Source organism: Vanessa cardui, chromosome 7 (genome assembly GCF_905220365.1).
Source record: "Vanessa cardui chromosome 7, ilVanCard2.1, whole genome shotgun sequence".
Taxonomy (NCBI): Eukaryota; Metazoa; Arthropoda; class Insecta; order Lepidoptera; family Nymphalidae; genus Vanessa; species Vanessa cardui.
The window spans coordinates 9,185,186-9,300,262 of NC_061129.1; the positions used below are offsets into that span (position 1 = coordinate 9,185,186).

A 115,077-nucleotide genomic window follows, 5' to 3' on the forward strand; every position below is an offset into this window, starting at 1 on the left:
AAATATCAAAAATAAATTGCTTACAAGGGTCAGAGATTACCTGCAATCGTATTACGTGTCAATAATTAATTACCGGATTGATTATAACGCGAAATAATTACGATAAAACTCCTCGTACGTAAGCGTAAGAAATCATCTCCGTAACAAGGCATAACACCATGGTGCAATCTATTCTAAGTGTCTACGCCTCATCTTACAAGTACATAAAACTGCACGCGATTTTCCATATTTCTTGACATCGTGAGAAATACGTACTACAATTCTATAGTATTGAAATTTAACCTTCACCTCATACGATAAAAGGAAAAATAATGGATTTATCATTTCGAATGCTTGAAATTCTTGCTTTTGCAGTAAAAATTACATAATATGTTATGTAAAAAAGAATACTATTAGAGTTGTGTCTTTAATTTTCAATCTATTTTTCTTACTGTTTATAGTAATTCTTTTGTTTTTTTTATACATACAAATGTTGTTAAAGTAACTTTTTGTATTATATACGTTTTAATTTCTGAATGTACAAATTTGCATAAATCGGTATATAAAGGGTTAATAGTCAACAGTTGAATTTCAATGATATGTGCAATAACAAATAAATAGGTTTCGTAGATTTTTTCTCAAATATTGACATTTTGATTTCATCCTATTTCTTTTATGGAAAAATACCACGTTTGACCATCTGGTTGAGGTAATCACTAGGGCGCTTTGCATGCACACGCTGCGTGATCCACCCTATTGTTTTTATAACGAAGTAACTAGTAATTACTGTGAAACATCATCAAAATAAGTGATTTGTTAGATACGCCATATGCTATAGATGGAATCATAAAAGTCATTTTTATGAACTCCGGAACAATCGACCAGTGTTATGACCTATAAAATGATTTTATTACGATTTTATAATTAAAATAAACCAATAAAGTATTTATTTTTTATCTATATGTTATTACCCAGAAACCGTATAACTATAACGGATATATAGCAAGGTATATCCTCGCATCATTTTATCCCATTTTGAGAAAACAAGTAATTCATAAAAATTGTATGTCTAATTATCTTCAAGTTTGCAATTCGTTTTAGTATTTAGCAAACTTAATAAATGTTTATTGCTGATGTTTACCTTATTCTAAAAGGAACGTGCATCAGTTTTGTAATTTGTTTATAACTTTTTCATGGAAAAACCACTGACCCGAGTTTGATGAAATTACTTATAAAAAGCTTGAACTCCAATAAAGACCATGGGTCACTTATTTATGACGAGTTGACGACCAACCCCTAAAACACAAGCAAAGCCGCGGGCGACAACTAATTTAAATTATTTTGTTTAATAAACATCTTAAAATTAATTTGCAGTTTACAGATATTTTTTCGGGGTGACTAAAAATATATAAAAATACATTATATAAATTACAATTTTGATGATTAGTTCATTTATCTATCAAATCCGTAATTTGTTAACTACCTCAATTTCATCTCAAGCAAGATTCAAACCTACAGAAGCCTTAAGAAATAAGAAAAGATATATAAGTGTGTGGGACTGGGGAAAACGAAATTTATTTGTATAAAAACAATGAACTTTCACATGGCTGGGTCTGGTTGATATAGTATGGTTTATCGCATTATCAAAGCAAACTGCCTGTGGTGTCGTAATTGAATTTAGTAAACAATCTGTTTCCCGCGGAGTTCACGCTTCGTATTCTACGCACACCTGTCTGCAATATTTACAACAATCACGTTAGAAACGAAGGAAATTCTTTAACCGGAAGTATTAAAGTATTTCCTTCCACTAAACACATATGAGGATATTAAAATTATATTAATAATGCGATATCAATAGTATAATACAAGTGAGTACGTATTCAATTAGCGAAATGAAAGTAAAACTATACTTATTACTTATAACATTGATCTATTTATTGAATACATTTTATAAAAAAATATGCTACATTCATAAAGAACAGGTAAACTTCAAAATATGTATAGATTCCATAGTCTATTTCAGGCAGTACAATAAGAAATTAAAGGCAAGGTCAGAATCGGACATAGTATGCCCTTACAAATTAATAACAAGCATAAAATGATATATAGGTTTAATAGGAATATACTTCGGTGAATAGTTTCATAAACGGATTTTTTATGGAATAGGTTGACGGACGAGCATATGGGCCACCTGATAGCAAGTGGTCATCGTCACCCATAGACAATGACGCTGTAAGAAATATTAACTATTTCTTACATCGTCAATGTGCCACCAACCTTGGAAACTAAGATGCTATGTCCCTTGTGCCTGTAGTTACACTGGCTTACTCACCCTTCAAAGCGGAATACAACAATACTGCGTACTGTTGTTTAGCGGTAGAATATCGGATGAGTGGGTGGTAACTACCCAAGCAGGCTTGCACAAAGCCCTACCACCAAGTAAATTAATATTGGATCGTATAATTTTAATTAAAAAAAATAACAAAACAATTTCTAGATCGATATAATTGATATATTTTGAAGTATCTCACGCTAGTTTACGTAAAAAATCTCGATTGAGATTTACACGTTTGGTTTACACAAGAACATAAATTCACCCTTATCAAAACGTTGACGCGTGCGAGTAACTTTTTAGCCGCGAGAAAAAACAATGGAGCAATCTCTCACAAGTATCGTTTTCACCCGTCGGCAGATCTATGTGAGTCCCGCGTGATAATTGAATCGCGAGGGTCAGCCCGGCCCCGGATCCATTATTAGTGATACATTTGATTCGTATGTGGCTTCCCTAACCAGAGCTCTTGTGAGGGGATGTCTCCGTACTAAATGGAAAAAGTCAATGTCATTAGAAAATCATTTAATTATAGTATTCGAATAGTGTTCTAAAATCAACCAAAATGAAGGTTTAATGTAATTTTATTTGAAACTATTTTACCACAAATATACTTGTGATCTATATAGTGTTGAATTTTATTGTATAAACAATAGGTAATATTTTGAAAATTAATAAAAGTTCCGTAAACATAGACATAAAAAATAAAACAATTCTGCCCCAGCGTAGCTTGTGTCTGTTTTCCAGTGGGGTCTTTACTTAACTCCATTACACTTTTTGTGCCAAGTGTTTTGGTGGTATTACAAGGGTGAAAACGACCCTACGAATGATATGCTCTCAACGACCTTCTTTTATTTTATTTATTTTGAACATTAACTTTTATGCGTATATGCAATTTTTAAATTTATCTATTGTGAAAACAAACTGTTCTCAAAAATACATTTCATAACATATTTTCGTATAAGATTTTTCTCTCGTGAAAAAGACATTCCTAGATAATGTCGAAATATCGAGCTCCACCGAACACAAATAAAAAACATGGTAAATATGCCGAAATTAATAACTTTAATATTTTCATACTCTAAGCCGCCAATATTAAAAGTCTAATTTGAAATGTTGGAACGACAATGCATAATAATACCAAAAATTCTTAGGTTTGAAATTAAACAATTGCCTTTAGTCCAATACAACGTATTGTTACTAAGAAGTCATAGTCATATGTATTTATAGACATTTCTCATTAAATTTTCACTAATTTCTGAACGATAACAGATACTGTTAAACGAAAGTAGTGTAAAAACGAAATTAGTGTAAAACGAAATGAAAAGAAAAAGAAAATAAACAGGCTCAATGACCTGCTAATGTCAACCTTTTGCATACTTAATAAGAATTAAACGAATCTTTGAATAAGGCGTTCGTGATTGCCAATTTGTTTAACAATTGCTATTACAACAAATCGAGAACAGTTATTACATTCTTAGTAAAATAATCACAATTTACACGGTATAATACTATTTTAAATCAATATTTATAGCAAATCGTCCAATTTAAAATGTTTGAATGACAATTTTGTACACGAAAATACTCTGTGTGATAAAGAAACTAAAAGAAAACCATAAGATTTAATATTGATAAACGTACCATTACCAATGAACAATTAACGAGTATAATTAATTTGCGATATTTTTATTATATACTGAGTACTGACATTGTAACTTTCTGAATGTGAATTTATACGACTTTCCAGTAGTAAACATTTGTTTGCATTAAATACTTTTTGCAATAAAGTTTTAATAGCTATTAATCTAAGTGATCGCATAACATTTACATGCCCTAATACGCACGAATGCGTAGAGTAGTCATCAATCTTGAAGGGTGTAGTGTATAGTAAGCGTAGAACGGTAATGCGTGTGGCATATGGCATCGTACGCGTCCTCTGGCTCGTGTATGGCGTGTTACGCTTCGATGCCATCAAATACCCGAATGACCCGCACCGACCTTTAGATTCATGGTCGTCTGTGAATCGAGATAGTATCATACAAGTGGACACGTATTGTAGCACCCTCGAGTGTATATACTTCAAAATTTTCATTATTTGTGACAAGTGTTTGTATTTTTTTTGTACAGAATAAAAAATCACAAATAACCCGCATAATATCTAGTTGCTAAAGCCTTTTAAAATATTTAATATATTTTATACAAAGTATAAGGTATGACGCACATGCAAAAATATATACGCCAGGATTTGCAAGCCAAACCGTTCTAGCTCGTTAACAAGTGATAAAGCCTTTGTCCACTTTTTTGTTCCTTGATTTTTTTTTTTCAGTTATTATATTTACTGCTTGACGTATTGTATTGTATCGTTCAATACAATAAATTATCAAAAAATAGTCTTCCACTACATGAAGAGGCCCTTTTACACTTTGTAGTTTTGTATGGATGTGAAATATTTTGTCAACGGCGTGGCTTCGCAAAGCTATATCATAAAAATGAATATTTAAAATACATGACGAATGAGCTAGCACGTATGGGCGCGTTAGGAGATTGCGTCAGCAGTTCGGGGATGCCTACAGAGGGTTGTGAAACGCTAACTGCCGGGAGGCCACATGTCGCTCTCGTCGCGCTAATCTCCAGGATTTGCCATCCGATGTCCCTTGAAATCGCCTATCTCACTTTCCATTACGCGCAACAATACATCCATCTCACTCGGCTCATTGAATATGATTGCTCTATGGGGATTTTGAAAATATGGAGCCGTTTAGCGAAAGCTGTACATTGTATCCATCCCGTGGAATTATTCATACGCGGCCTGCTGCATTTATCACTTAATGGTATTAGCTATTAGGCCGTTAAATCGCTCGATTTACGTCTTTGTCATTCAGCTTTGTTTATGTAGTGTTTATGAAAATTTCGATAAGCCACTTTAATACAACGTATGAGTGTATATACTATTTTTTATTGTTATGATCTAACAATTCAAATTTTCATATTTTTTTGTCTCGTTTCTCACATTTTCACTAGACAATAAAATTGCTGTAATCAAATTGACTAATTTGCTTAAGTATTTTTTTTAAACCGCGTTATAAATGACAGCTTTACATTTTCTTTACAAACGCTATTTAATCAATAGAAACAATTGTCCATTAGGAGATTGATGTCAGAACTGCATATATAATAATGATCGCACTGGCTGTCAACGCGACATGCGGTATATAACACATGGCAAGTCTGTTTGTGCACCACGTTATTTAAAACAATCAATAAGCATATTAGACGCTTCTATTTCAAGTGTACAAGGACTATTTTTGAATAGCAAATTTGATATAGGTCGCAATAATAAAGTTGGTATGAGTTCATTGTAGAGACTACGGTATGTCATTCCCTCGCAACCCTAAAATCGTTCCATTCCATCAAGCCGGACGGATAGACAGGTTAACTTTTGTTGTTTTACAAAAGGCGAGCATTACCAACTGATTGTTGGCACAAATGTTGAGTACTACCGAGCGTTTTATGTTGACTTAGCGGTAATAATTATTCCAAGTTTTAATTCATTATTATTTTCCGGTGGTTGATTTGATTACATTTGAAATAATGAACGATGAACGCACGGGAACTATTTGCTTAAAATGTAAATAATATATTTATTATATATAAGAAAATATATTTATTTAATTTTAATTGTTTACGAATCGCTGTTTATTCATTAGTATGTTATTATTAAATTGATATCGTACAATATAGTCAAATGATCACGGTCTGACTATTATTGTTTTCCTTTTTACGAACACATTTTTTATATGATAATATTACAATAATTCGGAAAAGACCCTTTACATGAAGACTTGTCGTCATAGATATTGACGTATCAAACAAACAAAGAAAATATAATATTTCTTTAGCAAACGAAAAGTCAATAGAGGTTTTGAAGCATTGCCCTCGAGGTTGAGGTGCGGGTTTCAGGCGAGGGGAGTGCGAGCCGGGCGGCGCCTAGGGACGGCTCTACTCTTCTTGATTACAGTTCCCCATGCCTCCTCTCCACCTCCCTACCTCCCCTGCTGCATAAGCCTACATTACCAATTGCCTACAAGTTACAATGACACAGTCATACCTATATTTGAAACAATTTTTTGCATAATTATTTAACAATATAAAAACTTTTTGAGTCGAAAACAGAATATATAAATATATGTAGGTATATATAACAGTATGATAGTATATATATAGTATATAATGGACATAATAGTAAAAACATTCAACAACCAACATCTTTAAAAATTTCTATTATTAAAAAAATATTTAAGAACACCAATAATAAAGTCACCACAAACAAAATTAACTAAGGATACTAATTATCTAAGTGCTTTATAACTGTATGATTGACATAAAAACTAAAATTATAACTAATACTAATACCTTCAGCTTGTACCATTTAATAAGTTGACATAATATATACTAAGGGTTATCCGTAGTTATATTCTACAGTAGATGGCGCAAGCGAAGCTGGTGGAAGGGCCGAGATTACAGGCATCAAACATGCACGAAGTTTCGCCCCGTGCTCGTAAAAATACATATTCTATCAGAAGGGCCCTGCTTTTAATACTACCCAGTAATGAGCAGCGGAGGTCGGTCGTCTCCTTAATATTCTCTCTAACGTGCTATTTAGGTAAATTGTTCGCCTTAACAAGGTGAAGGTGAAAACGTTTCAATATTAAATACCTTAATTATACTTGTAATTTAATAATATGTTTTAGAGACAAAGGACCCATTTATCGGTTTAATATTGCCATTATTTATGTACGAAAGCATCAAAATCAATTAAAATAATAAAAACTTGAGATAATTTCAAAGTTTACAAACGTGAAAATAACAAGAAAATAATAAGAATGATTCTTTTGTAATTCTTATTTTATAAATATTAAAGTATGGCAATACTAATAACGTTTTATTCGATGTTTCTCTTTTTGTTATCAGTAATTTGACAAACCGATAAAAAAAGACAAATTATAGTGTTGGCAGCTATAGCGAAGCTATTTAACGTATTTTTTTATTAATAAGATACCATTACAATAAAGTTTCGTATGGAGATGGGTATAAGAAATTTAATATTTATTTTATATGAAATATAGAATATTTTAATCGTAGCCTTGGTGTACTCTATGGTATTTAATATAAATTTAAACATCCTTTATGATGTATAAGAACATTAATATACAGATAAAGATTATGCATATATGACGTCATAGTAAGTATTATTCTTTTACTAGCTACAAACATTTTTTTTTCAAATAGAAGAGTTATTTATGCAAGGAGTTCCTGCTCTTCCACATACAGGACATGGAGATCTAGGTTGTTCAATAAGGGTGATGTTAGTGTGAATTTAACCATTTCTTGCTTTTTCTTACAATCATGAAGAAGTTATTATTATTTATATTTGATGATAAATATAGGAAGTATGTCATTGCCATATATGCGTAGCTTTTTATGTAAACCGATACATATACATACGATTTTTGTAATAGTAAACATATTGTTTCTTTTATACATTACTGTAGGCACACATATTTTAAAGGTCTGGAATAAAGGCATCTCAATAAAATATAATACAAAATTACAATGAAACTTAATAGAGTTTTAGGAACTTGGCTGATATAGGCGTTATTTACGTCCTATTTAGTCCAAAGAACTTAATTTTGAAACCCCTCCCTTAAATCGAGACGCACTAAGATAAAACAGATTGTGATTTGTGCCCAAGTTGTATCGTAATTTATTCAGCTCCTTCAAAACTGTGTAAGCTCTTAAAGGCCCGAAAAATATTCTCTTTCTTTTAAGGTCAAGATTCTACAGCCTTCCTAGATAATTTTCAGAAATTTATATATGTAACGTAAGGAGGTTTTAATCATTCAGTGACAGCCCTGAGGTTGCGTATACGTGCCTCCTCCGATGTATCACCTGGGAATATTGCCGCAGTATACCTTAAGAGTAGACTTTTCCAACTTCAATATCCCATTTTCAGAGGTATTTTAGTATATAAAGAAAAGTGTTGGACTGTGAGTTTTCCACTTAAGAGCACGAAAATAATGCTTATGGTTGTCCCTAATGCATTAACCTCACAAGCTGCTAACAGTTAAATAGTTTCTCATACTAAATACATATACAGGCTTTAAAAAAGTAATGAATCCGAAAACCGATTCAAGTAAAGGCTTCTAAACCAACCAAATACTAAATTTTTGTATGAATACATAACATGAATTTAAAATTATTAAAGTTATTAATTTCGACTGAATAACTGTCTCGTGAACAAGACATTCGTAGACACTGTCGAAATATCGAGCTTCACCGAACAAAAATAAAAAAACATGGTAAATATCCCGAAATTAATAACTTTAATAATAAAAATAACCATGTTAATCTAATATGAATATAATAATCTTATATGAATTTAAAAAACTTTTTAACTTTACAAATTTTAAAAACTTTGTTTATTTTAGACTTAAACCACCACTGAACTCATTCGAATATAGGTTGCAAAATTATACGATTATATTTACAATATAAATCGGCGAAACACCTAATTTATCATGATATAAAATTGAATTAAGCACATAAAAACTCTGTGTTCTTTTCTATTCCGTCAAGATCCACCCGTTCATTATTGACAAATACCTTGACACAAAATCTGCTATCAATAGTTGAACTTATTATTTTTACACAACAATCAACGAATCTACTAGATTTCTTTTAGTATTAGATGTGAGTTGCGACTCTTGGAATATACCTGATCGGATGGAAAAATAATTAGCAAATTTTGTTTTTGATCTGCTAAGCAATTGGAAGAACACAAAAATTATTTACCTGTTTCTTTTCAAATCGGTTATGAAAATTTATAAAATGTATCTATATCTTATAATTATAAAAGAATGTCATTGATTTGCAAAATTTTTATAAATACCTTTATTTATTTAAAAAGGGCATTTAATAAAATGTTTCGTGCTATCAAATAGACACGCGACATTCTAAATAGTTATTCATAAAGGCTCAATGTTTAAATAGAAGTTTAAAATTATAATTATTATCAATCCATATAAATGGTTTAATTATATTTTTATAAAAGGAATTAATGCAATTTGTAACCATAGACGGTTAATACTATTTTATTTCAGATTGTTCTTTTTATTCTTACGTAATCATTTAAAACACGAATATCGTTTGTTCATTTTATATGTAGTTAGACTGGTAAAAAGGCTGATGATCAGTACCACCCATAGACACTAGCTGTGTAAGAAATACTAACTGTTCTTTCCCTTACGTCATCAATACGATACAAAATTGGACAAATATTATATCCCTTGTATGTTTACACTGGATCATTACCTTTTGGAACTGGATCAGAAGAATACTAGAGATAAAATAAAATATAAAGAAATATGTTATCACTTATATATACTTTATTTGGGGTAGTAGCTCAAATTTTTCGAAGAAATCAGTCTTTAGGATCTAAAACGTAAAATATTATCCCGTTAATTAATCCACGGCTATGTTTCTGAACATAGATTCTTCCGAGAAACAAATAAACCTTTTTGATATATAAGATATTTGTGGTTTCAATCGTATGAATATACCATTTACATGTATTGGCAAACGAAGCTATATCTAATAAAATCATTTCTATATAAGCTATATGTATGTATATCGATTATGGATATATTAAATATCCCTAGTTTGTAAAAAAGCTTGTTTATTGATATAAATGAAGACTTAATATATTAGCGTAGAGATCTGTGAATTGACCGCGTCCGCATACGAGGTGTGCAATTAAATAATAACTGCACTAACAAAGCAAACAAAGCATAAACAAGGTTAGTACTCTCCAGAAAGTTCTATTAAACGACCGCAGAAAACTGTTCGACGTAGATAAAAACGTTAAATTATCTATAATTAAATAAGACAAGAAATAAGATATTTATCTCATAAAAGATGTAATTAATACAATTCAAAATTTAATAAATAAGTAATTAATATACATAAGACGAATCTCGAACATTAACCGCCTAAGTCGAAGATTTTGACGATACCTAATAGTTTTTTATAATATATATTTATATTCCCTTCGGACACATCCTAAATATCTATATACATTGGTAAAGAAGGCATTTTATTCGATACAAGGTTATACAGACGATAAAATAGCGTAGATAATACATATAGATAATACAATACATAAATATGTAATTGTATTGAATTAACATGACATTCTATTTTTAAATATTGAATAAGATTATGAAATGAGTTTCTTTGCCGGTTCATCTCGGTAGAATCTACATTTCGAACCGATGGTAACTTCACTTAATATAGTTTGTTAAATGATGATTTAAAAGTGCTTGTAAAAGCTTACTTTAATAAAGTATTTGTTGAACATGTTAACACTGATGATTGAGATATTATGGTAAGGTGTTCTTACGGTTACGGTTTAATAATAGCCTACAAATGCCCCATTAATAGGCTAAAGTTTGGTCTCCTTTTCAAGAATAAGGTTTGGAACTTATTCCATCAGGAACATTTATATGTGGCAGATTTTCATCCGACATATTAAAGGTTTTTCCGCAATATTTACCTTCGCTGGAACTCATGTAAATTCAGTGGACAATTCTAACCATTGCGCCAACTTTGCTCCCAAATGCTTCAAATGTATTTAATTATATTTTTTTGTATGTTTAATTCAATTTTGAATTAATCTGTTCTTTATAAAATTAATATTGTAATTATTATTTAATTCTATTGCAGGATCTATTATTATCTATCATGAGTGTTCATTTGTTAAGTATATAAAAATGCTACCACAAGGTTAATACGAAGAAAAATGATTTTAAATATAACAATTGGTATTAAATGAGTTACCACAACCTTTTTGTGAATAAAAATCACATCTCAAATCTTGTAAATGTATAAGAATAGAAAAAATTTCAGTTCAATTTCAAAAATGAAACTGTTTAATTATCTCGTTTTTATGATTGCTCTGAATTTATTACCTTACCAAAGAAACTGCATGGAAATAAAATCATCAAAAATAAACTCGATGATAAATAGAAGACTAATAATTAATTAAAAGAAAAGTTACACTAAAGGTACGATGAAAACGGTGTAGATATCTATTTAAAAATAGTTTTTTTATTGGTTGATTAACAGATTATCGTACTCTTGTATTCATTTGTAAAATACAAGCCAACAATTTTATAATAACAGCAACGTATCATTAATATTTTCTAAACAAATAAAACTTCCTGTTTCATTAGGAACTTAAAATTGAAAAAAATCTTGTTTCAGTAAAGTTGGAAAGGGGCAACGGAAAGAATCTTACATAGATCTGATATTATTATGTCTTCTAAAATGTTACTGTTAGATAAATGCTAAAGTTAGATATGAAGGAAATCATCAATCCACAAAAAAAGAACTATTTTAACATTCTAGGTAGTTGAAAACAGTACATCGTTTCATAATAATGCCTAATTGCGTTCAAATAGTTGGCTCTCTCAGTAGCGTTGATAGATGTCAAAGAGCTACCTCATCCAGCCAATATAATTACCCACGCAACGTTTCCCCTATTACCATCTGTCTCACGTGGCGCACCCACATTGTTTTGATATGAATTTATTAGAGAATAATACTTGTTAAGATAAAAATCACCAACGCTTCGGTGACTTATGTTCTTAGCTCGAGTCAATACCCATTGAGGTAGTTATAATATTTTTTTTACTTTATGATATAGTTAAATAAACGGTTCTACGCTCTTATGTAGTATAGAATATATGTATAATCCTTTTGTGATATAAACAACACTATATATAGTGGCAAGACATTTGGACCTTCTAATAGTGAAGTATAATCATATAAAAATAATAATGAGTAATCTGTAAGAAATTTTAATGACAGCTTAAATCTCCGATGCTTCGCCAGCCTCAGGAACTAAGATATTACATACCGTGGTCCTACAGTTACACTGGTTCACCAACCTTTCAAACCAGAGCGCAAGAATAATAACTAAAGTGTTTGGAGGTAGAATATATTATAATGAGTGGACGATACCTACCCAGGCGATTCTACGTGAAGTTCTACCTCTGAGTAATTTGGGTATATTTCAACATCATATTTTTATTAGAATACATTCTCAGGCTCATCATCTCATGCTTTTGTGCCGACATTGTTGTCCACATTGATTTAAGTTAGTACAACTATTTATTATTATGAGATTTGCAATAGTTTTCCTATGAGAACGTATTATTTATTTTATAATATTATAAATAGCTGGTTGGTTTTCAAATGATAGCAAACTTTCTTAAAAACTATATCAAAATAAATAAAATCAGAACCATAGCCTCGTATCCTCTCGATACACTGAATTATGTACACGCGATCAAATACAAATAGGCATATGAGAAAGCCTTTTCTTATTCTTGTAAGTGCATTAAAAAAAAACTTGGAATTAAAAAATATATTAATTGTAATTAATTAAACATACATAAAACACGCAACACTTATCTAAGAAAACAACCAACTGTGACCAACGATTCGAATAGTCTGAACAGATCTCAGTGATTGATTAAAACTCTAACAAAGGGATAAAGCTGATCACGGGCTTTGTGCAGAAGCCCTTTATATTCAAGTAATCAAAGACCTCTCCCTACTAAATCACTCTACTACAAATGACTTTTGGGCTTCGTTTTTGTTTGAGATATAGAATAATGGCGTACTTTTTCATAATTATATACATATTGCTGTCTCGATTTTTTTACAGATTTATAGTTAAAAATGATTGATAAGTATTTTTATAGTTCATCCCTTTCATGATTATATTTTTATACATTGATAAAGAAATTGATGGTTTATATTTATAAAATCCTATTCTATTTCTATTTGTTTTTCCTGAATAAAACAATGTATGTAAATAAAATAAATAAAAATGGGATCCAAGATTTAAGCTCCTTAAATAAAATGTTCGTCATTATACATGTGAAACTTAAATTATGTAGAAAGTAACAAAGCAATGAGTTTTCCAAATTCTAAAAATATTTTGATAAATACTTTTCTTGTATTGTATAAAATCTATTAAATTTCAACAGGTAAGCGACACAGTAGGTACACCAAGTCAGCCAGGGTTAAGTATAAGTGGACAGATGTCGACCCCTGCTGGGCGATTGATGATTCCGCCCCAATTTAAGCTATAAGCCATAAAGTTACTGTTTCCCAATTTAATTATTTGAATATATATATCAGATACTATTATTCGAAGTCTTTTTTTATTTTAATATTCAGTAATATTATAATTGAGCTATTACCCAGTGAAATCTCACGAGGTGGGCCTTGGCCATAAGAAACTTATAATATTGAGATTTAACATGAGTAATCATAATATTTCATAATACTTATTATTAATTGCGAAATATTTATATTATCAGCGATAAATGTACCGATATTTATGAAGTTTATGAGGCACTTCTTACTTAATTACCTGTATGTACTCATACGTTTACGTAAATAAAATTTTAAAGAAGTTAATACTGGGTCGAAATATAAAGTTGGCATTGTTTCGTCAACCAGAAATTGTTTTGGAAAAACAAAATACTTATGAAAAGTTATACGAAAGGGTTACACAGAAAATTAGAGATTTTACATTTATAACTTGAAATTGGTAATCCAGGGATTTATGAACAATTTCAATTTCTAATTTTCTTAAATTACATATAACATATAAATAAATTATTCAAATTAAATTATTTTATCCAAACATACATTTTGAATTTCTTATTGTTTTAAAAATAACGCAAATATTTATCAAAAGATATTTATTTCAAGAAATGATACATTTCAACCTCTTTTAATGACCTATAAAAACTCTGTAAATGAGATGATTTGATTTAATGATAAGTTTTATTATAAGCCTAAATATTTCATAACAATGGAAACATTAAACCAGAGTCCCATCATATAAAAAAAAATGTGTAGGTGCCCATGAATCACACTTTGATTTGATCTTATTTTAAGTTCTGTAGGTATGGGTGCTTGAATTAAAAATATTTTTACGTGACAAAACTGTCTTTTTATTTAGATATCTATCTAGATAAAACTAACTATGATTTCATTTAGAAGTTTCATTTAGACCATGACTTATGCGTTTTAAAATTAATAAGCCATCTATTTATACTAATAATAAATAAATTATTCCATTGCCAATACTTTGCCATACATAAGCTAAGTTGATGACATTACTTTTTGCAGTTTAACTCACATTGTAGGTTTGTAGATCACCCCTATTATATCGATACGAAAATAAAACGAATCAGCCTTGTTTGGCCATACAATAATAATTTGCGTCTGCATTGATACTTCCTTACTCCTTCCGATAGCATGAGGTGGGTCATTGTGAAAATTTATTTTTTTGTACATATAAGATGATTCATAGATAGATATTTAAATATGATCATAAATATAGGGAGACGTTATTTCTATACATTAATCCTTGTTTGTTAATTAAGAATAATATAAGTAAAGCAAAATTTTTCATATGATTCGTGAGATCTGCTTAAACCTTTTATAGTAATAATGTTCTTATGACAAATGTTGTTCGAAATAAATGGAAGCCGTTTCTCAATATTGAAATATATCGATGTTCTTACTTTTTTTTTTCTTTATAAGTGTAAGTGAACTATTCTGGTTAAATTTGTCGATTTAATTCTATTTAATAACTGTGACCAACTGAGGTTAGTAAAGGAACCGGAAGGAGACGATTCGTTGCGCACGCGTCGCCACGTGCACCCTTCCGGCGTTAATGCGATAACATAATAGGTGACATCTCCACTTTCTGGCATTAAATACTTCCTACGAATAATGTTTCCACCCTTAAAAATTGTACTTGTTTGAATTTAATTATGTAGCTTTACATTCTGTCGCTTTATAAATGAAAAAAGGTATAAGCGTTGGTAACAAAATTATCACATTCAATATAATTAAAATGTGTGAAACATAATAATTAAAATGTAATGTAATATAACTAATTCCATAATAATTAGTAATTGTAATAATTTCATTACAAAAAAAATATATATTGCAAATTTTTCTCACGCTAGTAATATTGCGAAAACGATCCCTTTCGTATAATATTTAAAGATAATATATTGGGATTTGATTTCTAATACAAAGCTTGTTCAACACAATACAAGTTTACAAAAATAATAAGCGCCTATGCCACAGGCGAAAGCGCTCCCTATCAACATAATCATAGCTTTTAAACATAATAATAGGGTCGTAATCTCATATTAAATGGAATTGAATGCGGTTATGGTTTTTACTAATTCCCAGTAATAAACCAAAAAAGTATGTTAAAAAATATTATGAATATATACGTGTGTCGCGGTCTTTATAAATACTGTATTGTTATATTTTACTGCTTATGTTATATGATAAAGATATGTGTCTACTATTAACTATATATCTGCATATGTACACAACTAGGCAAAGAGGAATTTCAGTATCGTGAACTTCAAACCCCTTGGAAATTTGTCAACGAAGTGTTAACATATATAAATAAATAAATAAATAAAACATTGAACATAAAAGTATAAATAAAAATATAAACATACACATAGAAACATGCAATTTCATACATTTTCCAAGACTACAATGACATTTATGGTCGAAATACGACGACTAAGAGATACGACTAGATTTCTTATTCTATTTTTGCTATTAATATAAATTCTTTAAAATTATTAAATCAACAATCTCAAGTCATGTGGCAGCCTGCCTGTCTGAATAGAAGGAGAAATGTTCAGTGCTATACATACTTCCATTTTAGCAACACAAAAATATACTACTGATTTTTCTCCTGGTTCCTCTCGGTACATTACGAACTGGTAGTAACTCTACATTAAATTTACATATGTGACATGGCCAGAAATGAGCCAGGCCAGAACCCAATTGGATAAAGAATATTCATATTTTTTATTCAAGAACATACATTTTGACGTTATACTAAAATTTAAATGTATGGTTCCCAAGTCCTTCTTCTACACCTTTATTTTACCTATAACATGGTGTTGCTATACATAATATAGGCCTTACGTTTATTGTTGTGTGAAATGGCGAATAATTATCATATGGACGACTAAGGTGACGTCATTATTATAATTGAAAATACACTAAATATTTGGTCAAACGAACATCGGTACATGAACTCCTAATATCAAGAGAATTTATAACTTGCTTTTAGAGCACTAGTTGTGGCCTAATATTTGACTAGGATTTAAATTAAATTTAAGTAAAAATAAATCTTTCTACTTTATTATAAGGTTCATTTTGTTTTAATTTAAATAATTCTTTAAACATACATCAGATCCCGAACAGAATCAATATCCAGGTAAAAGTATTAGATCAATTTCGCTAAGTGCGACGTTATCGGAATAATAGGTGCCGTTGGCGTTAAAATCAAAAAGAGCCCATCGGCGCTTTTGGGCAAGAGCACTTAACTTGATTACGTGCATTTGAAGCCCTACTAGTAAAAAATATAAACTTTGCCTAAGAACATATACTCGAATAGAAGTGGCATATGAATCTAACAAATTATATACATTTATCAAGGAAACATTTTAATATTTAGAGAGCATTATTGCAGAAATAGAAAAAAATATATGAATTTTATTTATTGTAAATTATCTTTAATCTAATAGTGAGCTGAAATACATTATATGTAAAGAAAATTTGTACTTTTGAACTGATAATAATTTCGTTTTAACGACATTTAAATCCGAGAATGCATAAGAAGTTTTCACTTTTTAACTTTTGGATGTATTTGTACATAATCGACCCTAAATTGATTACAAATCTACACAATACATACGAATTCTAAGTTAAGTATGGCTGAATAATCTCCTGTAACATTTTACTAAAGTTTAAAATTTATAAAGTGTAACTAAGTTGTCATAAAAGAGGAATATGACATTTCTGATTTCTGTGGTATTAACACTGTAATTTTAAAACTTGATAGTAAAAAGTATAAACAAAACGCCGTGCTGGTAGAACGAGGGTAGGTGACACGTGCCGTGCGCCGCCGTTCGCCCGCACAGCCACGCGGCCCACTACGCGGTAATTGTTGCATTATGAAAGCGTCATCGCTTTTTTTTAATTCAACTTCAACAAGTATTACAATGCGTTTATAGATAACAATTACTTTACTGCAACAACACATTAAACAGAAAAGAAAGTAAAAAAGTAACAGTCTGTAAATTACCCACTGCTGGGCTAAGGACTCCTCTTCCATTAAGGAGAGGGTTTGGAACATATTCCACCACTCTGTTCCAATGCGGGTTGCTGGAATGCACATGTGGCAGAATTTCGATGAAATTAGACACATGCAGGTACTTTGACTTGCACTTATATATAGTGGTGCTTGCCTGGGCTTGAACCAGAAATCATCGGTTAAGATGCACGCGTTCTAACCACTGAGCCATCTCAGCTCATAAATAGAAATTACCTTAACTTAATTTTTCTTTAATTGCACAGTTAACCAAAACCATATTTATTTAGAAGAAAGTAACATTGGCAAATACCTGTTTATTATTAGCAAATTAAAAATATATTAACAATAGTAACTTATTATTATAAGATGAACAGAGATAGTTCATAACTTACTAAGTTGTTTAAAAAAATTATATATTATTTTCCTAAAAGACGCGGCACCTCCACCTTCGGTTTATGAAATTTGGTACTTTTAAAGTTTATGTGAAGAAGGAATGCAGAAAGCTAAATTTTTTATATATAACACATAGTAGGTAGGTATTATGAAAGTTCAACACACGTTTATCTAAATAATATTTTTTCATACGAAACATTCATAGTTTACGTTCACACTGCCAATGACAACACACGTCATGTCATAGAAAATGTAATGAAATTCAGTGACAATTTTTTTTAAATTTGTTTTTTTTTTAGAACTGTAGTGTCAAAGTATTATCCTTTAAGCCTCATTCTTCCTACGTATCTTTTAGAACCCTTCATTTTTTTTGTTCTTAATGAATTACGGTCGAATTTCCACTATTAGTTAATATGTAATAGACTTTCCCACAAAAAAACGTTATCAATTTACATGTTTGCAACCGTTTTTAATTTGTAGAGTCGCTTAAATGTTCACAACATTGACTTTAATTTTCACAACTATGTAATATAGGATGTATATACACATGTTAGTATGAAAATTTTCCCCTAAAATAATTTACTTTTCTTTTGCACATTCTAGTTTCCTTGATGCACCTTCGATGATGTGTTTATTTAATATTTTTCTAAAACATATTTAGTTCATATTATGTATAAATTATCTTGTAACTATTATATTATTAATTTTGTACCTTGAAACAATTTTAATAGTTAGAGTTTAAGTACCGAATACAAAGATCTTGCCACGAATAAAAAAATCTAAGCTTCATATCATCTTTTCAAATAAAGTTTTCTGTAAACTCCAAGTAATTGTGTATCTTTATGTAGTACCCTGTGTTGTTAATCGTACCTACCTTCCAATGCCTTATTTCTCGCTAACAATGCAAGCAAAACATCGGGCGGCGGTGGATCCAGAGGATGCATAGCCTCCAGCGTGGGGTCCATGAGCTCTCACGAAGCTTTTGCCCAACATTAACTTCACAGAAACTTGTATCCCTACATCCAATTTGTCCGATAATCACAAAGCATTAATCCCTCAATACGACACCACAGCATCCCGTAGCAGTCACGGCTTAAGAGTCTTACACACGCAACTTTTCATAATTGAAGCATGAAAGAAGTGCAGCGGTCGTCGCGGCGGATAAAGGCTTGGCCCACGTGGCAGCGCCGCCCACGCCCGCCCCTGCCTCGCTTTCGCCGCGCCCTCCCATTGAGAAGTAATTTTTCACCCCCTGAATCTGATAAACCCCCGGGCCCGGGGTGACGAGGGGCTCCCCCGCCCCGAACTAATTTTCCCGAGTCGTACGACACACCCCCCGTGCTTACATCCATCTACAATATTACTCTAGCGCGTTATACCGTTCACGGGGCACTTCGTTCCTACTTATCTCGTACCGAAGCGAAGAAAGGGAATTTTGAAATTATAACAGTCTTTTGTAATTCGCATTTAGTACTCGTTTCTTATATTTATTTTCGAGCTACCAAAAGTATGAGCAAAACCTGTATATATACTGGCTTTGTTATATAGTACTGTGTATTCTACAAAAATATATATTTAAGTAATTTTTTTACTCAATTCAATATACAAACTATTTAACTACTAACACGGTATTTTTTAACTGTTAATTATAAAGTTTATTTTGTCTATGTCATAACAAAATAGTATTTTTGAAGTTTATTGTATTAATCGTCATTTTAATATGTTTAAAATCAATTTATTTTAATACAGTTATATTATAATTATGTCTAATTGTAATTCCTACAATCCTGATGATGTTTTTAAAAGATTTAAAGTTGTGGAATTTCCAATATCTTTTGTAGGGCTTTCTACAACACTTGAATTAGATGTTGAATTCGATCTTGATACGTCTGCTTATCTGAAAACGCTATGCGCAGGACTTTTGATGGTAATATATGAATTCAAATATGATTTTATATAATTTAATATGAAATTGTCATAATAAGTACTAATAACACGTAATATCTACAACGTACATATGTTGTTTACTCGAGGCTTCAATGACTTATAGACTTGCACTGTTTTCAGAAATTTGACGAAGCCTTTCAGATTTCTGCCGCACACAGAGCATTTAATGTAAAATATAAAAATAGCCATACGATTGAAATAACATTTACACCTAAAAATGAATGTATAACGAAAGCGAAGTACGATAAACAATTCGATAACAGATTTGTATTTGATTTACGTTTAATCAAAGTCGATGGAAGTAGATGTTGTTACGATGAATTTCATTCCGAAATTGGGCGATATTATATTAGTGGCCAATTTGAATACCCAAAAATACACCACACTCCAGAAATCGTAAATTTTGGTGATGTCATAATAAATACTAAAACAACAAAATTTATAAGAATACAAAATGAATCTGTTTTGAGCGCTAAAATGCAATATGTTAGAATACCTGGCATTACTTTAGACCCCGAAACTTTTACAATATCACCGAATACGTCAAAGAAAATTGCCATAACCATCAAGTCGACTTGTCTCAAATTAAAAAATAACATAACATTCGAAATAATTAATCCACACGACGTATTTAAAGAATCGTCAGACAAAAATTGTATACCTTATACTGTAAATTTTAATATAAAAGTAATTTATAAAAAATCTTCGAAAAAAATACAAATTGAATCATTACATAAATTGAACGAATTAAACCCAACCTATACGTACACAGGCAAAGAACTATTAATTCATAAGGAAAGAAATAAACTAGGACTTAAATATCTTCAAATGTCTAAAATGTTGTATGAAAAAATCCCTATTTTGGAAAAGTACACTACGGACAAAGACAGGTGTTATTCAATAACTTCAAAGGAAATCAAAGACAACTTTTTTTTTCAAACAACCCTTGAAACACCTTCAACGTACGATCTATTCCAAATAAGATTAATCCCTTTTACTATAAATTTTGGAAGAGTCGGTGCATCAACTTATGGGGAACATAATCTCATAATTCATAATAATACGAAATTCAATATATCAGTGGAATTCTTCAAAGATAAATTTATACTTTATTCAGACGAAAAGAAGGTAACACTAAAAATGAAAGTTAAACCTTTTGTAAAAGCAAATGTCACAATATTTTGTCTAGCACACGTGGAAGGGACATTTTCACATACATTTAAATACACTATAAATGGAAAATATCACCGGAACCATCCATATACTTTACAAATTGGCAATCCAACTTTAATGGTAAATGAAAAGTGCTTGAAGTTTGGTATGGTTACAACTGAAACATTTGTAACTTCAGTCCCTATTAGAATTTATAATCATTTTAATATACCGGTAGACTTTAAGTGGGATGAATTACATCCAGATACGCCCTTTGAAATAATACCAAAGACTGGAACTATACCACGGCACTCGTGCAGGTTATGTGATGTACAATATATATGCAAGCCCAATAAAACGAAAACACATGAAGTTGAATTATTATCAATAAGTAAAAATACGAGAGCTATACCTTTTGAACTCAGTGTCGTTACTCGTAAGTTGTCGATAAAATTTTTACAGACAGCGGTAACATTCAAAGATATTGCTTTAAATTTAGAAACTATTGAAAACGTCAAACTTGAAAACTCATCGAGGGAAATTGCTCTCTTTCATGTAGTAGAGCCGTTAATTCAAGGTTTAAGGATAGAACCAATGTGTGGTACCATACGTCCAAAAATAGTAATGGTCTTCGATATAATTGTAAAAATTCCATGTATTCTTGAATTCAATTTTGACATTTATATAAAGATTAATAATAAAGAAAATGTTATCTTACCGGTTAGTGGAAATGTTGTGGAACCAAAATTATTAATACACCCTAAAAATATATACATGCCTCGAATACCTTGTGATATGATTACCTTTGTACCAGTAACATTTCAAAATTTAAGTGTATTAAAGACAGATGTCGAAGTACTGGATACAGGAGATGATAATATTTTCGACGTATATATAATGCAAGGGAATGAAAGAAAGAGAATATTTAATTTCAATTTAGATGGTGGTCAATCCAAAACAGTATATATTAAAGTATATGATATATTTCGACGAGAATATGAAATGTATATACCATTTAGAATAAATGGCTTGCTAGGGCCACCTGATCAAAATACAAGCTCAACAGAACTTCGGCATTATATAGAAGACTTTGAAAAGTAAGTAATCGAAAAAATATAATAGCTTTATTATCATTTTTAATAATATTTTAATTTATTTTCCAGGTCATACGAAAATAATCCTAAAATAAAAATAAAAAGTACAAATAAAGATATTTGTTACTGTCGAATAACAGGAGTAATAACCGTACCTTGGATAACATTTTCCGTTGATAAATTTGAAATGATTTACGTACCAAATGTCGAAAATACTATGGATTTTACTATGACTAATGTATCCAAATATTGCTTACCCATAACCATTGTCACGTCAAAACTGGCTCCAATATTTACCTTAGACATACATAGTACAGAAGACAGTCAGATTACTATAAATGAAAATAATATGAAATTCGAATTAAATATAGGAAAATCAGTAAATTTTACATTAAAATTTCAACCAAAAGGACACGGTCGATTCGTCTCGACGGCTTTATTATATTTGGACAAACTAATGACCATACCTTACTACAACTTAACTTTTATCGGAAAAAGACAAATACCGGATATGTATCCTGATACACATAAAATTATCTTTCCTCCATGTTCGATAGGTACAGAATTAAGAAAAATTCTGACATTAAAAATGGACGGGCAATCAACGAAAGATTTATTTTCTTGTTCTTCTAAAGAGGAACCAAATCTTCAAGTGGCATTCATTGACTCTAAAATTGAATTAGAAAACGAAACATACTATACTTATGTTTCGGTAAAAGTTTCAGTTTCCTGTCAAACAAGTTACGTTCAAAATATCACTTTGAATTTTCAACACACTAATGGTTCATGTTGTGAAGTAGATGTTTGTTTTTGCTTCACTTACTGTCCTTTAACTTTACATTCTCAGTTTTTAGTTAAAGCTGAAGATAGTTCATACCCATACTTTCCTTTAAAAACTCAACTGGAACTTTATAATTACATGGAAGCCTGCTGCTCATTCCTTGAGAAATGGATGTTTCAACAAGGATTTCGAAGAGATTTGTATCCCATTATACCAGATACGTTTCATGCTATTTCAGCATCTATATCAACCCAATCAGGCGGCGCCAAATCAAAAGGAATTAATGTTTCATACTTAAATTTTGTTCGGAGGATTGCTGGGCCTCTAATGAAACACATACGTAAAATATCGTTAGTTATTGAAATTATTTTTTTGTTCTCATTTCGTTTATCACAAAGTAAAATTTTTTTTATAAATTCTTAACTCGCATTTTTAGGGTAGTTGGGATGGACGAGTCATTTAAATGTGTTAAAGAAATTCATGACACCTATCGAGAAATAATAATATTGTTAAGATCTCGCGGAGCAAATGTAGTTGTCTTACAGCCGAAGTTTTTGCTGAGTTATGAACAATTTGTTATATATTCTGAAAATACAACGCCACGGTGCAATGCTGACATTATTTTAACGCAACAGCTGCTAGCCGATGTTGTGCTTTTTAATAGATTAAGCAAACAAAGTTGGATTGATTTAATTCTTCAAAGTTACAAAGTATTTGTGATGGATAGTTGTTTCTTTGAATGCATCTGTATGAGTACCCAACCGAGAGACATTGTAAGAATATTAACAGAGTGGTATAACGAAAATATTTTATTACAACATGAAAAACTTCGTGGTAAGAATAAAACCCCGAAAAATATAACCAATATAACAACAGATTTAGCGGATGGAATTGCAATAATATCAACTATATTGACTTACTGTCCGTTTATGGAAGAACATTTTCAATTATTTTGTGACGATTGCAATAACTGTATAGAAAATAACATTATAAATAATGCTTGTCTTATAATTGAAGCAATGAATATTTTAAAACTCTATTTTCCACTAAGCAGCAAAGACTTTTTACATCCAAACTTTTTAGTTATGCTGTTCTTATCTATACATTTATTCGTAACATTGCCCATGTTTAAGACAAAAGACAGAGTAGAGTTTAATCCTCCTCTTCTAAGAAGTTCAACAAGACTATTAGCTATTAGTCCTTCGAATCAAGAATCATTAATATTTAATTATATAATATTAAATAATACAAAAAGTAATTTCACCGTTGAAAAGACGTCTACCGCTGATACTGGTAAAAAAATATACCTCGGTGTTAAATATACAGCTAACTTTGTTGCAAAAGAGACAGCGGTACTTCTCGTGCATGGGTTTAATAAAACGAGAATATTTGATACTTTCATTATTTTCATCCTCTCTGGACATGCAGGGTCGCTCTATCCTATAAGGAAGTGTAAAGTGACCGGACCGTTGTACAGACCAAATAAAGTAGATGTTTTGGTAGCATCCCCGTTTGCTGTAAATGCTGTGTTTAAATTACACTTGACTGATAATGAACCTGTAATACCTGGTACCTTTAAACAAGATATTCAACCAAAGTTTTGCATAAACCGACTTTACCTTATTGATCAGGAAATAACTTTAAGTGGCATACCCAAAGAAAGTGGGCAAGAAGTTATAGAACACAAATTATATTTTCAAATTGTTTGCCTTAGTACTCAAATTGAGAATTCATGGTTATGGTTCAGAAGTGACGTCGGTGAATTTTTTATACGTATAACGACGCAACCTCGTTGGGATTTAGCTATAGATACTTTACAAGTTAAGGTTCAAACGTGGCCTATAGACCCCTGTAGTTGCGGAGAAGCTTGTGAGTGCTATCGAACAACTGCCGTAATGGTTCCTCACCGAAACGAGTTAATGGTAAAATCCTTACGCTTTGCATTGCTTGAACAAGCTTCAGATACAATGATTCAAGTTTTTGATCAGCTAATAGGTATGATATTTAGTTTTCGGTCCCAATAGACCTTTATATACCTTACAAAGTATTATACAAAGTTCTTGTTATTGTAACTATTTTAATTTTCTTAATTTAATCTTATTAAAACCTATTACAGAAACTGCTACAGGAAAGATTATCTTAGGAATGCTTTTAAAAGAAGGTGGTACAAATATATCGGAAGTGCAACACATTCTAAAAAGCGAGGCTACCTTCCGAATCACCTCTAAAACTCTATTTCCAAGACTCGAAAAAGTAACTTTGGCTCAACATACAAACGCCTTTTTAGCTCTACCTGTGACAATACCAGCAAAGGAGAAATCAGAGAAATATGCAATTACTCTAACATCTGAGTGCGGAATGGACATACGAACTTATAGGATAATATTTATTGAATCGTATAGCGAATAATGATATCAAGGAAAATGTATTATTTTGATACATGCACTAATAGCGTGTATAATTTCAAAATTTATAGTCTAATTATATTTATACTTTAACAATAATAGAAAACTAACCTTGAATGTGCAGTTATCATTTCGTAGTATTTGACGTGTTTTAGTATTATAAAAAATTACTTCCGGGTCGAACAGTTTTATGTTGATACAATTACTTTATAGTAATTTGTTCCTTATTTATTAATCAAGTTTATGATACTTGCAATTTAAGTTTATAAATAAATCGCATTTAATAGCTAACGAATATAATAAAATTCTATATATTGGATTATTTTATTATTGAGCCACAAAGAGTAAACAGCAAGAGCAACTCAAATAATAGGAGATCATTCTTTCAACCCCATTGTATTGAATAGTTTAATAATAATTGGATGTCATGGGCCAATACCGTGCTTTGTGTTTGAGGTCTTCTATACCTACGGTTTCTATCAATAAAAATGTATTATCAAGGAAAATGTATTATTTTTATACATGCACTAATATCGTGTATAATTTCAAAATGTATGGTTATTATATAAATAATTTAATACATTATTTATTTAACTACGACTGCATAAAAACAGCCACCCGGTTCCTATTCGCTTATTAATTATTATAACAATACTTTCCATTGTAGAAGTGACACTTAACTCTATAACGTTAATAGCCTCAAAAGGAATAGACATCGTTATTATAGCTATATATCTATGCATATACAACATATATATAAAATTCAACCTATTAAAATTTGAAATCAAAACCAATTTCTTAGATTAATTTTAAAGCTTTAAAATTAGGTTCCAAATCATGCATACATAACACACTATACACAAAAAAAAAGCATATAAATATATGTATATACACAAAACTCATGCTTAAACGACATAATTTGTATACACGTTAAACATTGTATGGTATACATTACCATTATCCTATTTAATTTAATTGTAATATATTGTTTGCTAAAATCGTCTGCAAAAGAGATGGCACTTTATCCTAAGATGAATTTTTTTATATAAACTCATCTAGTCCGAGAAATTCAACTATAAAATTTCATTTAAAATTGACTATCACATATTTTATTTATTTCATTTAAAGGAAGGTTTAAATTAAAAATAAAGTTATCTGTTTTGATATAATGTTATAAAATGTTTTGTCAACGATAACTACCTAATAACATTTAACTTACCGTCATCCGACATAGATTATGTTTTTAACCCAGCGGTTCCTTTTACGATACCCAGGTCTGATCAAAGTAATTTATTTCTGTCAATAAACTTTAAGCATGCGCGTGATTCACCGTCCTGGAACTATGACAGTAATAAAGCCGCACTAAAATATATATATAGGCATATGTACCTTAGAAGCAATCGTTATTTCGGAATTTGCCAGTGTTTATACTTCCGTGGTTCGGATGTCTACCTAACTAAAGCAAATAATTCCATTATGGTTGGGTATCGCCTAAACAATGAAATTAAGAAAATCTAGAGAGTATCTGTGTCTGCGCGAACATACGTGTGATCTATAAATATCGTTATAAATAAGAATTGTCTTATTATGGTAACAGTAAGTTGATTCATATGCTTGTTAATTCGAAAAATTTCTCTATTTTCTTTTCAAAAAGTACATTTATAAGTACGGAAACAGCAGTGCCGATAACTTCTGGTATAAGGGAGATGTCGGTACCACCGCGCGTCTGTCGCCTTGACCGTTCCACTTAGCCACGCTCACCCGAGCGGCAACTGTCTGGTTTGAAGTAAGCTATTATTGACCTTTCTGATTTGTTTCCCATTATTTATTCATCCATACCCATAATTTGTTCATCCGACTATAGCTTCCTTAGTCCATTTTGATAAATTAACTGTGTTTTACAAATTTTGTAAGCAGAAATCAAACTATTACCATTCAAATAATAATTCTTAGTATTTTTTTTACTGCCTATAATTATACAAATATTTTTTTCTTAAATAATAATTTCAAGAACTTTTCAAAAAATATAACACCAAGATACCTCTTTACATTTCATAGGTTTGGAATGAAAATACTGATGAGAGGTTCCAATATAATAGTTTTCTTATGCTAGCAAATCTTAGAGCAGTACGAAGTTGACTACGACAATATTATTGATATATTGATATTTTTTATATACATAAATATATTGATTGAATCTCCATAAACTGATATTAACATTAATATTATAAATTTGAAAGTAACTCTGACTAACCGAATTTGATGAAACTTGATGCAAACGTTAACTCGAAGAAAGGACATAGGCTATTTTCAGTTTCTAGCCTGCCACGTGACAACCAACACGATAAACGGGAGCGAAGCCGCAGGCAACTACTAGTAACTTATAAATAAACATGGCGGTAGAGTCTTGTGTAAGTTCTGTGAAAGTGTCACCAACTCTCCCATACCTAGTCTATCTCCATACAACAATACCATGTAAGGCTTATACTGTAAGAGTTACACAATGGACACAACATCTTAGCTCCCAAGTTTAATGGTGAATCGGCGACGTGGAACATTAATATTTCTTACTATAAAAATGATTATTAGCGGTGTTAACCGTTTCCGATGAGGTGGCCCATTTGGTACTGTACACATACTATATAATATAGCTTACAGATAAAGATAAAGAGTCATTGCAGTGCATTGCCTAAGATAATAACGTTAGTAGCTAAGACTGGAGGACACATAAAACTTGAAGTTGGCGGGAACATCGTATAACAATAAGCAATATATAATCCAATGATTATAACATTTTTAATATAATTCTCAGACTCTCCAAATATCTATATTTGATAAAATGAAAGGTCCGTTGATGTTGTCAATAATGTTTAATTTGAAGTCATACACGATACAACCATGACATTTATAATAAACGAAAACAAATTATTATGTAAATTTTGTTTAAAAATAAATTTGACATGTTTGAAGGAATATAGCAGTTTGTTTGCTTACAATATTATTTTAAAGGAACTATTTTCTTTAACCATTCTCAACGGAAACTAACTAACTGCGTATATGACAATGCATATATCCACCACGCTGCTCTAATGCGCGTTGGAGGATATACATATGGCAGAATCATTTAAATTAGACACATGTTAGTTTCCTCACCTCACAAGACAAATTAAGCCCAAGAAAATTCGGTGGTGCTTGCCTGGGTTAGAACACGAAATCATCGGTTAAGATGTACGCGTTCTAACCACTGGGCCATCTCGGCACTTCTCTTTCTCTTCTTTCATATTATTTGTGTGTGTGAGTGTGTGCGTGTTCGATAATACAAACAATATGGAATAGAATTTCCAGCACTCTCATATAAAAATGAGAAGGCAAAACCGTCATAACGAAATACGTTTTTACGTGCTTTACACGGGAATATAGACAGCGACAACAGAAAACCTGATCATGTTCTAATGGCCAGTAGTTTTTTACATATGCCTTTTTATTATTAAACAACAGTATCTAAAAATAATATTCGGAAACGTTATTTAAGGTAACACGAATGCAATTTAATAACGGAAAAAGTTTTTTTAAAGCACACATTCGTATAGAGCTCTGTGCGATATAGGTACTTGTAGAATCATTGTTTTTGCTTTTATTTTATTTAAGTACTAGAGGATTTGTCGTTTCACTTTCAAGCTATATTTGTGTAGATGCATTGATTAAAAATATAAAAAAAAATTACGAAACGACAAACAAAATTCCGAAAAACCTTGATATACTTTTAAAATTGGTAACACTTTTAGTTACTCTCACTGTAGCTTATTTATACATAATATATGAGTATGAAGGTGAAAGCTATAACCAGGAGCTACGTTTTGCAAAAATTGCAAAGATTAAAATCTTTTAAAAAAAATGAGATTTGTAAAAGGCATAATTTGTGATCAGACGAATTCGGTTATTTTATCAAAATCAAAATCAAAATAAACTTTATTCAAGTCGGCTTTTACAAGCACTTTTGAATCGTCAATTAACAATTAAGTGAAGCTACCACCGGTATAATTTGTATCAATAAGTAATTAATAAAATATTTGCTGTATCTAATTGTAAAAAGTGTTTGTTATAATTTTCATAGCTTTTTTATATTTTAATGTTATATAAATTATTCCGAGGATGAAGAATTAGTGATCTGTAAAATGGAACCATACCTATAAAAGAAACTAGCTCCGCACGTATTGGTGTGATTGAAAATTGTTTCCTTAATTTAGTTTATTATTTATAGTCTATTAGTCTTTTTAGTTTAGTTTTATTTGATTATAATTTAATAAAAATGTAGGTACTTTATTTAAACTCTAACATTGTCATATATAAGAGTCTTTGCATTTAATGATATACCTTTACATAAAATTAAATAAAAAAACATATTTATTGACATAATAAAAATCACATCTATTATCTTTACATGAAATAAAGTATGAGAGAAAATGTTTACCATTTCTTTCGACGATTCTTCTTGGAAGAATTGGCCTCCGAATGGGCTGTAGTTTTCCATATAATTAAATACTAACATAACGAAACAAAGGTGCTTATTGACCTCACTTTAATAAAAAAGTCTGATTTGATTTAATTTCATGTTTATTGAAATAAAATTTAACTTTGTTATAACAAATATAAACACAATAGGTATAATATTAATATACATAATATTATTTTTGTTAAAGAAAGAACTTTTCACAAAATGAAAACTGATTTCCTTATTGTTATTATAAGTATTATCTAAATAATTTATATTAGCGTATTATCAATTTATTTATAAATTATATAAATTGTAGTTAATTTCTATTTTTGATTTGATAAAAATGAGACACTGGAAACTAAAAGTTGCTTTTTAGTATTTTTAGTATGTTTATTATTATTTTACAACATTTAAATGTTCGTTTAACTTACGTAATGATAATTCGTTGCAAAAATTTAAAATTAGAGCTTGTTGACTTATTCCTTTGGACACTGAATTCGCGAATACAAACAATCGGTCGTAGAAAGCTGAGTAGCGCATATAAACGCGATCTCACAACCTGTTTTACCATTGTCTCTCTGAACGTCTCTCGACTTCGAAGTGCCTTCGCTTCTTTTACTTAATCGAATATTTTATCCCACAAAATCGTTTTCACTAAATTCATTATCAAAAGCATAATACGTAGAGGAAATTAGGAGTCGTGATTCAAGTTCATCAAGTGCAGTGCATTATGGATTCCGGCCAATTCCGCGAGTGCGCTAAAGCGACGATTGAGATGTTGATTGATTACTACGAGAATGTAGATAATAGGTAATAATTTTGATTTATATTACACTGTAATGATATGTTAATTGATATTTTCATATTTTGGAAATATTAATACTTATTTTATATATCTCTTACATTGAAACTGGAGTCCAAAACCAAACTCAAATAAAACAATAGTTTTGCCTTAAAATCTATATACTAGTTTTCTATATACTTGTAATCTTGATGGTCTAGCATCTAATTACAACTTGTCCAGTTGCCATAAGTAATTTAAAAAAACAACATACGATTTTAACAAACGATCTCATTTTTCGCTCGGTATGAGCTTACGCTTGTGCGAATAGTTACGAGCTAATAAGTACAATATTAATCCAAAAAATCTCTGGGGTCGAACAGGCGACTACCGTATCGACGAACAGGCCGGCTGTTGAACCACTGTGGATTTTAGGCTCGAAATTTCTGTCAGTTATTCGAAAATTAAAATGTTCATATCTTCAAAGTTTTCCCATTATTATTTGCCGTTTTTAATTTCACATGAGTTCGAGAACGAGCCTTTCATTTAACAATAGAATATGAGTCCCATAATATGTAACGTTCATAATTATGATGTTCTTTGTCAACAATGAAATCTCGTCCTCGTCATTGTTTGTAAGCTTGAAATAATTCCGCTAATAATTGCTGTAATTTTTATTACATAACGCAGCTAGCAATCGCTTGTAATCATGCTAATATTTACAAAAGTTTTTTTTACAATGAAACAAAGGGTGTTTCGTTCTTTTACGACTCTTATGGAATAAATACATAAATATAATGGCTAACATAAAATGTTACTCAAACTTCGAAATTAAAAATAATAATAGTTTAAACTTACTCACACCTCATGTTTTCATTGAAAGAAACTTTTCATCTGTTGCTTGTTTTTCATCTCGTTACCTTATTTGCACATAGCTTTTTAAAAATTACAAGTTTTAAATACTCGTACGTACACTTACTATAATTCAATGGATAGGATCTTTGAAGTAGGTAATTAAAACTTACATAAATTATTCTTAGTTTAACTAAACTAAGTACATTTACGCTTGTTATGTTGCTCATTGATGAGTTTAAAATTTGCTGTCAATGTGATATATTTAAACACAGATATGTCAGATATGTTTAACTAAAAAAATATAATTTTCTATGGATTTTTGTAAACTTTGTCTAAAAAAGAAAACCTGCGCGTTGAGGTCTGTATTAAAATTAAGAAAATCGAAATCGAAAATCCCCAATCATCATAGTCTTCTTTTGGTTTTTTATAATTATAATTAAATAACACTTAATATGATTTAAGACCTACAATTACTATAACAAGTTTATTAAAATAAAAAACTGATTCGATTAATGATTTTTCGCAAGTTGTAGTGATTTCACACTTTATTGAAAAAAAAAAGATTTTCATTATTTTTATGTATTTTTAAGTTACTATCACTTTAAATCATATTTTGAAAAGTGGAAATGATCTCCATTTAAATCTGTACAACGGTATGCAATCTATCTTAATTCCGTGATAGAAAAGTATAATCAGAAAAATAGACATCGAGAAAGAAATGGATCGTAAAGCGCTATCTGGTGCTTTGGATGAGTCGATGTATCTGAATGTCGTAAATAATTAATACAGTATTGCTATCCAATATAAATGGATATGTATAAAAATGTTTGTAGTAGTTAAATACTTATATTTGATTAATAATTCAAATATTCTCCAAAGATACTTATACATACATATTTCCGATTGTTATATGCAACATTTTATAAGCACTTCAGAAACATAAATATATTTTATTTATATTTTATCACAGATATCTTATTAGTTTATATATTTTAATATAAATAATAATTGAAATAATTGAAGAAACGCTTGATGAAATATACTTAAAAATCAATTAGGCTAGATAACAGAACTGGCTCATCATTGCCGTCGAGCCAATAACATATTATATATCTATTTTTAATACTTTAGACTTTTAAGTGTTCTTTTTTAACAACTTATCAAAGATTTAATTCCATCGGGAAAACGATGCGTAAGCATAGCAAAACCTTAACTTTTACACAGAATATTTCTACAGATTATATTTATTTGAGATATTTTTTTCATAAAAAAAAACAGTAACAATTGTATTTCTTGGCAGAAACGTTTTACCTTCAGTGGAGCCCGGGTATCTCATGAAATTATTGCCTGAAAATGCACCCGAGGAACCTGAGGATTGGAAAACTGTACTCAAGGACTTCTACGAGAAAGTTTTACCTGGTGTAAGTTGAATTTAAAATTGTGTTTGTATTTTTTCTATAATATTACAGAAAATTAATATACCTACTTATAACAGCCTATAAATTGTTTTAAAACTAACGGATAACGGATAATAACGGATTTGAATCGCGTATATTAATTATTTTTGGCATCCCGACGTTTCGAGCACTTTACAGCGTTCGTGGTCACGGGTAGAAAATTTAAGACAACACTATAATTTTTTGTTATAGTATGATTAACATTATATTATTAAAAAGTTTTAGTAATTGAAATAAATGAACTTATTCTAATCAAGCGAGCCTTAAAATTACAGACATATCAATTAATTGTACTAATCAATGAGGAGGATGAAAAAATAATTTAAGTAATGTTTGTTTCAGGTAACGCATTGGAATTCTCCACATTTTCATGCTTATTATCCTACTGGTTGTTCATACGCCAGTATTATTGGAAATCTTCTCAGTGACGGCTTAGGAGTCATAGGACTTACCTGGGTAAGGTTTTTCTTTAGCTTAATAATATTTTGTATCGTTGTCATGATGTCGTGTTATTAAGATAAGCAATTTACTATACATGTTTATTTAATTTTAAACCATAAAACTAACAAATTGCTATACCGAGAAAACACCTAAAAAAAGTACAAATCAATTAAAAAATACTTTATCGTTTACAAAGAAGCTTGTCAATTACCAATCAATGTGATTTCGTTCGATTAAAAACAATTATTTTTAATTAGATGGCGAGTCCAGCGTGCACTGAACTAGAAGTTGTGACCATGAATTGGTTCGGTAAGCTGCTAGGATTGCCGGAAGAATTTTTAAATTGTTCAGATGGACCTGGGGGTGGAGTTATTCAGGTATTTTAATTGGATCTAATGTCATTTCTTCTAGCACTAATTATAGTTGTCACTCATTTACAAAATTAACTCATTATTCATAAAATGCTTGTATGAGATCATCATATATTGTGTTAATTTTTTTTTTTGTATTTCGTTTAAGGGCTCCGCAAGCGAAGCTACACTAGTTGCTTTATTAGCTGCTAAAGATAAAATGGTACGTACACTTACGCAAACCAATCCTGACTTAGATCACGATATATTGAAAACTAAATTTGTCGCATATACGTCAAATCAGTGCAACTCTTCTGTAGAAAAGGCCGGTGTACTCGGATCTATGAAAATGAGGCTCTTGAAAAGTGATCCTAATGGTAAATTGCGTGGAGAAACATTGAAAAAGGCCTTTGAAGAAGATAAGGCGCAAGGTCTAATACCATGTTATGTGGTTGCAAATTTGGGTACTACAGGAATATGCGCCTTCGATCCTCTCCATGAGTTGGGACCAATATGCAATGAAGAAAATGTATGGTTGCACGTTGATGCTGCTTATGCTGCATCAGCATTTATATGTCCAGAATATAGACATTTAATGAAAGGCGTTGAACATGCCAATTCATTTGTTGTTAATGCACACAAATGGCTTCTTGTAAATTTTGATTGTTCAGCTATGTGGGTTAAGGACTGCTATGACTTGATCTATGCTTTTGACGTTCAACGCATGTATTTGGACGATTTAAAAACAACAGCAAAAATACCAGACTACAGACATTGGCAGATGCCATTGGGTCGCAGATTTAGGTCACTTAAATTGTGGACTGTTATGAAAATGTACGGAGCTGATGGTCTTCGAGAACATATCAGAAATCAAATAAACTTAGCACTACATTTTGCAAAATTGGTACGATCGGATAATAGATTTATCGTCGAACCAGAACCGTCAATGGGTCTTGTTTGCTTCAGACTTCAAGACGGCGATAGCAACACAAAAAAATTACTTGAAAATTTAACAGAGAAAAAAGAATTATTCATGGTCGCTTGCACGTATAGAAATCGATATGTTATACGATTTGTAATATGCTCCAGACTTACCACAAAAGAACATATAGAAACGAGCTGGAATTTGATTAAAGGAGAAACGGATCGTTTGATTAGTCCAGACAAAATAAATCCTAAATCACAATCAATTTCCACAATCGATCATTTCGAAAGTATTAATATTTGCGAAAAATCCAAGTGAATTAAATAGAATTGAGTTTGCAACATAAGACAGTTATATGAAAGCATACGTGGTTTGATAGTAAATTTAAATATAATATGTTAAGTACGATTATCAAATTTTTTTTTTGTCATAGTATCTTTTTAACTCTATTAAAAATAAATATTTGTTAATAGCCGAGCCAAATAATAAATATTTTAATACTATGATAGATACTTAACAGAGAAAGATAGGTATTTTTTTTATTGTTGGTAAAAGTATAAAATAAATATAATCTTATGAAGTATATAGTAAACAAATTGAGACAGTGAAATACAAAAATTATGTAACAAATCATTGTTTATGTGTACCGTGTGGGAATATCAAAAGCTTTTATTTATTGGTAAAGGGCTTATTATGGGAGCAAAGGTATCAATCAATGGTTAAAAATGAATAATTTTGCATCATGAGAGAACGAACGAATCCTTCATTATGAATATTTCGTATCACTTGAGTTTTTATTAGGAACGGGATAAAAAATTCTTTTTTTAAAGATAGTATATTTTTGTTGACAAATCTGTAAATGCTCGCATGAAAATATTCCGTCATAATTTAAAGTTCTTAATTACGTTGGCTTACTATAAGAGAATTGTTTATTTTTAAGGATGTATGTTTATGTATTGAATTAGACTACGATAAATAATATATTATATAATCGTGATAATATATTCAATAATAAATGAATACGAAACTTTACGAAACTGTTTTATTTATTAGTTTTTTTTTTTATAAATGTGTAAATACGAATTATTTAGATACAACTGCAAGTTCCACTGACACAGATGCCATATGAGTAACCCTTTGGTAGACAATGTTCTTGGCAGATGGCATATTCGGTCGCTTCCTCGTGGGGACAGCTCACTCGGCCTGGTACCTTGACATCTGAGGAATTGGGATAAACAAAATTAAAACATATACTTAAAAAAAAAAATCTATTATTTTTCTGGTGATTGGGATTATTTAAGAACACATCGATTTTTTTTTAAACAATCCAAATTAATTCATCCTTACAGTTGTCGGTCGGTACTGAAATATATAGTTTAAAACCGCTGAGGCAAATTACAGAGAAACTCAGATACATATTATAGACTCAAGTCATTAATGCACTTTGAATTCTGTGGTTTGTTGATAAAACAAAACAGGTCTCAGAAATTCTGAGTGTACAAGTTTTCTCATAAGTTTTCCTTTCTCGTTAAAATATAAGGAAATAATTGTAATTATGGTGTCATTCCATTCTCACAACAAACAGCTCATGTTATTATTTGTGAAATCATTTGTTGTTAACAAACGTTTTCACAAACAAAACCCGTCTCCGGAAATAATCGTACTCTGAAAGGCGAGTACGAGGCATAATCCTGGCTTCTAGTTAGCCATAGTTGGATATTGAATTCAAATGCACATTGTGAATTTTATATAAAAAGCCAATGCACAAGTTTCTCGCTGTTCCAGTTGAGATTTCCGCCTCGGGTATCTATTCTAATAAGAGGTAAATACGGTAAAAGATCCTTCTATTTTATGCACAGTCCACTTCCTCAAATAAACCAATGTCAAAAGTTATCGGGTTTGAGGTATTTTGTACATTAAAATACAAGGACTTAATATTGCCAAATAGCCACTAAAGTTAATAAAACTCAATTTCCATTTGAAACTGATAGACAACATAAATAATAATAGTTAGTTAGAGTATGAATATTTCATATTCTTAAATAATGTTACACGACTCAAAGACATGAACTCTTTTGTGTTAGTCTTGAATTGTAATTAAAAAAAAAAAAGAAAAACAAAAATTATACACAATTGCACAATGTACCTATCAGAAATTATATCACGGTTAGGTTGGTGAGTTGTTAACTCAAAAGTTATTTCAGATTACAATTTAATAAAAAAAAATACAACAAATTAAACGTGTATTTTAATTTTTACCTGATTCACTTAGGACTTGTACCGGACCGCCTTTCACTGTAGACGATGCTGTTTCGTGTGATTCCAACAAGGTTTCTGTTTTCGTCACACTACTGTCTCTTGGCATTGGCAACGCATCAGTATGTTGTATTAAATAAATAGAAAGGATAATTAGGATAAAATAAATTCCCTTAAAAGCCATTGTTAAACGGTCTTATTTCACACAAAATCAAAGAGCACTTTATACGTGTAACAAATACGAAATGAGCTTGCCTTTCTGTAAGGTCAATATAACTGTTTTCCTTAATATACCTACATGCATGAGTCAGTTGATTTAATTACGTATGATGTTATTTTGCTAATCATTGCTATGACACAATTACCGGGAAAAGTTGTTGATACACCTAACTGTAATTGTGTATTATTTATTTATAACTTTAGTTGGTAGTAAGAAAAAAGAAACAAAATAAAAATAGTGTTGTTACTTTTTTTTTAATAATTGAAACTGTTGTTTGTTGTTTAAAGAAAGATATTTTTTTCCTAAAAGTTTATTTAGACCGTATACAAAAACAATGAAGGTAACACAACTATAGTCTTATTTAAATTACTGATCTGTGATTATTATAGATTATTCTAGCTCTCATATAAATCACCGCAGCTTAAAAATGTTATTCGGTTCATACAAGGAGGTAGCAAATTTAATTTACTTTAGAATTAGATATTAACTAAAAACAAACCTTTTAAAGAAAATGCCGTAGCGCATATTATTATAATTATTGATATACCTAAAATACTCCAACGTACAAATCGGTATTTTATTAAACAGTCTCTTGTTACAGTAAGTTCCATACTAAAAGTTCACCAATTGTTAAGCATAATTGTAATAAAAAATACCATTACTATAAGTTGAAAATTGCCTATTGCTTTATGTTTAAAACAACGAGATAGGCACTCCAATAAACAATTAATTATCTAAATCCTTAATGTATAATATGGAGTTTAAACCATAAAAGCAGTATGGTTTAAAGTAATAATAACCATTGTCATGTTTTATTTTAATATTAAAGATTCCATTAGAAAAAGTCTATAAGACTGGTAAAGAAAACTTGAGCCCGTTGCGAATGAAACCTGCTCTCGATCGTTTGTATTATTAGACAAAGTAAGAGTGTATATAAATATAAGATTATAATATTTATGGTGGTATTGTAAACCAATAAATTGCGTTAATAATTCAACGTTATTATCATTTCATATCATTTTTAAAAGTTACCTAATTATGCTCTGCAGAAGCACGAATGTTGATATTTTTTTTTTTTGATAAACGTAATTAACGGCAAGAATGATCTTTTACATTGATTATTAAACATTTAATATTTCATATTATAAATTTATGTAATTATAATATGAGACACAATTCAAGAAACGCCTTATAGAAAAAGGAATAAGGTTTATCCTATAAAGTAAACAAAATCTTAAATATGCTTATTAAATCAAAAATCTAAATCAAATATTCTTAATTGAAGGAGGCTTCAATTTGAATCGTCATTTTGTGCAATGTTGGATTAACTACCCAAAGAAGAATCTGCAAGATAGTCATTAGTTACTCTTTCTTACCGTTTGAATTACATAGTATAGTATCAAAGTATCAGTAAAGTACAATTAATTATTTATATCCCGCTTAGAAATCAACAAATATGAAATCTATTCTTTTTATCTTTAATATAAAATTTTAAGGTGTTGCCTTATTTATATATTTTTTTGACGCAACACAAATTTGAACAAAAAAAAATCGAAGTCCATACTTGTTTGTTGTTGGTCTTTGACATTGACATATACAGACTTAACTAAAGCCAAATTTTCATTTAATATTTAAACTTTTTTACCAACATTTTTGTAACTTTTGGATAGCAATTGAAACATATTAAAAGATAAACTAATTTATCACATAATTAGTTAAGATGGTGTATCTTCATTTTCCATCTAATTTAACCGAAGAAGAATTAATGCTTCAGGCAAAATATCAGAAGTTAAAGAAAAAGAAAAAGGCTCTACAAGCTTTGAAGGCGCCTAAACAAGAGCCAGAAAAGCCTGTCTTACCGAAACGTCCAACTGAAGCAAGAGATGCTCGAGAAATAGCACGTAAACTAATAAAAAGCGGAGCTATCCAAGCTATAAAAAGTCCACCAACACAACCACAAAATGCTACATTTAAACGACCAAGAGCGGGTAATTTATCACTGTATCAATTTAGATATTTTTTATTGACTTACTTATTTACTAAAGTATGACGAATAAAATATACTTTACCTTATTAGGTCGTGAACGCAAACTTAGTGGTTCAACTGGAACAACAGGAGGTGTAGCTTCATATCAACCATTTAGTGCCTCTCAAGAACCACCACCGCCTGATGAGAAAGCTGCACCCAGAGTTAAATACTTGTATGATTCTTTCGTGACTGCTCGGGAAAAGTAAGTTTCAATAGTGGAATTAATTTTCATTAAAAATAATTAATGATTACATTGATTATAAACTTTTTAAAATTATATTTGTTGTTGCTCAGGATTTGAGAAGCCTAAATTATAATAGTATTGGTCTATTATAAAACATTTATCTGTCATAACTGAAAATGTTTGAGTCTTCTGAATAGAATGCGTAAATTGTTTCAGAGAAGAAAAAGGTGCCCGCAATCAACCATCAGACCCAGCAACTCCAGGTGGAAAAAGTACTTATTTGCAAATTTTAGGCCCTCGGATAACTGAAGAGGTTATAAGGCGTCGCTTAGCTTCATTTGAACCATTTACGTATACACAGGAACCAGAAGAAGAAAAGTGAGTATTGCCTCATTTCATTATCAATTACTTCATTATATTCTAATCAAAAGAAAATAAGATGGTTGGTCTTCACTGTTATGTCACTAAATAATGTACAAAATTAAGATACTATGTTAAGTTACAATATCTTTGAGCATGTTAAATGAACAATAGAAGTCTATAATAAAGCAATACTGATGAACATTTCTTTTATGTAAAGAAGTAGAAAAAGAAGGAATTAGTTTTGCTCACATTCTCCCTAACCATTGAGTATTTAATTAAAGCATAAGAATATAACACTAACTAGGATTTTAATCTGCTATGATAGATACATATTTTTTTACACACTCAGATCTTTAGAATTCTAGAAGTTAGAAATAGTATTGCTTAAATAGTATATAACTTTACTGTTTAAACAGTACTTATACATTATTACATATAATATTTACTATATAAATTATTTCAGAGTATTTTTATCTTTTGAAACTGTGGAAATGGCAACTCATGCACAAGGGGCTCTTGATGGATGTGAAGAAGGATGGCGTGTAACATTTGTAAGAAGACTTCCACAACCTGCTGGATCTTGGACCCCAGCATCAACTCCAAGAAATGCCCCTCCACCAAAAGATTCAAAGCGGGCTCTTGTAACTTATGATGACATTTTTGAATAAACAAATTTTGCTCTAAACTATTCTGTTAAACATTGTTCCAGCTGAACATTTACATTTATTTTTATGTTTGTATTTAATTTAAAATGTCACAGTATGGACTAAGTAAGCAGATAATTTCATAAGTTAGGATTTTTATAGAGGACAAGTTTTTCGGTCTGTTGTGAATGATAAATGCAGTATCTAATTTGAAGTGATTACAGGTTTTTATTTATTTTATAATATTTATATTTAGACTTTACATTTTCAATTTTTTTATGAGCATAATATGGTGTTGCGTTACATAAACTATTATGCATATTCATCAAAAATTTGGTTCTTTTCATATACCAACTTCAAAAGATATATATAAAAAAATGTGAAAGGTTCATGTTCATTCCAAAACTGTAAACAAAAATATTACAACAAATTAAAATATAATTATATTTTTTTTTCAAATACTCAAGACAAAAAAAAATGTTTTTTAGTTGAAGTGATAGTGATCACTATTGCTACGACGTTATTGTCATAGACAATGATTTAATTTTAGACAAAATGAAAAGAAATATAGAAGTATAACAAAATGCGTATACGCGTTTTTTTATGTAAACCACAATAATAAGTAAAAATGTTTCTTTTTAAAACATATTTAGTTGTAACTTTAATATGAATTCGTAAATAATGCATTGTTTACATCGTCATTATGAGTGTATTATTTGCTTTAATAACATATTATGCATTATCAGTAAGCATTTATCAGTAATTTAAATACCTAATAACATATAAACAGAAGGAGGGAGAGAGAGAAAGCGACTGCTTATTAAAAATACGAACCTATAACAGAACTTATATAACCGATAATTATAAACGGTGATCTTAGTAACGCTGTATTTCAACATTTATTGGAATTTAGCATATTCCAAAATTATTGGCAACCAATATAAAAATTATTGGCACCCTGATTTTATATGAAAATAAATAGACACCTATCCAAATAATCATAGATGATATGTATGCTATAAAATTATAAATAGACTTTTTAAACAAATATTGCGCAATATATAAATTAAAATAAATACATTCATTTTTTTTAATTTTCCTTCAATAATACACATCATTCAGCTTTATTTAAATTATTCTATACTCAGTTAGTCTTATTCAATATTCATTCATTCAGTTTCATATTGATTCTAAAATAGGATTTAATGTTAGGTATGTGTTTTTACTGACGTTGTTTGATTTTTTATTCTAGGATTTTTTTTAAATATTTAAATACTAGCTGTTGGCCGCGGCTTTGCTTGCATAGAAAATATGAATATATTGAAATAACTTAAAATAATACATTGAAGTACGGCCTCTTTGTTTAAATCACTTTTTTCCAATTAAAAAGAAGCCCTTGTCCTTTCTCCGGTTCTAGTAGTACTAGTAATTAGTACTTCAGTAATTTTGGCGTGCAAGCGAAATAGACAGACAGACAGAATTACTTTCGCATTTATAATATAGTATGGATTGTGTCAAGATTGTTTGTTCTTTTATCATTCAACAAGAAAAAATACTTGAGGTGGTCTCTAAATATGTCTTTCATTTTGTTGTCATCTGCATTTAACAAAACTACCGTATATAACGATGCAAAAAAATGTTAGCTTGTTTTAGTATTATACGAAAATAAAAGTATGAACATAAAACTTTTAAATTTGTGAAAAGCAGCTTATATTAATGAAAATAAAGAAATTAATATGTTTTTGTTATTTTAAATTAAAGTATGAGTTATCCTTGAAGAAATACTACATTATTTACTTAATCACTTCACTAGTTATCAGTGACAAATGACAATGTCATTCTCATATGTGACTGCCAATGTCGTAGTCACGATAAGTTATTGAAAAATATAAAAAAAATCTGAACAAGAAAAAAGGACTCTAAAATGTTTCGGGTTATTAAAAATATTTCGCCAATTGTTTCAAAAAATTTATTACAAAGATGTCCCCAAAAAGTAAACGCAGTTCTGATGGTTATACAAGACAAACGTTTCTTATCAGATTCCGGTAAACATCAATTATGTATATATTCATTAATTTTTTTTTTATTATTATTATAAAAATGAAATAATAAATCTAATATTTTGTTTTTATTTAGCTAATGAAAGATTCGCTCTTAAACACGAGGAGAATGGACGTCCTCTATATTTCGACGCACAAGCAACAACCCCTGTTGTAAGTAAAATTTAAAGTACTACAAGAGTCCATTTTAGAACTTTTTGAAAGTTATGTTATGAATTCTAGGATCCCAGGGTACTGGATGCAATGCTGCCATTCTTGGTAAACTATCATGGCAATCCACATTCTCGTACACATGCTTATGGATGGGAAAGTGAAGCAGGAGTAGAAAATGCAAGAGAACAAGTAGCTAATCTCATCGGCGCTGATCCTAAAGAAATAGTGTTCACTTCTGGAGCAACTGAATCTAATAACATATCTGTTAAGGGAGTAGCTCACTTTTATGCTCCAAGAAAAAAACACATCGTAACAACACAAATTGTAAGTTTAATCCCAATGATTAGCCTTTAAATTATAGTAACAATTTTTTTAGTGATATGAATTGACAATTGTTTTTATGTTTTGTTAATTATAACTAAACTTTGTCATTACATACGTTTGATATGTATTGTGCAATGTTATTTAAAAAAAAATAAACAATTGAAAACTTTTTTGCATTGCATACTATTTATATTAATATTAATGATGATCATTTAAGGAACATAAATGCGTTCTGGATTCTTGTCGAGCATTAGAAGGAGAAGGGTTCAAAATAACATATTTGCCAGTGGGCCCTAATGGTATTATTAATTTAAGTGATCTTGAAGAGGCACTGACACCTGAAACAAGCTTAGTTTCAATAATGACTGTAAATAATGAAATTGGTAAGTAGGACTTCAGTAAAAAAAAAATTCTTATTTAAAAAGATTTTTATTTAAAATTGTGCCTTTTTCCTTCAGGAGTCATGCAACCAATCGCTGACATAGGTGCATTATGTAAGAAGAAAAAGATTTTTTTCCATACTGATGCAGCTCAAGCAATTGGCAAAGTACCTTTAGATGTAAATAGTATGAATATTGATCTTATGTCAATATCCGGTCATAAAATATATGGACCTAAAGGTGTTGGAGCTTTATATATAAGACGTCGGCCAAGAGTACGTGTGGAACCAATTCAAAGTGGTGGTGGACAGGAGAGAGGAATGAGAAGTGGAACAGTCCCTACACCTTTAGTTGTGGGATTAGGTACTATACTTTATATTTTTTTTCATAGTCTGTTGGTTTCTATGGGCTGATGATTTGCATTGTACCCCATCAGCATAAAATTAATCTATAATATTTTAAATTAACATGGTTGTTAATTACAGGATATTTACCTTGGTAAATATCCCATAATTTATAACTGTAATAATAAAATCAATCAGTATAAACTGTTATAATTTTTAGTGAGCACTGATAAATAATATTATTGCTTCATTTTAAGGTGCAGCATGTGAATTGGCAAAACGTGAAATGGCCTATGACCATGCTTGGATGCAGAAGTTGGCAGATAGATTTTTAGACAAAATTTATTCAAAATTGACACATGTGATAAGAAATGGAGATCCTAAGTACACATATCCAGGATGTCTTAATTTATCATTTGCATATGTTGAAGGTAAAGTTAAAATGGTTATAGAATTAAATAGTATTAAATAGTATTCTTTACTATTTTGAATTAAGTATAACAATAGCTTATACTTTACAATTCATCTCTTGCTTATTGATGAAGAAAAATATTATGGGGTTAACATTTATATGACATAAAATTCTAAGTCTAGAGTGCAGCAGTAAGATGAGCTTCTTTTAAGAGTTTGCCTTTGCCCAGTATTAAGACATAACAAGTCATGGTGATTGTTTAACTGGTATAGAAGATGAAATGCTTTAGTATTGATTATGAAAGTAGTTAGTTTAAGAAACTTGTCAAAATGCAAAAACTATAAAGTAAAATTGTGTGGAAGTTTATTAACCTGTAACAAATTCCATTTTACAACATTGATATAGCATTGATATTTTACTTCAGGTGAATCATTATTAATGGCATTAAAAGATGTGGCTTTATCAAGTGGATCCGCATGCACTTCAGCATCTCTTGAACCCTCATATGTGTTAAGAGCTATTGGAACAGATGAAGATTTAGCACATAGTTCTATAAGGTATTGTTATACTGCAACTACTGTTTCTTGTTGGTTATTCTAGTAGTTTACATTTTGACTTAATGAACTTTAATGCATTATGAAATTGCTTATACAAGCTACTACATACCTACTTTAATAAAGAATATTTTGAATATTATATAGTATGTATGTTGTGTTTATTAAAATAAGAAAAATTGACAAAGGCTAATAACTGCCCAGTCAAATAAAGACATACATATTACAAAATAAGGTATATATAGTTATAATTTATAAATGTGCAAATTTACAGATTTGGACTTGGAAGATTTACAACAATAGAAGAAGTAGATTATACAGCTGAAAAGACAATTCGACATGTCGAACGACTCAGAGAGATGAGCCCACTTTGGGAAATGGTTCAGGAAGGAGTTGACATAAAAACAATTCAATGGTCCCAGCACTAACCTCATTATATTACACAAGCCACTCCAATATTTAAAAATTATGCATAAAATTCAAAATTTTTGGTGAAAGGCAAAGATCTGGCTAAAACTTTTAGGTTTATTATAATAATAAAACGTAATTGTGTTAATTATATAATGACATCAGTAATAGTAGTTTATAAAATGACATATAAATGTGATAATAATGCACTAAGTATTGCAACACAAACTATATTCTTATATGTTTTTTTGTTATTTTTCAAAGTTTTTTTTTTGACAATTTATTCATGAGTTTTCAGTTAAAAATTCAATATATGCAATAAATTGTAGTAGTTTGAACTTATATTGTATGTTTGTAAGCTTGGTTATCTACTCTATTCAATTCTATACTACACAATTTAAAAAAAATTGGCCATAATTGAGTATATTAGCATATTTTGTTTTGTTTTTTTTTTCTTAAATTGAACGTTTAAATATTAAATAAAAGTCTGTTTCTGTTTAATTGATTGTTAGAAAAAGTATCACAAATTTTTAGATTATATATAGTTTATTAATAAAAAACATACTTTATTCATTGCTAGTTAAAAAATTGTATATTTTTTTGTCATTGTATTACACTGAATTGTATAAACTATTCAATACAATTGTTAACAATAACACTGTATTGGCTGCTTTTAATGAAAATATGGCACTGGTTTTTTATTCAAATTTCTCGAACACCCAAAAAATTTAATGTAGATTAAATTCTAGAAATATTTATGAATAAACAGAGCAATTTCTGAAGTTATATTGTTAGAAAAGGTTGTTTATTTGAAACCAAAATACAAAACATAACATGAAAGCAATAACTTTATCTTTATTTCAAGTTACTTATGATATATTTATTTGAAGAGATTATTATTACAAATACCTTACAAAAATAAGTGACATTACATACATAAAACATTAAAGCTATTATTACTCAACTCATACAATGGCAAATAACAAGTTATTTTTTAATTTTATTACGAAATAAATGATATTACAATAAATAAAATAAATTTTAAAATCCACCATGAAACTTATTAATAAGGTTTTTTGATTTTACCATTTTATATAACAAATAATATAATTACAAATAATTAATTAAATTAGAAGAGATTATTAAGATACTGATAGTAGATTCAGGTACATAAATAAAAGAGAAATAAATATCTTACCATGGAATACAAAGATAATAAGCAAAATAAATGTAATACTTCATGCTATAGTAATATTTCAACAATTATCTTTTAATAAGAATTATCCTTTAGTTTAAGGGTAAGCATGTTTGTGCTATTTTTATAACATTTGAGTCTGGTAAGTTTAAATTAAGGTAAAGACAATTAATTACATAATATTGAAGTGTCTGTCAAATCATAGGGAAGATGCTTTTTTGAGTCTGGATCTATAATAAGCATACAAAGACAGGAGAAGGAAAATACTGATATAAATGTAATTATTATAACATTGATAAAAATGCAAAGACTAGATAATTTGTTACAAGATTAACAAATAACCTAGTATATTATAGTGATCTGAAATTATTTTTACAGAAATTTATCTTTTTATCACAAATAAATTAAAAAACAAGCAATAAAATATCCATATATGAGATGTCACCAATGGTATATTCCTGTTTTTTTAATATTACTTCACTGGCATGCTTGCTATACCATTATCAACTGGGCACATAAGTGGCTTTGGTTATTTCAAATTACATACTCATGTCTGCACATGTCATGCCACATGTACTATTTTGTGGGATAATTACATTTTCATAGTGCACACATAAGAACAAAAAATGCATATTCTGCACACATAAGAATAAGAAATGCAAAAAGAGGAAAGAATCTGACTGAGCAAAATTTAATCTTTTCAAATTTTAGTTAGATTAGATTTGATTTGCTTAGAAATTTTTATTTATATTAAGACATTTTAAAATATTTTTGTGATTGTATATTGATATTGTCACTATGGGCTGTAAGCACCCATGCATGACAGAAACAAGGATGACTGTAAAAGACATTACTGCAGTTTGCTGAAAGTATAATTTGATGAAACATTGTACCAGCCATCACACAAAATCATCCCAGATTCTTGTCCAAATATACAAAGCCCTATAGTAATTAAACATCCAGAACTAATGTCAATAAAAAGTAAGGGCACATTTAAAAATAATTTAAAGGTCATGATGAAAAATCTTCTCAAAATAATAGTTATCCTGAAGTAGCTACAACTTACCTATCACTTATTAATCCTGAAATAATCCCAGTCTACAAATAGATAAAGCAAAAACAGTATCTAGTACTTATAAGATTTCAAAACAACCAAAGCAACCTATGATGCCAGTTCAACCAATTAACAGGCTTTTGATTTGAAATTGAAAACCTACAATGTAGAGTAATCTACTTATTTTTAATTATAATAAATACTACACATTGACACTATACAATATTTAAGTTTATAATACAAGTTACATATAAACTACTGAATATGTTATACAAAAGTTGCTGATCATAAAAAATATTAAGCATACATCTACTTTATGAAAATGATAAATACATAAAAACTAGTGACAATATCTTAAATAGAGTATATTAGTATGACTAATATAGCCAAGCTTTATATTAAATCATAGTAAATAATACATATAAGTTGCTCATTAACAACTACAGGACGGTTCATCTGGCGGTTCTGGGTGTGTTATCTTGAAGCTATTATGATCTAACCTTTGAAGTTCAATTTTTGACCGATTACATTCAACTAATTGTTGAGCTATATCTAAAAACATGTCTTCTAAGCCTTGTCCACTTTTGCATGATGTTTTGTAAGTGCTGCTTATTAAATTGTGGCATTGTTCACTAAAATTTAAAGTTTAATTTAAATTACATGTATAAAATATGGATGATGTGTATTTAAAAACAACAAACTAATAATTCAGATTTACTTCACATAGAAAAAATATGTTACTCTTCGTTCTATTTCATTGCCTTATATTATTTCACTATGTAACATAATCATTCAAAATAAATGGCATAATGGAAATTTTTATGCTATATTGGTCAATTGATGTCATATGGTGATGTTCTCATTATATAAAATGATCAATTATATATATATGATTTCTTACCAGAAATTTTCTATGTCAGCATCGGTTACTTGTGGGCATGATCCTTCTAAATCAGATTTATTCCCACATAGAAATATCTTAGCATTTTCAGCATATGTTACAATATCCAAGAGATGCTGACTTAAGATATGAAATGATGAGGCATTATCTAATGAAAACACCAAAACTGCTGCTTCAGCATATTTATAATAGCTCGATGTTACTGAGGCTATTCTTTCCATACCACCAGTATCCCAAAGCTGTAACTGAAATGTTTCATGTTGTTGAAAAATCAATACAATTAAATAAATTAGATATATTTAATTAAATAAGCAAATAACCTTGACATCTTTGTCGCCCACTCGGTACATCTTCTCAAAGTGATCTAGGCCTAAAGTAGATTTTTTATCAGCATGAGGTAAAAATGTATTATTTATGAACCTCCGAAATATTGAACTTTTTCCGACTCCATATTCACCACATAGTATAACTTTAAGCACAGGAGTTTTAACAACAGCCATTGTTAATTAATATTCGTTGTAATGAAGTCTTCAGAAATTATGGTTTGTTCAATAAATAATAAATACACCCATTTACTTAATACAAAATGCCTATAAAATACTTCAGGTCATAGTAAAAATAATAATTAGATTGGTTATAGAAATGTTTAGTTTGAGGAATAGTCGAATTTCATAAGAATTATTTTTTTTTGGAAATTGGTAAATGTCAAATGGTTAACAGGATGAGAATAACAAGAATTTGAGATTTGCTATTTGGGACTATAGAGTATAGATTAGACAATATGACTTATATGACACACGCTCACTGTGTAGCCAGAAGTAAAATAAAGTAGTATCTGAGGCTCCAACACATTGAGTTACACTGAACAACACGGGCACTATAGCTAACGTCGTCTATTTTGAAGAGCAATGTGGTCTATTACAAAAGCGATAATTTTGCTAACGAAATGGTAATTTATTTAATTATAGATTGAAACTCTCCTAATAGCTTAAGTTATTGCTTTTCTTTTTTATATTATATGAGAAAGAAAATATTTAAAAATATTATTAAGGTTTTGAAAATACAACCAATATATTAAAATAGTGTTACTGGTTAAAAATATGTATATACTTTTTTTATAGTATAGTTGGAAAACGGGCAGAAGGCTTACCTGATGGTGAAGTGACTACCACTGCCCATGGACACCGCATGCCGAGCAACAGTACGTTATTTTTCGTTAGGCTTGATCTTTGATAATTCGAACCACTCTGCGTTGAATACAGTCAAATGGAAGCTCACCTTTGGGCGGGTGCTACCCACTACCAGCTGCGCTCAAGAAGTACTCTATATGGGGCCGAATTTGCGCCTTGTATAGTTTTAGGCCATGGGCTGACGTGAATAATAAATATAATATGACTTTTATATAAATGAATGTTTATCTATTGTTAAAGTTATTCAAATTAATTTAACAGGCTTTTTAAAAATTAATTCCCCATGAGTGTTAAATATTGCCTTAATTAGTTTGTATACGAGTGTAATTTGGTGTTTTAAAGTAAATATTTGAAAATATAAATTTAAAAAAGAAACAAAGAAGAAAACAGTTATGTCATGGAATAGAATATAAGGTACTCACATATTATTTGTAATTAGACCATGATTAATGTTATTAATTTACGCCTATAAATATATAATATTAAAACAAAATTAAATAATAATTATTTTAAATAAGTAAGATTGTGTACATCATAATATTAATGTCAAATTTATAGAAGTCTAAGAATAAACAGTCTGTGATACGTCGCAACTGGCAATTGGAAGTGCTTACTGCTTTGAGTGCTTAGTGCTTACTGTCAGCGTTCGGTTGGTGTATACTGTATAGACATTATGCTGTATGATGTTTACTAATTACGGTTCTCACAATTTGACCTGTTATATTAATAAAAATACCTTTTAAAAGTAAATATAACTATGGATTTACAAACGTCTCACTTAGCCGCAGCTTTGATGTCAGGAAATAATATGTTTAATATACCACAACAAGAACCTGCCGGTGGAACAACAGAGACTGGTAACGGTGAAAGTAAAAAAGAAAAGACCAATGAAACTCAAAAAGAAACCGCTTTTGAAGAGAAAGAGGAATTAGAAGAAGAAGAGTTTTCTGATGAGGTGTGTAATAAATAATTTTACGCACTTTTTACACAGGATTTTTATTTTCTAAGCATAATTGATACAATATAATGTTTATAAAACTAGTCGTTTAAAGGAAATAACACAACTTACCAGTAAATATTCTTTCAATTTCATTGTAATGTTGTATGATATTCTTATTAATATTATTTTTATAAATATCAATGAAATAGGTTTACACTGATGATATGTAAACTGTTGATTTTGTTTTCAGGAATCTGAAACACAGCCGGGTAACAAATCTATACCTGGTAGAGGTGTTACTCTACAGATGCTGTTGGAAGATAAAATGTTAGAGCCGGGAACTGCTGCAATGACTATAGAATACCTGGTAATGTATATATTTTTTTCTATTTTTTTTTTCAATCACCAAGAATCAAGATTTTTAAGTGCAAGTTAGTAATATAATGATTTATATCTCCTTTTTTGAATATTTTAGGGGCAAAAATTTGTTGGCGATTTACAACCTGATGGGAAAATCAAGTCACATGAAACAGAAACAATCTTTTGTTCTCCCTCAGCCTGGGCTATACATTGCAAAAGGATTATTAACCCCGACAAAAGATCTGGCTGTGGTTGGGCATCGGTAAAATATAAGGGCAAAAAACTTGATACAATTAAAGCTACATATCTTCGGAAAAAACAATTACAAAGGGAGAATATGCATACTGATGGTAATTCATATATAAAAGTAAAAATGTTATGATATAATAGGGTGTTTATACTTGAGTTCTTCAAATTATAAAATGAATTGTATTTAGGAATGTGAAAGAAAAGTATAGTAGGCCTCTGCTAGGTTCCCATCACTACTAGGACCTTATTCTCCTAAACTGTTTCAATTCCAATACTGATGCAGTGGTGAATACATGAGTGACAGATTTTCATCCAACTTATGTTCATATAACTTATATATTTTTAGCAATGCACTGTAAACTATAAAATTGATATAATGCTATGTTGCATTTATATATGCTGTAAAGTCTTCAAGAGCACGAAATGTTCTAGTTGGTGAACATATCTGGCAAAAATTTGTCAGATTGATAGTTTTGTTTCCAAATATTCAAAACGAACTAACAAACATGATTGAAATTTACTTATGCAAAACAAACATTTATAAATTCCATTTTAGACAATTTTATTACTTTTTACTAATATGTATTATTACAAACATTTTTCAGAAGAGACAGAAATGGAAGTAGAAAGTCCCCCTGAGCCCCCACCACAGAGAGTTGTCATGAAACATAACACAGTACCCAATAGAATGATGCAACAGTATGTATTTCATTCATCTTGGTTTTTTTGATATAAATATTAATTTATTTTATTTATTTACATGTTGAAACTTTTTCACTCCTAAAAAACCCAACTAGAACAATTTTACTCTCATCAATATCTTAAGCAATTATTACATCTGTTCAATGGCAAAAACTATTTATCATAAAATACCAATTCACCAGCAAAAGTATTTACAATCAAAGTGTGGCACCATGCAGATGTTCCAATACAAAATTCCAATCTATTTTCTTGTTAAAATTACACTCAAGAAAGTACATAATATGATCATTAATGAATGATAAATAAGTATAGTACGACACGTATAGTAGTATAGTAATCGGAAAATGCAATGGAATGAAAATAAAACTGATTACTGCCGATTTACACAACCAATAGAAATAGCTCCCTATCGCGCCATTCGACGCTATTCGTCGCTATAGATTCTCTAGCACTTGCTTTCTCTAACGCGAGAACCAATGTGTCAAATTGACGAATATATTAAGTTATATGATATTGCAAGTTATTATGTTTGTGCAAAGATTATATGGTCATATCGCATGAGAAATAAATATTGATAATTTGGGATAACATACTCAATTCGGATGAGATCGGTTTTACAAATTTTGCCGATGCTACATTTAAGTTGTGTCATACTGTATCATATTATTTTATTTTATTTCAGTGATGCGAACATGTTAATTGAGGCAGTTTCATTTTCATCAGCTGGGAAAGTTCAACCCTTTCTAGTTTCAGTCAGTTCTAATGCTCTTCTTCTCCTTGATATTCACTGTCATTTGAAAAAGGAAGAGGTTTATGGATATCTTGCAGGAACATGGGACTTGAACAATCATAGTAAGTGTAAATATATTACATATTAAAGGTAAACTTTATAATATAGCAAATCTACTTGATATACACACATAAAACCAAACAAACCTCGCGTAAGAAAGATAAGGTTTCAATGGCATGTTATAATTATTGCATTATGTTAGAATTTTTAATCAAAGTATTTTTTGAAAAAATTATAATTGTTATACATTTTAACTATAGTCTAGATTTATGTCATTCCATGTGATTTGTTAATAGCTCAGCTTTATTGTACAATAGTATTAATTCAAGACAAATATATCTTGATTTAATACTGGACACTACAAATTAACTACTTGTACCTAATTTAATTTTAATTCTAAAGTTCCAATAACAGCTTCATCAAAGCTTAAAATGCCATTCTTTCGTAAATTCGTAGTTGATATCATAGTCTAACATTACATTACACCCTATGATTAATTAAATAAAAAAAATATTTAACACTAATGACTAACCTATACTTTTCAGTTCTTTATTTATTTATAATTGAACACAATTATCATCACCACATAACTTTAATCTGTTACAATAATATTTCAATACATAGAGGGTTAATTAGTATGTATGTATGTAAGAACAGTAAATACAACGACCGATACAAACAGACTCGACCAACAGACAACCGAACATTAAACACGTTATTAAGCATTCTGCTGTATGCCGATTCCGCTCGATCCTGTTTGAGACGAGGGTAGTTCTTGTAAGAATAGATTCAAGCCTTTGACCAATGTTACATATTGATGATATAGCTTTTGTCTTGTTGTTGTTGAAATAGACAGTAGGTAAATATGTTTATAAATATAATATAATACCTGAATTACAAGAACTTATTTTTATTTACAGATTTGATGATAACACACACATTCCCTTGTTTGATTAGTAAGAATGACTCAAGGCCTAGAGTTTTAGTTGAATTAGAAATTCAAATGGAAATTGAAAAACTAGGTCTGACTCTTTTGGGTTGGTATCACTCCCATCCCACCAACCCTGCCATGCCCAGCTTGAGAGACTGTGATAGTCAGCTGGAATATCAAATTAAAATGAGGGGACCATCAGAAATATCCTACATTCCATGCATTGGAGTTATCTGCTGTAAGTTCTTAGCTAGTTGCATTTTCCTTTTCAAACGTTTATGCTTTTTTTTTTAATTTAAATTAATATTTTTTGTTTTTTAGCTCCCTACAATCCAGAGAGTCCAGTTCTAGAATCATCTCTAACATTCTTCTGGGTGATGCCGCCACCGGAACAGAGACCCACGGAATACCCACGTCCTTTATTATTACAATATAATATGGTTCATGACAGTCACTTATCCACGCATGCTATGGAGCAAATTAAGAAAAGTATCAAGTACTACATAACGTTCACAGATGATGCGTTTGTTAATTTTAAGGACAACTATAAACCAGATATAACGTTTCTAGACAAATTAAAGTGTACCCTGACACCTAAATTTCCAAGGGAACAAAGTGATGGTTTGTTATGGCATTTCATAAGAGATGAATTAGGTTGCTCGTCAGAAAATGACGACAAAATGGATTTAGACGCCTTGTTAGCTGTGCCTCAAGTTATTCCAGCTTGTAAGCCTAGTCAGACTTCATCATCGAACTTTCCATCAGTTAGTACTTTGCAGCAAATGGTCAGTCGACCACCTGGTGTACCACCGATTAATGTGTCTTCGGCGATAGGGCCAGTCTCCCCGCATAAATTTGATACGCCACCGTTGAACATACCAGTATTATCTTCTTCTTCGAAACCATCTAAATCAACTACGCCGTCTCTACCACCAACGTATCCAACCGGCTTAGATATGTTGACGAGCATGGCTTTAGGACTAGGGTCTCCGAATATGTCTCTTCCTCTAGGCGCTACAGGATTAGAAAGTTTAGCGGCTGCAAATAGTATGCTCACCGGTTTCAATCCTGGCATGTCATCCAATCTAGCGGCTTTATCTTCTTCAAAGCTTCCCGATCTTCCCTCGTACGCAGCATCATTACAGAATCTGTCCAGTAATATTGTTAACTTCGAAAAAACCTCGACAAGTACATCAACAAGTTGCACAACATCCGCAGCTCCTATTCCTGCAAATATCGCTTCGAATTTAATGATGAGCTCCGCAGATATAGCGAATGCTTTGCTATCGGCGAGTAAATATTCTAGTGCTGGGATATTGGGAATACCGGACCCCATGTCGAAGTCAACGCTAGCCGCTAATAACATGTTTTTGTCCCCGTCTTTGCTCAAGATGCAAGAGTCACTGCTTAAACCTTTGTCAAGCAGTAGTCCAATACCTTCGAAAGCGAGTCACGATCAGAATATGATGATGAAAAGTCCGCATGATTTAATCAAAAGTGGTAGCAAGGATTATTTGCCTCCAGACTTTGGAAGTATAGGCAAAGGCAAGGATAGCTCCTTAGAATCTATAAAACATACAGACTTGAGCGCACCTAAAGGCGAATCGTCTAAATCCATTTTGTCAGAATCTCAGCCGACAGACTATTCCCAGCTGGGCGCTTCACCGCGAATCGGCGGCGACCCATTTTTGAATCAAATGTTAGAATTGACTAAAAAGACGACGCTTCCGGATTACGTCACAGATTACAGTCAAAGCCGTAAAATTACGGATGAAGAGATCCAAAAGATACAATCGAATCCGCTATCGTACTCTAGCGCTGCTAGTATTGCGGACACCATCGCGCAAGTAGCCATGGGGAACTTCAGTAAAATGGACGATGTGGTCGACTATAGTAAAAGTCAAGATTATTCTAGCACTAAAAGTTTAAACAGTGAAAATGAAAACTAGTGTTGAATCAATGTTTATAAACATTTTTTTGAATGTCATGTGTGTGTAGTTTTTAAGATATTTTTACTCAAAGACAATTTTACGGAAACGAATACTTTCATGTTCTCAGAAATCATTTATTTTATAATACTTTAAATTTATGAGACTGGTAAAAAGCTTTGTGTTGCGTTCTCTGACATATCATTCTATAACGGGGATTACCCGTATACACAGAAATATACGGGTAATCCCCGTAATGTATGCACAACATTATTAAATTATTTCTACTGTAAATCAATAAATATGAATAAATGTAAAATAATCGATTCACAAAGGAATTCGAAATTAGGTTTTTTATGAATAATTTGCCTGATAAGATCATATGAGCGTCGCTTCCTTAGAACCGAAAGAAATCACGGTCGCCGGTGATCAGTAATCGATAAATGATAATCCAATCAGTGATAATAATTATTATAATGACGTTGTTTTGATAACGAGTCAATGCATTGAATATTATTAGACTCCTGGCATTGTTGAGTGACAAACAAGTTCAAACTGATAGTTGTGATATAAAAATAAATATAATTTACATAGTGAGCGGATAGTGATTTTTAATTATGTGTTGATTTTGGTTAAAAACTCACATAAAGGTATTTTTTTTAATATATTATTTAAAGTATATTTTAAAATACGATCTTTTGTTTCCTAATATTTTAAGTGCTAATAGTAAATGTACTTACAAGAAAATGTATATCGATATATAAAGTTTTATGTGTTTAGTTATCAAGTGGTTCAAGTATGTCACTACATACATTATGTTAGGTATTTGAGGCTTAGCTTTGGGTATGATTTTGAGTGTTTGTGAATTGGTATTAATTACGAGTGTTGCTTATAATCGTAATTATTTTACTGCGTAATACATGGTATAGTGATGATTTCACTAAATGTTTTGTTTCAAATAAAACTCATTTAGCAGAAACCGGCTTAAATTTAATCTCCTATAGACATTATCGCGTCTATATTTATGGAAATGAAATACTGTTTCTCAATAAAGATTATGATTATTTGTATTTATTGTAGTATTCATATTTAATTGTAATATTTAAACGGAAAATAGTAATTAAATAAACATATAGAATGAAGAACATATCGTATTATTTAGACATATTTTTTTATATATGTGTAACTATTTTGAAAGATCGAGATTTGTTACTTGACCATTAAAATTTTGTTTATTTAACAGGTCTTAACTGCGATTTAATATCCGATACCTATATTTTTTATATTTATAATTATTTTTTTAATTTGTTTAATTAACGAAGAATATATCGTTTTGAGTTTTACCTCAAACTAAGCATATTTTTTTAAGATTTAGATAGAGGATTTATACTCTTCCCAATTTGAATATAACGTGTTAAATCCTGAAAATAAGATTTTTATGAAATTGAATATACATTATAAATACAATTATCTACACAATTATTCGTAATTAGCCTCCAATTTTGAAATATATATATAAATTTTAAATGTTACAGATTACTAGGTTATGGCTAAAAATAGTCAGAAATTCAAAGGTCTTTCTGACGACGATTCCGACCAATCAGACGCAGAGTTCCAACCCCTCTATGACGACAACGATGAATTGGAGTATGCACTTTTATTTATTTCCTGTATACCGATATCTGTAATCATAAATCGACATCAAAATTTAATGATAAATAAAAATATATATTTTTTTGACAATTTCATTTGTCTGGCAAATGGGCCACCTGCTGTTAAGAGGTCACCATTGCACATAGACATAAGCGCCGTAATAATTTTTAACTAATTCTTACATAACTATCAACCCTAGGAATTTAAGATGTTGAGCCCTTTGTACTTGTAGTTATAATGGCTGACTCAATCTTCAAACCGGAACATAAATGTTAATACTGCAGCTGCAGCGTCGTAGAATATAATATGACGTGTGTGGTACCTGCTCAGATGGATTTGCAAAGCCCCCTAAGTAAACTAAAAAAGTTTGTATTTCGTCAAATCAAATGAGCAGTCGACCTTTGCGATTGTTCAAAGTTAAATTTTCTTGTGCTATTTAATATTTATTTTGAATTTATTGAGTTTGGTTTGTGTTACTAAAAAGTAAATTTTGATTATTTTAGGTAATTTTGAAGATGTCAAGTTTTATCAGGTTTTGTTATAAATATTTTATTTGATGCCCTGATTAATATTATCGTCTGTTTCGAAATATTTTAAAATAGATACATGACGATGTATTTTCTTTAACCGTAGATTATTTAAAAACAAATAGAGTTTTGGATATAAATAACACGGAACGGAATTTAATAATACTCAATTTAGCAATCAAGAGGCTTAAGAATTGTCATTAAAGCGAAAACAATACTTATAAATTAATATTTATAAATTGATTAATGATAAGATACTATTATTTATTTGATAAATTGTTTATATGTACTTAATAATCAGAAGCAAGAAACTTTGATCTTTCTCGTGATTTTGTTTTCCAAGATAAGTATTTAAAAACTAGCGGCGTTGTTACGAGTTGTGGCGTAATAGCTACTATTGGGAAAGCTATGAGCTTACCCTTAGATAGAGGTTATTGATGGGTGGGCGAGCAAATGGGCTACTACACTGTAAAAATCATTATTTACTTCGCCCCTGCTCACCATGAGAACTAAGATGTCCCTTGTAGATGTACCTGTAGTAGCTCTAGCTCAATCACCCTTTAAACCGGAACACAATAATACTAAAAAGACCTGATGATGGGGCTGCACATAGTCCTACCACCGAGTGCCAAGTTGTATACGTTTGAACATGACCATAACTCTAATAGAAGATACTCCTTATTTGAATATTGAATGTAATTAGTTTTTTAGAAAATATATTTTAATACGAATTAATCGAACATTTAATTTTAAAAACGTGCTATTGATGATAAAGTATAGATAATATTATATATGTAAAAAAACATGAATAAGCCTCATCTTATGTCAAAAATATTTGTATTTTAGCCAAAGAACAGCCCAAGAAACAAAAGGATGGAATCTGTTTCGCGAGATTCCGGTCAAGAAGGAGAGTGGTTCTATGGCCACAAGTTCATTGATCGATGTCAGTGTGAAGATCCTCAAACTTCTAGCATACATCATAGTATTCGCCGCAGTACTAGGTTCCGCTGTCGTCGCTAAGGGAACACTGCTATTTGCAACGTCCCAACTAAAGAAAGGCCGCTTCATAAGTCATTGCAATAAAATATTAGGTGAGCCGCTTGAAATTATAATTCGAGTCAATTTTATCTGATTGAATAGAATATATTTATTAATATATTTTTTTATTTAAGCCCTGGATCAGCAATTCATAACAATCCTAACTCTGGAAGAACGAATATCGTGGCTCTGGGCGGTGCTTATAATTTTTTCCGTGCCAGAGATAGGCATGTTTCTCAGAAGCTTAAGGATATGTTTCTTCAAGACGGCAAGAAAGCCTATGCTTGTACATTTTATTGCAGTAAGTTTTTACAAATTTTGTTATGTAGTTACTTTATTATTATTTAAACTTTAATACGTTTTAGGAGATAAAAAAAAAAGAAACTATCGTTAAGAGATTGATGATCTTTTGTAGTTCTATTTTGTACATTTAAAAAGAATATCTTGTTTGTAATTTCTGATCGTGAATTTATTTCGTTTCTTGAGATCAAATAGTTATATCTTGGTTGGTAACAAAGATGTACAAAAGTTGTACAGCTTTGTTGCCAACCAAGAAATTGAACTTGTATCTAAGATGTCTGAATTAAGACCAATAGCGCAGCCAACTTTGGTTGAATTATTATTTAACACGATTTTAGGCTTTCGCAATTGAAACATTACAAACGATTGGCGTTGCAATGTTAGTGTTGATCATATTACCGGAACTGGATGTCGTTAAAGGAGCCATGCTATTAAGCGCTATGTGCATAGTACCCGGGATACTGAACGCATTTACAAGAGACCGCAGCGACTCCCGATTCACTGTGATGATAATCATGGATGTGCTGGCCATATCCGCTCAGGCAACTGCTTTTGTTGTTTGGCCTCTTCTCGACGGAACTCCTGCTCTATGGTGTATACCATTTGCGTGTGTTCTTATATCTCTTGGCTGGTGGGAAAACTTCATTGGATATATGGGAAGAAATACTTCAGGTTTGTTGTTAATACATAACAAACATGTTTTTTTATGGAATTGGTTGGCGGACGAGCATATGGGCCATCTGATGGTAAGTGGTCACCTTCACCCATAGACCATGACGCTGTAAGAAATATTAACTATTCCTTACATCGTCAAAATGCCACCAACCTTAGGAACTAAGATGTTATGTCCCTTGTGCCTGTAGTTACACTGGCTCACTCACCCTTCAAACCGGAACACAACAATACTGAGTACTGTTATTTGGCGGCAGAATAACTTATCAGTTATACTACCTACCCAGAAGGGCTTGCACAAAGCCCTACCACCAAGTAAATTAACATTAACTTTTAGTTATTTATTAACTTTCTATGGATTATTTACAAGTTTTCATTTTTTAGTTTCCATGTCGTACCTTTGCGAACTTCGAGACGGCATCAAGAGTTCACGATATTCTTCGCAGGCAATACTTTCGATTTGGAAAATAATCGTCTTTATCTCCTGCATTTTGATTTCGTTGAGCCTTCAAAACGATGATCCCTTCGCTTTCTTCACGAAAGCTAAAGAGTCCTTCCAACAGCGTGACTATATAGTCCATGAAGTAAGTTATGAGAATATATTATATTTAAGTATTCTGTTTGTAAAGCTGAGATCGCCCAGTGGTTAGAACGCGTGCATCTTAACCGATGATTGCGGGTTCAAACCCAGGCAAGCACCACTATATATTTGTGCTTAATTTATGTTTATAATTCATCTCATGCTCGGCAGTGAAGGAAAACATCGTGAGGAAATCTGCGTGTGTCTAATGTCATCGAAATTCTGCCACATGTGCATTCCACCTACCTGCATTGGAACAGCGTGGAGGAATATGTTCCAAACCCTCTCCTTAATGGAAGAGGAGGCCTTATCTCAGCAGTGGGAAATGTACAGGCTGTTGGTTTTTTTTGTAAATGATTCAATTTGACGACCTCCGTGGTCGAGTGGTGTGTACACCGGTTTTCAAGGGTACGCCACTCCGAGGTCCCGGGTTCGATTCCCGGCCGAGTCGATATAGATTATCATTAGTTTTCTATGTTGTCTTGGGTCTGGGTGTTTGTGGTACCTTCGTTACTTCTGATTTTCCATAACACAAGTGCTTTAGCTACTTACATTGGGATCAGAGTAATGTATGTGATGTTGTCTCAAATTTATTATTTATATTATTAATTATTCTATTTGTCAACTTTTTAGGTCCAAGTGATCCTCGAAAAGCTATATGAAGGTGCGGTAGATTACTCGAAGACAGGAGGCAGTTTCGTAGTGGCCGCGAAGCCGATGTCTGCCCTTTGGGTTTCTCTCATACAAGTCGGGTCGGCCTACATTTGTTACGCATCGGCGAAGTTCGCCTGCAAGATTCTTATTCAAAAATTCAGTTTCACGTTCGCGTTGAGTCTCGTCGGTCCAGTTACAGTGAATCTGCTGATTGCCTTGTGTGGATTGAGGAATGCAGATCCATGCGCTTTCAGACATACTATACCAGACTATTTGTTCTTTGAAATTCCACCAGGTGAGAAAATACATTACCTTATTATAATTATAATAAAAAAAATCTAAGCTGAAAACTGGAAATTTGTACATTTAAATAAAACTAGTTTTAACGGATTTGAATCGCGTATATTAATTATTTTTGACATCCCGACATTTCGAGCACTTTACAGCGTTCGTGGTCACGGCTGGTCACTGGTAATTAATATACGCGATTCAAATCCGTTATAACTAGTTTTATTTAAATGTGTAATAATCGCGAAAATTTAAGATAACATTATGGAAATTTGTAGTTAATATATTGGAAGAAAATATAACAATATGTATATTTTCAGTCTACTTCCTGAAAGATTACATTGGTCGTGAGATGACTTGGGTGTGGTTGCTATGGCTGATATCTCAGTCCTGGATCACCATGCATACCTGGTTGCCTAAATGCGAGCGTCTCGCCTCAACGGACAAACTCTTTGCGAAAGCTTGGTACAGTGGACCGCTGATAGACCAGTCCTTATTGTTGTGTAGGACCAGAGATGACGAAAATGAAATGCAAGTTGATGTAAGTTATTTATCTTAATAACCAATAATAATAATAATATGAGATTTTTAAAAAAATACAAATTTTAAAACAATAAACGAAAAAAAATTGTAGTAACATTTTTAACAAGAGAGAAGGTAAGTTTACTGTGTATTGTAGAAGTTTTTTTAATATTATAAGTACGGACATGTAAGTAACCGGATGCTAAGTTATTAACACCGTCTAAAGACATTAACACTGCAAGAAATATTAACCATCCCTTACATAGAGTTACAATCTAAATAAACTTGCCTATGTTGGATGAAATTTGCTACTTTGTAAGTACTTGTTGTAATTTGTTTAAGAAAAGTATAATAGGCTGTTGTCTGTTACGATCACAACGTATATGTTCTAACAAAAATGTGGAAAGATCTTAAAAGATGTAAAATTATTTATTTTCAGGACTTAAATGACTTCACAGACGCAGATAAAATATCGACTGGTAGCGTTGAAAATATTGTAAAGGATGTTAGACCTTCCGATTGTATAACCAGGTATTTGTCTTGCCACAGATTTGAAATTAATTTAATATTTTGTCTAATGTTACTTTTTTACACAGGATTTATGTGTGTGCGACCATGTGGCATGAAACAAAAGACGAAATGATCGAGTTCTTAAAGTCTATATTTAGGATGGACGAAGACCAGAGTGCACGTAGGGTGGCTCAGAAATACTTGGGTATTGTAGACCCAGATTACTATGAATTGGAAGGTAAATTAAACATATTTATTCTGATAAATGAATTATGTCGAGTCATTGCCGTATCACAAAAGCTATAGTTTGATTTGTATCGTAAGCCAGTATAAAAACAAGCATGAAACAATATATCAATTAAGCGCAGTGGATTACTTTACAATGGGTGAAAAATTATCAAAATATACTTTATTCAAAAAGACCATTACAAGTACTTTTGGAATGGCATTTAACAAACTGTATTAATAACACAACCTGTCTTTCTTTTTTAAATTAAAAAAAAAATCACCTGCTACGGTTCGTGTGACCATATTTTTAGTTTATAATTGAAGTTATATATGTATTAGTTACAGTTCATAAAAAAAAATATTTAGACAAAAAAGTAATATTTTTTTTTATGGTATAGGTTGGCAGACGAGCATATGGGCCACCTGATGGTAAGTGGTCACCATCGCCCATAGACAATGACGCAGTACGGAATATTAACTATTCCTTACATCGTCTATGTGCCACTAACCTTGGGAACTAAGATGTTATGTCCCTTGTGCCTGTAGTAACACTGGCTTACTCACCCTTCAGACCGGAACACAATAATACTGAGTATTGTTATTTGGTAGTAGGATAGCTGATGTGTGGGTGGTACCTACCCAGACGGGCTTGCACAAAGCCCTACCACCAAGTATATATCACGTCACTTTAAGTTCATTAATAATTAAATTATTTAATTTAAGCACACATATTCATGGACGACGCCTACGAGGTGTCAGACCATAGTACCGAAGACTCTCAAGTGAATCGCTTCGTGAAATGTCTAGTAGACACAATAGACGAAGCAGCGTCAGAGGTTCATCTCACCAATGTCAGACTACGTCCCCCTAAGAAGTTCCCCACCCCGTATGGAGGTAGATTAGTTTGGACTCTACCAGGGAAGAATAAACTGATCTGCCATTTAAAAGACAAATCCAAGATTAGACATAGAAAGCGATGGTCTCAGGTACGATATTTTTCTAAAGCATACAATTGAACAATTTTTTGAAGTCATTATCACATAACTATAATATTTTGCATTTGTATGTATGTATTCATTTATAGACACTTTTTTCAAAATTATCATCATTTGAATGAAATGAAGGCTCTTACCAGCATACAACAATGATCTTCCAGGAAACACTTTTTCATTAATCATATCTGTACTATTTAAGGCATCTGAATATAAGGCTGTTTTATATTCGAATTAAGCTATTAAGCTTAAATCGTACATCCTCGGAATACTTAAAGTAATCATCGTAGAAATAATTTCATCAAACATAAAAAGTATGTATCCACTTTTTAAAACGAGCCTCATTTCCCATCTGGAAATGTTAATTATAATTGTATCTATTTTGCAATTCACGAGTATCTTGGATAATCTTTGGTTACGAGTGCCGTGTGATAAGAAGTTACTATAATGCTATCCTTAACCTTAATGATATCAGCTCTTGATCCGCTTCGATCTTGGCCTAAAAATTACTCACAGTGCATCTGACATTCCAATTTTGAATTGATAATGATGGATTAATGTGATTAAGTCATAATAAAATTTGCAGAAAATGTTGACTACACATATAATTGCGTCGAATTTTTTTTAAATTTATTTATCTTTCTTACCTTGTTCTAATTTAATTAATCGGTTGTACTAACATCCTGTAATCCCGATGGGCTTTGGCCTCAACTCGTTTCTTTGAGAAGGTGGAAAAACATTTGGCAAAATTTCAATAGACACATGAAGATATCCTCACTATATTTTTCTGGAACTTCAAATATTAACTATCAGAACAATCTTTGGTTAAGTTTGTGTTTTCTGCACACTGGGCCAGTTTGACGCCTTAATAAGAATTAGAACCAATAAAATAGCTTAAAGAATTGGTTACTTTTTCATAGACAATTTATTTAAAAGCAAATATGATAGATATTTAAATTAATTTAACTTTTTTAAGGTGATGTATATGTACTACTTCCTCGGCCATCGTCTGATGGATTTGCCGCTTTCTGTGGATCGTAAGGAAAATATAGCCGAGAATACGTATTTGCTTGCCCTTGACGGAGATATCGATTTCAAACCCTGCGCCGTTACTCTGCTCATTGATCTCATGAAGAAAGATAAGAATCTTGGAGCTGCATGCGGACGAATTCATCCTGTAGGGTCAGGTCAGTCATTGCATTAAGAAATTACGGATTTTTAAAAAAATTACTAAAAATTAAGTAACCTTTTTAGTAATCTTGATTCCATTGATATCATAATATATTATGTAAGTGTAATTGTCAATAGTAAATTACTATTTAACTGGATGTAAACTACATTAATTGCTACGGAAAATTTGTGTTCATTTATAAAAGATAATCTTGATTTTAATCAGTTTCTAGAACTGATTTAAGTGTCATGAACTGATTGTGTTATGCGGAAATAGATAAAAAATCGCGATAAATTAATAAACAAAACAAGATAAGAAATATGCAAACTTTTAAGTTTCGAAATTGATGTTAAACATTCATATAAAATATGTGTATGCAAAAATAGAGTCGCTGTTATAATTATATGTACATTATATATACAAATTGCATTTTATTCGATATATATTTATATTATATGGTTATATTCGTGTTTAATATATATTTATCTTCTTAATGGTTAGAGCGCAAAAAGTTAAGACTAGAAAACGTCCTAATTGGGACGTTTGCCTTTAGTCGTTTTCATCATAATTATGCCAGTAATACGTTATAATACATCATAATTATGTAGTAATACGTTTTGCGTAATTAAAACATCTAGTTATCCCTTTTACTTATTGTTTTTATCAAGCTATCCTTTTTACTTGTAACGAAATTCAAAATAAACGGTCCCCGGCGCGGCACACTTTTTTCTGCTGTTTAGTATGGGTATAACATATCTGTTTATTAGAATTTCATTGGGTTAGAGAAATAAATACATGTTTTATATTTTTTTATAAAACTTTATAAAATTAATAGCAAACTATTTGTACGCTACTTGGCTATTTTATTCAATATAAATACATTTCAGGTTTTATGTCATGGTATCAAATGTTCGAGTACGCTATCGGTCATTGGCTGCAAAAGGCGACTGAGCACATGATTGGCTGCGTACTCTGTAGTCCTGGATGTTTCTCCCTCTTCAGGGGCAAAGCTCTGATGGACGACAACGTTATGAAGAAGTATACGCTGACATCTAACGAAGCTCGTCACTACGTACAATACGATCAAGGTAGTCATAATCTGTATTTTTAAAACCAGAAGTAGGAAGTAGGTTAACCTCTTAAACAATTATCTTTAATTTAAAATAACAATCAATCTACCAAAATAGATAAACATTTAGTCTATAACACAAATAACCATCAATAATCACATTACACCGTAATAATTATATTCGCGATCTCAATGTGTCAACCATGAATCTCCCGCCTTTTTTTTTGTAAGGAAAGTTGTGTGACTTGACGCAGATGTTGCTTGTTTATTCCAACAGTATATATATTACATTACCAAATGGATATAAATATTTCGTAATTTTTCATGGAAAAAGTTTTCTATCTACGTTTTGTAACTCGTCAGTAGATGGTACCACAGTAGAACGACCACCATTCAAGAGATTTTATGTGGTCGTTACACCAACTCAACCAAAACGTTGATCTCCTAGTTTGACATGTAATTTTCTCAAGGTCACGCGTAGTTTATTTTACCATTTAAATCTTGCATCGTGTCTTCGCTGGTAATCGAACAACTACAGTAAAATTTTACAACCTTTTAAGAAATAGATTTGTAAAGTAATGTAAATTTCCCACTGCTGAGATAACGCCTCCTCTTCCATTAAGGAGAGGGTTTGGAACACATTCCACGCTGTTCCAATGCGGTTTGGTGGAATGCACATGTGGCAGAATTTCGATGAAATTAGACACATGCAAGTTTCCTCACGATGTTTTCCTTTACCGCCGAGCACGAGATGAATTATAAACACAAATTAAGCACATACATAGAGGTGCTTGCCTGGGTTTGAACCCGCAATCATCGGTTCATCTCAGCAGCTTGTAAAATATGTTGTATTATAATTCAAATCCATTTTGAAATCCAGGAGAGGATCGATGGCTCTGCACACTGCTGTTACAAAGGGGTTACCGCGTGGAGTACTCAGCGGCGTCCGACGCCTACACGCACTGCCCGGAGAGCTTCAACGAATTCTTCAACCAGCGCAGGCGATGGGTTCCATCGACCATGGCCAATATTTTCGACCTGCTGGCTGACTCAAAACGCACCGTCAAAATGAACGATAACATATCTACCTTGTACATTGCATATCAGGTAATTATAAAACGAAATTTATTCGTTCTTTTGAAAAGACAAATTAAAACAAAGATTTTTAGTGTTATTGTGTATACTTCTTTATAGTTTATTGCGCTATTAACGTTATTATTACCTTGGATCGACACCGTTTCACTGGGTAGAAAGGTAATTGTGACTGCTCTACGCCTAAGATCTGGACACATTCCATTAAATAAATTTCGCCAAATGATGGAAAAATCTGCCAATCCTTATTGTTCCGTTTGTGGGATATTGGAAGACGTCTACCATATTTTAATGGAATGTGTTCGGAACGAAAATAAGCGACGTAAATTTTTTAGCAGTATACTATTTCACATGAACGTTGGCGAGTGTCGAGATGGCCCAATGGTTAGAACGCGTGCATCTTAACCGATGATTGCGGGTTCAAACCCAGGCAAGCACCGCTGATTCATGTGCTTAATTTGTCTTTATAATTCATCTCGTGCTCAGCGGTGAAGGAAAACATCGTGAGGAAACCTGCATGTGACAAATTTCATAGAAATTCTGCCACGTGTGTATTCCACCAACCCGCATTGGAACAGCGTGGTGGCAGATGTTCCAAACCTTCTCCTCAAAGGGAGAGGAGGCCTTTAGCCCAGCAGTGGGAATTTACAGGCTGTTGTTGTTGTTGTTGTTGGCGAGTATAATTTTATCAGTTCCTGAGTCAAACTCTGCAAAACAATTGTATAAGATAGTTTACCAAGCTTTGATAGAACGACCATAAACTTATTACTAAGAAATGTATATACACTGTTTGTGCACTAACAGAGCGACATAGTCGTTTTAGCGACAAAGATCTTAAAATAAAGAAAAAAAACATTATTATTCGACGGTTGCGTTCTTTCTATTTAATATTTTTAAGGTGTGAAAGTAAATAAAAATTAACACCATTTAATTTGATTATATATAATGAGATTATTATTTATTATGTTTCAGACGATGTTGATACTGGGTACCATCCTGGGTCCCGGCACCATATTTCTTATGATGATAGGAGCTATAAACGCCCTCACCGGCTTGAGCAATATCTACGCCCTACTACTTAATTTAGTTCCGGTCTTCATATTCATTGTGGTGTGCATGACGTGCAAATCAGAAATTCAGGTAACTACACACAGTCATAAACAAACTCCGACGACCTACGTGGTCGAGTATTGTGTACACCAGTGTCCCGGGTTCGACTCCCGGCCGAGTCGATGTAGAAAAACTATATTAGTTTTCTATGTTGCCTTGAGTCTGGGTATTTATGGTGCCGTCGTTACTTCTGATTTTCCATATCATAAGTACTTTAGCTACTTATATTGGGATCACAGTAATGTATACCCATATGAGCTGAGATGGCCCAGTGGTTAGAACGCGTGCATCTTAACCGATGATAGCGGGTTCAAACCCAGACACCACTATATATATGTGCTTAATTTGTGATAATAATTCATCTCGTGCTCGGCGGTGAAGGAAAACATCGTGAGGATGTGTCTAATTTCATCAAAATTCTGCCACATTTGCATTCCACCAACCCGCATTGGAACAGCGTGGTGGAATATGTTCCAAGCCCTCTCCTTAATTGAAGAGGAAGCCTTATCCCAGCAGTGGTAAAGTTACAGGCTGTTACTTTTTTTTTATTATAAACTATAATTCTCCTTTTAAATAAAACTAGTTATAACGGATTGTAATCGCGTATATTAATTATTTTGGACATCCCGACGTTTCGAGCACTTTACAGCGTTCGTGGTCACGGGTAGACTAAGGTGGCATTTGTCTATTTGAAGAACAAAGAAATATTATTTCGCGATAACAATCCATTATAACTAGTTTTATTTAAATGTGTAATAATCGCGAAAATTTAAGACAACATTATAATTCTCCTTAATAGGAGAAGGATGATATTAATACAAAATGATTTACTTTCAGCTTCAAGTGGCGAATGTAATAACATGCGCCTACGCAATGATAATGTTGATGGTGATAGTCGGTATAGCGCTCCAGATTGTAGAGGACGGTTGGTTGGCACCGACCAGTATGTTCTTCATAGCGACTTTCGGTATATTCTTCGTGACGGCCGCTCTTCACCCCCAGGAAATCTTCTGCTTAGTGTACTTAGTTATATACTATATAACCATCCCTAGTATGTACATGTTGCTTATCATATATTCTCTATGTAACCTCAACAACGTGTCGTGGGGAACTCGTGAGGTAGCGCAGAAGAAGACTTTAAAGGTACTTATTGTTTTAGATTCATTATTCATATTATAGAACAGTAAAATTTTTAAGTAAAGTCTAAATATAATTGTCACATTACACTATAAAAATTAAAAAAAAGGTTCTCTGCAATTAAAAAAGGTTTTAATTTCAAGTAACTAACTTTTGGCATATAAAGTGGTATGTTACGGCAATGTCTTTTATTTGTAGTTCTAAGTAGGAATAAATATACATTCATAATTGTTAAAGGCCTCGTTACTCTAAAAGGGCGTATTTTAGTAAGTTAGGTTGGTAGGTCGCTCAATACATTTGGTGAAAACGACATCCGACTCTTAGCTTCGAGAATAATCTGAAAATGAAAAAAAAAACTTTTACCCAATATTATTAAAATTTTAGGAAATGGAAATGGAGAAAAAGGAAACCGAAGATGCAAAAAAGAAAATGGACGCAAAGAGTATTATGACTTGGTTCGGAAAATCCGAGGAGACTTCTGGATCGTTGGAGTTCAGCATCGGCGGCTTATTCAAATGCTTGTGTTGCACCAACCCCAAAGACTACAGCGAGAACTTGCATCTTCTGCAGATTTCTAATTCACTGGATAAGATTGATAAGAGATTAGATTCATTGTAAGCATATTCATTTTTTTTTCTTTTGACGTGACAACGTCTTATAAATTGGTTTGTCGGGTGACACTTCAAGAAACTGCGTTACGCTCCGCTCACGTTATGCGCTCACAATGAGAGCGAGTGAGAGGCACGCGTCCCTTCCACTCGGGCATGGTTAGCCCGCCTAAGAGCGAGAGAGACAGACAATTAGAATTATTTTACCACTCAAAGTCGTTGTCACGTAAAACTTTCGCCCGTATACCGACTTTACAGGCAACCAATTTTTTAGGGTATAGGTTGGCGGACGAGCATATGAGCCGCTGACGGTAAGTGGTCACCATCACCCATAGACAATGACGCTGTAAGAAATATTAACTATTCCTTACATCGTCAATGCGCCAACAACCTTGGGAACTAAGATGCTATGTCCCTTGTGCCTGAAGTTACACTGGCTCACTTACCCTTCAAACCGGAACACATCAATACCGAGTACTGTTATTTGGCAGTAGAATAATTGATTAGTGGGTGGTACCTACCCAGACGGGCTTGCACAAAGCCCTACCACCAAGGATTTTAATTTTGCTAATTTTTATGGGCGGAAGTTTTCAATTTTTTTTTTATTTTTTGAATTTTTATTCCGGTATCATCTTACAGTTTCTATCGAAACAATGTAATCTTACCATTAAATATATTTTTTAAATCTTACTTTAAGCCTTCGCAATTTAATTAAGTATTCCCCAAAAAAGTATTTTATGTCACATACATATGGGAAATGTTCCATTTGTCGGTAAATGGTCACTTGCCCATAAATATTGTTGCTACCAACCTTAGGATCAATGATTTCATATCCCTTGTCCGTTTAGTTAAATTGTCTATATAAACCCATTGAAACGGAACGTAACAACATTAAGTACTACTGGTTGGCAGACTACCGGTGTTAACTTACCGGATCTGCAATTTAAATTCAAACAATCAAAAGATTTCTAGAATAACATCGTGATCTTTGCTTTTACGTTGTTATAGGGGTGCTCCGGCGGAGGTAGAAAAAAATCCCAGACGGCGATCCTCCATGGGGCTTCGAGGCGATACGTTGTCAATGCTGCCTGAGTACGAAGACAGCGAAGCCTCCACGGATATACCTAGGGTTTGTTCGAATTGTTATATAACCGTTTAGATGATACCGGTCCCGACTTTGTCTAGGTTTTAAACATATAAAATTATCATATATATTGTTCATGAGATCCATAGAAACCTACTCCACGCATTTTTTCTTGAAAGTGTTTTGGATTTGAATCGCGTATATTAATTATTTTTTTGGCATCCCGACGATTCGAGCACTTTACAGCGTTCGTGGTCACGGGTAGACTGTTTCTGAACTGATCAATGATAATTGAAGGACCAAATATTAGTCACAAAAGTAATCTTGAGGCCTCAACTCAGCATTTACAAGTTAATTTACTTTCATATACTGCCCTAATCCCTTGATCATAAATAATAATATTATAGGAGGAGAGAGACGATTTAATTAACCCATACTGGATTGAAGATCCGAATCTGGAAAAGGGCGAGGTTGACTTTTTGACGACAGCTGAAACTGAATTCTGGAAAGATTTGATCGACACGTATCTCAGGCCCATCGATGAGAACAAAGAGGAACAGGTATATAGCGTTTATTCACAATATCCAGACTTTGGTCATTTATTAACTTGATTTCCTGTCAAAGTATAAACAACTTGGCCAAATAGTAGTCAACGGTTGGCCATTGGCTACTATTTCACACACACACGCACAATAGTAAAGTAGTATGGAGTTTAACGATTGACAAGCGTACCTGTCACGCACACCAAGATAAATAATAAAGTTGTTTCGTTTGTTTTTGTTTTTTTTTGTAGCGTGGCTCATCTGGATATATAAATAACCTAAGGTTTAATGTATTCACTCATATGTTATGGAGTATAGAAGATATGTTTGGTTTTTACCCCACTTTCAAAGGAGAGCAATATGTTTTATATGTATATTACTTTGTCACGCTCTTTAGTCCAAGTTTGGCGGAGTTAACAAAAAAAGTGAGCAATAGTAAATATAGCATTAGCAAAACAATAATATTGAATGTGAAAATGGGGGTACTGTTTCCAACAAATGACTATGTTATCTGTCGTTATCTAAGTTTTGGTTAATTTTTTTATTTTGTTTATGGTATAGCTTGGCGGACGAGCATATAGGCCACCTGATGGTAAGTGGTCAACATCACCCATAGACAATGAAGCTGTAAGAAATATTTACTATTCCTTACATCGTCAATGTGCCGCCAACCTTGGGAACTAAGATGTTATGTCCTTTGTGCCTGTAGTTACACTGGCTCACTCACCCTTCAAACCGGAACACAACAATACTGAGTACTGTTATTTGGCGGTCGAATAACTGAATGAATGAGTGGGTGGTACCTACCCAGACCGGCTTGCACAAAGCCGTACCACCAATTAAATGTAAGAAAACAAACAGAAGCAAACGTAGTTGATTTTTTATTCATACGTGTAGTTTTCATTGTGTATGTGTGAGTTAATAATATTTAAACAAATTCCATAGTAAAGTACGACACAACTTAAATGTAGCATCGGCAAAGTTCGTAAAACCGATCACATCCGAATTGAGTACGCTATCCCAAATTATCAATATTTATTTCTCATGTGAATATGATCTTTACACAAACGTAATAACTTGTAATATCATATGACCTAATATATTCGTCAATTTGACACGTCGCTTTACATGCACTGGCTTTCTCTGACGCGAGAATCTATAGCGACGAATAGTTTCGAATGGCGCGATAGCGAGCTATTTCTATTGGTCGTGTAAATCGGCAGTAATCGGTTTTATTTTCATTCCATTGCATTTTCCGATGCTACATCTAATTTGTGTCGTACTGTACGTCTATACAGTAAATAGAATACTAATAATGGAGTAATTTAAGTATTTGACGACCTCCATGGTCGAGTGGTGTGTACACCGGTTTTCATGGTTACGCCACTCTGAGGTCCCGGGTTCGATTCCCGGCCGAGTCAATGTAAATTACCATTAGTTTTCTATGTTGTCTCGGGTCTGGGTGTTTGTGGTACCCTCGTTACTTCTGATTTCCATAACACAAGTGCTTCAGCTACTTACATTGGGATCAGAGTAATGTATGTGATGTTGTCTCATATTTATTTACAATTCAAACAGGAACGAATTAAAAATGACTTGAAGGAATTGCGTGATAACATGGTGTTTGCGTTTGTGATGCTCAACGCGATGTTCGTGATGGCGATCTTCCTCCTACAACTTAGACAGGATCAGTTGCATTTAAAGTGGCCCTTCGGTCAGAAAATTGCCCTTTCATACGATGCTAATGATAATGTTGTAAGTATTGGCTTATTGAATATGTTACCTTGCATCAATGATATTCTAATAAACAGATATGTTATAACCATATTAAATAACAGAAAAAAGTGTGCCGCACCGGTGACCGTTTATTTTAGTTTATTTTTACATTTCGTTAAAAGTAAAAAGGATAGCTTGATAAAAACAATAAGTAAAAGGGATAACTAGATTTTTTAATTACGCAAAACGTATTACTACGTAATTATGATATATTATAACGTATTACTACGTAAAACGACTTAAGGCAAACGTCCCAATTAGGACGTTTTCTAGTCTTCTCTTTTTGCGCGTTAATAACATATCTGTTTACTAAAACATCATTGCCTTGCATCTAATATGGCTTATGGAAGCTATTTCATAATGTTTTCTAAATTATTGCATGATATTTTTTTAAATATTTTGGAAATTTGTTATCGTTCCAGCTAATCTAAACAAATAATCTTATTATATGTTATTAAATCAATTTATTGTATTACGTTCATATTTGTTAAATGATTCAAAATGTTAATACCATAATTATTAAATATTCCAGCGTCACAGCTAGCTGATTAATAAATATCTCCATATTGAAAAACACATTGGAAAGTGAATGTAATAAAATAATAATAGTATTATAAAAACTTAATAAATTCATGTAAAGTTTTACGAGAATATGATTAAAAATGAAAATGTTATTGAAAAATTCAATCTAAAAGATAAAAAAATTGGCATGTTTAGAGTTCAGGAACTGAGACTTGTCAAAAATAATCTATATCTAAACGTATAATAAAATTAAAGTGTCTGTTTGTAATATTAAAATGATCGCTTTTGTACATATGTATGTATTACGTTACATATACCAAAATATTTTTTATACATTTTTTGTCTGTTTATGATATGTCCTGATTTTGACGTAATGAAATCTGCATTAGGTAGATTTTATGATAAATATCACAAAATCTACCTAATACATAATAAGTAGATATAGTAAAATCAGCGAAGCGAAGAATAACTTTTTGCTAAATTCAAACACTCATGAAGTCGCGGGCGTAGTTAAAATTACAAACGTGAAATAAATTCAGTTGGTAATAATTTTCCATTCGAAATTCAAATTTTAAATGTTGGTAATATATTTTTACTCGTAACAGGTGCTGATAGAACGAGAGTTTCTGATGCTGGAGCCAATCGGATCGGTGTTGATCATATTCTTCGGTTCGGTGCTCCTCATTCAGTTCATGGGAATGTTGTTCCATAGATTTGGTACACTCACACACTTGCTATCCACCGTCCAGCTGAACTGGTTCTTCACTAAAAAGGTAAGATTTATAAAGCCATAAAAACAGTACTAAATATTATATCTTATATCACAATGACTGCAAAAAATTTTGATTACAATCAAAAATCTTGACAATAGGTTTTTTTTATTCATTGCGAAATTGAATTTCGAGCATACGATGGAACTTATAAAGAAAAGCTTTATACTTTTTTCTGAAACGTTAGGCCTCTTTTCTATTTGATAAGTCACTATCAGTATCAGTATCATCGGTAATACAAGACGAATTTTCACTGGGAAAAAAATTCAAAGCACAATTATCTAAAATGTTCCTCCTGTTACTGCGAACATATTTACGTATTTCTGTTTTAAAAGTAAATTTTTACGTATAATATATATTTCGTAGTAATTTTTTATTTCTAAAAAAATATTCCTTAAATCACTCAGTGCTAATTCAACATTTTATAAAATGCCACCTATGACATATTTCAGTAGTTTAAGAATGCGTTTCTACGTATGTGTATTTTGCTGTCGCTCGATCGATTAATATTATAAATTGCCTAACGAGTTGGATTCGAAAATAAATGATCAAATGATGTGATGCGTTCGACACAGCCGACGGAGATGTCGGAGGACGCGCGCTCGTTGTATATAGCTGTATATAGCTCGTATATAGCATGATGTGATGCGTTCGAAACAGCCGACCGAGATGTCGGAGGACGCGCGCTCGTTGTATATAGCTGTATATAGCTCGTATATAGCATGATGTGATGCGTTCGAAACAGCCGACCGAGATGTCGGAGGACGCGCGCTCGTTGTTTATAGCTGTATATAGCTCGTATATAGCATGATGTGATGCGTTCGAAACAGCCGACCGAGATGTCGGAGGACGCGCGCTCGTTGTATATAGCTGTATATAGCTCGTATATAGCATGATGTGATGCGTTCGAAACAGCCGACCGAGATGTCGGAGGACGCGCGCTCGTTGTATATAGCTGTATATAGCTCGTATATAGCATGATGTGATGCGTTCGAAACAGCCGACCGAGATGTCGGAGGACGCGCGCTCGTTGTATATAGCTGTATATAGCTCGTATATAGCATGATGTGATGCGTTCGAAACAGCCGACCGAGATGTCGGAGGACGCGCGCTCGTTGTATATAGCTGTATATAGCTCGTATATAGCATGATGTGATGCGTTCGAAACAGCCGACCGAGATGTCGGAGGACGCGCGCTCGTTGTATATAGCTGTATATAGCTCGTATATAGCATGATGTGATGCGTTCGAAACAGCCGACCGAGATGTCGGAGGACGCGCGCTCGTTGTATATAGCTGTATATAGCTCGTATATAGCATGATGTAATGCGTTCGAAACAGCCGACCGAGATGTCGGAGGACGCGCGCTCGTTGTTTATAGCTGTATATAGCTCGTATATAGCATGATGTGATGCCCTCGAAACAGCCGACGGAGATGTCGGAGGACGCGCAGTTCGAGAAGCGCGCCGTGGAGATCGCGCGCGACCTGCAGAAGCTGAACGTGGACGACCTGGAGCGGCGCGGCGTGGACGACGCGCACGTGGCGCGGCGCCGCACGCTGCACAACCTCGAGCGCGCGCGCGACCGCAAGGCCGCGCCCGCCAACCTCGACGCCAACTTCAAGCGCCGCCTCACCATCCTGCAGACCGCCGACCCCGGTGAGCACACGCTGCCCTTAGCCATTAGTTCATTACGGCGATTAATACAAAGCAGTCGAAATGTTCCGGAATATTCATCCAATTTCAGTACATTTACGTATGCGGCATTGTTGTTTGAGCCGAGATAGCCCAGTGGTTAGAACTCGTGTATCTTAAGCAATGATTTTGGGTTCAAACCCAGGCAAGCACCACTATATATATGTGGTTAATTTGTGTTTATAATTCATCTCGTGCTCGGCGGTGAAAAAACATCGTGAGGAAACCTGCATGTGTCTAATTTCGTTGAAATTCTGACACATATGCATTCCACCAATCCGCATTGGAACAGCGTGGTGGAATATGTTCCAAGCCCTCTTCTTAATGAGAGAAGAGGCCATTAGCCCAGCAGTGGGAAATTTACAGGCTGTTACTATACTTTACATTGTTGTTTTACACTCGTTGAGATTATTGAGTGTGAGTTAGTATAAAAATGTCATCTCAAAGAATTATTTAATTATGAGTCCTCTTAAGAATTTCCCTCGAGTTCGATGGTCTCAATGAATACCATGGTCAACGAGCTGATTATAATCAGCGCCTTCTAGCACCACGCTCAATGTCGCCTGTCCATCAAGCGTTGACTTTGTCAATACCGCATGATTAAATCGCTACGTCAATAATTATATGACTTAAACCTGCCCACCAAGCGTTGACTTTGCCAACACTGCTGATAAAATCGCTACTTCAAAATTTATACAACTTATCTGTGCTCGTGGATTGGAGTGGCACAAGGGAATAACATTGGGTGGTCATTAATGTATGGTCGGTGTGGCAGCGGTGGTGTCGCGTGGCACAAGGGACATAACATTGGGTGGTCATTAATGTATGTTCGGTGTGGCAGCGGTGGTGTCGCGTGGCACAAGGGACATAGCATTGGGTGGTCATTAATGTATGGTCGGTGTGGCAGCGGTGGTGTCGCGTGGCACAAGGGACATAGCATTGGGTGGTCATTAATGTATGGTCGGTGTGGCAGCGGTGGTGTCGCGTGGCACAAGGGACATAGCATTGGGTGGTCATTAATGTATGGTCGGTGTGGCAGCGGTGATGTCGCGTGGCACAAGGGACATAGCATTGGGTGGTCATTAATGTATGGTCGGTGTGGCAGCGGTGGTGTCGCGTGGCACAAGGGACATAGCATTGGGTGGTCATTAATGTATGGTCGGTGTGGCAGCGGTGGTGTCGCGTGGCACAAGGGACATAGCATTGGGTGGTCATTAATGTATGGTCGGTGTGGCAGCGGTGGTGTCGCGTGGCACAAGGGACATAGCATTGGGTGGTCATTAATGTATGGTCGGTGTGGCAGCGGTGGTGTCGCGTGGCACAAGGGACATAGCATTGGGTGGTCATTAATGTATGGTCGGTGTGGCAGCGGTGGTGTCGCGGCTGCCGTCGCTGGGCGGCACGTCGGCGTCGCGGCGCGCCACGCTGCGCGCGCTGATGCACCGGCGCGACTCCGTGCTGGCCGAAAAGCGGCGCTCGCAGCTGCAGGCCGCAAGGGACTCCGCCAACGCCTACCTCTACGAGGACCCCATCACGGCGGTGAGATCTTTTTGTCTATATTCCAGTGGAGTAATTGAAATTATAGGTACGAACCGATGAGTAATTGGTGTATGAGTAATAGGCTATTTGACTGCTTTTTAAAATCCATTTTATATTATTTAGTAGAAGTTAAGGAACCCAGTAAAAGTTGTGTTTTTTTTATTTCTAGTACATATTTGCCGAAAAATATCATATTAAAAAAATCCATATTTAAATAGCGCGCCAAAACGCTACTTGGACAATATGGCGCTGCAATGGGGTCGGTGTCGTCACTTTCCTGTATTTTAATCTGTGGTACATATAGTAGAAAAGCAAAGTTTACAAGAAAGTGACTTCATCATAAGCCCGGCCAATCAGAAGCGTTTTGTGTCACGTGACAAACGTTTGAAAATTTGCATTTTTATTTATGGGTTTTTGAATAAATTATTTTCAACTTTTGTTACTAAATAACCATTTTTAAACTCATAATATACACTGATTACAATAATTCACAATTTATTTTTCGCATTGTCAAATAGTCAAATAAATGGTAAATCAGAAAAGACATGAAAACAAGCAAGGAATAGAAATATGGATCACTAATTAAAAAAGACAAATTTCTCATAGAATTACCATGTGCTGTATAATAAAATCTTCATTGTAATTTCAAAATTGAAGTACACACTTTTATATATTTTATTTTATCTTGTGAATAACCTATTATGGGGCAGCGGCCACTTAGAACGAATAGAAGTAATTACAGTTTATTCTACCGCTTAAGTAGAATATCATCCGACACAAGTAAATTTCCTCACAATATTTTCCTTCACACCTGAGCGTGAGATAAAACAAAAATAAGCCATCATATATGTTGCAAGATACGACTTATTCAATGTATACTTTGAAGTTATTAGTCCAAGTTAAATACCCATAGTTATACAGGATTATCATCTCTTGGCTAGTCCATCATAAGATTCATTTTTGCGTGTAGTAATATCGACTCATTGTGTATCATATTGCCCTTTGCAGTCTCGCTACAATAACCAATCTAATAGGAGATGTGTTGCGATAAAGACATTTATAATAAGGTTATTTTTCATAATTTTGCTGATAATAACATAAGGTGTTGTAATTAAAACACTTTATGTTGTATGTAGGCTACAATATTTTTAATCAGTTTGTATGACCTGAATTTTGGGCACAGTTCTCATTAAAAAATAGTCGTGCGCGTAATAATGTTAAAGTGTAGAAGTGTCGGCATGAGAACAAGTGTACCTTTCATTATTCAATGAGATGGCAAATCCAATAATTCCGGAAAAGTGGAACCACGACGGTTTTTCACTTGGACATCTGAAAGTCCTGAAGTGTAGTGTAAATACTGTTAAACTTCAAAAAACTATACTGCTGCTGACAATTTATAAAAAAAAAAAAATTATAAGCCCATCTCTGGAATTCGGCCGCAAGCCTTGAAATTTAGGCCTTATGAGCTAGAGTTAGAGTCACGAGGCAGACAGTCAGTTAACAAATTTTATCGTAAAAAGAACATGACGTAATTTAGCAGAATTGAGAAATAATATAAAGCGTTCTATTTATAAAATTGAATTTCGATTCTAAAATTTAGCAGAAGTATTTTATTGTAATATTTTACTAATTAATAACGATATTGATACGTTCACGATTCCATCTATATTCGACTATTCGTAATCGTAACGGATGGCCAATGCTACATATTTATAACGGTTACTATACGATCTCCATATCATCCCGATCCATCGTTAACAATTTAACCTTGTCTAATAAAAAAAACCAGGAACTTTCAATGGTGGTTTTATAAGCCCACTTGAGTAAAAAATATATTTTTGTTTTAAGTTTTATTCACTTATCAACTTAAGCGTTTGGTTGTTCGAAGCCCTCTCCTAACATGCTTTGTTTGCATGAGTTCGATATATCCAAATACATCTTACATCGGATGTCGTTGGTATATCAGATGTCATCGATTTTATGTAATTTAAAAATTTTTATAAAAAGAAAAACCGACTTCAAACTAAACACTATTTTAAAACAAATAAATATGCACTAATAAAAATAATTGCGTATTCAACATATTTTTTATAGTCCTCCTAAGTAAAATGAAATGTAAAATATTAGACTACTTAAAAGTCGATTTACGATTATATATCGTAGTTATTGTATCTGGAGCCGGTGTCGATACAATTATCAAAATCGATCCACCCAGTAAAAAGTTATGAGGTAACAAACATAAAAAAATAAATACAGACGAATTGATAACCTCCTCCTTTTTGAAGTCGGTTGAAACTCGATTTCACCGCACCTAAAAAACAATTAATATCGTTCTGCATCCAAAGAAGCATCCAAAGAACGATAAAATGAAACTCGTGAAATATTCGCTCTATCTCTCTTTAATATTACAATAATCCATCCTTGAGAAGAAGATGAAGCGAATGTTGAACCGACTTCGATATCACACTCGTTTTATCCCTTTCTTACATATCGTACACTCTTACAGAGTCGGATTAAAAGGCCCCCGGGCCACAAAGCAGTGGGGGCCCTAGACAAACAGAAGCGTAAATACCCTAATAATCATATTAATATGAATTAATTAGATTTTTTTATTTACTTTTATCGGTAATTTTTAAATATTAAGTAGTAACATTATTATAATTTGGTATGGTATTAGTAACATTACTATATCTCGGTATTTGTTAACTCGCTGAAAACTGACGTGGCCCCATCATGTGGAGGCCTCAGGGCGGTTGCCCCGGTTGCCCTCCCCTAAATACGGCCCTGCACTCTTATAACAAAGACAGGGCGACATCTGAAATCGGATGACAACACTGATATTTAATCCAAATATTCGTTACACAACCGATACAAAAATCATCATGCTTAAACTGAAGTGATATGGTTTAGATGAACGACATGGCGGGCCGGTCGTCTCTCGCCTATATGAACAAGGGTTACGAGCCCGCCCTCGACAGCGATGAGGAAGTGGCGCCGCGACGCAGCACTGTGCGCTTCCGGGACACCTACAAGTGATACCACCACCAACACTACCACCATCGACAACCTGTCGACAGTTATTGAAATGTTATGCCCTATCTAACCTTATGTATTTGGTTTTAAACAATTATTTTTTTTGTACATTATGATTTTATACTAAAGATCTTATTGATTGTAATGTAACCAACTAATCTCTATATAATATCTTTTTTACTACTGCTATAGAATCCACAGCGCACAGAAAAAGTATTTATTGTTTTTGTTGCACTGTAAGACATGTTTTTCCGAAGCTACTTTCTTAAAAAAAATGTTGTGTAAAGTCACACGAATCAGTTTAATATTGCAAATGTCAGTTCTGATAAATTTACGTAGTATGTACTTTTTTGTCTTAAATATATTTGTACTTACTAATTTAACACATGAGAAAATTTAATTAAAAAATATACTTCTATTTGGATTATGATTCTGTGATTTTTGTAGAGAATTGAACTTTTTTTTTGTACTTATTTTATGCAATATGTACTATTGTAAGAAAAAATATGCTTTAATAAATTATTTGCATTTATTAGTGTTTTTTTATTGAATCGTAGTGGGAAATGATTAAATAATATTTTGTTGTCTAATTATCTAATTTGATTTTGTTGAAAATAATTTTGCTTTCAAAATAATATTCATTATGATAATTTATTTTCACTTTCGTGCTGCAAAAATTTAATTCTTTATTTTATACAATTACTTAATTTAATTGCAATGAATAATAATTTAATAAAATTACATAACATTTATTACGATTTTATTTAGACGCGTATTTCTTTTACCTGATACGTCTATCTTTTTTTGATGATGAAGATCCTTATTCTACAACAACAACAGCCTGTAAATTCCCACTGCTGGGCTAAAGGCCTCTCTCCCTTTGAGGAGAAGGTTATTATTATTATTCTATATATTATTATTATATATATATATTAGTATATATTATTATTCTATTACAAATACATTAAATTTGTAATGTAAGAAATGAGAATTTAAGATAAATTTGATCAAAGTAGAAAACCCATAGGGCAAAAGCCTTACAAGTGAGTCAGGAGGTAGCGACTGGCGATGGCGGGCCGCAGTGTTCGCGCGGCGACCCGACCGACCACACGCACCATGCGCGCGACCCGCGAATGTGTTCATACCACTCAATTGTGAAGTGACAGTAAATCCGGATTTCACATACGTCTGGATAAAAACGTAAGTATTTTTCATATTAAAACAATAGCTGGAAAATTTGTGAAACTTTCGTGTGACCTTTCGCAGTTCGCGAGGTTACGTGATCAGCTGCGAAAGTATGCGAGGCGATCCGATAGATCTCACAATAGATCCGTTTCTATATAGTGATACATCTTATAAAAAAAATATATAATTATTGTTAAAATAAAAATAAATGTCAATATTTTGATAGAGCTTAGAGGTTCTACGGATACGGTCAGATTGTGTCGTTTTCGAAAGTTTAGTTCTGTCACTTCGAAACTCTTACTATCTCGCGAAGTAGGTTAAATGTAAATATTTGCTAATAAAATTGAATTTCACAAATAAACGTTATTATAGTATAAAGCTTTAATATCGCTTAGCTGATATCGTGATCGCAATGCCAAACAAAAGTGAATGTAGGAGGTTGTATCGCATAAGTAAGAGTGGGAAACTAGCCGCAGAGGGCATTCCATATCATAACAATGAATAAACCATTAATAATACAAAATTTCACTTTTATGATAATTATAATGAATTAAAAATGATACGCTAATTGCCGAATTAAAAATGTCCAGTTGTAACTGACGAAAAATCTTTTATTCAATATCGTAGTGTATAGATCTTGATAATTAAAAATCAATTAAAATATATATCTGTTCATTAATGGTTATTTATGGCGAATTTACCTATTAATATAAATACTATCGATGAAGATGACATTGTCATATAGTTAATGGTAATGATACATTATTTCATAATTTCCATTTAGTCATCTGTAGGCGTGTATCATAATTGCATGAGAAAGAGGTAGCGTGGCCTCTAGACCTCGTGTATATCCGGTTCCGACAGAGGGTCGTTCTCACTGGAACAAAAACATTTTCTGATTTCCGTACAATAATTGTATAATTAGTAAAATAATGCATTACGCATTCAAACCGATGTTTACTTACAAAATGTTACAAGCGTTACATTCGATGTGCACGCTAATATTAATTGTTCTTATAACATTCATTAGTGATGTCCGCTTTCGCAATAACAAATGTACATTACTTCGTCTTTGAACGAACATTTTATTCCTACCTTGATTATAAGGCCACTGTATATAGTTATTTTAAAATATAGTATGTGCAACGCTAAGCCAATGTAGAGTAGTGGCTAGAGTACGTAGATCTTTGCTGAAAATTATATCTCCAAATACGTATGAGCCAATTTGTATTTATTACTCATTTGTGCCCAATGTTGATAATCTTGAGATCACTGGCATGTACTGAATATAAAGCTTGTGACATATACTTGAATAACACGCACCAAAGCAGCGTAATAAAATAAGAAACGGGCCTTAGTCCCGTTTAACAGTAGGACATGGTTTGATACCATCGATAACTAACAAGGAATAAGAAGAACAACTTTTTATTAGTATCGATTACAGTCTTATATTTACTATTTATTTAATATATAATATTATCAAAATTCAATGAAAGCCGTACATTTATATCAAAACGTACATGTTTAACATATTTTATGTAAATTTAGCAATACTCATTTTTAATACAAATATATCTTGATGATTCTAATATTTTTATAATTAACTTAAGCTATATAAAATAGTATGATTAATTTTGTGATGTAGCAATATCCGACTTTGAATATATGAAATTTAATCACATGCTTAAGTTTAAGGTCAAACGGCAGAAGCACCGGCTAAATTGAATATTGACCTTTTTACATTGCTTCTGCATAGATCAATGAAAATGATTAGCAAGTTAATTAGTGCGTAGAGCACACAACCCTATTTACAAGGATATATTTTCTTATCACTGCCAACGATGTAGATAATACTTAATAGACACTTATCTAATGTTGATCCAATCTGGTGCTATATACTATATACTGATCAATGCTCCTCTAGAATCGAAAACAATAGCGAGTTACAACCGAAGGCTCAGGACTAGGGTTGCCAACTATGTATGGCTTTTTACCATCTCTTCGAGTCCAAATATTAACGTGTCCGTATTATCTGGTTTTTGTTACCCTTTTGTCAATAAATTACATAAAATGAAACATAAGCAGACGCAATAAAATGAACTCCCAAAGGAATCAAGTCAATGCCATTAAATGTATCCAGCGTTGAAAAACTTTCTGTGTCATATAAAGACTACGTCTGGTTTAAAAAAAGTCCGCCTTTTAAGACCAAGTTGTTGTATTTGCGATGCCGAATCCGGCTTTGGTCATAAGTCTTTGTTTTTGGTAAGTCTGTTTTCATTTTAGTTACTTGATAAAATTGTATTTTTTAGATTAAATAAAAAAGATGATTAGTGTTTTTTACTTCCTTTATTATCGATGTTCGTAAAAATATATAAAATCTTATAAGTTATATATTTATATTCAGTGTTTATAAATATTGTTAATATCTTCAGTTGATTTAGATATTGTATATGTATTATACATGATCGATTAGAGTTGAAACATTTTCTTCAAGAATCCATAGTCATGTATCACAAAAAGCAGGACAATTAAACTAAATCAGTTTTAAAGTTATTATAATAGAGGGCTTTTCAAGAAAACCCATTCATCATTGTTACTAATTTATGTCTTTTTAATACATTTTTCTGAATCTATTCAAGGAATATTTTATATGCAATGCTTGTTACAAAATTTTACTAATTGATATGGCTAAATACATTTCATGTTTTTAAACTCATAAAGTTATGTTCTTGACAAGATAATTGTTATAATTGTTATCGTTGCAAATTTGAAATATTAGACTTTCACAATAGTACATGCACCGAAACAGTTGTATATTGGTCATTGAAAATAAAATATCACGTATGGCTTAATTGTTCAAGTGACAGCTTACATTTTTGTGTAATCTTATAATCGTTTGATATTCCGGTTTACTAATGGCGGTGTAATTTTGATCAATTTGTTATAATATATTATTTGTTGTTATAATTAAATATTTAATTATAATATTGATTTATTATAACGCGTACTCAACGGATTACTAAAATATGTTACGTACGTTTCGCTTCAACTCTAGTAAAAGACATCAACGCAATCGTAGCGTCACACGGTTTATAATAAACTTTATCTCAGCGCGAGTAACCTAACATATTTATTATAATACAGAATATTACAAACATTGAATCGTATTGGTTTTTTAAATAAGTAAATTAAATAAAGACTAAATATTTTTTTTTATTTCATAAGAAAAAAAAATCGTGTTTTTTCATATATATTTTATACGTCGTTGTTAGTTTTATACTTTTGCTTCTTATATGTTTGTAAAAAATGTGAGAGTGAAACGTCATAACGCTTACTTTCGATTTTTTATTTTAGTTAGCTCATGATCTATCAATGGCCTAGTAATTGCAGTATACTATGTAACTTTATCTTCAACGAGTCTCCGGTGATCTGTAATACAATCATGTAATGCGTAATCATTGATGCTTGTAAACTTATAATCAAACAAAAATCGACTTTATTCGATACGATTTAACAGCGTTTATTGAATATATGTTATTAAATAATGTTGGTCAATAGAAACCTCAAATTATTACTAATCAAATATTAAATCATCCTTTTAACTAATCATTCTTGTTAATATGGTACATAAATTAAGAATAGGTTAATTTTGATAACGTGATTTCCTTTATACAGTAAGGTAATTTTTACTTGATTTATTTAAGTTAATTTTAAGTTTTATATTATATTAATAAAGAATAATTCACTTATCTTAATCAAATTTAGCCGGTGCATATTTCGTATAGGTATAGCTGGCTAGCGAGTAATGAAGGTTAATAACACATCTTGGTAGTTTGAGACTATTTGAGAGCTATTGCTGAAATGATTTACTATCACCGTAGTTGTGTTCCGTGTTAATTGATGAATATTTATTTAAACCATCAAACTACTTACTATAAGTAGATATTTACTTGAACTACAGATTGAGATGGGTGACTACTGGTTATACGTTTCCTCGCGTGTTTGTGTGCACGAAAATACACAATATAAAGCCAGTATTAATAAAAAAAGAGCAAAAATGTCAAATTTAATGAATATCGCCGAACTTATTGCGCTTAATTTATCCATTTTCGTTCCGCTTCTACGTTTCATTGCCAAATCACGAATAACATTAAAAATAGATTCATAAATGACATTTTGTTGACAACTTTGCCCAAAGAAACATGCTGACTAAATAAAAGTATTTTTGTTCGTGCATTATACATTTTATAGAAAAAAATCTGATAATATATTTTTTCTAGACAAAAATGTGACAAGACTAGACTATTGTTTTTAACGATATACCTTATATTTTTTAATTTTACAATTGATCACTAACGTTAATATAATTAAATATTAACAAGTTATAAGCAGATATCATTAGTGCATGATTAAGAGTGAGAGCTCGACAAGAATTCCACATGTAGTGTATTTATTTGGTATAAATGTTGTGCAAACTAAAATGCAATCGACACCAAACTGGTACTTACCTATTTAGTTGGGACTTTAGGTAGAGCGGCTTTACATATACTGAGAACGAATTCTAGGCTACTCAAATTAGTCCAATACGTTTACAAGAAAAATAAAACCAATGAATCACGATTTAAAAACATGCAAGATTGTTTTCAAAACTCGTTTTTGATTGTTTTTTTTACCTGTATTATCATTCATTTAAAATTTTAGTTTTTCCGCGTAGACATTAATCAGTTAAGATTCTATTAACAAAATGGTAATCATATTAGTAAATTTGCCTTTATTAATCAAAATATTATGAATACGATTCCAATAAAAGGCATGAAATTATGTTAATGGACGAGATAGAACATCAACAAATGGTCGAAACTTACGTAAATACCTCATGTTTTGTCGTAACTTTCAAAGGTGATTTCATGTCATTAATTGGTTCCCTAATCACTAGCCCACAAAAACAATTGTAGAACACCGATAAGGCATAGCCTACTCAATATGCATATGCGTGTTAATTGTCTAAGAATAATGATTTCCTCGTGGATTTGTAATAAATATCTTTTCATATCATGCATGTCAGATTCCGACAGTAATGCTTTCGTGGTAGTTTTTGACAACTAACAAGTAAATAGTAGTTTGAAATAACACCCAAATCGGAGCCTAGATCTTGTTTTTTTTATTAATGTAAATAGGATTAAGGAGAGGCAAAGGTTACGACTGAAGAAAACTGTCACCTTTTCTTATCCTAACACGATTATACCTTACTTATAAACTGTAACAAAGCATTCTTTTGAATGTTAACTCTTGCTAATACCCACTCAAACTACAATCTTAGCCTTGAATAAATCAAAGACAGTAAAAGTGCCTAAATGAAATATCGGGCAAGAGTATTTTAGGTTATTTGTTATATCTATTCTATATGTTTAAGGTAATGATTTTCTTATAAATTAGAGAAAAATTATGTGTATTCTTTGAACTAGTTGCGGATAAGCATTCATAAAGTATGGGTAATAATCTGTTACTGGCTAAAGCTAAGAATGTAAGGCAGTGTTGCGTAGTACTAAGGTGGTTTTGAGGCAGTGGCTGGAGGGAAGGGAGGGGCAACAGCTGGCGGCCGCCAATAGTGAAAGTGAGCTTGAGTAGAACTCTATACTCAGTACAAATCTTACGATACTTAGTAGTTACGTGCTAAAATTTTGAAACATGAATAGAACGCGAAATCAACTACACATATGAGAAATGACTATTTGATTGGCAATGACCTAATTAATTAAAATAACTCTAATAATAAAGCCTTAAATAGTATAACCAAAGAACCAACTAAATTATTAGCTATATTTTACTCAGCATTATTTCCGTTTTGTGTGGCATTTATGAAACATTACTAACCATATACAATTCTTACATCTATTAATATGACAAAGATAAAATAAAATTGGTCAAAACAAGTGATCTTAAAACAGCTGTTATCTTCTAAAGGAATCCGGAAACAAACATCATGGCTAAAACTTTTATCCAACGTGCCTTTTCTTGTTTCTTTAGATCAAAATAGTATTATAAATATTGACTACAGTGAGTAGAGGCTGTTTTATTGGCTAGGAGGCGCGGAAGTCGCTGACCTTGCGGCCGTCGATGCCCTCCGCCTCCAGCTCCAACGAACTATGCATTTACTCGTAGTACAAACGAAACATTGCAATGATATTCTCTATAAGTATTTTTTTATAATACACGATCTAATACGAATATCCGGCCTATTCATTATTTTTTTTATTCGTTAATTAGTATATCAACACTGCAATATATAAAATATTATAAAGTGCAATAAATAATGTAATGATTTAAATTCTTATAATTAAAGAAATTCGTTTAATTTATTTTTATTAAACTAATATTTCAATAAGTACCTTGACATCATTGTTTTTAAACATTTATTTAGAAATGTCTTTATATCATTCTTACGTAAAATTACTTTTTAGGACATAAAATTAATAAATTTTTGATAAACGATATTTAGTCTAGTAATAATGGCTACGCCAATCGTAATAGGTACATTTAATAGCTGAGTTAGATTAAAAATTTTGTATTAAAAAGATAAATAATGCCCCCAAAAGATTTTGCCTCAATCTCTATAAATACAATGTAATTTAAATAATAGGAAACGGTTGTCAAATTATGAGAATAAAGTACAAAATGCGTTAGTGACCGAAACATTTACGGGATACGAAAAAAAAAGTCAAAATCCTATGTGATCTACTGTGCTCACATGATCATATCTGAATGGAGTAGAATTTAAACCATCTAAATGGAATAGGCCGTTTCGAGTAATCAGTAGATATACTTATATACATTTATATATAACAACATATAAAAGTGCTTACATTTTGAAGTTAGTAAAAAATTAATTTTTCACTTTTAATAAAAGGTTGTTCATAAATGTAAATAACGCTAAATTATTGCTTGCTTAGTGTAAATAAATTAAATGATTTCCTACTTATTCGATTCAATTCAATTATGTTATTGCTATAAAGGAGAAAAGTCACTAAGATTTCTTATTATCTTTATTATGATAAATTAAAAATTGTAAACCAAATACGCCGAAGTGTTTATAAAAGATGAATGACCGACAAGGCTAAGGGACCGCTCGCAGCGGAATGCGCAGATCGTCTGGAACGTGATTCACTAATTAAGAAGGCCAAAGGGAAATGTAACTTATTCAAACAATTTCTCCGGCTAACTGTATTTCACAGTATTGAAAAAAGGTTGATACTAATTTAGAAAGCATATTTTTTTAATTGCAAACAAGCTTCGATTCTCGTTTTGCTGTAATTCATTGGGTTAGGTTAATGTAGTTTATTATCATGATAGTTTGTGTGAGTTCCCATCATTTAATGGGTAAATTAACTATATTTATAATTTAGTTGTTTGTGATAAATAAGAACTTCGAAACACTTATAACAAGCACGTTTTATTTTAATTTTAAGTGCCCTTATTGTAAATAATTTAACAACTTAAAATGGTTTTTCTAAATATAAAATTCAAATATATATTATGTTAAGAAAGAATTTCAAACAAGAACAGACACATGCAAAACCGCTTACAGATAAATGACATGATATACATACATTATGTCTGAAGCTACAAAAGACTTCAACGCATTCTTTAACATTATTTTTAGTGGATACAGATACGCAAATGTCAATGATGTTCCAGTAAACAAAGTGAAGACTAGAAAACATCCTAATTGGGACGTTTGCCTTTAGTCGTTTTCATCATAATTATGCCAGTAATACGTTATAATACATCATAATACGTTTTACGTAATTAAAACATCTAGTTATCCCTTTTACTTATTGTTTTTATCAAGCTATCCTTTTTTACTTGTAACGAAATGTAAAATAAACAGTCCCCGGCGCGGCACACTTTTTTCTGTTGTTTAGTATGGTTCTAACATATCTGTTTATTAGAATATCATTGCGCAAATGTATACAAAAAATAAAATTCTTATTAATATGTTTCAGAAACTAACAAAATATGGCGACTTCAGGGGGGAAGTCGCGGCGTGAGGAGACGAGCGACAATTCAGATGATGAGCTGTTACCGCTCGCAAACGACACATATGGAGGGAGGTTGGTGTATTTCCTTTAAAGACAAGATAATTGTCAAAAACATCGTAAAGTCCGCTGACGTTTTAACTGGTATTAAAATAAACCTTCCGGCTTAAATTTACGATTCTAATGACGTAATCAAACTTACGACATTTAAGATACTTTTAAAAAATATTTTCATTTTGTTCAATCAATTTTTAGTTTAAATATAGTTGCAAATATTCACACAAATGGCGAAGGTATAACCTTCGTTGCGCTTGAGTGCGTCATATTAGGGAAAAAGTTTTAGTCTTATATAGAGAGTACAAGAACAGCATTAAAGTAATACGAGTTTATTTATTGGCAGTAGGAGACAGTGAGGTATAATATTATTCTATGTGATAAAATATATTTATGTTTTAAGTAACAAAGACAAAGAAAACAAAGACCAATGCATTGTTGAACCGCAGCTTCAAGTTGTATGGGTTTTAATTTAAAACTTTGAATTTTATAAACAGTGTATGGTACAAGACATATTTTTTTTATATATATTAAACATATTTTTCTAATCAAAAATGATTTACTTTGAAATTGAATTTGATCTTTTTTCAATACCTACCTCGCATTTAAATTCGTATCCAAACAAGTAAAAGCAATTAATTTTATTGCACAATTATTATCAAAATTACTTAATACTTTTATTTCATTAGTGTCAGAAATTAATTATATATTAAAATTCGATTTAAGATATCGACTTCATGGTATATATTATACTTTATGACATATATATAACTAATTATGTCAACGCAGTAAGAGAAAACCGCGCGTTATTCTAGCGAAAGCTGGTAAGACAAACACAAAGCATTTATATAAACTGTAGGTTTATAATTGGCAACTTAAAATATGTATTTTTATAATCAAGTTCTAAAATGTGAATGACTTGAGAGAACTTAAGATAGATTTATTTCAATACTCATTTTTATAAAATATTTTATATACCCATTATAGTAATTAACTTCAAATACTTTTTAAGTTCTTAAATTTATTACAATTTGATTAAATAACAGCGGACGTAGGTCATCCGGGAAATTAGCATTAAATACATTTACGAGGATCCCTTTGCGCGATACGGGCGTAAACTGTTATAAACTTTAATTAAGAATAAGTCACGTCTGGTGGCTGCCATGGTCTACTACCTAGTATACGAATAAACGTATTGTAAACTCAAGGTTACAGTTCCAGCTGTCTTCCCAATTCGCCTTAGTCTTGTATGAATTAACATAAACATTAAATGTATGATATCATCGCATCTCTGGTTAACTAGTCACGCTAACAAGCAATCGCTGTTGTGTCAACATTAACTTTTCACGATTTGTTTTGAAAGTAGAAACTTTTGATACATCAAGTTTTCCTAATCGTTTTCGATTGAACATCGAATATTTTGTTGACAAATTATATTAAATATTATCAAAAATATTCTATAGAATAAACTATAACGTGTAATCACATTATTTAATTAGCTACGATAAATTAGAAAGTAAGTTTCCGTTTGTTTGTTAAACGATCTCACTGAACCGTTTCTTTTCGATCATACGTGGCAAGATTTGATTTATGAATTTAGACTTACATTATATTAACATATCATATGTTTGGTATCTTATTATTATCTTCATAGCCTTCATATCTCCTATAGTATACATAAGTTTATTTAAAAATATTGGACAATTATTTCTCTGGCTTCCTCTCTTCATAAGAATAATTTATCATAATTTATTCCCTTGAAGATATATCATATAATTGTAGTAAATAATTGTATTATTGGCTATTCATGTTTGAAATATTCTGTACTTATGACTCAATTCTCAGCATCACTAATGTGAATGTGTTCCGAAGATCGCGTCATAACGAACGCAACTCACTTCCATTGACAACGCTGTTGAGTAATTTTGTTAAAAGAATGCAATAATATAATTACGTGAGAATATACTTTAGAAGAATATATTTTCACTAGTCTTTATAATATATTTAATATTAAAGTTAGAATAAATATAATCGAATTTATTACCTGTAGAGGTCATAAGAGATTGTGAATACAAGCTTGGATCAAGTTTTATATTGAAATAAAATTAAAATATCTGTAAAGGGTTTCATTAGACTAAAAACTTGTTTTTAAAACATACCTAAAGATATATACCTAGTCGGTAATTGTTATTGTATTAGAGTATTGTATTTATTCGTAATTAAATTATATTATTGTCCCAAAAATAGAAATAGAGTTAAGAGTTTTAGTTTTCCAAGAAAAGTTTTGTTAGTTAATTTTAGCAATAAAGCGAGAAAGAAATAGGGAAGAATACATTTAGGAACATTAATTAACGAGAAATATGTTAAATTTTGTGAACAATAGCTACGTTTTATATAAAGCTAGAGGTCGGTTCGCGATCGGTCGCTGCGGCCGGTGCCGGAACCAGCTCAAATGCCAAGGTTGTCAACTCTGACGACACAACTTTCGATCGAGTGCGCCACATTTTTGCGCCCCACTTCTTCCTACAAAGACGGCAATGGCTAAGCCATTTATAATCACGATTGACTTATTTATTTAGAAAACTATGTACAACGGGAAAATTCTGTAAGAATACTGATGTAAACAAATCTAAAAGAAACATTTTTAAGCTTTTAAGGACGTCTATATTGCATTTTAATTCGTTTCCAGTTAATTTGTTCAACACTATTTTAATATATTCAAAGTAGTATATGTAAGTGTAAGCTGGTTAAAGAAGTTAGACATTTATTAATATGTAAATAAAGTGTATAATTCTATAAATGCATTTTGTCTGGTTTTAACTGACGGACTGTACACACCGGGCACGGGGTCGTGCGTGAGACGAATGTTATATAGAAACGGGTCTGGCTAGCTTATTTCTATTTTTTCTTAATAACGTTTTTTTGATTTTTGATTCAATAAATCAAATACAACCAAATCAATTAACTGTTCAAGAATTATGATGTTTTTATAAAATAACATACGCTATATTTAAACGGAAGGTAAATCGGTAAAATCGTGTAAGTGTATGAGTCGTTTTATGACATGGTCATTGACCGTTGGACTTGGGCATGAATTTGGAGAAGGTGTTTCGCATACTAACAGCTTTCCCAGTTGAACGTATTTCGTAATGAGAAATCTTAAGATTTGCTTTACACATCCTTATTTTAATACAAAACAATAAAAATCAATATTATTTAAACGTTATATGTTTCTTTTATGATTTATATACGTGTCGCTGTATTAATTAAAATTGAAAAAAAATATTAATTGAATGAAAATTGTATATATTCTATTGTTTTTATTGCATTTCACTTTCTTTCATAATTTATAAATTGTTTTTAATAAATTAAATGTCAAACGCTAGTCACGTTAAGGCCTCCGTAACTTCTCATGACGTCATAAGTCGATCTTTTGTTTGTATACAGTAAAGTACATAGTAAAAAATTGAGCTTTATAGGCCTAAAGATAAAGGTCATATTAAAGGTGATTAAGTTTATTCGCGTGTAAACGACACGTGTTTATGTAGACTCTACTTTAAGTTATAGAAGTCAGAATCGTGATATTAAGAAGGTCAGGACCTTTTTTATTACGTTTCAGGTATAGATTACATAGGTATTGAATATTTAGTATCAATAAAACTATGAGTATATTTGTGTTTCTTAATGAATACTGGGTGCATTTTTAAACCTTGATTTATGCTTGAAGAAACAAAATTACACAACTTAACATAAAAATGAATTTATTAAATAAATACTATTTTTCGTTTATTTATATATTACTTAATCTAAAGAAGTTACTTTATATTTAGACTTATTATTTTTGAGATGAATTTATAACTTTATGTTTTAAATTGAGCACAATGATTTACCTATATAGGTTATCGTGTAACCTACCTTGTTACATAGTAATATGCAGTATAATGATAATAGTATATTAGATTATGAAATACTCAAAATTTCTGGAAAGCCACTTTCTTTCTCGCGGTACCATACATGTCAGGTGTGTGCGCTACTAATATAATATAATTATCGAGGCGATGTAATTTCGCCTGCGCACTACCGCAGAACGAAGAACTCAGTGCACATTGGTGCTGATTAAACATCGCTAGAAAAAAAATCGTTATTCTTTTTTTTTCATTTTAATTTATATAAATATCAAAATATTATTAACGACCATACCTATTATCATTATTTGGTTTTCTTAACATATTTTTTTTAAGTCGACTAGTTATATTAAAAATAGTTTAAAAAAGTTAATGATGATAGCCTTTTTTAATCAACATACGTAATTAAAATGTTATTGTTCAATCTAATTTTAACGAGTAATTAAATGTTTTATGTCTTGGTGATTGTGAAACAATAAATTAAAAATATATTAAGTAAAAAGATATAAGCTATGTATAACATAATGTTTTTTTATGTCATATTGGATGATTGATATGATTGGAGTAACCGATAGTGTAAGGCTTGTTAGTTTTGTATAAACCATAAATAAACATTGAATTACAATGTCAATTAAATTGATTTATAAAAGGTTGTTTTACTTAAAATAAAAAAAAAACAGACAAGTGTATATGTGGTCAAAAACAAATAAAATATAGTCATAGAAACGTACATAGCATATTACTCATCGATCGAAGATGTCATTCACGTTTTTTTGTTTGCGAATATAAAAATTAATATTCCTATTTTGTCCAGCGCGCAGCACACTGATGCCTTTGGTAGGCGCGTGCCGCCACCAACAGTAGCTATTGCGATCGCACCGTTTGCCGTCCTCGATTGATTGAAACAATGAGTTATTGAATAATATTCGAACAGTCAGGACCCATTCCCTGCTCGTAACTCGTATAAATTCCTTTCTATTGTGATATAATTAGTGATGTGCGACAATAGTGCTCTCTTCATTACGGGACAGTGATGCAAAAAAATGAGTGACCAAGATCGTAAGAGCTATTACGAGAGACAAGATTTTGTAGAAGTCGAACCTGTTTATGTGGCTAATAATAATAACTCGATTTACAGCAATTACTGTAGTATTTACAGGTTTGTTCAAACATTTGATAAGCCTTCATCTTATTTTGATATATGTAGTTATTACCATATTTCCTCTAAAACTGAAATTTACTCCCCTATAAAATGGACAGAAATATTATGTATATATTTTAAATGATGTAATAAATTCGATTAAATATATTGTTGCAATATAATTACGTGGTCGTCCTACTAATGTCTTAAAAGTGTTGTGAGAAAATTAATAGGCGGGACATACTAAGCGTTACAACTTTCTAATGCCGCCGGTGGCGTTACAAATTTTTCTTTAAAATATTAAATTATGAAAAACCTGAAATTGCTTAACATTGAGTGATTTTTATTTACATCATAACAATAATGAATGAACAGCTTGGTAAAGTAATTAAATTAAACAGAAACTTAACTCGAATTGGCTTCACACTTCGCACAAATTTTTACATAATTCAAAATGATACATAAAAGTGGTCGCTACATTCGCAATGTTAAAATTATACATTACCCGCTCATAACTTACGTAAACCCCCTGACACAACAGTGGCTAAGCAAGAACGCTATGTCGAAACTATCAGGCATTGTAACAGATCGACTTGTATACGAAAAAAGAACAACAATTACACTTTTAAATAACAAAGCGTGAATGCGTTCTTAAAATTCTTTACTCTAAATGAACTCTGTATTTACGAATACTAGTTACGTGCTAGTCATATTATACTTAGCCCAAAAGTAGACAACACTGACTAAAGGATGCTGATTTTACGGATACATTTAGCTTTAACTACGTATATTTATAAATAATTATGAAAGGTATCACATAATAAATTGTAGATTAATAAATACGATTTAATAAGGTCATGCATACACTCTTAGGAAGGAAGTCGATAAAATGTGTCAATAAAAACGCGAGAGAATATCGTCTTGTGTTGGTCGCGTGTGAAAGTTGTTTTTCTTGATTTAATATGAACGCTACCTAGACACGTGAAATCTAGAAGTGTAAATTATATCAGGAACACGAGAAAATAATACGATTTGAAAATTTATAATATTTATTTTTTTTAATTGCATTTATTGTCAACAGTTAGATATTACCTAAACTTATCAAATGGTACTTGTACATGCTAGTTTGTAATTCATATAAATTAAAAGTTAACACTAATCTAGCTAAAAGTTTTGGTATAATTATTTACAAAAAAACAACATTCAGTTATGTTATAATTTCAAACAAATTTTCCGTTTTTCTGTGTAGTAATAACATTGTTTTTTATTTCAGTCAAAGAACTGTTCACGAGACGAAAGGATGGGACGTCTTCAGAGAGTTCCCACCGAAACAGGACAGTGGGTCTATGGAAACGCAAAAATGTTTGGACTTCACAGTACGGATACTCAAAGTTTTGGCGTATACGATAACATTCATAGTTGTTCTGGGATCTGGCGTTATAGCCAAGGGCACGGTACTTTTCATGACCTCGCAACTAAAAAAAGATAAAAGACTTGCATATTGTAATAAGAATTTAGGTAAGACACTAAACTTTACTATTATACGTAGCTGGATTTTTTGGATATTTAAATGATGTGGCGTCTGTGATCTGCTTTTCTCATATGTATGATATGTTCAGATTCATGCAATATATGTCTTTCGATTTCAGGTAGAGATAAGCAATTTATAGTTTCACTGCCAGATGAGGAACGAGTTGCGTGGATGTGGGCGGTCCTAGCAGCGTTTGCGATCCCGGAGATTGGCACACTAATTCGCTCAGTCAGAATATGTTTTTTTAAATCTTCGAGGCCACCTACCAGCATACAATTCATTGTGGTAAGCTTGATGTTTAAATAAGTAAATATTTCAAATAAAATGACTACACAAATACATATCAAAAAAATATTATGAAACTTCAGATGGCATAAAATATTAGCTACAATTTATTCGGTAAATATTTAAATAATATTATAGTAAAAAAAATAACTAACACTTAAGAATAATAAAAAACAGATTCGCTTTCTAAACGTACTTCACAAATAAATGTTGATTATATTCAATTTATTTTAGTAATTGTAATCACTTCATTGTTATAATTACAGGTTTTTATTGCTGAATCTCTGCATACCATAGGAATGGGATTATTGTTCTTCGTGATACTTCCAGAGCTGGATGTAGTCAAAGGTGCTATGATAACAAATTGTCTGTGTCTCGTGCCTGCTATTCTTGGTCTGCTCTCCCGGAACTCACGAGACTCGAAGCGCTTTGTAAAAGTTATCGTCGATATGGCTGCTATTGTCGCACAGGTCACCGGTTTCATTGTATGGCCACTGTTAGAAAACAAACCTGTCTTGTGGCTCATCCCGATTTCATCGTTGTGTATATCTTTAGGATGGTGGGAAAACTATGTGACTCGCCAAAGTCCGATCGGTAAGAATTGAAAGAATTATCAAATTGTATATCATATTTAAGATAACAAACAACTTTTTTTAATGGTTTACTTTACTATTTCTCTTTTAGGGATAATCAAGAGTTTGGGAAGATTAAAAGAAGAACTGAATCACACACGCTATTATACATATCGTTTTATGTCAATTTGGAAAATCCTTCTATTTCTAATGTGCATTCTCTTAGCCATATGGATAGAAGGTGACGACCCAGCTATGTTCTTCCAATTATTCAATCCAGGATTTGGACCTCATAACATAGTCGTCGAAGAGGTAAAAATTTATAGTTTCTTTTTAAATTACATTAATTTAATAATAATTATAAAACATTGCTCATTCTTTAAAGTTACGTTGTTTTTCATTGCCAATGAGTTAATTAAAAAAATATATCGTAATATGCTTTCAGGTACAAATTCAACTCGGCAGTACAATTATACCGGATTTAGCGAACGCTACTCTTACAGGAGATTCGGTTGAGGTTGCAGCTGTTTATAAATCGGCTTTCTACGTACTATTAATTCAAGTGTTTGCCGCGTATTTCTGTTACATATTCGGAAAGTTCGCTTGCAAAATCCTTATTCAAGGTTTCAGTTATGCTTTTCCGATTAATCTTGTAATACCATTGGTAGTGAATTTCTTGATCGCTGCATGTGGTCTACGCAATGGTGACACTTGTATATTCCATGGAACAGTTCCAGACTACCTTTTCTTCGAGAGTCCATCAGGTATAACTATTTTTCGATCACTTATACGATACTTTTGATAACCTTCAAATTTAAAATATGTGAGATTGATTAATTTGTTATTTTTTTTAGTATTTTCACTCAGTGATTTCATCTCTCGTCAAATGGCATGGATATGGTTGCTGTGGTTACTTTCACAGACGTGGATTACGATACATATATGGACACCAAAGGCGGAACGTTTGGCGTCCACTGAAAAATTGTTTATTCTTCCAATGTACAATGGCTTATTAATTGATCAAAGTATGGCCCTCAATAGAAAAAGAGACGATCATAAGGATGTAAAAACTGAGGTATAATCATCAAAATATTAACAACTAATAATATCCATTTTTCGTATACTTTATATAATTTAGTGGTAAAATAAATTTCAGGATCTTGCTGAAATCGAAAAAGAGAAAGGCGATGAGTACTATGAAACCATTTCTGTTCACACTGATAACACTGGTTCGTCTCCTAAAACGATTAAGTCATCCGATCAGATCACGAGAATTTACAGTTGCGCTACTATGTGGCACGAAACTAAAGATGAAATGATGGAGTTCTTAAAATCCATTCTACGATTAGACGAAGATCAGTGTGCTCGGCGAGTCGCCCAGAAATATTTGCGTGTTGTTGATCCAGATTACTACGAATTCGAAAGTAAGATTTTTTATTTTGTGATATATTTTCATGAATTGTCGTACAGATCCCAATATGTAATAAATCAATCGCTATAAAATCATACATTGTCGTAATGGATTTACCATAAAACATTTTTCCCTTAAAAATTTCAAGTTATTCAACCTCTCTAAAAATATGAATATGTAGAGTAAAGACTATCATTTTAAATAAAAATTAACATTTATTGTCTGACATTTCCAGCTCATATATTCTTGGACGACGCTTTTGAAATTTCTGACCATAGTGATGATGATTCTCAAGTAAACCGTTTCGTCAAGCTTCTCGTGGATACAATAGACGAAGCTGCTTCGGAAGTTCATCAAACCATCATTCGTGTCCGACCGCCGAAGAGGTATCCCGCTCCATACGGGGGACGATTATCGTGGGTATTACCAGGAAAAACTAAAATGATCTGTCACTTGAAAGATAAGGCAAAGATTCGTCACAGAAAACGATGGTCACAGGTAAACTTTTACTCAAAATCGAATGTTAAGTTGATACTAAAAATTAGCTTAAATATACGTGTATACTACGTTATGTTCTACGAAATCAAATTAATAAGGAAATATCTATTTTGTTATAGGTCATGTACATGTACTACCTTCTCGGACATCGTCTTATGGAGTTACCGATATCAGTAGATCGAAAAGAAGTCATGGCTGAAAATACATATTTGTTAACTCTTGACGGAGATATTGATTTCCAACCGCACGCTGTTAGACTGCTTATCGATTTGATGAAGAAAAATAAAAACTTAGGTGCAGCTTGCGGACGTATTCATCCTGTTGGATCTGGTAATTATTATTTTTAATAGTCACCTTAATGTTGATGTGTTTTTTTTAAATTTCGTAACCTCTTTAATTGTTAAGGTCCCATGGTGTGGTATCAAATGTTCGAGTACGCTATCGGTCATTGGCTGCAAAAGGCGACTGAGCACATGATCGGCTGCGTACTCTGTAGTCCTGGATGTTTCTCCCTCTTCAGGGGAAAAGCTCTGATGGACGACAACGTTATGAAGAAATATACCTTGAGATCTGACGAAGCTCGGCATTACGTACAATACGATCAAGGTTGGTTTAAAATGAACTATAAATTCGTATATAATCCATAAAATTAAGTCTTTAATTTCCTATTCAATTTAGTAATTTAAGATGCATAACTTATCGTAAAAGATAATTAAAAGAGTTATGATCAAATGAATTATTCAAATACTATTATACAACTTTTATTTTTTAGGTGAGGACCGTTGGCTTTGTACGCTTTTGCTACAAAGAGGTTATCGAGTAGAATATTCAGCTGCCTCCGATGCGTATACACACTGTCCTGAAGGTTTCAACGAGTTTTATAACCAACGTCGACGATGGGTACCCTCTACTATTGCTAATATTATGGACTTGCTTGTGGATTACAAACATACGATTAAAATCAACGACAACATTTCAACTCCATATATTGCCTACCAGGTATATTTTCAAACTTTTTTATTAATGATGTGAATTTCGGTAGCAACAATTTTATTAAATTTTAATAATTTTACAGATGATGTTGATGGGTGGTACAATTCTTGGCCCTGGTACTATATTTCTTATGTTGGTGGGTGCTTTCGTGGCCGCTTTCAGAATTGACAATTGGACATCTTTCGAATATAATCTGTATCCTATCGCTATCTTTATGTTTGTTTGTTTCACGATGAAATCAGAATATCAGGTAATAAAAAATATATATATTTCTAGTTGATTGCAGCTATAAAATCTATATGTTATCGTTAACATTTTACTTTTCAGTTACTGGTCGCACAAATATTATCAACTGCATATGCAATGATAATGATGGCTGTAATCGTCGGTACGGCACTCCAATTAGGAGAGGACGGTATCGGGTCGCCTTCAGCCATTTTCTTGATATCACTTTCAAGTTCGTTTTTCATAGCAGCTTGTTTGCATCCGCAAGAGTTTTGGTGTATAGTGCCCGGAATAATCTATCTACTATCTATTCCTTCTATGTACTTGCTTTTGATTTTGTATTCAGTTATAAATCTGAATGTTGTATCATGGGGTACGAGAGAAGTTCAGACGAAAAAGACTAAAAAGGTAAAACCATGTGAAATAATGTATCTATTAAAAATAACTTTTATTGAATTCGATAACATAAACATGATTGTTTTTAAAATATAGGAAATTGAACAAGAAAAGAAAGATGCAGAGGACGCGAAGAAAAAAGCCAAACAAAAGTCGCTATTGGGATTCCTTCCAGGGGCAAACGGTGATGAAGAAGAGGGATCTATCGAGTTTTCTTTTGCTGGATTGTTCAAGTGTTTGCTTTGTACACATCCTAAAGGAAATGAAGAAAAGGTGCAACTCATGCATATTTCGTCTACTCTTGAAAAATTAGAGAAAAAATTAGAGAACGTAGAAAGGTCAGTATCAGGCTTAAACGTAAATTAGTACATGGTGGGTTTATTTTAAAATAATGAAAATTTTATTTTTAAAATAATGTATCGTATCTTTTAATAGGATTGTAGACCCTCATGGCCAATTAAGAGGACGTAAGTTGTCTATCGGAATGAGAGGTAGCACCAATGGAGACCCACTGGTCACTGTGGCCGAAGGCGAAGAAGAACACGACTCTGATTCTGAAACTGATACAATGTCTACAGTACCAAGAGTAAGCAAACTTCATTATAATGTAATGTTAAGTGTTAGTTGTGACGTAAATATACTAATTAAAACTTATTGTAGGAAAAAAGGGATGATTTGATCAATCCGTACTGGATAGAGGACCCAGAATTAAAGAAAGGAGAAGTTGACTTTTTGAGCCAGTCGGAGTTATCGTTTTGGAAAGAGCTTATTGACAAATATCTTTATCCCATTGACGCAAATAAGGAAGAGCAGGTAAAATAAACCCTATAAAAAGAATAGGTAGTTAATATTAAAAGCTTCTACAAATAACGAAATATGACATTTTTATCGTGTTATCTATATTGCTTTAGTAAAAAGTAAATAATAATAAATTAATATGATTTATGATAAGATGATTTTTTACAGTTGATCACAATGACAAAAATATCTTCAAGAAACGTATTTAAACACAAAACTATAATTCTTATATGTTACTAATTTACCCCGAATTTTAGGCACGTATTTCCAGGGACCTTAAAGAATTGAGAGACTCGTCTGTATTCTCGTTCATAATGATAAATGCCCTTTTTGTACTCATTGTTTTCTTGCTGCAACTCAACAAGGACAACCTTCATATTAAGTGGCCACTCGGAGTTAAAACTAATATAACATACGATGAGGTTTCGCAAGAGGTAACGTGTGAATAAACGTGTCCAGAGATCTGCCTTCAATGATGACTTGGAACGACAACACGAGCCCTTTTGCGAAAAAATTAAAATTCCACCCAATGTCAAATTTCGGTCACCATTGAAAGCTGATAGAATTAATGCTTTGTTCTGTGTAATTTTACAGGCTCGAATTGCACGTGATTTAATAGAGCTTCGCAATAAATCAGTGTTTGCGTTTGTCATGTTCAATGCTTTATTTATATTGATAGTATTTTTATTACAACTCAACAAAGATCAACTCCACGTGATTTGGCCTTTGGGAGTAAAGACCAACATTACGTACATCGAGGAAACAGGCGAGGTATAGCCAAATATTACAAGCTATGTGTGTCACTTCACAAGTCTAACGGTCTCCTTCTAACCGATCTGTCTTGGGATGGCACACCAGCATGGAGATTCTAAGTCTACCACACCGAAGACTAAACAACTTGGTTGTAGTATGAAGGTTTTACATAATCCCAAATACGAATCCAAGGCCCTAAACTTCCTGTTTTACTGAAAAAAATATAATTCATGTATAACATAGAAACATTTTTTTCTTAAAATCAATGTACAGAAATTGTACGAGTGGACTTAATGCTAGCAGCATTTTCTCCAAATGAAATTGAATCAGGCATGCAATAATAATTTGATAGGTTAAAAAATCATTGAGTATTGTTTTTTAAAGTACTGTTTCTATGTCCTGAAGTCTCCAAAAACCCCTAATAATATTTGCACCACCCTAAGAATTATGATCTATCTTTCTTTTAAGGTGAAGGTATTCTTCTATTAAATTTCTTGTGTCAGTTAACAGTCACTGGTGTCCTTTGTAAATAAATTCAATCACTGATAATATGGTGATTTGTTTTAACATTAAAATTATGAACTTCTCTAAACCTTTCGAAATAACGTTTTTATGATACTTTTTTAATCCAAAATTTCATTTGAGCACTTCGCATTCATATTGCACCGAACATGTTCATGTTAATTTTATACAAAAAAGTGGCGCGGAGCACATTTTAAATGTTTTTACAACTTAAATACACATTGTTTTTATTTCTTATTATACAAAAAATGATTTTGCTCATTTCATAATTTTTGGAATTGTATACAACGATATATATGTATATGCAAACATAAAACAGACGCATTCAGAATTTAATTTAGAAAGTAATAAAGCGTGATTATGGTATATTTGAACATAGCATTTTATTTTTTGCTTCCGCTTTGCCGCAATTTACACATGGAAATAAAACAAAATGTTAAAATATTATTGAATTTTCAGGTACTCATATCAAAAGAATACTTGCAATTGGAGCCAATTGGTCTAGTTTTTGTATTCTTCTTCGCTTTGATCTTGGTTATACAGTTCTCCGCTATGTTGTTCCATAGATTTGGAACTATTTCACACATATTAGCGTCCACTGAATTGAACTGGTTCTGTACGAAGAAGGTAAGACTAATAATTTTATGTCAATTTCTGTCTTTACTTATTCAATATAATGTTGAGAATTTAAATGTAGTAATATAATACCATCGTTTAAATCATATTTGTTTTATAGTCAGAAGATTTATCTCAAGACGCGTTACTGGATAAAAACGCTATAGCAATCGTGAAAGATTTGCAAAAACTTAATGGATTGGATGATGAGTATGATAATGATTCCGGCTCAGGACCCCAAAACGTTGGGAGACGGAAAACTATTCATAACTTAGAGAAGGCGAGACAAAAGAAGAGGAACATAGGAACACTTGATGTCGCTTTCAAGAAACGGTTCTTTAATATGAACGCAAACGATGGTCCAGGTATAAAATGTTAATTTCAAATTCAAACATTATCTCAGTCATATTTTCATGTAATAATTATAACTTTAATTAGGTACTCCAGTATTAAACCGTAAGATGACGTTACGTAGAGAAACACTTAAGGCTTTGGAAACGAGGAGAAACTCAGTAATGGCCGAGCGGCGTAAGTCACAAATGCAAACACTTGGCGCTAACAATGAATATGGAGTTACTGGAATGGTAATGGTTATTTTTTGTGTATTTTATAACTAGAAAAAGGGCAGACTGGAAAATATATGACCGTAACTGATGGAAAGTGGTCATCTCTATACATATAAATTACCATCATGACAATAAATTATGCTTGAATCGCCAATGCACTGTCATAATTGGTCTCATCATTTTACAATTTTCAGACATCAATTTATCAACAAGCTAAATATTTTTTTTATTTACTATTCGTTTAAATTTTAATTGCTTTGGTATAATTTTAGCTAAATAACAATCATGGCGTTGCCCCTCGTCACCGCACTTCAACAGCCAATATATCAGTGAAAGACGTTTTCGCTGAACCAAACGGAGGAATGGTGAATAGAGGATACGAGACCTCATTAGGTGATGAAGACGACAGCAACTCTATCAGACTACAGCCGAGACAAAATCACCAAGTTTCCTTCCAGGGAAGATTTTAGTAAACAAGTGCAAACTTTAGCACAACACCTGAGAGTTGCCAACATTACGAATTAAAATATCTAGTTATAAAAATTGTAGATACTCATTTATTAGAATAGTAATTATTGTAATTTAAATCAATTTGCGAATCGAATATCGTCCTTCTTGTGATATTACATAATTGTATCAAGTGACATCGACGGACTGATGTGAAAACATTGTGTTCTAATGCTTTTCGAATATTTTATATTTTTTTTAAACAATATGGAATTTTACACTGCCACTTTACTTTTGTATTTCTTTTATAAGACATATCCATATACATTTACATATGGTTAACTTGGTTGGTTTTATTTACCCTTTGCTATGAATTTTCTGATGATTTTTAGTTTAACGAATTTTTCAAATGGAGATTTTTTTTTGTATAATCAAAGGAAGATATTATACTTAATTAGCCAGTTTTATTTTTAAATATGCATAAATCTAAATTTAGTTTTCTAAGAATGACACAAATTCAGTGAGCTTGAACAATTGGTCTTCACTCGAGGTGTGTAGAGGGGCTGGTTGAGAGGGTGGAGTTGGTATAATAGTGACCCCATCAGCGTGGATATCCCATTTGCGGTCTCGGCATATTTGCAAAACTGCATCTCGGCTCAGTCCTGTCATTAGCACCACAGTGTCTACAGATATTGAGCTATATGAACGTCCAATCAAATTGAATGCTCTTTCACGAACTTTCTCTGAAAAAAAAAAAACTTTTAATTACAAAATATGTTTGTATAAAAATATTTATTAAGATTTTAGACAGAAATTAATATAAAAAGTACTTATCAATGTTTTTTGATATGTAGATTAAAGTTGTATTGCCTAGTCATAAATTAATACATTTTCAATTGAATATTACCAGTAATATCCTACTGGATATGTATATTACATATCATAATTTTATTAATTTCAATATTTTTATAATTAAAAAGTAATGCTCTATCTGGCTTCTTATTATAAATTGATTAATGTACCATTGCATTAGGTATACCTCAATGTTCTCACCTTGGATCACTCTTATTTAACACTCGTAATAATGACTCTGATGGTATCATTATGATTTGGAAAATATATTAAACTGTTAGTTAATTTTCATACTGTATGATACTGCCGAGACTAAATATATCTATTATGATTTCAATATAAATCATCATGCTTATGTTTCAGTTTAATTGCAATATAAGACTTACATTCTATTAATACAGTAGGAATATACATGCTTATTCATAAAGGTGTAGCATTAATGAAACGTATAGGCATGCTTAATTACGGCATTAACAAATATAATCCAAATACCACAATATCTCTAATTTTTTTAAATTGATAGTCCCCAGGACACATTGATTTTGGAAATTTTTAACTGAAAGTATACCTTTATGTTTATCCCATTTTGGTCCCTGTTTCTATATTAACTATTTAACAATAGTATTAGGTATATAAATAATATGGCTCTAAATATATTGTAAGAAAACAGTGGTGAGCAAGTGGACTGTTGAGTGTTATCAAAAGTTAGAATGCTTTTTCTCTTTTTATAATATTATAAGAGCCCTTTTTTAAATAGTATTTTGAAATAAAAGTATCATATGGGGCCGATAAGGTCTGCATTGGCATAGTTACACCGTTGTGAGAAAGATTGAATGTATACAATTAATATAAATTGTTCCAAGATCAAGTATCTTACCTTCTAGAGCTCTTATTATGTTGGCAACTGGTTCCGTCCATGTGTACGCAGACAGAGCATGGTAAGTGGCAGCAAGGTCTTTTTTCCACAGTTTTTGTCCTATAGCCCATATTGCCATTAATTCAGGGTTGCTGCTAGTAATATTTTGAGGGATTCTTTTCCATAAAAATTTTGCATTACATCTGCAAGAATCATAATAATGAATAAAATATATGTAGTGATGTTTGTAACAGTTCAGTTTATATTAAAAAAATCATCTCAGTATACCTCAATACATAATATAAAAAAAAGGAAAAATAACAGCATTTTTACTCCCGTCTCAAGTTATACACCCAAAAAACACTGAATTGTTATGTGTTTAATAACATTTTATAATTCATCTAGTGCTTTGTGGTCAAAGAAAACATAGAGAGAAAACCTGCATGTGGAAGATGAAAAATTATCATGTATATCCATTAACCCGCATAGGAGCCGCCTGGCTGAGTAGCGTGAAAATTTGTCTTTGATGAAATATAATTATAATTTTTTTTAATACTTACAGATCATTCTGATAAAGGTATATTGCTAATAATTGTGCATATGTTGATATAGAAGCTACTCCATTTGTTGCCTGAAATACATAAACAATTTTATTAAATATTTTACATTGTATTAAAACAAAAACCATAACAACTCAATCTTATGTACTAGGTATGTCGAACAATATATATTTTTATTTCTTTTTTTCCAGTTGTGGGTTAAATCTATTTAAATTGAGCCTAAAATATTCTGCCAATGTCCCTTATGATAGAGCAATATTCCAAACGGTTAGTTTATATGTTATAGACTTAAAATTAAAACAAAGCATGTTATATCAGTAATGTTTATATATGTTGAAGTATTGCTTATATCATATCAAGTAAAGAAATAACGTTCATAATAATAACATATTAAATATCTATGGAAAAAAAATAGAAGCTTTAGATAAGTAAAAGTCCAAAAAATGTACCGGTTAACAATAATCTTATAAATATTACATACCTCCAATTCTTGTTTCTCTAATTCAGTGCAAAGCTTATCAAAATTTGTAATCATGGTTTGAGATAAAAGTATTATTTTGTTCAGCAGTGATTTGAAGCTATTTTTATTAATAAACAATTGTTAACATTAGAACTTTTTATACAGTCACGAATTTTTAACTGCGAAATGTAATGAAACAGAACGTTGACAGTTAAGAATGACAATTGACATAGACACTGACATTTGACATTAAAATCTGACCAGCAACTATATAGAGAAGTACGTACAGATAACATATGATAGAATAGACATTAAGGATAAAAAATAAACTATTCAGTATAAAAATTATTAATTAGTCTAGGACTCCACAAATATAAGATGTTGTATTCTAGACCGGAAATATTTACACAATAATACATTTAGTTTCTCGATTTTTATTGTAGACTATTTATTTTGAAAAAAATGTGCAAAGAAGCAGTAAATAAGGTACTACTAATTAAGAATCACTCCTTTAAATAAAAATAAAAAATAAATTATTTGCAAGAACTTAATTTTTTTATTAAGATTTTCAATATAGGTCATTTAGACGCAGTTACAAGCATTGCATTAGTCTTCGCCGAGCCAAAATAAGTTTCTTTGTTTTAAAGTTAATACTTAGGGCTGAGACTAACAACCGAAACGAGTAATAACAAAGGTTTTTGTACCTTTGTTTTTGTTGCGGTATAATGCAGCGGCGTAGAATCCTTACTGATTGAATCAATACTTGTTTATTTTATAATTAACTAGCGACACGGCCCAGCTTCGCACAGTTTCAATGCCAATACAAAATATACTGCAGAATGTCTCACAATGTTTACAGTTTTTCAGTCATTCTCAGTCATATATATCTAATATTATCTCATATTTTGCATGTATTATATATACATAATTGTAATCCTTCCTCTTGAATCAATCTATCTATTAAAAAAAAAACCGCATCGAAATCCGTTGCGTAATTTTTAAAAGATCTAAGGATACATAGGGACAGACAGCGGTAAGCGACTTTGTTTTATACTATATAATCATTAACAAAATCAGCATTGAAATATTGAGCAATTCAAAAACCTATAAGTAATAAGTATGTACTAGTACTTAAGTAAGTAAGTACTAAATACCCAACGAAATTAGTATTATGTCAATACTTTATTATTTACGTGCGTGCTGAATTTTTAATGTCATAAGTATATAAATACGTTTAAAGAATCATTAGGCTTAACAATTTATAGCATACCTACTAATCGAGAGATATCCGAGTCAGCTTTGAGAACGCGTTTTTAACACGTGCTTAATTTATGGTAATTAATCCCGAAACTATTATTGAGCCAACGATAACATGGTTGTGTCAGAAGAAATTCTAAATCATTTGCAGGTATCCTTTAAACCTCAATAGACCAGTTTGGTGGAATAAGCTTTGATCTAACGTCTTACACAACAAAAGGGTTTTAATCCGGTTTCGAGTCTTACGAGCTTTTAAGTTTTACATCTTTACTTTTGCTTTTAAAACTCGTTTTAATTTAAAAAGAAATATCAAATGACACTATTATGGTTGAAAGTTGAAATGCTAAGATGTTGTTGTTAAATTATAGTTACCTACTTGATAATTATGCTAAATTAAAATTAAAGTCATGCAGGTAACTTTGGTGTCAGAGTATCTATGGAAAGGTTCTGCCCAGGGAAAAGACAATGAATTCTTAAATCTAATCTACTTAGTTTCTTTCGAGGGTGACAAATCTAATCGGCAGAATTGTCGTAACGCGTAATTTGTTTTAAATATTAAAAGCTCATTGTTATATAAGCAGCTCATAAAGTATGTCTAACGTAAATATGAAATTCTTTTAAATTGTAGGTATTGTAGAAAACGTTAGAATATTTTTTAAGTCTATTAGTGTATCGAATTTTTGAGGACCTTCGCATCTAGCTAGGCCCGTGTGGCAGTTCAGGTAACGAGTTGAGCTAATAACATCCGTGTCTTGTCAATGACTGATCAAATGAATTTTTGTACAATGTATCTGTCTGTTATCATTGCATGAGCTGTGACCTGATTTTTATAATTGAATTTCACGGCTATTGATCGAGGGCTTGGGCGGGCTTGCTACAGCTAACTTGTCGACTTACTTGCGTCACAATGAAACCGGAGTTGATGGACTGACTGACGCGCTGAGTCATTCTACAATATTGTCGTTCATAATGCTAATATTCTTATTATGCGTGTACCGATTTGGATTTTAATGCTCTTTGTGGTACAATAATCATATTTGCTTAAAATAGATGCGTTAGTGTTTTTTATTTTGTTCGATTGCTAAGTATAATCGAATGTTTTCAAATGCCAAAAGAGATTGGTTCTAATGGTTAGGAGACGGCAGGCACTTCGGTGTATGATTGGCTGATATTTTATATCGATGGTTATTAAAGATCATGTCAATAATAATCGATTTTGTAAAGTCAGTAAAGGTTCTAAGTCGGTGCGTTTCTAAGTGTAGCTCAAAAACCTTCTATACCTATTTATCTATAATAATACATGTCTTCCTCTTGAAGGAAAGTTAATGCAATCGATATTAGGGCAGATACCTATCGATCTAGGACTGCCATTCCAAGAAATATTTGTATTAAGTAGGTATGTCGCATTTAAATTTTAATAAAATTTACATGATGAAATAGTGAGAGGAATTTCAAATAAATTCAATATAATAAATAATAGAGTGATTCAATTAATAATTCAAATTAAATATTTTCTCGAGGTAAAAAAAGTTGTAACTAAACTCGTTTAGTCATCAATTGATCAACTTTATTCCTAAATTTGTTCGATTAACTCAGAAGGTACATTTAATCACTTATACTTACTCAGAGAGTACGTATAAGTGAGGAGAGAGGAAGGAGAGTACTTTATAACAATGCTCGAACAAATAAGACCTTTTAAAAATTGTAACAATATATTTTATTAATTTTGTTACTTAAATATGTACAAATATAATTACTGGATATATTAATAACGATATGATTAGATTGCTAAGTAGATCAAAAGTATATAAAGCTCCTGTCGTTTGCCATTAATCCTTGGATCGCTTCAATCTGCCGTTCAAAAACAATAGAGTAACTACTTATTGTGAAATAGAATTGCAACTGACCTATCTAATGATAGGTAATTATTTTTCGCAAGGTGTAACATTGACGTCGTCACTTTCACTAGTAGTTTGACTGTCCAATGAGTGTTGTCACGGTCTAGCAGTAACCAATGGGCATGCCTACCGCCCCGCCTTGAGGGATAGGCGTGTGCCGTGGCCCCGGCTAAATAACCACAACAATGACTGTCCCACGACAGCGCTGTCGATCGCAACTTACAACTCCCTTACAAAGATCTTCAAGTTTACCTACGATGAAACATATCAATATATAATACAAATATACTTAAAAAACACAAGCAAGGAAGCTACCTTTTAATGTAGTTCTTATTTAAAGTTTTTTTATTTAGGAACGTTTTTTCTGAGCAACTATGAAAGTATTTATACATAAGTTTTTTTAGTCCAGCTAGGATAGGATAGAAGATAAAACAAAACACCTTACGTGTATATAAGATTAATTTTAAAAATAAATCCTTCGAACTTAAACCGCTTCTTAGTCGTCGAAGACCGTATTACATGATGCAACTCGAGACACGAGACTTGCGACTTGAGTACGAGTGGCCTGTGTGACCTGCGGCGAAGGGTCGCGGCAGCTCGGCCGGTCGCCGCTGCTCGCCGACAGCGCTGTGCAAAATCGCTAATTGCATTCAATAGCGGTTTGTTATTCGCTCGTGTTGCCACATGGATGGCTACACGTGCTCACACGTCCAACAATTCACTTAAACAACATTGTGTCACATACAGCATGTTCCCTTCAAGTTCTATTAAGATATCAAGATTTAAAGGAAATATTAAATTCATCGATAGGAAATATTCCAGGCGTCATTGCTAGTAACATTGTGACGTCAATACGATATGACATGCAGTGTCTGTTAGAAATATCTAATAAATTTCAGATATATTGTAGGTATAACGTTTTAAAATTGAATTAAAGAAGCGATTACAAACAATACTGACGCAATTCCATAATTTGTGCTGTAGTAACAACATTTATAGTTGTTGAAATTCTTAAAATATAGGCAGCATGATAAGTACAAAAGTTCCATCGCATCCAAATGTAATGGGCATTAATTAATACAATTAGCCCTCGGCAAATTGCACATACGACTTAAATAATGAGCGTAAATTGAGGCAACTTTACACTTCTGATTTATTGTCCTGCACTTGCACGATTTCGTCGAAAGAGAAAACGGACCAGTTCAGACGGATATTACGAGCGGTATATAAAATTGATAATGAATATTTATAAAAACTTAATCACAGTTCACCGTATTTTCCTCCGGGTCAACAGGAGACCATTAATCAGAACATTTTCACTTAATCATGTTATTTTTATTAAAAGTAACCTTTTTACAACGATTTTTAAAAGTAAGCCCTTACTTTATTTAATACTGCTATCATTACATAAATACCTACTCCAAGTATATCACGTATGGTTGGGTTTAAGATTAAAACTTAGGGGTAACATTTGTGTGTGTACATTTCACAAATGTTATGTAAGATACACGTAAGACCAATGTACTTAATGTAAGTGACTTTATTAGTTTTAAATAAATATTTAATTGGTTTATTGATTGATCCGAACGAACGTTGACGGATGCTGTCATATGCAGGCCATAAGCTATTCAAATGTCAAGCAGGCGGGCAATGAAAATGACAATTATTCGATATATTGCAGTATGCAACATATCACATATTTGCTAAAGAAATTTGCGGTTAGAAAACGATTTGACAATTATGTAATAGTTGTAATGCAATTTGTTAAGTCTGAAAACATACGTTATCTATGAAGGCTAATATGTAATATTTTATAACGGAATTTTGGATTTATGATTATAACATTTTTTTGTGAGATATAAATGGTTTACTATCTACAATTACGAAGATATCGTAAATCATCGTCCTTAGGTCATAGGCTACCTCGTGGACAAATTTTATTACGATCAGTTCAATGCTTCAATCGTGATGAGGTACTAAAAACACTGACAGACCTGAGAATTACTTTCGCATTTATAATATTTCTGTATAGATATACATATTGAGTTAGATTTGCTCATAAAGAAAGTAAGATAGTGAGATATTTTGTATAACGAGCTATTCAAACATTTAACATTAAATTTTTTGGACCCCAATTTTCGTATCAATATAAAGTATTCAGAAGGTCTGACAGCGAATTTTATCAAATATCTCACAATGTACTTTATCATTGTTGTACTACCTTTTGTAAAATTACTATAATTATGTCATAGAAATGATTTTAAATTATACTGTATTGTTATCGAGACATGTCCGAAGATTTATTTTATTGCAACCTGTTTATATTTTATCTTGAATTTATACATATTTTTGTTCGATAAATTGCTGTTTACTCATTTACCCATCTACATCATAAAATATAGACTGGATTTATCTTCAACGACACTTCAATGTTGTCTAGTTAGTAACGATTTATCTACGTCATTAATCACTTGCTCGATTTAAGCTACTTCTGGTGTTACGCCTCGTCGGTACGACGGTGCCACTAAACATTGCGTATGTACGAGTGTTAGATTACGGTGTCTGGTAACACCGCCTGCGCAAAAATTAACGTACAAAATAATTGGTTTTCAAGATACAATAATACCTATGTTTATCGGTAGTATACTTATTCTAATAATTTATCAATATTTATAGTATTAATTCAAAATCGGTTAGAATCGATAAAAATGTTATATTCTATTTTTAAAAATAAACATTTATTTTTTAAGACAAAATTCCGTTCAAAAATAACAGTCATTCGCTATAAAAAAAATCATAAAATAAAAATACGACATGTGTTTCAGTTCAGATTATAAATTGTTTTAAATCATTAATTTAAAAATTAATTAAATCTGTAACGACCACAGATTAATGTAGGTTATTAAAAAATGACATTAATTAAAACAGAAATTTTGAATGCAACCATTATTGCTTTAATAGACACAAATTCGCCTACATCCTGCATAGATAACTATAAAATTATATAAATTGTAATCTAGATGTAATTTATTGTCGTTGCATCACATATTAAATTATTTTAAGTAATAATAGCTATATTAGTTTATCATTTTATAAGGAATAGAAATATAAAATTCAAATGTGTGCATCTACGGTTAGAGGACGTTGGTGATAATGTGTTTTGCAAATACTGGTTAATTCAAGGCCTGCAACATCTCATTTGTACCGAAAGTAGAAACTTACGTAGCAGTATACCCGTTTGAATATTTAGATTTTGTAATTGATGCAAATATTTATATCGGAATAATACTTTGTCGTAGAAGAATATATTATGAATACCTAGGATCTATATTGTCTATTTTTTTAAATATGACATTTTTGTTTGTAAGCAAGACGCGTGGGTAAAATGACATATTGCGTATGCGTATCTAATTATAGGTACTTCAGATCAATTAAGTCATTGGACCTATTTGTACCTTGCGCGAGAACGTCCTAAGTTATATTTATAAAGAGGTATAAGTACGTAACTTGTATATTATGTATATATTTAGTATCTATAATTTAATAATAAGTATAAGGTCATTAAAAAAGGTATTAATTTTATTTCGTCTGTCTTCTTTTCATTATTTATTTTTTCAGTAAAATATCATTGAAACCAAATGCAAGTATAAGCTTTCGAATTTATAAATACATTATGATTAGATAATTAGTATGTCTATAAAAATGCATAATATTATCATAATATTAATATTTACAGATTTAATAGCTTTATTAATATAAATAAATATTTATAAATATATACTGTAATAATTAGTCGTGTGAATATGTTAAATGTTTTTTTTGTTTTTCTTACTAATTAAGTAAGTTGCAATCAATTACTCTGTACTTACTCATTTGTAGTTTTTTTTTATGCTATTGGTTTGCGGACGGGCTATGGACGGTATATGGGTCACCTGATGGTGAGTGGTCATCACTGCCTATAAACAATGGCCCTATAAGAAACATTATCTTGGGAACTAAGATGTTATGTCCCTTGTGCCTGCAGTTACACTGGCTCACTCACCTTTCGAGACGGACCACAACAATACCACGTGCCTACTATTGTTTGGTGGTACATTATCTGATGAGCGGTCGGTACCCACGCAGCCGGGCTTGCTTTACCACCAAGTCTATGGTATTATATATATGTATATTTACGATATCTATTTTAAATAAAACGAGTGTTATGTAATCATGATATAATTTGTGGCCATATTTGTGCATCGCAACGCAAATTTTTTACTCTTCTTTTTTATATTTTATTCATATTATATACTTTATTTACTTTTTATATACTTTCTTCGTTTATATTTTACATACTATCTCTAAACTGCTGCTTTTAAATACGAACTGTAAATGTCAATTTTTATTTATAGTACTTATTTATGTTAATTACTTTGATGAGAATGATTACTTTGACAAAAAGAGTTTAATTCGTCTGAATATTTTTGAATATTATATTTGTTATTAAATGTGTCATTTTTCTGTAGATATTTTTGAAATTTTTAAAATTTTGTCTAAAATATATATATTTTATTGTATATGTATTTAGTAGACTCAGAGCGTTCGTTTTGAAATCGAATGAACTATAATTTGTCTCTCTAACTAAATCTCTCCAACGATATATTGTTTCTAAAAGTATACAACATATTAAAACTACAATAATTACACAGTATAAAACATAGTCGCTTACCGCTGTCTGTCCCGATGTACCTATGCTTAGATCTTTTAAAATGACAAGATATTTTGATGCTGTTTTTATTAGATATATTGATTCAAGAGGAAGGTATAATACATGCACAATATCCTAGAAAAACACTGAAAATTTTCGTTTCTAAAGTGTGATGTTGTAAAAAAAACATTTTTGCGCTCACAATTCAAACGAGATAATA

The 115,077-nt window shown here is 31.7% G+C and overlaps 10 protein-coding genes across 15 annotated transcripts; 7 read left to right on the plus strand and 3 right to left on the minus strand.

Annotated features, from left to right (window-relative positions):
- The first annotated feature begins 19,118 nt into the window (after positions 1-19,118).
- On the plus strand, positions 19,119-25,370 carry LOC124530955. Its single transcript, XM_047105329.1, has 6 exons — positions 19,119-19,224; positions 19,829-19,914; positions 20,055-22,183; positions 22,250-23,311; positions 23,398-24,956; positions 25,078-25,370. Exons 1-6 carry the CDS (start codon positions 19,119-19,121, stop codon positions 25,368-25,370), a joined length of 5,235 nt encoding a protein of 1,744 aa, XP_046961285.1.
- A 5,035-nt stretch (positions 25,371-30,405) lies between these two features.
- Positions 30,406-35,111, plus strand: LOC124531045 (aromatic-L-amino-acid decarboxylase-like). Its single transcript, XM_047105467.1, has 5 exons — positions 30,406-30,671; positions 32,798-32,918; positions 33,297-33,410; positions 33,653-33,772; positions 33,915-35,111. Exons 1-5 carry the CDS (start codon positions 30,592-30,594, stop codon positions 34,986-34,988), a joined length of 1,509 nt encoding a protein of 502 aa, XP_046961423.1. The 5' UTR covers positions 30,406-30,591; the 3' UTR covers positions 34,989-35,111.
- A 587-nt stretch (positions 35,112-35,698) lies between these two features.
- Positions 35,699-37,312, minus strand: LOC124530958. Its single transcript, XM_047105331.1, has 2 exons — positions 36,930-37,312; positions 35,699-35,888 (listed from the first exon to the last, which is right to left on the minus strand). The coding sequence occupies exons 1-2, from the start codon at positions 37,108-37,110 to the stop codon at positions 35,758-35,760; spliced, it is 312 nt and encodes a 103-aa protein (XP_046961287.1). The 5' UTR covers positions 37,111-37,312; the 3' UTR covers positions 35,699-35,757.
- Positions 37,313-38,759: 1,447 nt separating this feature from the next.
- LOC124531073 (negative elongation factor E) lies at positions 38,760-40,409 on the plus strand. Its single transcript, XM_047105526.1, has 4 exons — positions 38,760-39,134; positions 39,224-39,377; positions 39,576-39,737; positions 40,186-40,409. Exons 1-4 carry the CDS (start codon positions 38,867-38,869, stop codon positions 40,388-40,390), a joined length of 789 nt encoding a protein of 262 aa, XP_046961482.1. The 5' UTR covers positions 38,760-38,866; the 3' UTR covers positions 40,391-40,409.
- Positions 40,410-42,188: 1,779 nt separating this feature from the next.
- LOC124531037 (cysteine desulfurase, mitochondrial) lies at positions 42,189-46,052 on the plus strand. Its single transcript, XM_047105449.1, has 8 exons — positions 42,189-42,411; positions 42,503-42,579; positions 42,649-42,903; positions 43,121-43,286; positions 43,362-43,646; positions 43,885-44,058; positions 44,464-44,596; positions 44,868-46,052. Exons 1-8 carry the CDS (start codon positions 42,291-42,293, stop codon positions 45,019-45,021), a joined length of 1,365 nt encoding a protein of 454 aa, XP_046961405.1. The 5' UTR covers positions 42,189-42,290; the 3' UTR covers positions 45,022-46,052.
- A 1,136-nt stretch (positions 46,053-47,188) lies between these two features.
- Positions 47,189-48,955, minus strand: LOC124531311 (ras-related protein Rab-14). Its single transcript, XM_047105826.1, has 3 exons — positions 48,472-48,955; positions 48,152-48,396; positions 47,189-47,882 (listed from the first exon to the last, which is right to left on the minus strand). The coding sequence occupies exons 1-3, from the start codon at positions 48,649-48,651 to the stop codon at positions 47,684-47,686; spliced, it is 624 nt and encodes a 207-aa protein (XP_046961782.1). The 5' UTR covers positions 48,652-48,955; the 3' UTR covers positions 47,189-47,683.
- A 984-nt stretch (positions 48,956-49,939) lies between these two features.
- LOC124530807 (MPN domain-containing protein CG4751) lies at positions 49,940-55,421 on the plus strand. Its single transcript, XM_047105114.1, has 7 exons — positions 49,940-50,296; positions 50,532-50,648; positions 50,757-50,991; positions 51,496-51,589; positions 52,275-52,444; positions 53,303-53,551; positions 53,635-55,421. Exons 1-7 carry the CDS (start codon positions 50,099-50,101, stop codon positions 55,260-55,262), a joined length of 2,691 nt encoding a protein of 896 aa, XP_046961070.1. The 5' UTR covers positions 49,940-50,098; the 3' UTR covers positions 55,263-55,421.
- Positions 55,422-55,742: 321 nt separating this feature from the next.
- Positions 55,743-80,831, plus strand: LOC124530806 (chitin synthase chs-2-like). The gene is made up of 24 exons (XM_047105113.1): positions 55,743-55,891; positions 56,777-56,888; positions 58,268-58,512; positions 58,594-58,760; positions 59,098-59,431; positions 59,816-60,015; positions 60,645-60,960; positions 61,274-61,494; positions 61,915-62,006; positions 62,072-62,223; positions 62,937-63,199; positions 64,182-64,392; positions 65,264-65,464; positions 66,326-66,552; positions 67,510-67,677; positions 68,485-68,790; positions 69,169-69,398; positions 70,401-70,521; positions 70,884-71,036; positions 72,597-72,773; positions 73,922-74,089; positions 75,512-75,743; positions 77,149-77,318; positions 80,229-80,831. The coding sequence occupies exons 2-24, from the start codon at positions 56,788-56,790 to the stop codon at positions 80,352-80,354; spliced, it is 4,581 nt and encodes a 1,526-aa protein (XP_046961069.1). The 5' UTR covers positions 55,743-55,891; positions 56,777-56,787; the 3' UTR covers positions 80,355-80,831.
- Positions 80,832-81,406: 575 nt separating this feature from the next.
- LOC124530791 (chitin synthase chs-2) lies at positions 81,407-104,626 on the plus strand. 6 transcript variants are annotated; one of them, XM_047105085.1, is made up of 23 exons: positions 81,407-81,551; positions 89,540-89,647; positions 95,946-96,190; positions 96,322-96,488; positions 96,755-97,082; positions 97,173-97,372; positions 97,506-97,824; positions 97,915-98,135; positions 98,217-98,484; positions 98,707-98,969; positions 99,089-99,299; positions 99,375-99,575; positions 99,742-99,968; positions 100,045-100,212; positions 100,290-100,595; positions 100,680-100,921; positions 101,019-101,169; positions 101,244-101,396; positions 101,639-101,815; positions 103,116-103,283; positions 103,393-103,636; positions 103,710-103,855; positions 104,110-104,626. In XM_047105085.1, the coding sequence occupies exons 2-23, from the start codon at positions 89,553-89,555 to the stop codon at positions 104,305-104,307; spliced, it is 4,698 nt and encodes a 1,565-aa protein (XP_046961041.1). In that variant the 5' UTR covers positions 81,407-81,551; positions 89,540-89,552; the 3' UTR covers positions 104,308-104,626. The 6 variants fall into 6 exon arrangements, with proteins under 6 accessions (XP_046961041.1, XP_046961040.1, XP_046961039.1 ...); XM_047105084.1 differs by lacking the exon at positions 101,639-101,815 and adding an exon at positions 101,976-102,152; XM_047105083.1 differs by lacking the exons at positions 81,407-81,551; positions 89,540-89,647 and adding an exon at positions 94,431-94,690 and having other exon boundaries at positions 103,719-103,855.
- A 102-nt stretch (positions 104,627-104,728) lies between these two features.
- On the minus strand, positions 104,729-107,228 carry LOC124530793 (COP9 signalosome complex subunit 8). The gene is made up of 4 exons (XM_047105087.1): positions 107,034-107,228; positions 106,553-106,623; positions 106,014-106,195; positions 104,729-105,027 (listed from the first exon to the last, which is right to left on the minus strand). Exons 1-4 carry the CDS (start codon positions 107,085-107,087, stop codon positions 104,777-104,779), a joined length of 558 nt encoding a protein of 185 aa, XP_046961043.1. The 5' UTR covers positions 107,088-107,228; the 3' UTR covers positions 104,729-104,776.
- Positions 107,229-115,077: the final 7,849 nt, after the last annotated feature.

What these genes read in the sequence shown, in the direction of transcription:
- LOC124530955 (XM_047105329.1), top strand. Translation starts at nt 19,119, where the DNA reads ATGAAAGAAGTGCAGCGGTCGTCGCGGCGGATAAAGGCTTGGCCCACG. An exon ending in TATATAGAAGACTTTGAAAA is followed by an intron (nt 22,184 to 22,249) that starts GTAAGTAATCGA and finishes TTTATTTTCCAG; the next exon opens with GTCATACGAAAATAATCCTA. An exon ending in AGTTTTTGATCAGCTAATAG is followed by an intron (nt 24,957 to 25,077) that starts GTATGATATTTA and finishes AACCTATTACAG; the next exon opens with AAACTGCTACAGGAAAGATT.
- LOC124531045 (XM_047105467.1), top strand. Translation starts at nt 30,592, where the DNA reads ATGGATTCCGGCCAATTCCGCGAGTGCGCTAAAGCGACGATTGAGATG. An exon ending in ACGAGAAAGTTTTACCTGGT is followed by an intron (nt 32,919 to 33,296) that starts GTAAGTTGAATT and finishes TGTTTGTTTCAG; the next exon opens with GTAACGCATTGGAATTCTCC. An exon ending in GAGTCATAGGACTTACCTGG is followed by an intron (nt 33,411 to 33,652) that starts GTAAGGTTTTTC and finishes ATTTTTAATTAG; the next exon opens with ATGGCGAGTCCAGCGTGCAC.
- LOC124530958 (XM_047105331.1), bottom strand. Translation starts at nt 37,110, where the DNA reads ATGGCTTTTAAGGGAATTTATTTTATCCTAATTATCCTTTCTATTTAT. An exon ending in ACAAGTCCTAAGTGAATCAG is followed by an intron (nt 35,889 to 36,929) that starts GTAAAAATTAAA and finishes CCAATTCCTCAG; the next exon opens with ATGTCAAGGTACCAGGCCGA.
- LOC124531073 (XM_047105526.1), top strand. Translation starts at nt 38,867, where the DNA reads ATGGTGTATCTTCATTTTCCATCTAATTTAACCGAAGAAGAATTAATG. An exon ending in TTCGTGACTGCTCGGGAAAA is followed by an intron (nt 39,378 to 39,575) that starts GTAAGTTTCAAT and finishes AAATTGTTTCAG; the next exon opens with AGAAGAAAAAGGTGCCCGCA. An exon ending in CAGGAACCAGAAGAAGAAAA is followed by an intron (nt 39,738 to 40,185) that starts GTGAGTATTGCC and finishes AAATTATTTCAG; the next exon opens with AGTATTTTTATCTTTTGAAA.
- LOC124531037 (XM_047105449.1), top strand. Translation starts at nt 42,291, where the DNA reads ATGTTTCGGGTTATTAAAAATATTTCGCCAATTGTTTCAAAAAATTTA. An exon ending in CACAAGCAACAACCCCTGTT is followed by an intron (nt 42,580 to 42,648) that starts GTAAGTAAAATT and finishes TATGAATTCTAG; the next exon opens with GATCCCAGGGTACTGGATGC. An exon ending in ATCATTTGCATATGTTGAAG is followed by an intron (nt 44,059 to 44,463) that starts GTAAAGTTAAAA and finishes ATTTTACTTCAG; the next exon opens with GTGAATCATTATTAATGGCA.
- LOC124531311 (XM_047105826.1), bottom strand. Translation starts at nt 48,651, where the DNA reads ATGGCTGTTGTTAAAACTCCTGTGCTTAAAGTTATACTATGTGGTGAA. An exon ending in TGGGCGACAAAGATGTCAAG is followed by an intron (nt 48,397 to 48,471) that starts GTTATTTGCTTA and finishes GAAACATTTCAG; the next exon opens with TTACAGCTTTGGGATACTGG. An exon ending in GCTGACATAGAAAATTTCTG is followed by an intron (nt 47,883 to 48,151) that starts GTAAGAAATCAT and finishes TTTAAATTTTAG; the next exon opens with TGAACAATGCCACAATTTAA.
- LOC124530807 (XM_047105114.1), top strand. Translation starts at nt 50,099, where the DNA reads ATGGATTTACAAACGTCTCACTTAGCCGCAGCTTTGATGTCAGGAAAT. An exon ending in ATGGGACTTGAACAATCATA is followed by an intron (nt 52,445 to 53,302) that starts GTAAGTGTAAAT and finishes TTTTATTTACAG; the next exon opens with ATTTGATGATAACACACACA. An exon ending in ATGCATTGGAGTTATCTGCT is followed by an intron (nt 53,552 to 53,634) that starts GTAAGTTCTTAG and finishes TTTGTTTTTTAG; the next exon opens with CTCCCTACAATCCAGAGAGT.
- LOC124530806 (XM_047105113.1), top strand. Translation starts at nt 56,788, where the DNA reads ATGGCTAAAAATAGTCAGAAATTCAAAGGTCTTTCTGACGACGATTCC. An exon ending in GACGACAACGATGAATTGGA is followed by an intron (nt 56,889 to 58,267) that starts GTATGCACTTTT and finishes TTTGTATTTTAG; the next exon opens with CCAAAGAACAGCCCAAGAAA. An exon ending in ACGATGCTAATGATAATGTT is followed by an intron (nt 72,774 to 73,921) that starts GTAAGTATTGGC and finishes TACTCGTAACAG; the next exon opens with GTGCTGATAGAACGAGAGTT.
- LOC124530791 (XM_047105081.1), top strand. Translation starts at nt 94,575, where the DNA reads ATGAGTGACCAAGATCGTAAGAGCTATTACGAGAGACAAGATTTTGTA. An exon ending in GACTCGCCAAAGTCCGATCG is followed by an intron (nt 97,083 to 97,172) that starts GTAAGAATTGAA and finishes TTTCTCTTTTAG; the next exon opens with GGATAATCAAGAGTTTGGGA. An exon ending in CTCCATATATTGCCTACCAG is followed by an intron (nt 99,969 to 100,044) that starts GTATATTTTCAA and finishes ATAATTTTACAG; the next exon opens with ATGATGTTGATGGGTGGTAC.
- LOC124530793 (XM_047105087.1), bottom strand. Translation starts at nt 107,087, where the DNA reads ATGATTACAAATTTTGATAAGCTTTGCACTGAATTAGAGAAACAAGAA. An exon ending in TAGAGAAACAAGAATTGGAG is followed by an intron (nt 106,624 to 107,033) that starts GTATGTAATATT and finishes TATGTATTTCAG; the next exon opens with GCAACAAATGGAGTAGCTTC. An exon ending in CATAATAAGAGCTCTAGAAG is followed by an intron (nt 105,028 to 106,013) that starts GTAAGATACTTG and finishes TTTTTTTTTCAG; the next exon opens with AGAAAGTTCGTGAAAGAGCA.